The 144,179-nt window shown below is 34.7% G+C and overlaps 1 protein-coding gene and 1 pseudogene across 2 annotated transcripts; one reads left to right on the top strand and one right to left on the bottom strand.

Annotated features, from left to right (window-relative positions):
* Window positions 1–7,770: 7,770 nt before the first annotated feature.
* LOC308258710 (elongation factor 1-alpha 1-like) lies at window positions 7,771–17,054 on the top strand (the record flags this gene model as incomplete). The annotated part of the gene is made up of 2 exons (XM_080689370.1): window positions 7,771–7,858; window positions 15,661–17,054. The coding sequence occupies 2 exons, from the start codon at window positions 7,771–7,773 to the stop codon at window positions 17,052–17,054; spliced, it is 1,482 nt and encodes a 493-aa protein (XP_080545496.1).
* Window positions 17,055–78,625: 61,571 nt separating this feature from the next.
* LOC308258709 (glyceraldehyde-3-phosphate dehydrogenase-like) lies at window positions 78,626–137,212 on the bottom strand (annotated as a pseudogene). Its single transcript has 4 exons — window positions 137,066–137,212; window positions 111,227–111,296; window positions 78,997–79,690; window positions 78,626–78,805 (listed from the first exon to the last, which is right to left on the bottom strand). The product of its transcript is annotated as a glyceraldehyde-3-phosphate dehydrogenase-like (transcript).
* Window positions 137,213–144,179: the final 6,967 nt, after the last annotated feature.

The raw sequence follows: 144,179 nt of genomic DNA, 5'->3' as shown, positions 1-144,179 counted from the left end.
GCCTTGAGTCCTGTCATGGTGTGCTCCAAATGTGCAATTATCCTGAGGGAAACAGTGTCTGCAGATCAGCTTGCTTGTTCAATATTTGTTGGGTTACTTTAAAAGAGCAATTTAATTTGTGGCTAAGACTGATAGAATTTATAAATGCTATTAGAAGCTCAATGATTCAAGTTCAGGAAAACAGCATTTCCTACTTGCACACAAAATTGTGGTTTATTTTGGAGCCAGTGGTCATCTCAAGTGGGAAGTGGGCTCAAGCTGAAATCCCACCAGCTTAGATCTCTAGACTTGGGCAGGTCCATTGATTGAGAAGAGGCGTCTAGAGGAGTCCATCCTTGGTCTCCTGGGAAAGTCTCTGAGAGGAACTGCTGAATAAGAAATGAAATTAGGCCACTTTAGATCTGAGAACACTCTTTAAGTGGCTATCAGGAGACCAGTCAAGTAAAACATGGTTTATCACTTCTGGGAGCCCGAGGCCTATGAGAAAATCAAGTTCCAGTTGGGGAGAAGCTTTGAGTGGGGCAGCCAGAAATCATCACACACTCACAGTGCTGGAGACTGGGTCACTCATGCAGTTGAGCATTCTGAGAGCATTTGTTGAACTCCTACAGATGCTGTGCTTTGCCCTGAGAATACAAAGGCTAAAAAACTACAATTTTTGTTCTAGAAAAAGGGGAATTAACATCTTTTCAGAACCAACAGTGGATAGAACACAATTTTTATCAATTTATGCTTATAATTTAATTCTTCAGCTCTTCAAAGTGGGTATTAGTAACTTGATTCTAAATATAAAAATCAAGATTCAATAAGGTATGAGGCTGGGATTGCAACCAAGACTCTACTTTCAACACTGGAATTCTAGAAAGGCATGTAAAAAGATACCATGGGGAAAGCATATGGTGAGTTTTTAAAGTTATGAACATAAATCATAGTGGAAGCTTACTAGGAAGTGATCGCTTTGGTGTTCTTTAAGTTGTATATCAAAGACTAAAAATAGTTGATCAGGGAAAAAAAAAGGGGAGTGCATTCAAGGAAAAGGATACACCCTGAAAGGCAGGGCTTGGTCTATACATTGTAGCAGTATCTTAGTGGGTGAAAATTAGGTGGACCGCTTGTAAGGGATCCCTGTCTTTGCTGCTTCCTCTGAAAACTTAGTCTAGTGAGGTTAAAACATTTGTTTAAATTTCAGATATTTAGATTGGCTATGTAATTTGTGGTCCCCTTGTTAAGGTTTTAAGAATTTTAAGGCACCTATAACAGAGCATTAAATCAAGTAGAAGGCCCTTCTGAATTTCTATGAAATGACTTTACTGATAGAAGAACCACATCAGAGATATGCAGAAATATTCTACTTACTTTTAGTGACTTCTTTTGTAGGTTATGTAAGTGAAAGCTCCTAGTCATCTTAAATATGTATACACATAGCAAAATTTATCCACATGGAGTTATTTGAAATGCACATATATTTTTCTAAGTATATGTTTATTATGTCTTAGGAAAAACTTTATGGCCTAGATGGGGCTTTACTTTTTTTTATTAATTATTCTATTCATATAAACACCTAAACAGAATATCATAGTGAACAAGAAGTAAATGTAGAATGTAGCTTAAAAAATACAGGTTTAAAATATAATTGAAATCCTTTGTGAGATATTCCTCGATCATATTCTCTATTCCAATCCCATTTGAAGGCACTGTTACGCATTTCGTGTTTTGACATTTCTTTGTTTTTTTCTGTACTTCTATGTAACTTAAATATAAAGATTAATTCACATAACAAATGATTATTGAACACATATTATGTATTCCTAGTGTCCTGCATTCTGGAGAATAGAGTAATGAAATAAAACCTATTAACACTATCAACAGAAACAATAAAACACTGACTTTGTACATTTTTAATTATTATTGCCTTTATGGCACAAAAATAAACTGATTGGAAAATTTGTCATTTTTTATTTCTTTAATAAATTAATATATCAGTTCTGTTTGTTTATAAATTTAGTGAGACTTAAGAGAAAAATGTCAACTTCCCTCCCTCACTCTGGAACTAGGAAGATGATTATAAGTGCACCTAACCTAGAAAGTACAGTCACACACACACACACACACACACAAAAAAAAAAACTAGAATAAGAAAGCCACAAGAGTGGTTGAACTCTACTAGATGTTAAAATGTATTATGAAACCGCAGAATTAAGTTAGTAGGTGAGTAAATAGACTAATGGGAAAATGTACATGAAAATTTAGTATCTGATAAAGATAGAATCTGAAATCTGAGAAGTAAGGATGGATTTTTAAAGAATAGAGACATTTGAAAGTAATTCTTTTGGAGAGATACTTATAACTTCTGGAAGGAGTGCAAAATGGCACAGTACTATGGAGGAGAATTGGCAGATATAAAATTAAAATGCTTTAATCCTTTTTACTAAAGATTTTGTAGTATTACATTCCAAATTTAAATGAGATCCTTTTCAAGTTAATGTAAGGTGAGAAGTTAATGTCAATTTTCCTTTATTTTTTAACCTATGAATGTCCAATTGTTCCTATATTATTATTGAAAAGACTATCCTTCACTGATTTACTTCTGTACTTTTGTCAAAAATCAGTTGGATATATTTGTGTGGTTCTATTTCTGGGTTCTCTATTCTGCTTCATTGATCTATGTGTCTATTCCTCTGCCAATACCATGCTGTCTCAATTATTTTGACTATATAGTAAGCTTTAACTTTGAGTAGAATGATTCTTCCCCCTTTATTCTTTATAAAAATTGTGATAGCCAGTCTAGATCCAGTGACTTTCTACAATACATTTTAGAATAGGTCTAGCTATGTTTTCTTAAAATCTTGTTGGCAGTCATTTAACTTTTAAAAATTCTGCTATTTTTATAGTAGTTTTCTTTCTTTATACTATTGTATAAAATAACAAATAACTATGTTATAACCTAATAAATCAATATTTTAGTGTGAGTTATACACACATATATCAATAAAAAGCGAAACTATAGTATTTATATTGCATGGCAAATATTAAGACAAAACCATGAATTCTAAACACATAGCTCCATCCATGTAAATTACTTAGAAACAGTTTTACTGTAGTAAGGACACAAGGATTGTATCCTCTAGTACTATTTCCCTCCTTGGAGACCTGGCTTACTTGAAATGTGGGTCAAGGAAAGTATAAGGTGGTCCTGAAAGAATAATTATGCCAGAAATCAAGGAGACTTCAAAGATTAATAGAGTCATGTCAAAGAACATAGGGCCCAACCCATAGAAGCTCCTAATGGCCCAAACTGTGACAATATGCATAAAAAGAAATATTATGATTGTTAGAATTACATTTGCTCTCTAAAAATTATTTCAACCGATGAGAGAGCCATAGAAATTAATTTGGCAGAATAATGGTCTCTCCTACCCCGAAAATGTTCACATCCTGGTTTCTGAAGCCTGTGAATATGTTACCTTTCATGGCAAAAGGGTGACACAAAAGATATAAATGCAAATGTGATCAAGTTAAAGGGACTTACTGGAAGGTAGGTCTGTCATAGAATAAAAGATACAACAACACAGTAGAGGCCAGAGGTTCATGAACCAAGGAGGGCAAAGAGCCTTTAGAAGGTAGCAAAGGTAAGGAACAGATTCTCCTCTAGAATCTTAGCCCTGTTGACCAGTTGTACACTTCTGACCTCCAGAGGTACAAGATAATAAAATTTGTATGACTTTAGTAACTAAGTTTATGACAATTTGTTACAGTTGCAAGAGTAAAAGTCCCATAGTTTCATTAGACTGCTCACTTTTTTTTTTCTGTAAAATAATGTAAGGATCAGTCTTATCAGTACTTAGTGAGTGCTTCAGCCTTAGACTTGAAATTTACAGAAAGTACAGGGGCAAGAGGAACAAGCTAAACAACACTAAGAAATTCTAGAGAAAAAAGTTAATTGGTCCAATTTTTTCAAGTGTGACATGAAGGAAGATTAGAGTTGCCACTAACCGCATGAAGGAAAGCTCAGGACAGGATCAGTTTGGAAGTCAGCTGGGAGAAGTTTTGAGCATGTTAAATTTAGGTACATATTAGGTATACAAACAGCTATGTTAGAAGATAGTTATATACAAGAATCTGGAGTCCAGGAAGGGCAGACCCAAGATAATTTAGGAGTCACCAGTGTACTGATAGTATTTAAACTCTAGAAAATAAATGTGATTAAGAAGAGACAGTGGAAATTGTCTTAGGAAAGAAAATGTCTTAGGGAAGAGTCTTGTGATCTTTGACCATTAAAAGACCTTGAAATAAAATTGGAACAGAAACAAGACTGAGAATTTGCCAGTGATATAAAAGTGCAACTAGTAATTGTGATATTTAGAGAAGCAAATGCCTTAAGTATTGGATGAGGTAGAGAGAGATCAAATGTGATGAATTTGTATCAAAATGCTGTACAGTATTTGCACTTTAGCAAAATGGGTTTTCACTCAAGTATATGAGATTCATTAGGGATGATTTGTTAACTCTAATTTATTTTGGGTGTTTTAGAATTCATTATTTAAGTTTTTAATTATTTTTTATTGCTCACTTTTTACTATGTAAAAATTGTTCTATGTACATCTTTGCAACATATAAAAATTTCCTTAGACTATTTATAGGAATACAATTGTGGGGTCATAGGCATATGCATTCAACCTAACTATTTATTGTCCTTGGTGAATCTCTGTGGGGGATTGGTTCTAGGACCTCCTTTAGGTATCAGCATATATGGATGCTCTAGTCTGTCATGTGAAATGGTGTAGTTTTTACATATAAACTATCCACATTTTCATGTATACTTAAATCTCTCTTAGATTATTTACAGTACCAAATACTGTATACATTCTATGTCAATAATTGTTACCCAGTATTGTTTAGGGAATAATGACAAGGAAAACAAGTTGTAACTACTCAATACAGGCCTGATTTTTAAATATTTTGATCCATGGTTGGTTGAATCTGTATACATGGAACCCATTAATACAGAGGGATAACTGTTGAGCCAGTTGATTTTTTCAGTAAAATATTCATTTTTATTATTTTTATTTGGAGTTCAACACATTTGCTTTTTATTGGTTCATATCATGCAAAATATTGAGTTTTATTGTGGCATATTTATACATGCATATAGTGTAATTTGATCAGTTTCAGTCCCAGCACTTTCTCCTGCTCTCCCTTCCTCCCTTCAGACCCTTTCCTCTGGTGGTGATGTGAATTGACATTCTCATAGAAGCATATGAGGGTTTCTGTCCTTGACTGAGCTTTGCCAGATTTTAAAATGTTTGCCAAATTAATAAATCTATAACAAAATCTATATTCTAAATTTGCATTTCCTTATTTCTAGTGAGATTGTGCATTCTTCTCATATTTGGTTTTCTCTGTCATTTACTAGTTACTAACATAGCTTGCTCACATTTCTCTGTCTTTTAAAAATTGCCTTATAGGAGATATCTATATATTCTGGATATTAATCCCTTGATAAATATATGTATAGAAAATGTCTCTCTCTTAGAGCCCAAATCATTCACTAAACAATTCATATTTTATATAATCATAAACAGAAAATTTTAATTTTTGTGATATGAATAGAAATTGACCATTTTATGATGAAATGTTTTCTTCTGTGTGTCAATCTTTGCATTTGTGGAATATGGTTGATACTTGTGCATACCTCAGAGTACTGTGATCATTCAATAATACATTGCATGTAAGAGACTTAGCACAAAACTGCTGAATTTGGAGGTCATAACTATTTATTGTTATTATTGTATTCTTTGTTGTGCATGGAACTGTTGGGTGAAAGAAAAATAATTTTATATCTAGGACATGAGAATAGAATGACTGCTCTTACTTACAGTTTTGTCACACATCAATCTCCAGGTATGTCTGAGACTATTTCTGGGCTCCCTAATCTGCTCTAGTAGCATCTTAGTTTAATTACTAATATAGCAATATGATAAATCTGTATATAGTGAGAAAAATCTTACCTTAATTTCTTTTTCTCCTCAGAAAATTTTGGCAATTTGTATCCTTTTGCTTTTTCATAAGTTTTTTAAAATCAAAATGGCAAGGCAGGGCACAGGACCTGTGAACAGAAGAGATTCAGAAAAACCATCTCTATCACCTTATATGAGGTCAGGAGAGGTGAGCAGGAAGGTGAGAGCCCAGTGGGCACCAGGAATCAGGGCCCACATGCCCACAAGATAACAATTCAAATTAAGGATTTCAGCTGGGCAAAAGGCATTGATCCCCCAAGACCCAATGCTGACCAATCATAAAAGAGCAGATGGCGAACTTCAATAAACTTCAAAAGCCCACTTCCCATAGCTTTGGTAGTTATATTTTTTGGAGACCCCTTTACCTGTTTGTGTGTGGAGAACTAATTTGTCTTTTATCTTTTCTTCACTTAAAATAAACTTTCATATTTCTGTATCTTTCATTATTTCTTGGACTTTATTCTTTGAAATTCACTGGAAAAGAACCCGATAAGAGGAGACACACCTGTGTCAATGGGAAGAAAACCCCTCTGGGAATAAAATGATTTATATACTAAAGATAAGGAAAAATCATTGAATCTAATATGAATAAAAATTACCCACCACTGCAATATTAGTTATTGATTAGGCAGAAATAATAGACATTAAGTTCATTCAAGTTTGAGGAAAGACTTGTAAACTTCACTGAAGTAATTTTATGTTGCAGTCATGCAATTCATTTTTTTCTGATTATTGTTAGTCCAGAAATAATTAGATAAACATTGAAAAATCAGGCATGTAATAGACTGTTCACAAGATCTAACAAAAGGAATGTTTAGATCTGTTAGGCAATGTTTGACTTCTGCAACCAAACTGACTTTTAAGCTATTTTTAAATGTTAAACCATTAAATTTATACAAAATATATTATTTTAATTTAATATAATCAATTTAATTTTATGTAGAAACAACACAACATTTATGATCCTAAAATTAAGAATATAAACCCAAGCCTCAATGCTAAATTTCAAACTCCAGATTTTGAGGAGGAAGTTATGGTTCATTATTTTCATGCATCTCATTTAAAGGCTTAGAACATCACATATAACTTAAAAAATATAATTAATATGAATGATTACACCCTGTCAGATAATTGCTGATCATTTTACTTAATTTGTTTTTGTGATACTTGTGAAGAATATTAAATGTGCTAAAAAAAAAACTTTCTTACTATATTATGGGAGACAAGTTGCTCTTTAAACGAAAACCAAGTCATAATTTCTTATTTAGTCTTTATATTTCTGTATCAATCTGTATTTTGATGTAAATATATTATTAGGATTTCCTTTTAACAAGTTTATTGAGGTGTAATTTATATACAATGTACTATATATATTTAGAGTGTACAACTCAATTTCATGCATGTATTCATCTGTGTCATTACCACTACAACCAAGATACTGTATGCTTTCACCACCACAGAAGTTTTTTTCTGCCTTTATGTAATCCCTTCCACTCTGGTCTCTACCCAGACAACTGCTGATTTGAGACAGCCATCAGCATCATTAAATATCTCACTGGGGACTGGCCTCTCTAGGCCAGGCCTGATAGCATAAAATGCTTTTGTAGAATGAACTCTCTGATGACACTAGGAACGATAAGATCTCAAGATAATAGGCATGACAGATTAACCATCTAAAGCCTGTTGGGCAAGCATATTAAACAGTAATGTCAAAACTGCAGCCAGAGTGAAAAAACACTATGGAGATGTGGAGATGGTCTTCCAGGGGAATAAGAAGGTACAATCTGTGGACAAAATCTATTATAGTAGAAATGGCCAAGCAGAAGTCTCTAAAACTCTCAGTAAGTCAAGATAATAAGTAAAGAAACATCTCATCCTAGAGGCAAGGAAAGGGAGATGGGGCACAGATAAGTGAATTCAGTTTACAAACTGAGAGTGCAGAGTTAGAGTCTGCAATGTTTCCCCTTGGCTTGATCTGTGTTGTCTATGAAAATTACTAAGTGGTTCCTGGAAATGGCAGTGGAAACCCAAAACTCAATCAGGTAGCAGGTCCATGGCAGCTGTCAGGGCATGGAGTGTTGGTGTATATCTTCTGTAGGCCTATGTATGTAGTCATTGATCTAGAAAATGCTGTATCAAAGAAGAAGATCTCAAGCAGTTTTTTTTTTTTTCATCTGTCATAGGAAAGAATAGCTCTCTTAAAGTAGTCTGAAGATATATGGATTGTCTGAATATTCTTGGTGTAGGTCAGTGGTAAAGCCCTTGCATAGCATACACAGGCCCTGGGTATAATCCCTGGGTACGAGCCCTAGTACCACACATGTGTGCACATGACTCCTATACATTACAATAGGTTAAATGAAATAGATGAGTAAGAAATGGCAATTATGTTAGAGTGTTTTTCAGAAAGAAGATAATCCTTGTAGAGAAGTTGTTGAGGAATCCAGTAGGCTAGGTCATGCTGATCACACTGCTGCGATTTAATCTCCAGGATTTCTCTTCTCTGGAGATGGCCCACATTCTCCTATGAACGTGTATCTTCTTACCTAAATAAATGTGTTTTCAGGATATGATGGCACACTCTTTTAATCCCAGTACTTGGAGGCTGAGGCAGGAGAATCAATCACAGGTTCAAGGTCAGCAGCTCCAAATGAACGAGATCCTGCTTCTAAAAAGGACTGGGGGCATAGCTTGGAAGTAGAACACCCTTGATTTCAATCTCCAGGAGCAAAAAAGGTACAAATTATTATATTTTTTACTTCTTAAGAAGGAACAATATCTTGTTGGCATTTGTATCCTCAATACAATCTTTCTATGCATAGAAATACTTCTTTGACTCATTTAATTCAATGACAATGAGGGCTTTCTATTTTGAATTGCTCTGAGCAGGAAGAAACTTGTTGAAGTCTGTTCTGTGAGTCACAGCACTGCCAAATGGACTCTTCAACCCAGAAGAGACTAGGGAATTAGTTTCCTGTGCTGGGAAGAGCACCATGTGAAGGTTTTACTAAGTTTCAGTAGGAGAATCAAAATGTAGACCCTTAAGATTTTGAAGGCCAAATCATGTGTGGCAAAGACTTACATGGATGGCCACAGTGACATTCCTCCTCCATGGCCATGCAGTTGTAGGATATATGGGAGGTTCCAGTGGGAGCCAAATATGCACATTGTTTTTTTAACTCTGTCAGGGAAAGTCACTTTGAAAGCATCAAATCGGCTACCATGTACTATTTACACCAGAGAAATAAATCAGGGCATTCTTTTATTTAGAGAGGCAGTTATTAAACCTTTACATTTAACTGTTGGGCATAAGAATGGTACCTGATTGTACAACTTACTTGTTCTTTTCTAGTACATTTTATGGCCAGTCCTTTCTGTACCACCTCATTTTATGCTGTGTCATTATCAGACTTGACTGGCTTTGTGACTTGGTGGTCTGAAAGAACCAAGGTCATGGTAGGCAGCTCTGGCCACATTGCATTTGGTGCCCTGTGATCAAATGACACAGGGCACCAAATGACACTCAGTCTCTACCAGGCCAAATTAGCAAGAAGCAAGTATTAAGAGTGTCCAAAGCCAGATCCTGAAAGAAATGTGCAGGAAAAGATGCAGCAATGGGAATTGGATTAGGAGTCCGTTGGTTCTATTATGCATCTTACTACACAGATACTGCTGCCCTGATACAGTGATGAAGCATTTGTTTGAAGGTGTAGCTGACTTACTAGATTGAGATGAAATGTTGCAAGGATAGATGCCACATTTTAGGCTGCAAAACCAAGTATGCAGTATATTCCCATTTTTAAAGGCCATTTCTTAGAGTTGTGTCCAACAGTTAAGAAAAGAAAGTAGGAGATATTCCATGATTACTGGTGACCCATGGGAAGACGATGTGTTTTCATTCCCTGTGATTCCATCCCATGTGGATCCAGAGGTTCAGCTTAGCAAAGGAGGCAGTGCTTCTACTGGATATACACAGAGTAAGAGCCTCTTAAACTTTATGCTATGTTCTTTGGTAAACCTGAATTCTCCGGCCAAGAGAACAGAAATAAGAGTTTTTCCACCTTGGTAGGAGCAATTGATTCCAATTATCAGGATATAGGGCTGCTCTTAAGCAGTGGAGGCACGTTATCATATGTGCGAAAACCTAGTCTTCTTGGTATTTTGGCACTTTGGGGCCAATTTTAAAAAGATAAATGTACAGGTCTTGCCTGAAAAAAGCCTTGATGACCAGAAACTCATGCTCTTCATAGTTGGGAATCTGGGTGTCCCTACTACATAAGTCACTGGGACCTCTGGAGGACTAGCCAAGGATGTGTTAAATCTAGAAAGTACTAAAAAAAGAGAATGATGTTATTTGGAGATGTGAGGTTTGAGACCAGCTGGCAAAGCTGAAGTTTGTTTAACCTTATTTTAAAGCTCAGCTGAAAGATTGATAGACCAGAATCCTGAAAGAGCTTCTGGAAATGCAATGAAAATATTATATAAAATCATTACTTCCAATTGCTGTAAGAATTAGTTTATACTATAGTAGATATTATGGGATACCACTGAGATCCTTCAGATAGAAGTATTTTCTTAGCTTCTTGCCAAAGTTTCACATCTGAGTTCCTCTCCAGGAATTGCCCTAGGTCTAAGGAACAACCTCATTTAAGATTATGTCTTCTCTGTGAGAACAGTCAACAACCTGGACTGGTTGGAGATACAAAGGTTCCGATCTCTTGAGTCAATTTTAAAAGTCCTAAAGGTCCCCATGGTCATGTGAGCTGAGGCCTTGGGTGCAATTGCCTTGCAGTCAGCTTCTGTATTTGCCAATTTCTATTCCCCTTGTTATACCTGCAGTATTTCTGAGAATATTAAGGTCCTAGAAAATGAATATTAGATATTTTAGAATAGGGCAGCATAATGGCAGAATGATCATTGTCTTACTCTGTTTTCTGCTGGTATAACAAATAAATTGAACCTGAGTAATTTATAAAAAACAAGATAGAATCTCAATGTAGTATTGATTTGCATTTACCTGATGAACAAAACATTTATCCTGTATACAACTGAGTGAATTTTAATATGTTTACAAGGTTATGCTATCATCAACCATTCTAATTCTAAAGCACTTTTCTTTATCCCAAAGGAAATACCATATCCATTAACAGTCACTGCCCTCCCCGACTCTACCCTGGCAGCCACCACATAATATTATCAATTAAAGTCTGTATTCTTTTTTTTTTTTTTTTCCTGTAGCCATTGGAATCTCTAGTTGGTTAAATTGCTTGGTGGTCAGCTAGTAACCGGATTGGTTACTTTAGGTGACTAAGTAAACCAAGTAATTTTTTTTAAATTGGGGATTGAACACAAGGATGTTCTATATTTGAGATATAACCCCAGCTCTATTTATTTGAAAAAGGATCTCACTAAGTTGCTAAGCATCGTTTAGATTGTTGAGGCCAGCCTTGAAACTGTGATCCTCCTGTCTCCACCTCACAGTATTGTGTTACAGGCATGTGAAGCCAATAATTATTTATTTGAGAATCCAGTTATTTTATTTTTATACTTTCATTGATGTATTATAGTTTCACACCATAATGTGGTTCATGATGATAGTGAGTTACATGCACACAGAGCTTGGTGAGCTTTCCCTTCTCCCTCCTCGCTTCCTCTCCTCCTCATACAGAGTATTGAGATTGGCATTGTATTCCCACATATGTATGTAATAATGTTGGTGGAAGTATTTCTTTCACTAATTCTTCATCTCTCCCCCTCGACAAAACCACTTCCCTCACTACCCCGGAGTTTCTCCTCTGCTATATTCCAATTACTCCCTAGCTTCCCCATATGAAAACAAATATATGACCCTTCACTTTTTGTGACTGGTTAATTTCATTTACCATTATATTCTCTAGATCCATCCATTTTCTTGGAAATGATACTGTTTTTTTATTGCTGAGTAGAATTCCATTGTGTGTATATCCTATAATTTTGTTATTTATTCATCTGTTAATGGACACCTGAGTTGGTTCCATAATTTGGCTATTATGGATTGTGCTGCTATAAAAGTGGGTATGCATGTATCACTATAATATCTGATTTTAGTCCCTTTGGAGAAGATACCACAGGAATGGTATGGCTGAATCATATGGTGTGTCCATTCCCAGTTTCCTGAGGAATCTCCAGCTGATCTCCATAGTGACTGCAATAATTTGCAATCCCAACAATATTGTAGAAAAGTACCTATCGCCTCACATTCTTGCCAGAATTTGAGTTTTTGAGCATTGTTTTTCTATTTGGGGCTAGATGGAATCTCAGTGTAGTTTTAATTTGCATCTCCCTCATAGGTAGTAATGTTGAACATTTTTTCGTGTATTTTTTTGCCATTTGTATTTCTTCTTTTGTGAAATGTCTTTCTTGTTCAGTTGCCCATTTCTTTTTTTTTTCTTTTTTCTTTTTTCTTTTGGTAGTACTGGGGTTCCTGGAAACCCTTCTACCTCCAGGCCACACTTCCAGACCTATTTTATACTTTTATTTGGAGACAGGGTCTCTTAAGCCAGCCTCTGGCTTCGAACCTGTGTGATCCTCCTGACTCTGCCTTCCAAGCGCAGGGTTTTACAAGCATGAGCCACAATGCCTGGCTGCCCATTTCTTGATTGGTTTGTTTTTATTTTTATTTTTTTAGTGTTCAGTGTTTTAAATAATTTTTATATTCTAGATGTTAGTCCTCTATCAGAATAATAGTTGGAAAAGATATTCTTCCATTCTGTAGGCACTCTCTTTAGATGCTTGATGGATTTATTTAACGAAGAGAAACATTTTAGTTTACTGTCATCTCACTTATTCTTGTTTTAATTTTCTGAGCTTTTGTGCTCTTATTAGGGAAGTTTCTACTTGTGCCTATATGTTGGCATGTTGGACCTATGCTCTCCTTTAGTAATTTCAAAGTCTCTGGTCTAATTTGATCCATCTTGAGTTGACTGTTGTGCAGGGTGAGAGCTAAGGATTTGATTTAATTTTTCCTACAAATGGATAACAAGTTTTTTCAATACCATTCATTGAAAAGGATGTCATTTTCTCTATATATGTTTTTGGCAACTTTGTAAAAAATCAATTGGCTATAAGTGCGTGGATTTGTTTCTATATCTTCTATTTCGTTTCATTAGTCTATGTGTCTGTGTTTGTGCCAACACCATGCTGTTTTTATTACTATAATTTTGTAGTATAATTTTATGTCAAGAATTACATAATGCCTCCTGTTTGGTTTTTATTGATAAAATTGCTTTGTCTATGATGGTTGTTTTGTTTTCTATATGAAATTTAGGATGATATTTTTGGCTCTTAGAAGAATAACATTGGAAAACTCAATTACATAATTTTCAGGGAAATGGATGGAACTGGAGGACATTATGCTAAGTGAGATTAGTCAGTCACAGAAAATAAGAAATCAGATGCTTTCCCTAATATGTGAGAGGAAGAAATGGGTCATAGGAGGAACTCTAGATGAAAAAGGAAATCCTATAGAGGAGCAAGCAAGACAACCTAAAGGAGGAGAAAGGAGGGGGGAAGAGGAAAATCTCTAAAACACACAATGTACTTAAACATATTGAAGTCAACCACTAAACCAAGCAAGAGAAGGAGGGACGGGGAGGGAATGGGGTGGGAATTGGGTAGGGGTTAAATCAGTGATGTGTACATGTATGTACACACAAGTTCTTTACCCCAATATGATGTATGAATATAATGCACCAATAAAAAAATAAAAAAGAAGAATAACATGGGTATTTTGATAGGAATTATATTGACTCTGTAGATCACTTTTGTTAGAATGGTCATTTTGATAATATTTATTCTGGCTATCTAATAGCATGGGAGATCTTTCTGTTTTCTAAGATCTTCAATTTCTTTTTTTAGTGTTTTATAGTTTTCATTGTAGAGTTATTTTATCTTCCTAATTATATTTATTCCAAGATATTTTATTCATTTTAATATTACTGTGAATGGAATTGTTTTATGTATATATGTTTTAGTGGATTCATGTTTAGCATATAGGAAAGCTTCTGATTATTTTTTAAGATTGATTTTGAATCATGCTTCTTTGCTAAATTTGTTGATCAGTTCTAGAAGTCTTTTGGTTGAGATTTTTTGGGTCTTCTAAGTACTGGATTATATCACCTGCAAACAAAGATAACTTGAGCTTTCCTTTTCCTATTTGTATTCCTATTTGTAATTTTTATTCATCTCTTTCCATACTGCTCTGACTTGAATCTCAGGTACTATATTAAAAAGTAGTTATGATAATGGCCATACTCTTCTTGTTTCTGATTTTAAAGGGAATTCTCACAGCTTTTTCTTCATTCGGTATGATATTGGCTTTGGGTTAAATGTATATTGTTTTATGATGCTGACCTAAGTTCCTTCTATTCTGATTTCTGCAAATTTTTTTTTAATGAATGGAATTGGGTTTTGTCAAATGCTTTTTCAGGATCTATTGAGATTATCATGTGATTTTTGTTCTTAGTTCTATTTATGTGGTGACTAACATGTATTGATTTGCATATCTTGAACCAGCCTTGCATCCCTGGAATAAAACCAACTTGGTCATGTTGTACAATTTTCTTGTTATGGTTTTGAAAGTATTTTACTAGTATTTTGTTTAGAATTTTTGCATTTTTGTTCATCAAGAATATTGGCCTGTAATTTTTTCCTGAGATATATTTTTTCATTTTGTTAATTGATACTGGCCTCATTGAAGGAGTTTGAAGGTTTCCGTCTCTATTTCACATAATAATTTGTGAACTATTGGGTTTATCCCTTTGGTTTCACCTTCTTTCCCCTCCTCTATGCCATTTATTCTTAGGTTATCTCTCTTAAGATGGGCGCATATTTCTTCAATGTCCAATTCTTGCTGTCAAGTTGTTTTTCTAAGTTATAAACTATGTGTTTGATTTTGGAATGATCATCTTGAGATTCTATTCTCCATGTGGTCTACTCAATTGTTTATAGTTTGAATTGATGCCTTTACTTCAGTAATTGCATCCTTTATTTCTTTCAGATTCTCTAAATTCTTTTCTAAAATCTGGTATTATTTCTACAGTTATATTTCTGATTTGATCTAATGGAGATCTCTGCATTTCTGTGTTATGAGGTTCTGTCATTGCTCCATTTTTGTTCCTACTTATAATGATTTCAGAAGTTTGTACCTGTTGCTTTTGGTAGATTTCTCACAGTCTCTAGGTGTCAGCTGGTATATTCAAGGGCAAGTTGTATTGTATTCAACAGTGAAGGCTGAGTAAGGAGGGAAGTGAAGGAGTAAATGGAAAAATAGGGTAAGGTCTCAGGGTCGAATAGTATGAGTATATGAGTTTAGTAATGTATAATATGCTAAAAATTAGAGATGGTACAAATGTAGTAGTATTATAGTAACCAGTGTAGAGTTTCTGGTATAGTGATATAAAGTAGATTTAATTCAAGGCAAGGGCGATAAAAAGAAGAGAAATGATAGAAAAGGGATAAAGAGGAGAGAGTAGGTATGTACATGGGAAGAAGCTTGGGAACATTTGGGAATAGGGTTAAAAACAAAAAATAAAAAGTAAAAAATAGCTTTTTCGCAACGGGTTTGCCGCCAGAACACAGGTGTCATGAAAACCACTGCTAAAAGCCAAAATAGGAAAGGAAAAGACTCACATCAACATTGTTTTCATTGGACACGTAGATTCCGGCAAGTCCACCACTACTGGCCATCTCATCTACAAATGTGGTGGGATCGACAAAAGAACCATTGAGAAGTTCGAAAAGGAGGCTGCCGAGATGGGAAAAGGCTCTTTCAAGTATGCCTGGGTCTTGGATACGTTGGAAGCTGTGCGTGAGCATGGTATCACCATTGACATCTCCCTGTGGAAATTTGAGACCAGCAAGTATTATGTGACTATCATCGATGCCCCCGGACACAGAGACTTTATCAAAAACATGATTACAGGCACATCTCAGGCTGACTGTGCTGTCTTGATTGTTGCTGCTGGTGTTGGTGAATTTGAAGCTGGTATCTCCAAGAATGGACAGACCCGTGAGCATGCCCTTCTGGCTTACACACTGGGTGTGAAACAACTGATTGTTGGTGTTAACAAAATGGATTCCACTGAGCCACCTTATAGCCAGAAGAGGTACGAGGAAATCGTTAAGGAAGTCAGCACCTATATTAAGAAAATTGGCTACAACCCTGACACAGTAGCATTTGTGCCAATTTCTGGTTGGAATGGTGACAACATGCTGGAGCCAAGTGCTAACATGCCCTGGTTCAAAGGATGGAAAGTCACCCATAAAGATGGCAGCGCAAGTGGAACCACACTGCTTGAAGCTTTGGACTGCTTCCCGCCACCAACTCGCCCAACTGACAAGCCTCTGCGGCTGCCCCTCCAGGATGTCTACAAAATTGGAGGTATTGGTACTGTCCCTGTGGGCAGAGTGGAGACTGGTGTTCTCAAGCCTGGCATGGTGGTCACCTTTGCTCCAGTCAACGTCACAACTGAAGTGAAATCTGTTGAAATGCACCATGAAGCTCTGAGTGAAGCTCTTCCTGGAGACAATGTGGGCTTCAATGTCAAGAACGTGTCTGTGAAAGATGTTCGTCGTGGCAACGTAGCTGGTGACAGCAAAAATGACCCACCAATGGAAGCAGCTGGTTTCACTGCTCAGGTGATCATCCTGAACCATCCAGGCCAAATCAGTGCTGGCTATGCTCCTGTACTGGATTGTCACACAGCTCATATTGCTTGCAAGTTTGCTGAGCTGAAAGAGAAGATTGACCGCCATTCTGGTAAGAAGCTGGAAGATGGCCCTAAATTCTTGAAGTCCGGCGATGCTGCCATTGTTGATATGGTTCCAGGCAAGCCTATGTGTGTTGAGAGCTTCTCCGACTATCCTCCTCTGGGTCGTTTTGCTGTTCGTGATATGAGACAGACAGTTGCTGTGGGCGTCATCAAAGCAGTGGATAAGAAGGCTGCTGGAGCTGGCAAGGTCACCAAGTCTGCCCAGAAAGCTCAGAAGGCTAAATGAATATTACCCCTAACACCTGCCACCCCAGTCTTAATCAGTGGTGGAAGAACGGTCTCAGAACTGTTTGTCTCAATTGGCCATTTAAGTTTAATAGTAAAAGACTGGTTAATGATAACAATGCATCGTAAAACCTTCAGAAGGAAAGGAAAATGTTTTGTGGACCATTTTTTTTTGTGTGTAGCAGTTTTAAGTTATTACTTTTTAAAATCAGTACTTTTTAATGGAAACACCTTGACCAAAAATCTGTCACAATTTTGAGACCCATTAAAACAAAAGTTTAATGAGAAAAAAAAAGTAAAAAATATAAAAACAAAACAAAAAAATGCACAAAATCCCCACAAACCCTCCTCCAAAAAAGGAAAAAGTCAGGTATATACTGTCACACACACATACAAAAAGAAAAAGACCCCAATCAATCCCAACAACAAATTAATGTTACTCTACAAATAAATGACTATTCAACAGTCTCTCGCTGTGTAGATACTGAGTGCCACCACCACCTTTCCTTCCGTGAGTCTGGTTCTCTGAGTCTTCTCAGTCTATGCAGATGGTCAGTGTCAATCAGGCTGGATTTAATATTGATTGAAGGTCACCCTCTACACTTTCCACAGATTTGGAGTCTAGGTCTCTCCCTGCCTTTGTTGGTAGCTTATGGCTTGGCTACTCTGACTTCTCCCTATTCACCACAATTGGGATGTCTGTGGTATTCTCGGAGATCCTACTCCTTGGGTTTAGTGTTAAGTGTAAGACTTCCCCCACACTTTCCACTGATCAGAGCCTGAGTCCGTCTGAGCTTCTGATGTGATCAACAGCAGATCCCACTCCCCCCTTCTCTGGGTTCTTCTCTGGATCACCATGACTTCACTTATTGTGCTCGGTATCTCTGGAGGGTGTAGTAATCTCAGCTGGCACCACTCCTTCCCTGGGTTGTGTCCCAAAGTCTCAGACCCAGGAGTTAGTCGCGGCTATGCAAGGCCCTGTGGACACTGGGCTGGGAGTTTTCCTTTGGGGAACTGGGACTAGGGTATAGTAATTTCTGCCTCCCCTATCCCTTCACTGGGTTGAACTGTAAGATCTCAGACCCAGGGAGTTTATCAATGCTGTGCAAGTCTCTTGGGGTGCAGCACTGGGATTTCTCCTGTAGGGACTGCAATTTCACTTACAATTGTAGTGCACACTGGGCTGGAGCTCTCGTGGGCATGGTGAACTCACCACCACTGCTGGCACTATAATGCTGCCACCATACCCTCGGCTATGAGGCTGGTGTATTTCTTTTCTGGTTTTGAGCTCTGCTCTGAATCCCTGGAGGGTGTGATAGGCTTGACCACTAGAAATTTTAGCCAGTCTTTGCTCTGAAATAACTGCTGAATTACAACCAACTGGACTGCAAATGGTTACTTCAATTCCTTTCCTTTTCTTTTCTGCTCTCTGGTTGTTCTTCTAGTCTTTTTCACTGTCCCTTGTATTTATAGCTTTAATTTCTCTGTTGATATTATTTTCTGGCTATGTAAGGTGTTATTTTTGAAGGTATGGAGATCGAGTGTTAGCAGTACTCATAGATGCTGTTTTACTTGGTCGCCATCTTCTGGGAACTCATAAATTATAATTTAAAGAAAGCCCTGAAATTAAAAAGTGTGACTGTTCCAACTTTGTCATTCTTTTAAAGACTAGCTTGCCTATTCTTTTTTTTTTTTTTTTTTTTTTTTTTTTTTTTGTGGTACTGAGGATGAAATCCAGGGGCATTCTACCTTCAAGCTAGATCCCCAGCCCTATTTTGTATTCTTTATTTTGAAACAGGGTCTCACAAGTTGTGCAGGGTCTCACTAAGTAGCTGAAGCTGGCTGCGAACCTGAATCTTCCTGTCTCAACTTCCCAAATGCTGGGATTATAAGCATGTACCACCATGCCTGGCTCCTAGTTTGGCTATTCTAAGTCCTTTTCATTTCCAAATGAATTTTATACCTTGGATAAATTTAAATTTTATTCAAAAATGTTTATTGAAATCTCAAATAAAATTATGCTAAATCTTTAAATCAATTCAAGTAGAATATTTATCAAAATGGCATTGTCTTCTAATCCTTGAAGATGAGGGTGTTCAGCAGCAATATTTTTTAATTTTCAGTATAGAATTCTTGTACTTTTGTTAAATTTGTCATTTATTTATTTGTACTGGGTATTGAACCCAGGGGACTTCTACCTCTGAGCTACACCTCCCATCATTTTTTTAATTTTTATTTTTTGTACAAGTTCTCACTAATTTGTAGTGTCTCACTAAGTTGCTGAGGCTGGTCTTGAAACTGCAACCCTCCTGTCTCAGAATTCTAAATACAGGGATTACAAATGTGTACCACCATGCCCAACTTAAATTTATTTCTAAAGAGTGTTTTTTCTCAGTATTGTGCAAAAGGTTTTTGAATTTCAATTTGTAATTATTATAGTTAGTGTATAGAATTATATTGTAAAATATCAACCTTATATCTTGCATACTTATTAAAATAATTTTAGCCAGGCGTGGTGGCGCATGCTTATAATCCCCGCGCTTAGGAGGCTGAGACAGGAGGATCGCACGGGTTTGAAGCCAGCCTCAGCTACTTAGTGAGGCTCTCAGCAACTTAGCGAGACCCTGTTTCCAAATAAAATATAAAAAAGGTCTGGGAGTATAGGCCAGAGGTAGAAAGCCTCTGGGTTCTACCCCCAGTACCACCAAAAAAAAAAAAAAATCATTTTATTAGTTGTCATTTCTATATACTTGACCATATTTCTAGTGACTAAAGATAATTTTAAAATTTCTTATTGGTGCATTATAATTATACATTTTATTGAGATTCAAAGTTATACACTCAAATATATATACAACATCACTTGCTATGTTTTTCTCCCCACATCCTCGCCTTCCTTCCTCTTTTTATATGCATATGAGATTGAAAGTGACATGTTTATATATACACATTAAAATTATTGATCTGTTTTCTTCCTCAAGCCTCCTTTTTCCTTCTCCTGTTCTCTCTTAGTTCTCTTCTAGTACTCTACCGGTTTATCTCCTTGTTTTCACAAATTTCCTTTCCTTTCTACCTTTCTCTCTAGCTTCCACACAAGAGAGAAAAACATGTGACTTTTTATATTTTCTGAACCTTTCTTAGCATGATTAGTTTAATTTTTCATTTTTCTATAAATGACATGATTTTGTTCTTTATGAGTGAATAAAGCTCCACTGTGTGTATATACCACATTACCATCATTCATTCATTTCTTGGCAGACATCTATGCTGGTTCTATAACTTGACTATTGTGAATTATGCTGCTATAATCATGGGTATGCATTTATCATTATGGTATTCTAACTTAATTTATTTTTTTGGTGGTATTAGGGGTGGAACCCAGAGGCTTTCTACCTCTGGGTTATCTTCCCAGACCTATTTTATATTTTATTTGGAAACAGGGTCTCACTATGTTGCTGAGAGCCTCACTAGGTGAGGCTGGCTTCGAACCTGTGTGATCCTCCTGTCTCAGCCTCCCAAGTTCTGGGATTACAAGTGTGCGCCACCATGCCTGCTATATTCTAATTTTAATTCTTTGGGAAAGATATCAATGAGTGGTATATGTAGGTGATATGGTGGTTTTATTTCTAGTCTGAATAAGGACTTTAAGAATTATTTTATTGATTGATTGATTGATTATTGATTGTTTTTTCCTAGCTTATTGAAATGTTATGCTTTAATTATATTATACTTTGATTATGTCATACTTTAATTATTTTTTAATTATGTGGAATATGTATTGTGAGAGCAAATTTGAACTTGGAGGCAACAGTCTTGTCAAATTTGCTCAATTGTAGGGCAAAAACATTCAATATTTCCCCACATAGTATATTAACAATAAACATTTTATAGATACTCTTCATTAAATTGAGGAAGTTATTTTTATTCTTAGATTCTGAGTTTTTAAAATCATGTTATACATACTATGCATACATATTTATTTCATATTAAAATTATTCACTGAAATATTTGTAGATATTAAAAAAGAGAACAAACAACTCTGGAAAGCTTTAAAACACTTTTTCTGTATTTTACCTAAACTCATTAATATTTCAAATGATATAAAAATGAAATAAAAAGTGAAAGTATCCCATAATTTGAATATACTTTGAATATGAATTGATTCTATGAGATTTCTGCTGGACATATTATATTGATTTTTTTCATTTTGACTGTCATTCAGATATCATTTAAAAATAATTGCATCAAAATAGCCATGTTAGTGTACCTGAACTAGAATGTACTTCTTATCCTCAGGTGGTATTCCTTTTGGTTAGTTAATAATACATTTTAATATGTGAAGGGCTGTAAAAACTCCTATAACAACTTTTAATTTAGAACTCCCCCAAATCTAATTTTTGGTATTGTATATTGAACCCAGGGTAACTCTATTTCTGTGCTACAACCCCAGCCCTATTTTATTTATTTTGAAATAGGATCACACTAAGTTACTGAGGACCCTGCTGAGTTGTTAGGGCTGGCCTCAAACCTGTGATTTTCCTGTTTCAGACTCCCAAGTACTATATTATAGGTATGTGCCACCATTCCTGGCCTGAATCTTCTTTTGCTTAGCCTAATATATCCCCACATGTTTTTATTTTATTTATTTTTTTGTTTTTGGTGGTATTGGGGTTCCTGGGAACCTTCTATATCCGGGCTACACTCCCAGGTCTATTTTATATTTTTATTTGGAAACAGGGTCTCTTAAGCCAGCGCGGCTGGCTTTGAACCTGTCTCTTAAGCCAGCGCGGCTGGCTTTGAACCTGCGAGATCCTCCTGTCTCCGCCTCCCAAGCGCGGGGATTACAAGAATGCGCCTCCATGCCCGGCTCCCCATGTGTTTTGTTGTCCAAAGACTTTACTTTCTTCTTGTAAATTATTATTCTATGAAATAGTCTTATAAGTACACACTTTCGATTTTTGTATGTACTATTAACATTGCTAGTAAATGAAACATTAAAATTTACCTTTTAAGTCATAATGTAAAATGAATTTCAAATATAATGTTTGGTTATTCATTTATCATTCACGACTCTTAGTTTGCTTGGGCTTTGTTATCAAAAGTTCCACAAACTGAATGGCTTAAACAACAGGAATGTAGTGTTTTATAATTCTGCAATCTGAAATTCTGAGATCCAGGTGTTAGTAATGCAGATTTCTTATGAATACTGGAAGAGAAAAATCTGTTTCCTGTCTCTATCCTATATTCTGGTGTTTGCTGGAAACCACTGTCATTTTTTATCTTATAGATACATCACCTCATTTTCTGCCTTCTTCACCTGGCATTCTCCTTGTCTCCATAGGTTTGTGTACAACTTTCCTCTTTTTTTAAGGACACAGATCATACCTGAGTAGGACCTCCTTTAATAGCCTCATTTCAATTTGACTAGTTACATCTGCAATTATCCTATTTTCAAATAAATCACATTCAGAGGTACTAAAAGTTAGGATCTTAATATATAAATTTTACAAGGACAATACTCAAAATGACTCTTCAAAAAGAAGAAATGAGCATCATAGAGATTCCCTTTAGTTAGTCTTCTAGATGTAGACTCACATTCAGGAAAAAGAGAAATAGAAAGTAGAGATAAGAAGGTTGGATATTAACACTTCCATTGACATTATGTTCATATGTGAGAACACCAATGCCAATCTCATAGAAAGCAAAAGAGTGGGGAGAAAGAAGGAGAAAACTCACCAAGCGCTGTGGGCATGTGTGTCACTATCACTGTGAGTTGCATTCTGCTGTGAGACTACAATGCACTAATACAAGTATTACAAAAGAAGGATGAGTAATGCTGGAGGTAGAGGCTGTTTGTTCAAAGATGGAAAGGACACTATATTGGGGATAGAAAGAGCTGGGGAATTATTAAATTGGAAAGGAATGGGTTTTCTCAGAAATCAACATGTATTGAAAACTATAAGCAGTTATTTGATCTTCTTATTACCAACATTATATTTTGATATGCTATATTTTTGGGTATTGGTCTTTTATTTCAAAATACAACTATTTAAAATTTTACTTTTCCAAAGTTAGCAGCCATTCTATCTATAAATTATTTAGCTGAAGCATTTTAGAATTTGTTCAATCTGGAATAACCTCAGAGAGCATATGGAGCGTGTCTGTTGAGTAATGTAGAACACCTGGCACAGAATCTGTTAAAGGCTGTGTTAATGCACATACTATGCAGAGCTTCTAAGTGAAACCTTTGTTACCTGCTAAACGGGGAGCATCTGCTACCTTATGAAAGTAACTCTCAATTAGACAACTGTAAGGCAATCTCTATGGCAAAAAGATGGTAGAATTAGGACTGAATTCTTGAGAGCAAGGCTCTCATTTGTTTTTAGTTTTCCAAATTCTGTTGAGGAGAACTGTGAATGGTGAATATTTAGTAAATGTTTATGAAATATTTTGATTGAATGAAGCAAAGTAAATAATGTTAAATATGGTTCTCATTTCTAGTGTTTTTATTATTATTAATTCTCTCATATGTACTTGTTTTTTTTCCAATCATTATTCTGGGATTAAATCCCAATAGATTCTTATTATCAGTGATATTAGTAAGTTATTAAAATATTTTTGAAGCTCATTTTCCTTCTCAGTCAAAGGAGAATCACAATTCCTATATCAGAATATAAAAGTGAGAAAATTGCTATTACTCTAATTCTGGCCTATGTCATTATTATTATATTTTACCTGGAAGAAAACCATAGGTTCATCAATTAATCTACAAAAATGAATTATTCCCTCCATTTATACATTTTCAACCCAACATACAGTATACTTTCTCTGAGATGGCAATTAAATCCTGTACCTTTTATTTAAACCTTCCAGTATTACCTTAAGAAGACTGAGGCCTAGACTCCTTAGAACTAGATAAAAATCCATCAGAATTTGAATCAGTATTCGTTCCTCTACTTATGAATATCCATACTCCAATATTACTAAATAACTCTGCTGGGCGTGGTGGTGCACACTTGTAATCCCTGTGCTTGGGAGGCAGAGACAGGAGGATGGCGCTGGCTTAAGAGACCCTGTTTCCAAATAAAAATATAAAATAGGTCTGGGAGTGTAGCCCGGAGGTAGAAGGGCTTCCAGGAACCCCAGTACCACCACAAACAAACAAACAAACAAACAAACAAACAAACAAACACTCACTTCCATGTAAGCTGTACTTTCTTTTTTCTACCAATGTGTATACTGTGACGTATCATGTGTCTGTAGGGGTTACCCCTTCAGGACTCTAATTCTATGCCACCTCGCATAATTTTTTCTTTCCTTCTTGGTGTACCTGTTCAAATCTGAGTTTTATTTTAATTTGGATTTTCAAATTGAAATTGCTTTTGGGGGATCTGTATGAGTTGTTCACAACTGGGCTGTGTGTTTCTCCCTCTAATAGATTCTGTGGCACCCTGGGCTTTACTGGATTCCAGCACTGACCTTATTGTATTGAATTCCCATCTCCTAGTCCATCTACCTCTACATTGTTGCATACTTATATTGCCGATACTGGTATGTGAGGAATAATTATTTATTAAATAAATGAATAAAAATATGATGTTTTTATATAAAGGCACTGTTAATTATGTGTAGTAGGCATCAAGTAGAAATAAAAGATCAATCATATTTTAGGTTTCATTATTAAATCAAATTTTATATTAATCATTACAGAAGGAAAATATACAGACACCTCTTTTTTCAAATGCTGGGTTACTCTGAGCTTTAGGTAGTAGATGAGATACAATAACCTACTTACAGATAAGAAAATAATATAAAAACCAGGCAAGGAAGTGAGCATATTTTAACTTCAGTGACATCTAAGCAGATTACTACAAGATAAATTTATAAAATATATTTTTCTACACTAGATCATCTTATTTTAAGCTATATGAACTATTTCACAAAATTTGATATGTGTGCAAATAATAAAATTAAGTTTTAAATGGTAGATGTAATGTCTTATAGTAAGTCTGATAGCAAGTAACTTGCAATACTATACCTAGAAGGGCAGCAAACCTTAGCAGGAAAAACTGTCACTTCTGAGTTAGGCACACAGAAGAGTCTCATTTAATCTGGTTGGACACATTTTTAGTTTAACAGAAAAGCCTCTATTGGAGGAGTAGGTGGCAAAAATCTCCCATTCTGTTGGCTCTCGATTGAGGTTCTTGACAGTTTCCTTCGCTGAACAGAAGCTCTTCAGTTTCATGCAATCCCATGCATTGATTTGCCTTTTAGTTTGTTGTGCCTTTGGGGTCTTGCTAAGAAAGTTTATATCTGTGCTTCAAGGTCTCTGGTTTAATTTCCAAATCATTGATCCATCTTGCATTGACTCTTGTGCCGGGTGATAAAGTGAGATTAATTTCCAATTTTCTGCATGTGGTTAATCAGTTTTGCCAACACCATTTGCTGAACAGGCTATAATTTTTCCAGTGTATGTTTTTGGCCCCTTTGTTAAAAATCAATTGGCTGTAAGTGTGTGGATTTGTTTCTGGGTCTTCTATTCTGCTCCATTGGTCTATGTATCTGTTTTTGTGCCAGTACCATGCTGTTTTTATTACAGTGGCTTTGTAGTATAGTTTAAAGTCAGGTATTGTGATTCCTTCTGCATGGATTTTGTTGCTGAGAACTACTTTGGCTATTCTGGGTTTTGTTGTTCCTAATGAATTTAAGGACTGAACTTTTTGGTCTGTGAGGAATGATTCTAGTAATTTAATGGGCATGGTGTTGGATCTGTAGATCACTTTTGGAAGGATGGCCATTTTGATGATATATATTCTTCCTATCCATGAACATGGAAGATATTTCCATCTTCTAAGATATTCTTCTATTTCTTTTTTTAATGTTTTATATTTCTTTTTGTAGAGATCTTTTATCTCCTTGGTTAAATTTATTCCTAAGTATTTTATTTTTTGTGGGAAATCCTAGTGGAAATGTATTTTGAATTTTTGCCACCTACTCTGCCAATAGAGGACTAATATGTAGAATATACAGAAAACTCAGGAAACTCAACACTAAATATAATCCAATCCAAAAATGCACAAGCAAGCTAAATAGACACTTCATGAAAGAAGAAATTCAAATGGCTAATAAATGCATAAAAAATGCTCAACATCATTGGCAATCAGAGAGATTGAAATCAAAACTACCCTTAGATTTCACCGAACTTCAACAAGAATGGCAATCATTCAAAACACAAATAACAACAAATGTTGGTGAGGATGTGGAGAATTGGGGATTCTAAAACATTGTTGTTGGGATTGCAAATGAGTGCAACCTCTTGGGAAAACAGTATGCAGAATCCTCAGAAGAATGGGAACAAATTTTCCATTTGACCCAGTAATACCACTTCTAGGTATCTACCCAAAAGAAAAGAAACCAAACTACCAAACTAATGCACATGTATCTGTGTTCATAGCTGCACAATTCACCATAGCTAAACTATGGAACCAGCCAAGATGTTCATCAACAGATGAATGGGGTTACAAAACTGTGAGATATGTACACAGTGGAATTTTACTCAGCCATTAAAAGAAACCCCACAATTATATCACTTACAGGGAAATGGATGGAACTGGGGGACATTATGCTAAGTGAAATTAGTAAAAAAAACAAAAAAAAAAAACAAGAAATCAGATGCTTTCCCTAATATGTGAAAGCTAAAGAGAAATGGGTCATAGGAGGAACTCTAGATAAAAAAGAAAATCCTATAGAGGAGCAAATAAGACAACTTAACAGAGGGGATGGGAGGGAGGAAAGAAGAAAATTCTCTAAAGCACATGATGTACTTAAACTTACTGAAGTCAACCACTAAGCCAAGCATGGGAGAGAGGGATGGTGAGGGAATTGCATGGGGATTGGGTAGGAGCTAACTGGGTTATGTGTGCATATATGTCTACATAAGTTTTTTACCCCATTATGATGTATGAATACAATATACCAATAAAAATTGAAAAATAATAGTAAAAGACTTATTTATTTATGTACTTTGTGTGTTTAGTTTCACTTACTAACACTAAAGAAGGAATGATACTTTAGTACCTGAATAAATTATATTCTTGTAGATTGACACATTTTATCTATTTCTTTTATTTACATATTATTCCCTTCCAGTAAAGAGTCTTATGATTTTGAAGCACTTTTCTTTTCCCAAAGATGCTGCCACTAAATTTTAGTTTCTTAGCATATGATAAAAATTTACTTTTCTTTCTTTTGGTCTATAAAAGTTGGAAGGTAAACATGTACAAAACACACACACACACACACACACACACACACACACACACACACACTTTTTTGCATTGTGATGCACTGTACCACCTCAGCATTCTGCCAGAACCATGAACCCAAGTAAGCTTCTTTTCTATAAAACTAGAAAGTTGACTAAGAAAGTTTCTCTATGATGTTTGCGTCATAAACCAGATCAACTAAATTGCAATCCCAGGTGCTGTTATTGAAGCCTGGGTAGTTTCTTTAAGCTTCCTAATGATTATAAAGTATAGCCAATAATATGCACCAGTGCCTTAGCATCTGCATATAGTTTAAAATAAAAATTGTTAAAGTTTGCATCCAAAACCTACTGGTACCCCAGAAGACTCATCTTTGCTTTCCCTTAAAATAACAATAATTTTTTTATTTTCTGACATCAAAAAGAGAGCAAACAATGTAGAAAAGTACAAGGAAGAGTAAGTTATAAGGCACCTGTAATTCTACTTCCTGGAGAAAAGGAACCATGAGGACCATTGCTAAAATTGTATACATTCATACAGGTAATTTATAATTTCTCAGGAAACAAAAGTAATTAGTATTTTTCTATGAATACAATTCCTTGTTGATTGCTGTTTTATGATTAAACCAACATGGGAAAATATCAAATGACTTTTTGGCTTCAGTTTCTACCTTTGTAAGTAGAATCATTTTTCAAAATACAGAATTTATAATTAAGGGAAAGACAGGTAAATGACTTGGTCAAGACACAGCTAGTAAGCACTGTTGGACCTGATTGCCCATCTCCTCCTTGCTGCAACTCATATGGTACCTTGTCTTTTGAATCCTACAGACTTTTTTGTCCTTATAAAATCACCTTGAATTCATGCTAACCTATACAAGTATTCATGCTAACCTATACAAGTAAATACTGATACAAGTATTTTAAGTGCCCATAAAATCCTTTCTGTATAGCTAAGCTTCTTTCATTTACATAGCACTACTCCATAGCTGAGTCTTGTTGAGATGAGACTTTCAACATCCTTATGAATCATATCCTTTGATTTTTCAGTCCACTTTTTAATCACACCACATGTTGTGGTTGGTATAGTTTTCAAAGTTGAAATTAAAATAAAACTAGCTTCCAATGTTATAGTGACCTTAAATAATGTTTAATTAAGCCTAAATTTTCAGTGAATTATTTCCAAACCAGTTCAAAAGTTAATGAGATAATAATCACCCAGGGGAGAACAGTATGGTATTGATAGTATGAAACAGTAGCAGCCTGCCTAGATTGTGTGTTGCCCTTTTCTTTCAGATCTCATACATGCTTAATTGACTTAAAATATTGTAGTTCAAATGGACACAAGGTCACTAACTAAGCCTATAGTGAGGGTATAATTGAAGAACATCTGGAATGTTTTAGGCACAATCATACAGAGTTGAAATAATGTGAGAAAAATGCTAATTTCTTATATTACACAGCTGGGTGTGAATATTGGTTCAGTTACCTTAACAAAATGTCAGAAAATGTGCGAAGTTTATTTAGTCAAGTTAATAACATAATTATTATAAAGCTATAGTGTTGCTAGAGCTTCTATTAAGCAATAAATGGATATTCAAAATAAGTCTAGGAAAAGCAGCATTACCTTTATAACAATAATTTTCTGATAATAAAGTAATTAAAATGATAATAAAAATATGAGTAATGTTACAAGTAAAACAAAAAATCATCTTGTATTACACCCTAGAAAAAGGTTCATTAACGCCTTGCATTTTTTTTCTCATGCCCTTGAGACTAATTTCATATTTTTTATTTTCTTGTTGAAATATACTTTTTGACTTACTTTAGAAAAAAGTTCTGTCATATTCTAAACTGATTTTATGGTTATTTAACTAATCTCATCACTTTTATTTTTCATACAAGTACACAAACAAAAAGTGTTAAAAGCTTTAAATATCTAATATTAAACTTCTATATAACAACACCTTACAGACTCTGAAAGACAAATTGAAAAAAGGTTTGTAGTATATATAAAAAGCACAGGAGATAATATTCTTAGTATATAAAAAGCATTCTCACTAGTAGAAAAATTGGGAGACTCATAAAATAATATACATAAAGCAATATAAGCTTACATATAGAAAAATGGTTGGTTGACTTTGTCAATAAATTTAAATAAAAATTGATTTTTTTATGTAACAAAAATTTAAAATTATTAATACAATATAGACTAGAAACTAAAGTGGAATAAGCTATGTGGAAGGTAAATTATCTTTATCAAGAGTGTTAAAAATGTGAGATTTATTTTACCCAGAAATTAAACTTTTAGAAATTTGCATTATCAAAATAGGAATATGTGCATAGATATTACTTGTTCTTTACTAGTACATATATTTATGTTGGTCTAAATGTCAATAGACCAACTGGTAGAGTTGGACAGCCATATATAGAAAATGAGTCTCAATCTTAATTTTTTGTTAGTATATAAAAATTAACTTTAAATGGATCATATACCTAAACTTAATAGATAAAGCTATAAAACTCACACAACCTTGGGTTTGATAAAACTCAATCTTGGGTTTAATAAAAGATTTTTTTAAATGAAGCAAGAGCTACAAAAATGAATGATTTTGAGTTTAAAAATATTTGCAACTTAAAAGCCATTTTTATGAAAATGGAAAAGTAAACCACCAACTGGGAGAAACTATTTGTATACATACATCCAACAAAACATTTTTTATAAGATATATAAAATCTATTGGAACAATAAAAATAGGCAAATTACTCAATCAAATGGATAGCCAATTTGAACCAATACCTTACCACATTTAGATGTCAACTATCACATGAAGAATGCTCAACACTACTATAGATATCACTAATTTAAAATGACTAAAAGTAAGACTGTTTCACCTAACCTGATAGGAATGTAAGTGGCATGCTTTGAAAGATTTGAAGTTTGTTTATAAATTTACAAAACATCATTTTTACAGTATTATTGTGAAACATGTTTAGTCTATTCCAATCATGTAAAAACTTTGGATGGAACCAAATTAAAGAATATTCACAAAATACCTGGTTATCATTATTCTTCAGGGTCCAGCCGGGTGTGGTGGGGCACGACTGTAATCCCCGTGCTTGGGAGGTGAAGACAGGAGGATCGCGCAGGTTCGAAGCCAGCCACCCTGGCTTAAGAGACCCTGTTTCCAAATAAAAATATAAAAATAGGTCTGGGAGTGTAGCCCGGCAGTAGAAGGGTTTCCAGAAACCCCAATACCAAAAAAAAAAAAAAAAAAAAAAAACCAGGGTCCTGAAAGAAAAGAAAGAGTAAAAATCTCTTTCAGTCTAGGGAACTGTCAGGAGAAATGAAAATTAAATATAATAAGGGATTCTTACGAACTCCCAGGACAGTGAAGGTTATTAATAAAAAGGGCCAAAAGTCAAATGAGATCTTAGTTTTAGTTGTTATATTGTGCCAAAGTTAATATTCTGTTTCTGGTGATTGCAGTAAGGCTATGTCAGATGTCTAACAGAGAAAGCAGTTGACAGATATAAGGAAACTCTTTGTACTTTTTGATTTTTGCAATTTTGCCTAAATTTAAATAGTTTACAGTAAAAAGTAAAAAAAGAAGAGTAGAAAAGCTAAACTTATACCTACTATATGACCTAGCCATATTCAAAGAGTAGCTTGTTCTAAAATTAGGTATTCTCTGTGAGGAATAAATGTATATGTTGATGTAAAGACATGCATACTGATGATTATAGCAGCTTAAATTGTAGTAGTTGAGACCTGGGAACATATACAAAACAAAAACAATGAGAATACATGCAATTGGAAGCCTATCTTTTATACCATAACAATAGTTTAAAATTATCAGTAGATAAATTGCTCAGGTAATAAAATACTCAATTTTTCAGTGTTTTAAACCAAGTTAGGGTCTCTGTAATCTTTAAGATTTATGATGCCAAGTTTGATTTCCCAAATATGCATATGTGCTACATACCATGAAAATTCATATTGAATGTTTCCTGATATTGTATAGATGGATATTTATGTTTCATCAATTATTGAAAGAATATAGCATTTGTATTTTTAGCAACTATGTCCAAATCAGTATTTAATGCAATTCAGTTTTTTCCTGTGTGTGCTTCTTATTTATTTATTTATTTATTTATTTATTTATTTATTTATGCATTGTAGTCATGTATCTTAATGGGGTATAAGATGGTAGAGGGATACATGGACACACCACTCATTTAGTCCTTCCCTATTTTTCACCCCACTGGAGAACATTATGCTAAGTGAGATTAGTGTATCACAAAAGGTAAAAAATCATTTACTGTTCCTAATATGCAAAAGCTAGGGAGAAAGAGGGTCATAGGATGAACTCTAGACAAAGAAGGAAAAACCATAGATGAGCAAATAAGGTGACCTAACTGAGGAGGAAGAGGGAAATTCCCTAATCTATGTGACATACATTCACAAACATATCAAAGTCAATAACTAAGCAAAAATGTGATTCATTTTTTAATTTTGTCATAAATTAGTTCTTTAAGAACTAACTGAATAGGAAAAAAACTAAAAAGAATAAAGAAATGTATAAAACTTTATATTTAGTGAATGTATAGTATAAAAGATTTATTCACTTTATTCTATAAGATTATATTGTTATTTTAAATTTATTGTGCTTTTATTATTCTGTAATGATTTAATTTCCATATATATCAACTAATAGCATATATGATTTAGAGAATTTACTTAGATATTCACTTGGAATTCTCTTATCACTTCATTTTGATATATCCTTGTATTTCAAAGACTATTTTGTGAGCTTCCTGTAAGGTATAATTAAAATAATATTTGATTTTTTTTTTGTGGTACTGGGGTTCTTGGAAACCCTTCTACCTCCGGGCTACATTCCCAGACCTATTTTTATACTTTTTATTTGGAAACAGGGTCTCTTAAGCCAGCGTGGCTGGCTTCAAACCTGCGTGATCCTCCTGTCTCTGCTTCCCAAGTGCGGGGATTACAAGTGTGTGCCACCACACCCGGCAATAATATTTAATTTTTTATGACTATACTGCTAACTAAAATACTTATTCAGATCAATGTAATCCTTTAAAAGTCATTTGTTGAAAACTCTACACTTATTTCAATGTTCTCATTCAAAATAATTTCAAACTCCTGTTTTAAAATTAACTGCAAATACAGTAGTTCATCTAAAATGTAGTAATATTTAATCATAATTTTTGATCTTTTAAAATATTTGAATTGAATTAAAATTGAAGTAATCTAACACAGAAAATTTTGATACAATAGACCTATTTTTATTTTAAATAACGTATTATGCAGAGGCTATATTCTATTACTTCAAATAATTTAAAACATATTTAGAATAAATACATTGCTTCCAAAGATGAGTTTTTTTTTTTTTTTTTTGAAAAGGGTAGATTCTGGCATATTTCATTTAAAATAGTCTCATTACATAATAACACTCAGTTTGGATGAAATGATGCCTTGTGTTAAGGAATCTAAAAATGGTCATGGAATTGTCTGGACTTGCCTGAGGAATTTGTAATTCTTAAAAATAAGTTTTCAGTGATATCTTCAACCAATATAGGTTTGTGTTTTCCTTCAAATTACATATAAATTAAATCACATGTTTTCTTGATATATCACATCACAAATTAATAACCTTCTGACTTTTCTTTAATGCTTTGTAATATTATCTGGAGTCTTTATAAAAATGCTTTTTCTAAAACTTTTTCTTGTTTATAAAAAACAGTCATTTACGTAAAATCATACTTGTAATAGAGCTGAACTTAAACAAAATTATACTATTTCCTCTTTAATTTGTACCTAAAGTTGAGGGTTAAAACTGATCTATTTTGACTTTTTTGTTTACTCAGTGATATAATTAATAGATCAATTACTTTGAATAATGAATGAAAAGTTTTCCTAAATTTTCAAAATGAGAAGTGCAGAATAGAAAAAAGTTGTGTTAGGTGAATGCTGGGCAGTTGGCTGTGAATGACCAGTGAGTGTGATTCAGATTAGGTTTGAACACAAATAACATAAACAGGTAAAACTGAATTCTAGTCATATATTTCAAATATTTGCTTTTGCACAAAATACATTTTAATGCATGCTACTCGTTGAGATAATAAATGTTGCATCTTGGATTTTTTAATTTTATGTTATACTTTAAGCATTTTTTGTATTAGTATTTCTCTAAAAACATTTAAAGGATCACAAATACTATCACATGTTGCAGCTGTAGAGTACTTAGGTTGTTTGGATTTCTTATTTCTTCCTGTTATTTCAATTATTGAGTATACGTATATAATAGGATTAATTTATATGATAAAATAATGTACAAATATTTTTAGTAATCTTCATATATTTTCTTTCCAAAAAGATCCACCTGATTTTCCATAGAATAAAGTTGTACTGAATAAAGCCTTAGAATAAAAAATTATATTTATGATATATTTAATTTTGTTTATAAGCTACTGGTATAACTCTACTCCTTCAAGATAAAAATATTTGAGAAATTTTAAAATATTTTAATTGTAGTTTCACTGCTGCAAAACTCCCATTGTTTTTGAGTGCCATTCCATGATGTTATTTTATGAACATGGAAGATAACAGAAATCAAGAAGATAGGCCAATGGTTAGCCAGTTTTTAAAAATACTCAATCTATTTTCCAAAAACCTATTTTTGAGATATTGATCCTGCTTAAAAACAATTCTTATAGGTAGATTAACTCCTTGTAAATTACACTGAATATATGAGTAGCTGTTCCGCAACTGACATGAAATAATCAGCTATAGAATAATGAAATAATAGCCAGGCGTGGTGGCACACGCTTGTAATCCCCATGCTTGGGAGGTGGATACAGGAGGATCACGCAGGTTCAAAGCCAGCCACACTGGCTTAAGAGACCCTGTTTCCAAATATAAAAGAGTATAAAATAGGTCTGAGAGTGTAGCCAGGAGGTAGAAGGGCTTCTAGGAACCCCAGTACCACAAAATAATAATAATAATAATAATAATAATAATAATAATAATAATAAATAATGTAGAGTTTTAATAGTTGTTTCTTAAGGAAAAAAAACAACAGTAACATGATGGATTGAATTGACATAAAGATTTTTATCGAGAAGAATTCATTATGAGGATACTAATAAGGAAAAAACATTTCAGAATGAATACAGCAAACATTCTGCTTACTGCAGATTTTCTTTCATACTTGATTTCATCACAATAACTTATAGCTAGATAACAAACAGTATTTTCAAAACTTTAAATTTTTAATTACTTTAAAATTATGATATTGACATTCCTAACAATATCCAAATATCTTTTCTCAAAGTATGGTAAGTGTGGAATGGAGATTAGAACAGAGAAAAGGGCCAATATTAAAAAGGAAATCAGCAGTAAACTAGTATCTGAATCTTGCCTTTTAGAGAAGCCATTTGGGCGTAACTTAGGTTGTTAATCACAGACACCTTTCAAAAAGGAAATAGGAGAAAGCAAATTTTCTTTTAAAATACACACCCCTGTTTACTAAAAAAAACGAGTTATATTTTTGAGAATTTGGAAAGGTAATTTAAGACATTTTTATATTAATTATACATATTTATGGAGTTCATTATGATATTGTGATACATGTATAGAATGTATAATGATAAAATCAGGGTAAATAATATATCCAGCACCTCAAATGTTTATCATTGCTGCATCAGAAATATTCTAAACATTCTAGTTAATTTTAAAATATACAATTATTGTTAACCATAGTCATCTTGCTGTTCTATAGAACATTTAAATTTAATTCTAAACAGTTGTTTCTGTACCTATATAAAAATAAAATTAATTTTCTGTTCAAAAAAGTTTCTTTTCACAAAATATAGAATATAATATATGTACGTAACTGGAATTAGCTTCTTTATTGGCTAATTTGATGGGCCAATGACTTGGAGAACCATAGTTGTTTTGGGAAGACAATTATCCATGGATTTTTGAATGTCTTGCCAACAGAGGCACTGACTGTATTTGATCCACACTATCTTTTCAATTTTGTACATAAACAGGCAGATTGTGTCTCACATTGAAGACAAAGGAATAGTTGTTTACAGCTCTGAAAAACAGAGATAGTGTCTCCCTAGAGCAAAGGTCAGCCATACTTTTCGACATAATAAAGATAATGTTGACTTCTGGAGCAAGTAAACAGGAATGCATAGGCCTCATTATAAAAGTTTTGTGCTTTCTGAATTTGAAGTCCCTCTCTTGTAATGCTACCAAAATCATGCAGCTGTCACCTGGCATTTTTTATATCACTTTATGGGAGTTGGAACTCAAGGAAATGGCACCAGAAAATGGAGAGCCTCTGATAACTGATACTGCTATGCTTTAATAAAGTTCTTTGCTTCTGACTTGAGAGTCTCATGTCTTCATACAAGATCCATGAGATTGTAGTAGGCACACATGTCAATTTACAAGTAGGATAAATTCTCAGACCTCAGACAGTAGTGGTGACAAGAATCTGATACTGATGGAGACATAAATTTCTGGGGAAAAAAAGAATGATAGTGTCATAGGACAATTAGTGGGATTTGAGAAGTATCAGGCATTGTTAATGAGCACATGACCAATTTATGGTCAACTGAGCAATAAATTATATTCTACTTTATTTCCTAATAATAGAGAGAAATTGAGGATATGGTTATATGTCCAATATCAGAAAATACATTCTAAGATAGACGCTCAAATGCTAATTTTGTCATATCATTAATGTACTGTCTGGTATTGTTGAGGCTATAGAAATTGCTACTTGTTGATAACCCTGATGATTTATAGTAAACATCCATAAAAGATCTTTCTTTTTAAGAAACAACATAGGGCTGTAATAAAGAGAAATAATTTGTACCAGTACTCTTATTTCTAATATGTCACCGAATAAAAATGCAAACTCTTCTCACTAGTTTTTTATATTACTTAAAATTATGAAAATGTGTAGGTTCTTATGATTCCAAAGACTCCCATTTAATACAGGCCAAAGGGCAACTTTATGCCTTCTATTTAGGATAATAGGAAACATTTCTGAGTCAGACAAAATACATAAAAAATGTATAATGATGAAAGAGATGGAGACTTCTGGGAAGAAGGCAACTGAGAAAAGCAGCGTTTGTGACTCCTGCTAACACTCAATCTCTATTGCCACAAAATCAGCGCTTTTCATAGCCAGAAAATACTATCAGCAGAGAAATAAAAAATGTAAACACAAGGGACAGAGAAAAAAAATATTAGAAGAACAACCAGAGACAAGAAAAGAAACAAACCTGCACTGTGGCAGCGGAACTGCGCTGGCACCATCTTCCCTCACAGCACCAGGCTCCAGAGATGAAAGGTAAACAAGGAGCTGAAGTGAGCAGCTGTAGATCATTTCGGTGTAATTCAGCAGTTCTTTCCGTACAAAGAATGTCTAAAACTCCCAGTGGCCAAGCTCATCACGCCTTCCAGGGACTCAGAATGAAGCTCAAAATCAGAAAAGAAATATGCCAGTCTCATGGCTGAGGGTGTGGCAGAGGTACCATATTGCCAGCAGCAGTGAGGAGTTTACCACACTTGTGACAGCTTCAGATCAGCATGCACAATAACCATAAGTGAAATTGCAGCCCAAAAAGGAGAAATCCCAACACTGCATCCCTACGGTCTCACGCAGCTTTGATGAAGTCCCTGGGTCTGAGACTTTGTGATACAACAGAGTAAAGAAGTACTGGAAGCTGAGATTACCACAAACTCGAGATCCAGAGCACCCTAAGTGAAGTTGTGGTGACCCGGGGAAGAACCCAGAGAAGGCACAAACTTCCGAAATCATGGGAAAGAGGAACAAAAATAGAGCAATGAATGCCCACAACCCCATAATATCAGAACTTGATAACACAGGAATTCAGAGATCTCCAGAAGATCAAATCAGGAATATAACTGTAGAAATAATATAGGACCTTTGAAAAGAATTTAGAGAGAGTCTAAAAGAAATAAAGAATGTAATCATTGAAGTAAAGGCATCGATTCAAACTATAAACAATCGATTAGACCACATGGAGAATAGAATCACGCTCCTAGAAGATGATCACTCCAAAAACGAACGTATAATTTATAACTTAGAAAAAAAAATCAGACAGCAGGAATCTGACTGAAGAAATATGGGCAAGAGAGCTAACCTAAGAATAATCAGAATAGAGGATGGAAAGGAAGGTGAAACCAAAGGGATCAATAATCTCTTCAAAGAAATAATAGCAGAAAATTTTCCAAACATAAAGCAAGAGGTCAATACACAGGTCCAGGAAACTGGAAACTTATAGAACTCCCTTTAGACAGGATCAGAGAAAAGGCTCCCTACACCACATAATTGTCAAAATGACCAATGTAGAAGCCAAGAAGAGAATCTTAAAGGCAACAAAAACAAAAGGCCAAGTGACATTCAGAGGCAAACCAATTAGAATCACTCCAGACTTCCCAAACAAGTCATGAAAGCCAGAAGGGCTTGGAGCAACATATTCCAAACTCTGAAAAAAACAACTTCCAGCCCCCAATTTTTTACTCAGCAAAACTATTAAATTAGATGGGGAAATAAGAAGCTTCCATGACAAACAGAAACTGAAGGAATTTATATCTTCAAAACCAGTGCTAGAGAAAATACTCAGAGATTAAGTACAAAGAAGAAATAGGTAATACACACCAGAACCAGAGAAATAAGATTTTCCATTCAGCAGACAACTAAGCAAAGAAGAATAAACAGTATTTCAAACAGAAATAAAATCTTCATGTTAGGAATTAAAAGTTATCTCTCAATAATCACACTGAATGTAAATGGCCTCAGTTCCCCAATAAAAAGACATAAAGTGGCAAAATGGATTAAAAACCAGAATCCATCCATCTGCTGCTTACAAGAAACATACTTTTCAAGTAAAGATAGTAGCAAACTCAAGGTAAAGGGCTGGATCAAGGTAATTCATGTTAAGTAGCCATCCTAACAAATATGAAATAGTATTTCACTATAGTTTTTATTTGTATTTCCTTAATGATTAGTTATATTATGATAATGATGAGTGATATTCATGTGTTGATTGGTCATATAAAAATATTTGGAGATTCATTATTTTAGTCTTTTACCTATTTCTAAATTGTATTGTTTGCTTTTAGTGTTGCTAATTTTTAGGATTTCTATTTGGAATATTAATATACCTTCAGATGTAGCATTTGGAAATATTTTATGCCATTCTATCAGTATCTTTTAATTCTGTTTACATTGTCTTTGGATGTACAATATTTTTTATGAAGTTTGTTTATTCTTTTGCTGCCTGTGCCTTTGGAATCATATCCAAGAAATCACTGCCAATTTCAAAGTTGTGAAGTTTTATTACCCAGGTTTTCTTCTAAAAGTTTATAGTCTTAAGATTTACATTTAGGCCTTTTATCTATTTTGAGTTAATATTTGTATATGGTGTTAGGTAAGGGTCCACTTTTATTCTTTTTCATGTAATTATTATTCTTCAACAATATTTAGTGAAAAGATTATTATTTCCTTCACCAAATGTTCTTGGAAACCTTGTAAAAAATAAATTGACCATATATTGAAGAATTCATTTCTAGGCTTTTTATTTTATTCCACTGGATTATATATCTGCCTTTATGGCAGTACTACACTGTTTTGATTATTGTAGCTTTATAAGGTTTGAAATCAGAAAATATACATCTTATAACTCTGTTATTTTTGAGATTGTTTTGGGTATTTAGAGTTCATATTTTATGTTAGTATAGATTTTTTCTGAAAAAAAATGATAGTTTCACCTTAAAAAAATCCTCTGGTAAGAAAGAAAATAAGAATGAAATATTGAAATGTTATCTCTAAGTGATCAAAAATCTCAATGGAATACAAGACTTGTGAGGGTATACAAGCACACATCATCCAATTAGCCTTTATCTGATCCCCATCCCAGTCCCTTCCCCTCCCTCGATCCCATTCTTGATTTAGTGATTAACTTTGATATATTTGTTTACGTACATCATGTGCTTTAAAGAGATTCCATCTTCCCCCATCCCATACCCTCTGATTGGTCACCTTAATTGCTCCTCCATAGGGCACTTTCTTCAATTGGATTTCCTCCTATTACCCATTTCTTCCTAATTTTTGCATATTAGGGAAAGAATCTGATTTTTTATTTTCTGTAATATTTCTCTGTGTATGCCACATTGTAAGTTCCAATCCCACTCTTGGAGGCCCCAGCACTAGCCTGGCCACCTGGAAGGCTCTGATCTTAGCCTCGCTGGCTCCAGCACTGGCCTTGCCTCATGGCAGGCTCTGATCCCGGCCTCAGTGGCCCTGGCACTGGCCTTGTCTTACATCAGGGTTCTATCCTGGCCTCACTGGCCCCAGAACAGGCCTCATGGCATGGCAGGCTCCTATCCTGGCCTCAAAGGTCCCAACACTGGCTTTGCTGTGCATGGGTGCTGTTCTCTGTCAATATGAGCAGGTCGTTTACAGATGTTCCCTTTTTTCTTCCTTTTTTTTTGGTGGTTCTGGAGTTCCTGGGAACCCTTCTACCTCCTGGCTATACTCCCATACATATATTTTTAAATATATTTTTATTTGGAAACAGGGTCTCTTAAGGCAGCAAGGCTGGCTTTGAACCTGCGCGATCCTCCTGTTTCCACCTCCCAAGCACGGGGATTACAAGCATGCGCCACCACACCCAGCGTTCTTCCATTTTTTTTTTTTTTAATATGAGCAAGCAGTACATGTCTTTTTCAAAAGCTGGGATCCCAAATAACTAGTGGCAATGAATTTTGTTTTCCCTTCAAAGGCAGAGGTCCACAGCTTCACTTTGGAGAGCAGGCTCTCCTGCTCCACGTTCACCCTGGTCTCCTGCTCTGCACAGAGGAGGGTGGTGGCCATGAGGGCTGATTTCTCCCAGAACATGCAGCATGGCAGCCCATCCCAGCTTTGTGGGCTCCCTCTGATACCCCCCAAACCCTTTTACCATTTAGCATGTTGTCAAGAATTCCTGAGCTTGTGTGGCAGGAGCAGTCTACTTTAGGGGAGATTTCCTCAAAAATTCAAGGTGGATTGGGCTGGATCTTTCTGCCCCTCCAAATACTGGTCACCACCACTGCTGCTGCCACCACTGCCATCTTGAATCTCTCCTGAACACCTTTCCCCTACAGTATGATTTCCAGAACTCCTGACCATGTGTGGCAGTAGCAGTCTACCTTTCAGGGCATTTCTTTAAAATTTTAAGGTCGGTTGGATTGGATCTCTGACTCTACCAAATACTGACCACTGCTGCTGCTGCCATAGCCATCTCAGTTGTCTTTGGAGTACCTTATTCACAAAGCATGTTGTCCAGAATTCCTGAGCATGCGAAGTGGTAGCAATCTACCTTTGGGGTGATTTCTTCAAAATATCAAGGTGTATTGGGTCAGATCTCTGCCTTTCCTAAATATTAGCCACTGCCATCACTGCCACCACCAGCATCACTACCACTGATTGGGTTGGATCTCTGCCTCTCCCAAATACTGGCCTCTGCTGCCACCACCTTCCTCCTGGTTCTCCACTGAGCTCCTTCCTTACATGGTATGAAGTCAAGAATTCTTAAGCATGTGTGGCAGGATCAGTCCCCCTTCCCAGAGATTTTTTTCCCCCAAAAGTTCAAGGTGGATTGGTTAGGATTTGCCTGCATCTCCTGAATCCTGGCTGCTGCCACCACCATCTTGGCCCCTCTTCAATATTTTTAATAAGAGAAGAACTATGTGTTTTGAAGAGGTTGTGAGATGGAGCACTCAGCAGCAATGAGTTTTATCTCCCCTCCATGAGTGGAGGCCTACAGCCTCACCACATAGAGCAGGATATGCTGTGCTAAGCACATCCTGGCCCCAGCACAGCATAGAGGAGTGCAGCAGCCAGGTGCACTGAGCTCCCCAGAACACGAGGCTGGGCTTCCCGCCCGGTTCTGCTGGGCCCCCTCCACCATGCCCAGATCATTTTTCTTACAAGGTATGTTGTTAAGAGTTCCCCAGCTTGTGCGGCTGAAGAGGTCTTTAATCTCTTCTGGGATGTTCTCCCAAAAATCACTTTTCTTGCATGGCAGACACCTCATTGTCATCTTGCTTCTAATTCTGCAAACATCCACTCTTTCTCCTGTATTCTAGGTAGGAAGTCACTGCTGGAAATGTCTCCTTATGCATGTTCTTTTTCAGCTGCTGCGGTCACAATGGCTGCAGCCATATTCTTGTAATCTTGCAGTAAGTTTTTTTGAGTTCTCTGTATATTGTGTCTTTTAGTCCTTTATCAGAGTAGTAGTTGGCAAAAATTTTATTTCATTCTGTTGACTGTCTGTTAAGGTTCTTGATATTTTGTTGTACAAAAACTCATCAGTTTAATGTATTCCCAGGTATTAATCCTACTTTTAATTTCTTGTGCTTTGGGGTATTGTTGAGAAAATTTTTAACTGTGCCTATGTGTTGAAGTGTAGGACCTAAGCCCTCTTCAAGGAGCTGCAAAGTCTCTGATTGATTTTCAATTCTTTGATTTATCTTGCATTGACTCTTGTGAAGGGTGAGAAATTGGGTGTTATTTTCATATTTCTACATATGCTTAACCAGTTTTGCCAACATGATTTGTTGAAGAGGCTATCTTTTTTCCAGCATGTGTTTTTGTCCTTTGTAAAAAATCAAATGGCTGTAAATGTGCAGATTTGTTTCTTAGTTTCCTATTCTCCTCCATTGGTTTATGCTTCTGTTTTTGTGCCAATACCATGCTGTCTTTATTACTATGGCTTTGTAGTATAGTTTGAATTTAGGTATTGTGATGTCTCCTGTGTGAATCTTGTTGCTGAGAACTACTTTGGATATTCTGGGTTTTTCTTGGTTCAAAATTAATATAGGGAATTTTTTTATGTCTGTGAGAAATAACCTTGGTAATTTAGTGAGTATTGTATTTGAAGATCACTTTTGGAAGAATGGCCATTTTTGATGATATTTATTCTGCATATCCAAGAGCATGGGAGATCTTTCTATCTCTTAAGGTCTACTTTTATTTGTATTTTTAATGTTTTATAATTTGCCTTGTAGAGGTGTTTTACATCATTATGTTTATTTCTAAGTATTTTTTTAAAATAAATACCCTGAGTGAAAGTGTTTTCTCTCTTTTTTTTTTATTGAACTTATGGTTGGCATACAGGAAAGCTTCTGAATTTTTAAGATTGATTTTGGGGGGGGGTTCTGACACTGCTGAATTTTTTGATGAGTACTATGAGCTTTTTGATTGAGTTTGTTGGGTCTTCTAAGTATAATTTTCAATATGATCCACATAAAAATATAATTAAAAAATAGGAACAAAACAAAGATGTCCATTATCACCACTTATTTTCAATGTAGTACTTGAGACTCTAGACATAGCAATAAGGCAAGAGAAGAAAATCAAAGGAGAAAAAATAGAAAAAGAAAAAAGAAAACTATCTTTATTTGCAGGTAACAATATTATACTTAGAAGATAAAAAAGAGTTCCTATTTCCCTACATCCTCATAAATATTTATTATTTGACTTCTTTATGCCTGCTACTCTGATTGGGGATAGATGAAATCTCAGTGTAGTTTTGATTTGCATCTCCCTGATGGCTAATGATGTTGAACATCTTTTCATGTATCTATTGGTTATTTGTATTTCTTTTTTGTGTCATGTCTATTTAATTTACTTGCCTATTTCTTGATTGGGTTATTTGTTTTTGTATATTCTGGATATTAGCCCTCTATCAGAGTGGTGGCTGGTAAAGATCTTCTCTCATTCTGTAGGCTTCCTCTTTAGGTTCTTGATGGTTTCCTTTGTTGAGAAGAAACTTTTTAGCTTGATGCCATCCCACTTGTTAATTTTTGCTTCAATTTCCTGTGATTTAGAGTAAAATTAAAGTAAATATCATTCTGGAGATGAATAACACAGTGACTGAACTAAAAAATTTCATAGATAGCTTCAACAATAAACTCAATCAAGCAGAAAAATCAGTGAGCATGAAGATAATCCTTTGAAATCAACTAGTTAAAAACAAAGAAAATAGAATGAAAAAAATCAAAGTACTAAGAGACATTATTAAGAAAATCAATATATGTATTATGGGAAGAAAAAAGGAATAAAAAGGAGAAGGATGGTTATTTAAAGAAAGAATGACTGAAAAAATTTTCAAATCTAGAGAGTGAAGGGAATCAAAAATATCAAGTAGTTTTTCACTAAGGCACATAATAATCAACAAATCACCAAAACACATTATAATAAAATGTTTTTATAATATGCTTTTATTGGTGCATTATAGCCTCTTGTAATATAAATTATGTTGACAATAAAATATATGCACACAGCACTTGGTGGACCTCACCCCAATCTCATCATTTCTCTCCTTCCCTATACAGATTACTGAGCTTGACATTGGTATATTCACATATGTACACACAATCAATGGTAGCATTTTCATTAATGAACTTCAGCCTTTCTCTTCTCCTTCCCTTATACCACTTATCTGGCTCTACTAGAACTGATTAGCATATTCAGCAAAGTAGCAGGATTCAAAGTCAGTCTAAAAAAAACTCAGTAGATTTTCTATATGCCAATCATGAATCCAGGGAGTAAAGAAATCCATAAAACAATTTTATTCACAATTACCTCCAAACCTCAATAGAATACATTCGGTGTAAATTTTTGAGGAAACTTCATACTGATCTCCATAATAAATGTGCTAATTTACACTCCCACTAACAGTGTATAAGAGTTCCTATTTTTCTACATTCTTACTAACATTTATTATTGTTTGTATTCTTGATGGTTGCCATTCCAACTGGGGTTAGATAAAATCATCATCCCTGATTTAAATTATACTACAGAGCTATGATAACAAAACCAGCATAGTACTGACACAAAAACAGACACATAGACTGATTTTCTTTAAGATGATTATTTTAAACATTTTTGACAGGCATTTTGGATATCTGCATTTCTCTAGTTTGTTTTTTGTGGTTCATTTTGTTCTTTTGGTGGTTCCATGTTTTCTTAGTTATTTATGATATTTGTGGCCTTATGGTGACATCTCCATGAAGAAGTAGACACCTCTTCCAGCTTATATCTATTAGCTTTAAAAGGTAAAACTCTGTACTAGTCAGCCAATCCAAAGGTTTTAGGAGAACCATCTGGCATGGTCAGTGGATGAGTTTGCTGCTGGTATCCTCAGATGTGTTGGTCTACTATCTCGGTCAATAGGTGGGTGAACCTGGCACCTGGATAATCAGGGATGTGTTTGTGCCTGAGTCTTGGACATACCTGGTGCCTCTGTAGTGACATTTCAGCACTGGATAGATTTGGAGCCTCGAGACACTGGTGTGGGCCTGGAGACTGGAGTCTCAGGGGCTACCTTGACCCTTAGGTAAGCCTGGAGTCTATGGCTTATCTTTGTTGGGGTTTGGGCTGGAACGTCAGGTTGTAGGAGCATGACATTGGGGTTCACAGTAATCAGTCTAATGCTCACTTATCCCTTTTCTCCAAAAAGGATATTTCTCTCTGTGCTGCACTACCCAGACACTCAGACTTAAAGAATTATTTAGATAATATGAAACATTTTTCTACCCTCTTTACTGTAGTGTCTGTCTGTCTGTCTGTCTGTCTCTCTCTCTCTCTCTCTCTATCTGCTATTCAATGCACTATCATCTCCCATATGACTTTCTTGGCTCTTATAAAAGTATTTTTGAGTATGAATAGTTTATATTAGTATTTCTGTGAATGGACAAGTGCCAGAATTACCAATTTTGTCATTTTTCTCAGTACTGTTTGTCAATGATACTGTGTTCCATTGCCAGCTGGTAACCTGAACCAGAACTTATCAGACCCCTGAAGCTTAGCAGCATGTTCAGTGAGGACTACTAATGCTGGTCTTCTGTTATTTTAGGTGGAAATTTATCTGTAATACATATTCTTGTAGAATATGACCCCAGCATAAAGAAGCTTTATTAAACCTCTGAGAAACTTCGATGCTAATTAACCAGTAAATAAGTCAATAAATATTGTTGAACAAATGCAAATGTGTCTAAGATTGTCTCACAATACTTGAAGTATGGAATTTATATTTCAGTTTGGAAGTTAAATCAGATTTAGCTTTGGGTTTCTTTGAATCAATATCAAGTTTTCTGTATAAGTTATGCCAGAGTTGGTGTTAAACATAATTAGGGAGAGGCATATGGTCATTTGACAACTGAGGAAGCCACAAAAGTATTTCTGTGGCTTCAACCATTGATAATGAATTTACTACCAAGACAGTAACTACAAGTTTCCCAATCAAATTTTTGTGCAGCACAGAATTTCCAGTAAATTCTTCTGCTACTGAGTATGCATCTATATAGATAATTTGTTGAGATGATGAACAAAAGGACAAAGAAACAGTGCATTCACAGTATGTAGGTGACTGAGGCAGGAGGTTCACAAATTGGCAGCCAGCCTCAGAAACTTAGTGAGACCCTTAGCAAGTGGGAGGCTGAGACAGAATTGTAGGTTTATTGCCAGTCTCAGCAAACCTGGGAGGCCCTCAGCAACTTAATGAGCACTTTTTTCAAAACAAAAAATAAGTTGGTCTATAGTTCAGATGTAGAATGCTCCTGGGTTCAATTTTCAGTACCACAAATTAAATAAAAATTAAAAAATAAGAAATCTAGGAGTATAGCTCAGAGTTAGAATGCCTCTGGGTTCAATCTGCAGTACCAAAAACAAAAAAATGAAATAAAGCTAGCGGTGAACTAAGAACCAATGTCTTATTCTATAAAAACTAGCTATGAGAGTGTATAGAATATAGAAAATAATAAATAGTTAACCTAGCAATGTTATTACTATATAAAGAGCTAAGATTTCATTACATTAAAAATTACACTGTGAATAAAAATATGGTTTAAACATTTCAGTGTTATTTTCAGTAAGTTTTCATAGCAAGGCGTATGTCAAAGAATCATATCCTGCCTTTGAGAAATCATTTAAACTTTTATTCACATATTTACAAATTAATAACATAGAAATGTAGACAGATATAGCAAAAGTGGAAAAATGTCACTAACAGGAAGATATGTGACTTATAAAATATATTCTTCTGATCTGCTTTTTATATAAGTATGTTTTATGCTCATTTGACTTGGCTTTTACTAATTTGATAATTTTATTGTCCATTTTATAAAAGTATGTCTTATTTTGGCACTGGGGATTAAACACAGGGACATTCTACCTATGAATATCCCTCAGCCCTATTTTATTATGTATGTATGTATGTATGTATGTACGTATGTATGACACTGGGGATGGAACCCAGGGGCATTCTACCTCCAAGCTACACCCCAAGTCCTATTTTATTCATTATTTTGTAATAGGATCTCACTAAGTAGCAGAGGGCCTCACTAAGTATTTGAGGCTGGCCATGAACCTGCAATCCTCCTGTTTCAGCCTCTCAGGTGTGCGCCATCACACCTGGCTTTTATTTTTCATCTTGAAACAAGGTTTCCCTAGGTTGATAAGAGTCTCATACTCTATGAGGCTGTCCTCAAGCCAATGATCCTCCTGTCTCAGCCTCCCAGGTACTGGGATTAGAAGCATGCACCATGACACTTAGCTTCATAAAATTATCTTGATTACTTATTACATGTAGACTACTGTATCAGATATTGTGGAGAATGCAGAAAATAAATAATGGACATGAGCTTCAACTAAGTTCCCATTGCATTGATGGGAACCTATGCCTAAGTCATGTGAGGTAGATAGAAAAAGTCCTATAATCAACGTAAAATTAGGTTTTAGTAAAGTATAAATAATGTTGTGACTTAAACAGGGGCTTGAAATGTGTATATGCTTTGTAAGTAGTGTGTGGGCTGCCACTCTAGCATGGAAGAGGAGGCCTGGTGGCCTGGTGGACTGACAGATTCACCAACACATCCTTGGTCAGCTTTCACAATCACACCTCACTACTTGAGCATCAATACAGACTGCAGTTGAATCGTAATTGAGAATCTGACATATGTAGCATGGCTGACAAAGTCTAGTGCCTCTTAGATGACTTTTTGTGGGAATAGACTACCTTTACAGGGAGCATTTCTTAGGAAAATATTTGCATCCAAGCACCCAAGGAAGAAACAAGAGACTGGGCATTTTTCCCCCAGCTGTGATTTCTGAGTACTACCTTTCCAGTAAAAGCTGACATGATGTTTTTTTAATAAAGAAATGCAGCATATTGGAGGCCAACTGGGATAATAATTCGTGAAAGAGAAGGAGAGGTATCTGCTTAATGGTGGTATTAGCAAAGACAGGAACATGTGGAATGGATAGCAGCCTGGTGGGTCTCATGTTCAAGATTTTATAAGAAGTTTCCTGTCAAGACTAGGATTGGGGGTGTATGTCTGTGAAACACTCTCTGGGTATTCTGAGAAAAAAGAGGAAGGTGGTTGTCTGGATGTTTAGGTCAGGTATATCCAGAAAGTCAGGAAATCTAGTCTAATGGATTGGGGGTGTATGTCTGTGAAACACTCTCTGGGTATTCTGAGAAAAAAGAGGAAGGTGGTTGTCTGGATGTTTAGGTCAGGTATATCCAGAAAGTCAGGAAATCTAGTCTAATGGATTGGGGGTGTATGTCTGTGAAACACTCTCTGGGTATTCTGAGAAAAAAGAGGAAGGTGGTTGTCTGGATGTTTAGGTCAGGTATATCCAGAAAGTCAGGAAATCTAGTCTAATTAATGTATAAGATTCAAGAAAGCTTAGGGAAATTTAGGATTGCTGAACTACTTATAGGGAAAAGACATGGTGCTTACCCCATATTTACTGTGCATATTTTCACTCAATTTTTTTTATCAGTCATAAAGATGTAAACTCCAGATCTTTTTTTTTCTGATAATTTCAAAGAATGTGTCCTGCAGCGAGGTCTTCTGGTCTTGGCTTCTTGAGAACCAAGGGGACTTTATGAGCAATGTTGACATCTGTCAGATGAATAAAACATGCAAAAAAGATGCAGAAGTAATCAAAGGATTATAGAAATCCAGCTTATTGAGTTCATTTTTGTAAAGTAGACTTAAGGCAAATACTCTAGCTGATGAGCTTTTAATAAAACATGTCACTTTAATGCTTTCTTTAGTTACACCCAAGCTAGGAATATCATAATAAATCACTCAAATCTCATTTAAGTGGCCATAAAAAGTAAAGAAATAAAGAAAGTGGCCCACAAGATCTGACAAGTTCAGAAATCAATTCTATAAAGCATTTACAACTGACTTTTTTAGCATTCATTTTTATACTGGGTTTGAGTAGAATCATTTGTTATACCTTCTTCTCTGTGATTGTATGACCTGAAATAAAATGAGATTAAGTCTAATTTAAATACTTTTTAAGTTTTGATACAGAACAAGGTGTCAGTATATACCCTTTAATCATGTTTATCCTTTTTGTTGCCTCAGTCAGTGGACAACAAGGATATCTTTCTTCTCAAAGATAAGGGATTTTTTTTTTAGTGAGCTAAGATCCCCCAACTCTGTAGAACTAAAAATGGAGCAAAGATGAAATATACTTGATAAGAAAAGAAAAGCAATTGGGCCTCCCTGGTTAGCATTTTTTCCCTTTCCTTTTCCCTCTCTTTCTCTTTTTCTTTTCCATATCTCATTTTTCTTATACTTGGGACTGTTGTACACTCCAGCCCTATTTATTTATTAATATATTCATTATTTTGAAAAAGTGTATACATTACCATATGCTGGCTTCCAACCTATGATCCTCCTGTCTCACCCTCCTGCGTACTGGGATTACAGGTGTACTCCATGGAGCCTGGCTCCTATTAATCATTTCTACAATGCCTTTCTTATATTAATAAAGAATTGATTGGCCATTAATTTCTCTCTGCAGAACTTTCAAAAAGATGTCCTCATAGGAACAATATCTATTTATTTATTTATTTTTTTGGTGGTACTGGGGTTCCTGGAAACCCTTCTTCTTCCGGGCTACACTCCCAGACCTATTTTTATACTTTTTTTATTTTATTTGAAAACAGGGTCTCTTAAGCCAACGCGGCTGGCTTTGAACCTGCACGATCCTCCTGTCTCAAGCTTGTGCCACCACACCCGGCGTGGAACAAAATCTTAACGGCCATTAATGGATTAACACTTAATTAGAAGGGAGTTTTCTTTAGAAGGCCATTTGGCATCATCTGTAGTCAGAGTTTGGAGCAAAGAGTTGAAAATGAAGAAGAATGTATTTGTACAGTATATATTCTTGGGTAAGACTGCTGTGTCTACATTAGAGTTCTTATACGTACCGTCCACAGTAATTCTTTCTTTCTTACTTACTGTCACCTTGAAACTGAAATTCAGGTAACTGAACCTAACTAAAAGGAAGAGAGTGATAGAGGATGCTAGTGCCTTCATTTTTTTCTGTTTACATTTTACTTCATGAAATATCTATATCTATCCATCTATCCATCTATCTATCTATTTATCTATCTATATACACACACACACTTCTACACAGTATTCTCTCTCATTTTGACTATAATGAAACAAAATATAAAGGATATTTACAATTTATCACTATACTTTGAATAAAACAATGTATTATAGGATTACTTAATCTGTAATTAAGCAAAAACATCTGTTATTTTCAGATAAAACACTTTGTTTCCTGTTCTAGGAAGTTTGAAATAAAGCAAACAGAAAAACAAATGTTGACATAAATTTGATGTTTTGCTACTAAGATAATTCCCAAAGGACCAGTTACAGTGACTTTTCTGCAATAAATATTTAAAACATAGTTGTGTAAACGTATTCCAATTATTTTGGGTTGACAGCAAGAAAAAAGAAAACTAGCAATGAAGGAGTATAGGGTCTAGGTCTGTAATTTGCTTTGTTTCCTTTGCCATTTTCCTTTCTGGATACAATTTCTTAGCTTCTACCTAAGGACGGAAGCAAACTGAGAAGGCAGCCACCCCAAGAGTCTGGGTGTGAGAGTCTCGTTGTGCTATGGTTTGGATAGTTTTTTTCTCCTTCAAAATTCATGAGGAAATTTAATCCTCAATTCAACAGGGCTGGGAGGCATAGTCTTTGGGAGGTGTAAATTTGGGGAAGTTGATTGAGAGATGAGACTTTTCAATGAGATAAGTTGCCCTGATAAAAGGACTTGTAGGAAAGAGTTTACTCTTCCTGCCCTGCCACCACCTGTCATGTGATAATACAGTGTTCCCCCTCTCAGCAGGGTCTAGCATTCAAGATGCCATTTTGAGAGCAGGCCCTCACCAAATCAAGAAAGTGACTTAACCTTGGACTTCCTAGTCACCAGAACTGTGAGGAATACATTTTTGTCCTGTATAAGTTATCCAGTCTTTAGTATTCTATTTTTAGCAGTGCAAAATGGACTAAGGGGGAGAAAAGTCTATGGAAGTAGTTGGGTATAGAAGAAGTAATGGCAGCCTTAAGGTTTAGGCCAAATTCAAAGTTCTTAGTAAGCTGGGCAGGTAACCTAGATGAGGATGATGTGTTAAGACACCTGGATATGCTGGGAATGCCAAGCAGTTAGTATTCCTGTAGAAAGGTCTGGTAGGAATATCATCTATTCCTAGAAATTCTGTTTTACCCCAGGAAAAGAAAAAAATTAAAAAGTTTTAATTAAATATATTATCACCTTAATTAACTTAATTAAGGTGATAATATATTTAACTTCTTAAATTACTAGAGTCCAAACCAAAAATGTTGACAGCTTGAGTCCTTTAGGCCTCTCTTTTGTAACTTCTAGGTTCTAAATTCTAGGACAAAGGTAACCCAAATATTTTGTGATAAGTTTTTTTTTTTTTTTTTTTTTTTTGGTGGTACTGGGGTTCCTGGAAGCCCTTCTACCTCCAGGCTACACTCCCAGACCTACTTTTTATTTTTGGAAACAGGGTCTCTTAAGCCAGCGCAGCTGGCTTCAAACCTGCACGATCCTCCTATCTCCGCCTCCCAAGCACGGGGATTACAAGCTTGCGCCACCACGCCAGGCTTGTGATAAGTTTTAAAGTATAAATTCTCCTGAGCTCTTGTGCAGGAGGTGATAAAGCAGTACTTAGTAAGAAGGAAAACTAAAAACTTTATGTTAATTTTAGGTATGAGAATACTTGGCAATTTAAAAGAGATCAAAAATTTGTTGGGCTGTTTAAAACTGACCCTTACCTGCCAAGAATATTTTGCTATAATGACATATTCAAGCAGGCCAGGTTAGAATCCCTTTCTTGGTTTTATGAAATGTGAAGAAACTCTGTTTTTAATAATGTCTTATCACTAATTTAATGATATATATTTTGTATACTGATAAAATTTTAATGTTGAAAAATAAACTTTTATAAATTTTTAATTTCTATATCATAAACAACACTTTTTCAGGTATGTTTCTGAAACAAGTGTTCAACATTGTTTCTGAATTTGGTATTGAATTATACAGTTCAAATGAATTATAATTTATTGAAATTAAAGATGCAAAGATACTTTTGTTATACTAATCATAGTTTAAAATGAGAAAAAACTTTTGATTTCATTTGGATAATAGTGATGATTTGTTTAATTATATTTATATTTTGTTAAGCAAGGGTATCAGATGATAAATATATTAAATATTTAAAGTACTTTTACAGTGAATATTATTTCTAAGGTTTGTCATGATCAAAGCTTGAAATATTAACCTAATAACTTATCTGAATGGAATTTTTTAAAAGAAGAAAGCCCTACATTTTCAGTGTTGGAAAAGAGATACAAAGTGAGGTAAGATGGTGAGACAATTGGTTTAACATTTTACAGATCACTGTTGTTTGAGCTAAGAAATAAGCTCTGGCTGCAGCTTTTATAAAATGATGACTTAACTATTGCTCTTCCATGGCTCCAAACAAAATCTCATCTTAAAAAGAGTATACATAATCAGACTTACTATTAACAAGATACTATTCCATATCAATTAATATGACATGTATGTTAGGATTAAATAATTTTATGTATTTAAAAGCATTGACTGTGAAGTCAGAAAAATATAACTTCTCTCCTTACTTGCATAAATTTTATTATTTTCCTCATAAAACATGGTGTTAGGAGAATATGATAGGTCCTCTTTTGCATTAGGAGCAAATTCTGATATATAATCTCCACAGTGTTTGTTGAATGAATAAAAATATAATTGAAAAATTTTAATTTTTCTAAATGGTGGCAGGATATGGGGAAAAGATGGAGTGTTTTATTTGTGCTGCTAGATTGATTTTTATGTAAATAATGCATAAGAACTCTTGCTATGAACTAACAGGGAAAAATACTTTGGAGTACATTATTTGTTGTTGACTGCTTTATTAAATTAAAATTAGAGATATCTATAAAAATAGGTAAAAATGTATTAACTTGTGTGATATGATAGTTCTGTGATATTAGATTTACCATAGTAATCTGTAGTAAACTTTTAATGCAATATAGAGTTTTATGACATGCCTATTTTCATGTCCAAAAATACTTACTGTATTTTACCAGTAAGTCAGATAGGAGATTTTATCTCTAATACATGAAATATTTTTTAAAAAATTTTTTGTGGTATTGGGGATGGATCCCAAGGTGTACCTCTGAGCTACACTTAAATCCCACTCATCTTTTTTTTTTTTTGAAACACAGTCTTGCTATATTACTGAAAGTACTGCTACATTGCTGAGGCTGTCCTAGAACCTGTGATCCTCCTGTTTCAGTCTCCCAAGGACTGGGATTACAGACATGTGCCACTGTGCCCAATTATAAAATAATTTTATAAAAATTATTTTGAATAGGAATAATTTCTAGTAGGTCATTTTATTTATTGGTACATCATACTTTTACATCAAATATAAGCCATTGTGACACATTTGTACATGCACACAATATAATTTGGTTGGTTTCATTCCCCAATACATCTCTTTTTGGTGCCTCCTTCCTCTTCCTACCCTCTTCCTCTCCTTTACTGGTTTTCCCTCTACTCTCATAAGGTCCCTATTTTATTCTTTTATTGTCTCTAGCTTCCACATATGAGAGAAAAAATACAATCCTTGATTTTCTGAGTCTGGCTTATTTTATTCAGCATGTTGTTCTCCAGTTCCATCCGTTTACTAGCAAATGACATAAATTTGCTCTTCTGTATGACTGATTAAAACTGCATTGTGTATATAGAGCACCTTTGCTTTGTTCATTCTTCTGTCGATGGACACCTATGTTGATTCCATAACTTGGCTGTTGTGAGTTGTGCTGATATAAACCTAAGTGTGCATATATCATTATAGGTTTCTAAATTTAAATCTTTCGAAATTATACTGATTAGTTGTATGTGTCATGTGATGGTTCCATTCCCAGTCCTTTGAGGAATCTCCACACTGCTCTCCATAGTGGTTATACTAATTTAAATTTCTACCAGTATTGCGTAAGAGTGCCCATTTCTCCACATCTTCACCAGCATTTATTATTTTCTATTCATGATGATTGTAATTCTGTTTGGGATCATATAAAATATAGGTATAATTTTGATTTTCATTTCCCTGGTTGCTAAAGATATTGAATAATTTCCCATACATTTGTTGCCTGTCCAGTAGCTCCTAAAACAAAATCAAATATTTTGATTGGGATATTCTAGCACTATCATGAAAGATAATCACTAAGTTAATGCCTTACAAGAAGGCAGATTTATTACTTTATAATTTTGGTGTCCAGAAGCTGATTAAAATATCATTAAACTAAAAATAAGGTGTGGAAAAAAAAAGATGTAGCAGAGTTTTGTTGCTTTCTGAGGGCTTTAGGGAAGGATCTATTTTCTTGCCTTCTCTAGCTTGGTGGACCTGCCCATATTCCTTAATTTTGGGACCCTTCTATATCCAAAATCATCAATTTATGGCTAAATCTTATATCACATTATACATGGGGTCTTTGGACTCCATTTTTATCATTTAAGGACCTTGTGATTACACTGGGTTCATTGTATTAATCCAGGTGAATCTCTTTATTTTCAGGCCAGTTGATTAGCTACCTTAGTTTCTTCTGCAACCTCAGTTTTATTTTCCATGCAATATAACAACCATAGTCACAGGTTATGTAGATTATTATGTAGATATCTTAGAGAGAACACTATGTTGCTTACCATGCTGGCTTTTAAGCATTTTTAATATATATTAAGATGGGCTTGGTGGAACATGCTTGTAATCCCAATACTTGGGAGGCTGAGACAGGAGGATCATAGGTTCGGGGCCAATCTGAGCTATTTAGTGAGTCTCTCAGGACTTAGCAAGACCCTATTTCAAAATAAAAATAGGGCTGCGGTTGTATGGTGTAGCTCAGAGGTAGAATGCCCCTGGGTTCTATCCTCAGTTCCACAAAAATGTGTATGTGTGTATACACATACATACACACACACATACCTACATACATATACATACAAACCAAGGGCTGGCTATAAACTTGTGGCACCTGCATGACATATGAGTCAGGGATATATAATTTGTTTTCTTTATTGTGTTTTTCATTAGTTGAAACCTAAAGGTATTTTAAATATTTATTTATTTTTGGTGGTACTGGGGTTCCTGGAAGCCCTTCTACCTCTGGGCTACACTCCCAGACCTATTTTATGCATTTATTTTTTTTTTGGAATCAGGGTCTCTTAAGCCAGCACGGCTGGCTTCAAAACTGCATGATCCTCCTGTCTCCACCTCCCAAGCGCAGGGATTACAATCGTGCGCCACGACGCCTGGCAATATTTTAAATTTAAATTAATTACCAACATTAAAATGCAGTGTTATTAAAGTAATCTGGTTTTCCCAGATTATACAAAAACATAACATACAATAGAGCAGCCATACTTTGACAACAGCTGGCTAACATGTATTAGTGGTTGCTCAGTTTCTGTGGGTCCTATTTTCTTTATTTACCAGTATCTTCATCACTCTTAGTCACATCTCTAAATCTGATCTCAGTAGCCATCTCTTCTTTCATTTGGTCCATTAATTTTTATTTATATCATTTCCCTGATCCCTTTTAGCATTTAACAGAGTATGTTCTTTAAATGAGTAAATATCTAAATAAGTTAGTAGTTAATGTATGTTTAACTTAATTTTAACAATAGGATGAATGAAAATGCATAATTTTATTTCCCCAAATGTCTAGATTTCTCTAATTCAGACCCCACTTATCCTAGTGACAGAAAATTTAGTCTTTTGTTATGGTGGACATTGCTGGAGGATTACTCTGACAAGCTCTATTCTGTGTAAATATTTATAAAATTCTTATTTCATAAAAGATTCTTATGCAGATCATATAAATCCTACAAGCGAACAAAAGAAGACAAATATTCTAGCCAAAGATGTAGAAATATTTTGAGTAAATGTTTCAGAAACATGGCCAATAAGCAATTTATTTATTTATTCAAATGATCAATAAATATGTGATTATCAGTGTTGTTATTAAAGAAAATATAGTTGCAAATCTCATTACACATTTGCAAAATTAGGTAAAAATTTGGTTAAGGTTTGGAGCAATTGGAGCTACATGGCTGATGTAGAATAAACTGAAATAGCTACTTTGGAAACTCTTTGACTATGTGCATTGAAGCTACATTTATACTTGCCTATGGTCCAACAGTTGTATATTGATACATCATAGAAATAAGGGGATTTCTGGGAAGATGGCAACCAAGAAAAGCAGCGTTTACGAGTCCTGCTAACACTTGATCTCTATTGCCACAAAATCAGCACTTTTCATAGCCAGAAAACACTATCAGCAGAGAAATAAAAAATGTAAACACAAGGGACAGAGAAAAAGAAGTCTAGAAGAACAACCAGAGACCAGAAAAGAAACCAGCTTGCAATGTGGTGGCGGAGCCGCACCAGCGCCATCATGCCTCACAGCACCAGGCTCCAGAGAGGAAAGGTAATCAAGGAGCTGAAGTGAGCAGCTGTGGATCATTCGGGTGTAATTCAGCAATTCTTCCAGCACAAAGAATGTCTAAAGATCCCAGTGGACAAGATCATCACGCCTTCCAGGGACTCAGAATGGAACTCAAAACCAGAAAAGAAATATGCCAGCCCCATGGCTGAGGGTGTGGCAGCAGTTCCATATTGCCAGCAGTGGCCGTGAGTTCACCAGGCCCGCGACAGCTCCAGATCGGCACGCATAATAACCAAGTATGTCTACAATGCACCAATAAAAATTTATTAAAAAAGGCCTATATTCATTGAAAGACAAAAATATTTATAGTAGTTTTATTTATGATAGCACCCAATTGGAAACAATCATATGTTCATTAACAGGACAATGACTAAGTAAATTGTAAAATATTTACCCAATGGAATGATTCTTATAATAAAAAGAATGATCTAACGTTGCAAATAATATAGATGGATATCACAGGCATAATTAGGAATAAAGTAATGCAGTACCCACTGTTTCATTTCATTCAGATGAAATTTCAAAACAGGTAAACTAACTTACTATCACATAAGTCTGAATAAGGGGTGAGGCACAGGGTAACATTCCATATGCTAGAAGTGTCCATCTTTTGTGGTGATTGTAGAGTGTACACACATAAAAATATTAATTGGATTTGTGTATGTGTGTTCAGCTTTAAGTTGAAAATTAAAAAAAATCAATGTTGTCTTTATTTTAATTCACTTCCCAGTCTTGTAGTGTTTTAAAATTCCATGTATAATTTAAACTACTGTGTCATTTTATTCATATGTGCATGTAAGATCCATTTAAATTTACCCTTATATTTATCCTTTCAGTATACTTCATTAATTTTTGAATTTTCATGGTTTCCTTTGGGGTATTTTCTTTTCACCTGGAGAAATCCCTTTAAGATATTCTCAATACAAGTTTTATACTAATGAATGCTCTCAGTTTTTTTCTAAGGATGGCTTCATTTTGTCTTTGTCTTTGAATGATATTTTGCCTGTGCCTAGAAGTCTTTAATAGCATCTAGTTTTTCCCCCCAGCATCAAGATGTTACTTCTTTGTCTTCTGGCATCTATAATTTCTCATAGGAACTTAGATGTCACTTTTATTGTTGCTGCTTTGAATGTTTTATTTCTTGATTTTTTAAATTTAATTTTTTATTGGTGCATTGTATTTATACATCATAATGGGGTAAAACACTTGTGTAGGCATCATCCAGCCAGCCTCACCCAGCCCCCACCTCACTCCCTCTCCATCCCTCCCTCCCATGCTTGGTTTAGTGGTTGACTAAGTACATCATGTGCTTTAAAGAATTTACCTCTCCCCACCTCCCACCCCCACAGTTAGATTGTCTTATTTGATCCTCTATAGGTTCTCTTTTTTTCACCTGGAGTTCCTTCTATGACCCATTAACCCTAGCTTTCGCATATTAGGGAATGCATCTGATTCCTTACTTTCTGTGACTGACTAATCTCACTTAGCATAATGTCCTCAAGATCCATCCATTTCCCTGAAAATACCTCAATTGTATTTTTTTTTATGGCTGAGTAAAATTCTACTGTGTACATATCCCACAGTTTTGTAATCCATTCATCTGTTGATGGACATCTTGGCTGATTCCACAGTTTGGCTATGGTGAATTGTGCAGCTACGAACATAGATACAGATGCATTAGTTCGGTAGTTTGGTTTCCTTTCTTTTGGGTAGATACCCAGGAGTGGTATTGCTGGATGGAATGGTAGATTTGTTCCCATTCTTCTGAGGATTCTACATACTGTTTTCCAAAGTGGTTGTACTAATTTGCAATCCCCAAAAAACACTTTGTATTTTATTTTCAAAAGCTTTATGATAATTATGGTTTTCTCTAAATGTTTTCTCTAAATGCATGGGATATTAGAACTTATAGAATTTGTGCATTGGCATCATCCATCAATTTTGAAACATAGATAGCTGTTATCACTTTACTACTACTTTCCCATTCTCTGTTTGCTCCATATAGGACTGTAAATTACATATGATACATATTTATACATTGTCATGGAATCCCTTTTTTTCCTCTTTTTATCTTCATATATACTGGATATGGTTTGTATCCAAAAGGTTTATGCTTTGGAATCTTGCTTTCCATATAGTCAAAGGTGATTAGGTCTTGGGAGCATCTCCCTCAGAGGGATTTGTGTGGTTCTTGCTTAGTATTGCTATTTCTTTTTAAAAGATTTCTGTTCTTTTCATCTTTTTATATATTCTCTCAGTTGTAACTTAGAATCTTTAATAAAGAGAGCATCCCTTCATTGTTCTGGAGATACACAAGATGGAAGTTAGGATTTTATTACACATAGGTCTTGTGGGGTACACAGTATGCGCAGAGGCCACACACATGAGGTCTAGAGAGCATCTCGGGAGAAAAAGAGAGGTAAGGAAACTGCTGGCTAATGCCTCTAGAGGAGTCCTCTCTTATCCACTGGGGATACATTCCAAGATACCTAGTGAAGGTCTAAAATTGAACCTGATATGTACCGTGTTTTGTATATACATTCATATTTATGATAAACTTTATCAATTAGAAACAGTATCAATATTACTAATAAAATTATGATAATATACTGTAATAAAAGTTATGTTAATGTGGCCCATCTCGGAATACCCTTCTTGTAGTGAGATAAGATGATAGAATACAGTGCCTACATGAAGCGAGGAAGTGAGGAGATTGACAGCGGCATTGTGACACAGCCAAGCTTATTACTTAATGATCACTGGAACACCAGCCTTGTAGTGCTATGGCAGTCTCTCTAAAAACCAAATGCCTACTAAGTGGATAAGGGAACACTGTGAACAAAGATATGATTTATATCCAAAAAGGTATAGAACCATTTTACCATGCTGTTCAGAATGGTGTGAAATTTATTATTGTTTCAGGAATTTTCCATGTAATATTTTCAGACTATGTTTTTTCCTTTTTTTTTTTAGTACTGTTGATTAAAACCAGGAATGTTCTAACTCCTAGATTTACCTCTAGCCCTTTGAATTTTTAATTTTGAACAAGGGTCTTGCTAAGTTGCTGAGGGTCTCAGTAGTAACTTACTAAGGCTGGCTTTGAACTTGAGATCCTCCTGTCTCAACCTCTAAATGCTGGGATTGCAGGCATGGCTCCTGGCCATTGTGAGTAGCTGAAATCATAGAAAGGGCAACCACAAATAAGTGGGGGCAACTGTATTGGGTCCATGGCATTATTTCAATAGAGTTCCCAAAGAACCAGTTAATGGGTGGTTTAAGGCAAGCGGGCAGGAGTTGCAGTGATGAAGAGATAGTCTTTGTGATATGTTTTCACAGTCCATAAGGGACATGAGGATCAATGGGGCCATCCAGGTAGACTGCATCTAGCTGTCCCTTGGAAGGAAGTTTTGTTTGGCAGATTTCTGCATAGACCACCTTGAGGAACTGGGAGGAGGGATGGAGCTAAAAACTCTGTCCAGGCTGACTGAGCCTTTCTTATATGAGAAAGTCTGTCTTAAATTCAAAATGGATGCTGAGGCAACAAAAAATCATAAGCATTAAGCTCACTCTCCATAATTTAACAAATTACTGATAATTGTATTAAAAATAAATTGCTGATGGCTAGATGTACGTGGATCCTTTATGGATTTCTTTTGGTGTCTACTTTCTTCTTGGTTATTCTTAATTTGGTTATATCTTGGCACAGATGATACATTCTTGCTTGCCTGCTAGAAATAAGAATAAAGATCTGTATAGGATTCAGGTGGTGTTTATTTTGCCACAACAAATTATTTTCTCTGCTGTATTGATAGAATGGGGCTGAATGCTTCTGAGACACTGGGATGATGTGAAGTGGCTTGCACTTGTATACGGCTCAGCCTATCTCTCTCTGCTTTTCACCCATTCCAAATACATGTGTCCCTCTGGCTTTCACTTGAGAGCTTTGCAGGGCTCTATTCTCTCAGAATCAAGAAACTGAGAAATTTGACTTCTTTTTTTCAGAAGCTCTCTCCTTGGGAGCCTGTGTCTGCAAATTGTGATAGTTTGATGCTCCTTCTAAGGCCTTTGCCTGTAGCCTTGTAGTTAGAGGAACCCTCCAAGTTATGAATGTTTGTTTTCATAGCACTGCTAGCCAACAGGAAATTTTGTTCTTCTGGGTTTGTGGCCTAGTCTTTTAGCCTTATGCTTTGTACAGTTTCATTATTTAAAAAGCAAGTTTTTGGGTAGGAACCGACATATCTTTGAGGACTCTTATTCTTGAATTTTGTCCCTACCCTTCTTAATTGGCAAAAGCTTTGCTGTGTCATGGTTGCAGTGAAGTGGCCCTCTGCTTATGCCGAATCTATGTTCATAGCCTCTACCATCACTCAGAGCTGAGAAATAACTCTCATTGTAAAACCAGATGCACATTCTCAGACTACATTTATAATTTTCTTCTCTTTTCAGAATTTAATATCCCTAGCTCTGTTGCTCTGCAGTTCTTTGATATCTTTAAAAATGTAGCTTTTGTTTTTTATCTCGGTGTTCTAGTTGTTCTTGGTGGGATCTTTGCTACAGTGATTTTATTCTCTGTTGGCAGCACCACTTTTTTGAACAAATTTATGTGTGGCACTGTGCTATATGCTAAGGTTGCAGAAGAATAGATCCTGCTTTTACTTAGAAATTGGAAAATTGAAATTATAAAGTATGTGCATCATGTCTCATATAAATATAATTTATAAAGCAGAGCATGATGAGATATCTTAGTAACAAATTGTATACACAGTATATCTGGGGCCAGGGAGAACTCACTGAGCTTTAGGATTGTAGGGAAAGATGAACTTTAAAGTTAACTTTGTGTGCTTGTATGTCACTATCACTCTGAACTACATTATAATGTGAAACTACAATACACTTTTAAAAATATACAGAAAAATAAAGTTAACTTTAAAGAAAGGGTATTGTAAAGTCAGAAAAAGTACTTTGGTCAATTATGTGAATCAAACTGTGGATGAAATAAATATATTTGTAATACCTCTGAAAAAAGCCCTAACTTGAAAATAATTCAAATGCCCATCAAATAAAAGAATGAATAAACTAACTGAACTTAGACTAGAAAAAAGAATTAAGAAATTTAAAAGGCAATGGCTAATACACAAAGTAACACAGAATACTCAAACACATTGTTAAGTTGGAGAAACCATACACTGAAAGGCATAGACAACATGATTCCACTTATAGGAAGTGTAAAGATAGGCTCTAACATACAGTGGTGGAAATCAGAGCAACTGTTGCCTCTGGAAGATGAAGTGTGATCGAATTGGGATGGGAGGGCACCTTTGGGTGGTGGGCACGTTCTTCTGGTCCAGTGGCCAGTATTTCCTTGGGTTTATATGTGGTTTAAAATTTGTCAAAAGGATCGTGTAATACCTATGTATTTTGCCATGATTAAATTTTCAGTCAAATAACTGAACATGAAAGACAGAGTCATCAGATGGCACATTTGGAGGACAATTAATAGATAAAAATTCATTGATTTGAGAAAAGTATCTAAAAGAAATTATTTGAAAATAAGTTTGGATACATACATTGAGGCTAAGCTGTAAGATTCTTAAATATTAGGAAATGGAAAGCCACTTAAATTTTCTGTGAAGATAAAAGAGTATCAAAATAATGCTTTGGGAATTTTTATTTCTAGGGACTAAAGAAACCACTCAGAACAAAGATTATATAGCCAATAATTGATAGTTGAAATGTCCTCTCCTGATGTATTTTATGGAACTGGCCATTATAATTTGTAAAACTATAAAAGGTATAGCTATTCTTTTAGTATGTATTTTATCCAACATAGCATAGTAAAAACAGAATAATGTATCCCTTATCAATAGCAGTGAATTCTACTTATCCCAGGAATGAAGTTTACAGAACTTATGATAAAGTGAGGTAATAAGATTATCAGTGCCCTAGTTAAAGGAGAAACATAACTTCTAGTCTCCCAGTTTAAGGATTAATTTCTGTAACAGTTTTCTTTAAATACAGCATAATGATAAATAATAATGTGAGGCAAAAAAAAAAGAAAAAGAAAAAGAAATCAATGGTGTGAGTTCAGTGCTCTTTGTCTCTGGATACTCTAGGGCTCAGTTCTGATTTTTTTAAGCAACTCTTATTCACTTCTATGAAAAATATTAGAAAAATGTAATAACATAATCCAAGATACTTTTAAAACACATAAAGGCTATAAGGAAGTGAGGAGAAGATGGTAATGAGCAACAACAGATGTTTCTTTCTTAGATGAGTAATTATAGTTAGAAATAGCATCTTGCAGAAAGCAAAAGGGTTTTATTACCAACTCTTCAGGAATTCAGCAAGATATTTTATACAGATACATAACTTTTAAGACAAAAAAAGAGGAAGACATGCAGACCTATAATCTTTGTGAAGTGATGTGTTGGTCCTAATCCTATACCTCAATAGACCTGGAAAATGCCATAAAAATCTGCTTACAGTACATTTTTGTGTCTGACACCTGACCTCACATTATAACAGAGCTTTTCCTTTGGGTGGAAGTGTGAATATTGGTATTTTACTCTGTAAATATACATTTCTCTGGGAGTGGCAACATTTATCTTTTTGTAAACTTGCTTTTCTACACTGATGCCTTAGGAAAGTGCAATAGAATGGTTGATTTGAAGGAAATAGTACACTATATGGGAAATTTTGTAATAAGGAGATACAATGTTGGCTGGCATTAACCAGAAAAATTATTATATTTAATTGTATCATCCTTTCCTATAGCTTGGTAGCCTCTTGATGACTGAATCCAATGGAACACTTGATATTTAAGAGAGTGTGCTATAAAGTAGAAGGGTGAATGTAGGAAAGATGGGTGAAAGAGATGTGATTAAAAAGATCAACTACTCTGGTGGTTTATTTTGGTGTTCTCAAATGGTATAGAATAGTAATCCTTTGGCTTCTTTCTTTGGCTGATACATCTTTTTTTATATTACTGTTTGGATTTTTTTCCTGTCTTCGGCCATGTTCTGAGATCCTTATCCAGCCACATTTTCTATCATCCTGTGGCACAAAAGGGTGTCCAACATGTTTTTGTGTCATGTACAATATATGACACTCATGCTTTCAATTTCAAAATTGCATTAGGTATGTCAGTCTAAGTAACTTAGCCAAATTCTTGAAGCCTATAATCAGAGTTTCCGTCATTCCATTTTTTTTTTGTCATTAGGGAAAATTTCATAGAAGTCTATAATACTTTCCAGTGTTTATCCATCAATAATAGTCATAGTTTTTACTAATATGTGGGTACCCAGCATTGTGAACCCCTGAATTAGAATGTGTGGCCTTAGTGTTTCTTCCATATGTGTGCATGTGCATATTGTGAACCCCAGTGTTTGAACTGCAATGTCTCACTGTCCCATTCTGGAGTTTAGAATGGGTTTTGATTTACAGGTCTTATGGCTCCTAATCTTGGCAAAACACATGCCTGGATCAGTCTACTATTAGAGCAAGTCCTTTGCTGTGTTTACTAATTTACCACTATAGCCAAGCTTAACTCATGCCTTTGTGTCATACTTTATATATTTCTTAATTTTTATGTCCAATTATAAATCACTTTTTCACTGATACTAAGGAAATGTAAGTACAGAGAAATAATCACAAACTTCAAGGTGACAGATCTAAGAAAAGAAAAATGGTTGTGCATTATTAGTCTGTATATGAGCTTTATTAGACAATGTTTTATTAGTCATTCTCTTCTGACACTTAGTCAAAATTATCATTAATATGAATATTTCTTAAATAACACTAAGCTCTGAAACTACAACATAGTTTTGATATGATCACCATAGAAGAACTTAAGGTTTCTATTTTTTAAATTTTCTCTCTAGTAAAACTTCCAAATTAAATCTTTCACAGTGATAACTATGTATGATTCACTTGTAATCTAAAGTGTTGGAATTGTAATAGTAGGGCCAAAATTGTGGTAATTTTCTGGCAATGAAAAGTCCACATGTTACATGCTTTACTTCTATCGCTAGACTGTGTCTGAGGACAGGAAGGAACATTTGAGCACATCATGTCTGTGGTGGGGCCCCACTGCTTTGCACAGGTGTTTCTAATTGTGATCCATTGAGAAGGCATAGGGTTTAATGGTCCAGAAACTGACATTTTACCTCTCTGACCGTCTGTACTCCTGTACGTACTGTGATAAGATTTGTAGTGACAGAGGCCAACTCTTGGGATCACTGAAAATCACATTCTCAAATGTATATGGCAGTCTATTATTTCTTTTCTCATTATTTAATACATGCATTAGACTACTTCCATGCCTATAATCCCAGTATTTGAGAGGTTGACAAAGGAGGATCACAGGTTTGAGGCCAATACAATGCTAATTTAGGGACACCCAGTTTCAAAATAAAAAAAAGCTAGGGGAATAGCTCACTGATAGAACTGCCCTAGGTTCAATCACTAGTAAAACACACACGCGCGCGCACACACACACACACACACACACACACACACACACACTGGAGTTATGTTTTTATTTTCTTAGATACCTCATAAAATAAAAATATTATAAACCTAATAACATTTATTAAAGAAATTAAAGAAAGTACAATGAAACAGAGTTATTAATAAGAAAGTTCTTACTTTTTTGAGTGTGCAATACTGGGGAATGAACCCAGGAATATTCTATCTTTGAGATATACTCCCATCCCTATTTTATTATTCATTTTGAAACAGGGTCTTACTAAGTTATTGCATGCTGGCCTTGATCCTGTGATCCTCCTGTCTCATCCTCCTAATTACTGGAAATACAGGAATATGCCACCACACTCAGCAGGAAGTTCTTACCTTTCATACTGGTTCTTTCTCCTTTAGAGGAGTAGAAAACACCTCTAAAGTAGAAAGTAGAAAAATAAACTATAGAACCAAAATGTAAGAAAGTAATATCTTTTACAGTTTTTAAACATTTTTAGCCAAATAATACTAAAGTATAAAATTTTAAGAAAATTATTAAATTGTGATGCTTAGATTTTTAAAGAATACTTTATTGGTGCATTGTAATCAGGCATCATGATGACATCCATATGCTCACACAGCATTAATTGCTTTGTTTCCCTCTCTGTCCCTTTCCCCTCTCATTTCCTTCCTCTTCATACATGAGAGTGAGAAGCACAGTGATATAATTTTTTAAACTACATTTTAAATCTATTGTTTATTTAATTTATATATCTGGAAAGTCTAAAAAGCCCCATTCAAAGTAGGCATGGTGATGCATGTTTGTAATCCCAGTACTTGGGAGGCTGAGACAGTAGGATTGCAGGTTCATGGCCAGTCTCAACAAAGCAAAAATTAGGAGAAAAGATTTTAAAAAAAGTTTTCTTTGAGAGTCATCAAGGGGTATCACAACAGTAGGAACCTGCAGACCCAGGGGTTAGGAGAGAAGGGAAACCAGGCCAGCAGGAGGAAGTTGGCATCTGGAGCTGCCTTGGGTGGCACGGTTCCAGCTATGGGGGAAATAACATAATGAGAAAGGACAGTTTTCCAGGAATTTATCAATTTTACATTTACATTCAGCTACTAATGTGGATTCAGCTATATTAAAGGTATTGAACGAAATAAAAGTATAAATGTATAAATAAACAATTATCATGTGAGATAGTTCCACTACTTTCCTTGTAACCAACAACAAAGAAAAAAGGATCTAGAGGTTCTTCCTGGTGAAGTAAGACACAGCACCTCCTGGGGACTTCTGAGCTCCAGCACCTGGATGGGTTTCCTCTGGAAGCTGTGGCCAACTTGACTGTACTGCTTGCTCATGCTTGTCTTTTCACCTGCCTCACTTCTCTTTTTCAGTTACTTTTGCTGCCTTCCATTTGCACCACATAGGATTAGTACATTGGCTGTGTTTCATAGGAGGCTAGAATAAAGTGTGATTTTTTTTTTTTTTAGTAACAATGTTTGATAGAACCATAAAGGGTTACCCTAGCCTTGTGGCCCATGCCTGTAATCCTAGTACCTGGAAGGTTGAGACAGGATTGTAGGCTCATGGCCAGCCTCAGCAATTTAGTGAAGCCCTATAGCAAAATAATAAAATAGAGCTAAGGGTGTAAGCTCAGAGATAGAATTTCTCTGGTACCACAAAACAAAACAGTCCCACACCACCACAGAGGAGTACCTCAGCCCCTTCTTATCAAACAATGTTGCTGCAAATGCCTAAACTTTCTCTACAGGTGGTAAGGAGATTAGAATATTAGCAGCAACAAACAAACAAACCAAAAAAGGCAGATGTCCATCAGTGGTTCAGCTATGGCAACAGCATACAACTTGACCAATAGAGCAAAAAGAATGCCATAAAAAATCCAGTGTTCCTCACATTCCTACCACACTGAAAGACAAGAGTAGCATTCCTGTCACATAGCCTAAATAGAAAACAGAAGACATATGTGAAGAGTTACCCATACAGTCAAGAATAATTGAGCAATAAGGAGTATTTAGCAAAAACTATTTTGGGAAAAACTGAGTAAATTTTAAAAGACAGAAAAGAATCTATTAATTTTTTTGTGGTAAAGTGCCTTATAATGTGCTATAATTAAGAAGATTTCTGCAAATTTAAGCCAGATGTTTGATATAAATTGTAAAATACACTTTTCTCCCCAAACCAAATTCAATAAGCCATTTTCATGTAAGTTAATTTAGGAGAGTAGATTTTATAGCAGATAAGTGCCTGAAGAGTTAGCATATGGTCTAAAACGTAGCTCTGGGAAAACACTAGACTTGAATCTGCTCTCTTCCTCAGTTGAGTAAGTATCTTTTCTAAGCAATTTGGTCTTTTAATTTCTCAATTTATCCATACTCTTATTTTTGACAGGTATGTACATTTCTGAAATTCCTTGAAGATACAAATGCAGGATAATAAGGCATACGGCACCTATACAGACACTTCTCAAACATTTATCTTCACCCCCCAGCTCAATCTGTTCAGTTTCTGAGTGACTTTTCTTGAACCACTAGAGGTACCAATCTTTAGAGCACACTGTCACCTAAAACTCTGTGTAATCCCAAATATACAAGGCATGTCCTGCTCCTAATGAATCATATTATTTATAGTATCATGTCCAAATCCTTTTCTGGAAGATGAGAACTATCTTTCCATGTTCGTCTCATTGTGATTCCTTCCAATTACCCTGCAGTTAATCCAGCAGTGTTATTAAGAACTCCCTGAAGATAATTTGTATGGTGTCGCTTTGTTGTCTCTTTGTATTATTCCCGCTATTTGATGACACTGCTTCCAAAGTAGATATTTGATATATATTGAAGTTCTATTTTATACCTTCTTCTAGATACTTTTCAAATGCCTCAAGCAAAAGTCCATTTTTCTTTATTCCTATTCTACATTGTGTTGCTATTATTGCTGAATTACATTTATTCCTCTAGTAGATTAAAGCTTCTCTTAGATAATTTCATATATTTTATTTATCTTAATCTCTTTTATAGAACATAGTGTAATTCTTTTAATATGTTTGTGAAAATGAGCAAGTCTGGATTTTCTTATAAACTAACAAGTGTATGGTACTTTACACATTATATATATAGGGAAATAGGCAACATTTTCTTACTGAGGAAAGTTTTCTTAGAGAGTGATTCAAGAATGGTTACTTTAAAATTTCAACAAATGTTAGTTATCCTAATGTTTAATTCTCTTATTGGAATAATCTAAATTTCCATTGACAGATGTTTATTTTTACCTGACTGACAAATATGAAATAAAAAGGGATCATATATTATGTGAAGAAGGATGCTGACAATGCTGAGAGCTGAATTAAGGGAGAGAGATGAGGAAGAGAAAAAGGAGGTTTGAGAAAGGAAGCTAGGCCCATATATGTAGGTATCACTACCAATCACACTGATATGTATGGGAAGGGGCAATGCATAGGATCCAGAGGGAAATACACTAAGTGATATATGCACCTATTGTTTGTATCACTTTGAATCTCACTTTAATGTATAATTTAATACAATAATTAAAGTAACAAAACAGTTAAAAAAGAAAAATGACAAGATCATCTCAATATTTAGAAAGTTATAGTTCTCAAAGTTGATACTTTAAGTTTGACAGTTAACTGCTTCAATTAAAATTCGTAAAATAAGCAAGAACCCTGAAAGGTAAACCTCCATCATCATCAACCCATTTATTTTATGGCATAGCTCTGAAAACTTGATAACTATAATTTATTTGTTCATGCATTTTGAAAACTCTTATTCAATATTCTTTTGTCTTGAAACCATCACTGATATTGTTAATGTTGGTGGTAGGGGAGACTAAGAACAGTGTTCTCATCCTTACTTATATTATTTTAATTGATTTGTATTTTTAACCATTTTGTATCCATAGATAAACACATAAGATCAGTGACTAAGTAAATGATAATGAGGTAAATAGCTTTATATTTGTGTAATTTATTTTTGTATTTTCACAGTACTGTTATTTAGACAATTTTGTTATCACAACATTGGCATGGAAGTAGAGTTAGGATGATACTGTGTTTCTACAGCATTTGACAAATCACTAATGTTGTGTCAGCATGAATCACCTGAGATGCTTTTAAGAGTCTACAAAGAAATGCATTAGCCCATCTCATAATACCTATAAACACTAACATTTATGGCTTTTTACTCCAATTTTTATTTATTGAGCCTAGATCTATATTACTTTGAGAGGTATCTAAAAATTGTTTTTTCTTTTAAATTTGATGACTGAAACTAGAAATCCATTATGATTACTGAGGAATAACAGAAAAGAGCTGCCAGTATTGAAACTGTTACTATGAATTTGTTCTGGTTCTGAGATAACTATAGACATGCTGTTCAATCGTAATTCTTATCTCAAGTTTAAATGAGTTGTCATTGTGTAAAAGAAAAGAACTTTGTTTTGTTGGCTATCATATTCAGTATTAAGTGTTCAAGAATGGTTTCTAAAGAAGCAGCTATCAATTCACATAAGTATCTGAGAGGTAATCATCATTTAACGGGTTGATGACTGGACCACCATGCTGAAGTGGGCTTCTATTATCTCAGCTTGTAGATTCAATACTTCAGCCAATATTAAAAGACTTCAAGACTCTCCCTCTGACCACTAGAGTGGAAACTGCTGCTTTTCCAATCATTACAGCAAAAAGTATGATTATATTTTGCTGAAAACATCCATGATGTCTCTACCCAGGAAGATAATCACAAACCTAGTAATAATACTATCTTCCTGCATGCTGAACATTTTTGTGGATGATATTTAGTGGCTGAGTCTGTTTAGTCACTATTACAAACTCTTGCAGGATGGGCAGATTATAAACAACAGAAATGTACTTCCCATGGTCATGAAGTATGAAAGTCAAAGCCGAAGGTGTTGACAGATTTGGAATTTGGTGAGGGCCTGCTTTGTCATAAATGATGTTTCTCACTGTGGCAGTGGAGCTCCAGGGCCTCTTGTGAGAGTGCTAACCTCATTCATGAGAGCTCTGACCTTGTGATCTGATTACCTCTGAGAGGCTCCAGAGCAATACCATTAACCTGGGGATTAGGTTTAACATAGCAATATCGGGAGGGGGGCATAAACATTCAGTCTATAACATCTAGGAGGTGAATTGGCAGGAGCAGCAGAGATCCCTCTTTCTGGGTAGGAGAGACTGTTGTAGGACTTACATACTGCTAACAGCTTGCCTGGCATACATTTCTTATTACCATAAAGCAGTGTGCAACAGACAAATGTGTTTTTAAACAAATAATTGTCAATATTTTTTTCTTTTTAAATTTCAAACATATAAAAGGGCAAAATACTTATTAATATTTAGAAAATGTTAATTAAACATGAAAGTTAGCTAAATTGTTAGCAGTATACTAAGGACCTCAATAAGGTCTTTCATGTATTTTGGAAATATGTTTATTGAATATGGCTTGGGAGCTGCATGTATGTCATCTCTTATTTTTACTACTATTTAACATCTTTCAAATGGTAAGAGTTATTCTTTAATGTACTGTTTCATTTAGTCACTCATCTGTGTCTTTCTGCATTACATGCAAGTGTCTAAACATGTCCAAGCCCACAGTACTGAGAAAAAATAAAAGGCTATCCAGTCGGTAATTTTCTTGAAAAATATTTTTCTTTACATTTTATGACACATTTCAGTGCCATATTCATCCACATTTTTCTTATTTGCTTCCAAAAGTTGACTAAAGTTACAAATTATTATTCAACATGTTCCACCACACCTGCTAATAGGAAAGAACTCATTGTACTGGTTTTCTCATATTTGACAGTCACAAATGACTCACAGTAATCATTATTACTTCATTTCTCATCTTTAGATAAAAAGCAAGTTTTGGTTTATCATAATAACTTTTTTATAACTCTACACCATATATGCTTTTTACTTTATTAGTAGACCTAGAGTTTCACTGCCATTTATAAGAGTGAATCATTGGGACGGTCACAATTTCTATTGGCTCAGGAAGGTCAAATCTAAATTATTTCTTAGGAATATTAGGACGCTTTCACAGGCGTCATTCTCTAAAAGGGCTCATAGGACTTGGCTCATAATTGTATCAAGGGCTAAGCTCTACCACAGAGACACAAAGAAATGTATGACTAGACCATTAACCAAAAAAGCATGGTAAGAAATTGAGGTCTCCATGTGATGACTTCCTCCTATTGGCAGTTACATATGGCTGCCCTCTCTTTTCCATAACAAAAATGGTGACCATGTGTGTCCAGTGTTTATTCTCAGGGAAGCCCCTTTGAGAGTTAGTACCCAGGATTTCACTAGGGGGCTGGCCAAGTCCTAACATACACCAAATTTCAGAATTCCTAAAAGGAGGCAGATATTCACCCTCAATCATGTTATGTGCTAATAGTTTAGGCACAGTTTCATCAGTTAGGGAATGTTAGAAAAACCATGTTGCCAAATGCCAACAAGGTCCAACCTTGCAAGCAGAAATTTCTTAGGATAACAGCCTTAGGTCTTCTCTCTTAACTCCTTTCTCTACACATCTGTAAGATGCACACTTTAGTCCACAATTTCCTAATGGCATCTGTTCCTTTAAGAATAAATAAACCCTCCACATGCTCCTGTGACTGTGTTCTATGTGTGTGGGGGTGGTGATGGTAGATGTGAGTGCTACAAAAATAAAGTGTGTGTGTGTGTGTGTGTGTGTGTGTGTGTGCGCGCGCGCGCGCGCGCGCGTGCGTTACTGGGGATTGAATCTATAATCATTCTATTTCTGAGCTATACTCCTAGCCCTGTTTTATTTTTATTTTAAAACAGGGTATCACAAAAGTTGCAGAGACTGGTCTCAAACCTATGATCTTCCTGTTTCAGCTTCCCAAATACTGAAATTATAGGTGTGCGACCACACCCAGCTAAAAATAAATATTATTTAAGTTTCTTTTTCTTTTGGCACTGGGGATTGAATGCAGGAGTACTCTACCACTGAGCTACATACCAAGAACTTTTACTTTATTTGGAAATATGGTCCTGCTAAGTTGCTGAAGCTGGCCTCAAATTTGTTATCATCTTGCTGCAGACTGCTGAGTTGCTGGGGTTACAGGTGTGTATCACCATGCCCATCCCAGAAAGAAAGGTCTAAAAATCTATTTTATCCTAAGTGACACACCATGGTAACAACTGGATGGTGATTCTGGGACAGAGTTCAAGGAAGTTGCAGTTCTCACTTAGATTAGTTGTTGTGATTAGTTATTACAATTAATTTTTTATGTTTTATTATATTTTACATAAAATACACTTTTAGGTAAAGTGCCAGAGGAAAGACATTCGATTACAGCTATCACTGGAAAAAAAAAAGAGACAGAATAGTTACACTTGAATGAAGAAGAGTGCTTGGTATTTTCTTTGTATTTGTCTTTGTTTGCTCCCCTCAGGAACAGTGATAAAGTGTTTTTGTTTCCATTTTGGTCTCTTATGGTCAGGTAGAATCTTTTTAGGTGTTGATATTTGGTGAAATTATTTATCAGTAGAAATAACATTGGGTCTACAACATCTACCTGATCCTTATGGACTAGTGATATTAAATAATGCTTAATTTTCTATCACTACTGATCCCCACTGTTAAAGGCAAGGAAAAACTATGTATCAAGCTCTTTGCCTATTTATAACATTCAGGTAGAGTATATACTTTATTGAGGCCAAATATAAGGAATGCCTGAAGTACACTCATAACTTTCCCTTAAAGGGAATGATGTATTCACTCTACACAGGTCTGGAGCCTTTTTGCAGTTTGCATCACCAGTACCTGTTCTGGTCTAAAGAATCCACTCCTCCTAAATTTCCCTCACTCTCTTCCTTTCTCTTTTGTTGTCTCTGTCTTCCTTTCCTTTCACAGTCCCTTGCAACTTTGCCAATTTTAATTCACATGTTGCCTTTCCTAGCCCCAGCAGTGAAATAGTCTCTGGAAGTTCTGGGTCATACCTTTTCATCTGAGTGTTTACACTTTCCAATATAATGAAAACATAATGCGTTGCTCTGTGTGTCTTTAAATAGTGATATAAATGTACCCATCCCTTTACATATCGTTGTACATTCGACTTTTTAACTTGACATTATGTTTTTACTATTTCTTCAGGTTTATAGATTTGATGTGATAATTTTAACTCCAGTGCCATAGTGAAAGGGTATGTTGACTTACTGATGTCTGTTCAGACTGTCTGTAATCTTCACTCAGGGTTACTCTTGACTTTCATATGAAAATCCTCAGTGATGGCAAATGGCACTGCTCTCTCCTCAAGGTCATCTGAGGATCCCATTAATGCCTTCACCAGGACAGTTGTCAGTTAATGTAAGACCTCAAGGGACTTGGATGACTTCTGTATAAAATTATTGTAGATAGACTCCAAGAAGGAAAAACTGATGCTTGGGTGAACCAAATTAACCCCAATTTTTTCCTTTTCTTTTTTAAATCCTATTTGACAGACTTCCACAAAACTGTTTAATTTTTTTCCCCCTGAGTTCAGCTAAAAGAAGGAGTCTGTCACTAAAATTAAAAATAACCTTGTCCCCACACTTCCATAATGGTTAAGGAAGTTCAAAAGAATTAAAATGTTTAAAGATACTATTGCTGCACTGCAAAAAGGCTTTAGATAGATAGATGTGAGACAATTTGAAGACGAGTTCTACTTTGACCTGCTTCTACTGTGTCTAATACCTATTTAAAACAAGAATTGTGAAATTAATAATGAGGTATAAACTGTTTTGCTGCAAGCACAGGTCTTAAAATGTATTTAAAAATTTGAAGCCCCCAGAAAATACCCTTGATTTCTTATTCTGTGATGCAGCATATGACCCTATTTTTGTTGTACCTTTTGCCACTATCCAGACAAGCTGTGTGGCATGCTTTATTTTCTTTGTCCTTTGTATTCATCTGGTCTTTCAGGAATTGTGGCATACTTTGTCAGCAAAGGATGTCATAACTTTTGTTCTCTCCAAAGGAAGAATCTTCACTTTTGTCACAGGGCTAGGGAAACTTTCATTTTATTTTTTTTTTTAAGAATCTGGTCTATGGACAGGTGGTGTGCTGAGCTTTAAACAGCTTGATGAATGATTTGGCTCTGCATAGCAGTGTCAAATAATGTATCTCAGTTGGCAGTCTCAATGAAACAGAATCAGGCAGCCGGTTGGTTTCTGTTATATATTAGAATCCTCGTGCCTACCTGGCTTCCAGCTGTGCATGCTCGGTATAAATCCTGCCCTTTCTCTCCTGGTGCCAGCAATTCACTCAGAGGGACCCATTCAAGTCTGCCTATCTAATACTCACATGCACCATCAGGGGCTTCTCCTGGCTCTGGTGCAGGTAGGATAAAAATAGTTCTTGTGATATACAGATGTGAAGAGTACTTAATTTGAGATAATTTTAGATATTATGATACACTAGACAATTAGACATGATTTTAGAATTTAGGAAATATCTAGATTGGGGAATCATGGTGGCTAATGTTCTAAGAAATAGAGTTGGTGACTCAGAATGAAAAACAAGTAGATTTCAGTGCTATATCTATGCAATAAGATAGTCACAGACTCCAAGTAGGCATTGAGCACTTGAAGAAGCATAGATTCAGATGTGTTGTAAACATAACACTTTTTTGGTGAAAATTTAGTATGGAAAATAAAAATAATCTCTGTTTTATGTTCATAATTTATTTGAGAATACTTTAGATTTATGAAACTAAAAGGTATAAAATAAATTTTCCTACTGAATATGGCTAGGGAAAATTTTAAAATTATGTGGCATGTATTTTACATCTATGGGCAATGCTTATGTACAAGAAAAAAAAACTCTTAAGCATGATGACTGGTCTGGATGTAGCCTGCTATATTTCCATCTTCATCTTTTGTTCCCCTTTGTCTCTACCTTCTAGCCATAGTAAAAATGCATATAAGCTCCATCATCATGCTGTTTAAGATCTGTAGCCCTGTATGCATTTTCCCAATTTTGGAAATGCCTACCTATTTCTTACAAATTTCTGTTCTTTTGTGTTGGCTTTTCAAATAAAAAAATGCTAAGATTCAGTGATATATATATATATATATATATATATATGTGTGTGTGTGTGTGTGTGTGTGTGTGTGTGTGTGTGTGTGTGTGTTGGGGTATAAATGTTGACTATTATTATTCTTGCTGGGTTGTTCCTTTTACCAATTAAAAGTGACATGCTTTGTCTCTTCTAATAAGCTTGGGCTTGAAGTCTAACTTGCTTGTCCTCAAGTTCTGTTAGCATGAATTACCTTGCTCCAGCCCTTTACTTGAGTTTGTTGCTATCTTTACTTGTAAGGTGTGTTTCTTGCAGGCAGCAGACAGATGTATTCTGGTTTTTAATTCATTTTGCCACTTTATGTATTTTTATTGGGGAGTTGAGGTCATTTATATTCAGTGTGATTATTGAGAGATGATTTCCAGTTCTTAACCTGTTGAGATTTAACTTCTGTTTGAAATAGAGTTTGTTGTTCTTTGCTTAGTTATTTGGTGGATGGAAATTCTTATTTCTCTGATTCTGGCATGTATTATTTACTTCTTCGCAGTTAATCTCTTTAAGTATTTTCTCTAGTTCTGGTTTGGAAGACAAATTCCTTCAGCTTCTGTTTGTCGTGGAAGACTTTTATTTCCCTGTATAATTTGAGTGATAGTTGTGCTGGGTAAGAAATTTTTGGCTGCAAGTTGTTTTCTTTCAGAGTTTGGAATATGCTACTCCAGGTCCTTCTGGCTTTCATGACTTGGTTTGGAAAGACTGGAGTGATTCTAATTTGTTTGACTCTGAATGTCACTTGATCTTTTGTTTTTGTTGACTTTAATATTCTCTACTTGCCTTCTATGTGGGTCAGTTTGACTATTATGTGGTGTGAGGAACCTTTTCTCTGATCTTGTCTAAAAAGGGTTCTGTAAGTTTTCTGTACCTGTGTATCAACCTTTTACTCTATGTTTGGAAAATTTTCTGCTATTACTACTTTGAAAAGATTGTTGATCCCTTTGGTTTCACCTTTTTTTTCCCCCTCCTCTATGCCAAGTATTCTTAGGTTAGCTCTTTTAAAATGGGTCCATATTTCTTCAATGTCCAATTCATGCTAATTGTTTTTTCTAAGTTATATACTATGCATTCATTTTTGGAATGATCATCTTCTAGAAGCAAGATTCTATTCTCCATGTGGTCTAACTGATTGTTTATAGTTTGAATTGATGCCTTCACTCCAATGATTACATCCTTTATTTCTTTCAGACTCTCTCTAAATTCTTTTTGGATGTCCTGTATTTTTTCTAGAATTACATTCCTGATTTGACCTTCTAGAGATCTCTGCAATTCTGTGTGTCAGGTTCTGTTATTGTGGTGTTGTAGGGACTCACTGCTTTCTTGTTATTCCTCCTTCTTGTGATTTCAGAAGTTTGTGTATGTTGCTTTTAACAGATTTCTTTGAGCTTTTTGGTGTCAGCTGGCATATTCAAGGGCAAGTTCTATTGTATTTAATAGTAAAGGTTGAGTGAGGAGGTCAGTGAAATCTTAAATGAAGAATAGTGTAAATCCTCAGATAGGATTGAATAGAATGAGAGTGAGTTTGGTAAGGTAGTATATACTAGAGATTAGAGATAGTAAAAATTTAGTAGTATTCTAGTAACAAATGCAGAGTGTCTGGTATAGTGATATTAAGTGGACTTAATATGAGACAAGAAAGAAGAAGAGAGAGAAAAAAGATAGAAAAAGGATAGAAGAGAGAAGGCATGTACAAGTGAAGAAGCTTGGGAGAGGGTTTGGGAAGAGAATAAAAAAAAACAAGCATACACATTCACACACACACACACACACACACAACCCAAAACAACCCCAATGACCAATTAATGCAACTGTACAAATAAATTACTATTCAGCAGACATGGCCTCTGCAGTCTCTCTCTATGCTGATGCAAAGTGTCACTGGTACCTTTCCTGCTGTAAGTCTGTTTCTCTGATTCTTTCTCATTCTATGCAGATGGTCGGTATTGATAGGGCTGGATCTATTGTTCAGCAAGGTCATCCTCCATGCTTTCTGCAGATGTGAAATCTCAGTCTCTCCTTGCCTCTGCAGGTGGCATATGCCTCTGAGACAAAACTCAATAGAAGAGTCTCTGTTCTTCAGAGCTAGGGTTGGTCTGGTCTGAATTCTCCCTATTCACCATGATTGGGTAGACTGTGGCGATTCTGGAGAACCTACTAGTTGGGTCTAGTGTAAAGTATAGATCTCCTCCTACACTTTCCACTGATCAGAGCCTGAGTCTGTCTAAGCCTCTGCTATGACCAACAGAAGACTCTATTGCCACCTTCTCTGGGTTGAAACACAAAGTCTCAAACTCAGGGAATTTATCTTGTCTGCATGAGTCCCTGGGGATGTCCTGCTGATCATTCTTTTGCAGGAACTGTGACTTCACTTATGGTGTTATTGAGTGCAGCTCTGGATATATGGAAGGCATAGTAAACTCAGCCACCACTGCTGCAAGTTGTAGACTCCATCCTCTCCTTCACTGGGTTGAACTGTAAAGTCTTAGACCCAGTTGTGCTTATCCTGGCTGCATGAGTCCCTAAGGGTGCTGCACTGGGCATTCTCCTGTGGAATCGAGGCTTCACTTATGGTTTTGGTACATGCCAGTCTGGATCTCTGGAGGGCATGGTTGGCTTAGCTGCCAGTGCTGCAAGTTGTAGCTGGTGTTTGCACAGGAGGAATGATGACTTACAATTACGATGATCTGTAGCTGCTTACTTCAGGTCCTTGGATGTTTTTCTGATCATCCCTGGATTCAGGTGCAGTGAGACAAGATGACACCACTATGGCACTCTCAACCTTGAGGCAAGCAGGTTTCTTTTCTGGTGTTAAGCTCTACTCTGGATATCGGGAGGGTGTGGTGAGCTTAGCTGCTACTGCTGGAAGTTGTAGTCGGTGTTTGCGCAGGAAGAACTGATGACTTACAACCCTGATGGACTGCAACTGCTCATTTCAGGTCCTTTATTGTTTTCCTTTTCATCTCTGGAGTCAGATCATGTAAGGCAAGATGGTGCCAATGCAGTGCCCCCCTGCTGCAAGGTAGGCGAGTTTCTTTTCTGCTCTATGACTGGTCTTCTGTACTTTTTTAAACCTGTCCCTTGTATGTATAATTTTTTTCCTCTGCTGATAGTATTTCCTGGCTTTGTAGAATTCTGCTTTTGAGGCAACAGAGATCAAGTGTCAGCAGGACTGGTATGTACTGCTTCCCTCAGTCACCATCTTCCTGGAAGCCTAAAGCTGTTTTAACATAATTTTAATCTCATAATTATTTAGTATCATCAAATGTAAACTATTGTTTTTCTTATTATTCTCAGAAGCATATATTTCAAATTTATTGTTCAAACCAGGATCCAAGTAAGGTTCATATATCCCAATTGGTTAATTTAAGAGGAATAGACCATTACTTTATCTTTTTTTTCTGAATATAATTTATATCTGGAAAAAATCCTTGGTCATTTGACTTGTAGAGTTGCCACAGTTTATAGCTTTTGATTTTTTTTTCTGGATGGGGTGTATTTTATTGTTGGAACATGACAGACACTAAGGCCTCCAAGACCCTACCCTTCTTCAGGAGGTCTGTGATGGAAATGAAGCAGGAGAGATTCTCAGTATTTAGGGGAACTGAGTTGAGGCAGGGGCCCCTGAAGAGCTGCAGGTCTCTTTTTCTTGTGTTCTTTCTGCAACTGATAGTCCAGGGGCTCTTGTTCCTTGGTGACTATAGGGACCATAAGGTCTACCACCCTGTTGCTGTAGCTAGTTTAATTTTCATACCAAGAAATGAGCTTGATAAACTGGTCATTGAGGGCAATATCAACCAGCTCTAGTATTGAGGATAGAAGAGTGGATGTCACTGTTAATGTCCCAGGAGATAACTTAGTCCTGTGTAGCCCAGGATGCCCTTGAGGGGGCCCTCAGATGCCTGTTTCACCATCTTCATGCTACCATCATTTTATGTATGTATGTGGGGGGGGGGACTGGAGAACAAGATCAGAATCAATCTATTTCTAATCTATACCTTAGTTTGTTTGTTTCAAACAGGGTCTCACTGGATGCTGGCTTCAAACCGGCTATCTTTCTGTCTTGACATCTCAAGTACTGGGATTATATGCATGCACCATCATGTCCAGCTATGTTATCATATTTGGAAGCTTTCTCCAGGCAGCAGGTCAGCTCTACAACCCACTTATTGGGGATGTGCAAACAAAAAGCCATGCCTGTGAGCTTCCATTCAGTCCAGAGATGACATTACTCATAGCCTTGGTACCTGTGGATACAGAAATAATGTTCTGAGCTGCCCACAGCCATCATGCCACAATTTTCCAGAGGGGCCATCTATGGTCCCCTGAATAGCAATGATGGCATAGAAAGTGGTCATGAGTCCCTACATAATGTCACGGCTAACCTTGGGCAGGCAGGCTAAGCAATTGGTGCAGGAGACATTGCTAAGAGTCTTGAGGGAGCTGTCATACTTCTCATGGCTCACACCCATCATAAACTTGGGAATGTCAGCAGAAGGGACAGAAATGACGACCCTTTTGCACTGCCCTTTAAATGAGTAGTGAAGACTTCAGCGGACTCCACAACATATTCAGTCCCAGCATTGCCCCACTTGATGTTGGTGGGATCTCACTCCTAGAAGATAGAGATGAACTTTCCATTGGTGATAAGCATCCTATTATTTGCCTTGATTGTTCCATTGAACTTGCCCTGAGTGGAGTCATACTGGAATATGTAGATCATGTAGTTGAGGTCAACAAAAGGGTCATTGATGGTCACAATATCTACTTTTCCAGAGTTGAATGTGAACCGATATGGCAAAATCACTCACTTTGACCTTTACCGTGGTATCTTAGGAACTTAGCTGGCACTGCAGAAGATGCAGCTGTCTACAATTGGGGAGATCAGTGAGCCTGTATTTTATGTTTTTGCATCTCTATTTATATCCAATATGTTCCTCTGTCTCCTCTGCTTCCTGTCTTTTTTTAAATTCTGTGGCAATGATTCAATCTAATTTTTTTTGGTTAAAATGATACTTCACTAGTAATTTGTGATTCTATTAGGAGGTACATAATATCTGGTGATCTTTAAATTTAATTTTATTATTATGACTTTTTAGTGTTGCAGAGAATGATGACATTTGCTCACATCCTTTGGTTACTTAGGGTTTCATAAAGATGATTTTCTAATTCTATCATTCTTTAATTTTTATCTAGAATACTTGTATAAAGAGAAATATTTCTTCATGACTTAGCTGGTAAACTTTAGGATTAATTTGTATAGAAAAAGAAGGCTAAACTTGTAATTTGTTTCCATTTCATTTAAAAATTATCAGAATTTATTTTCTGATAATTTATTTTAAATTCTCTATCATTCTCTGATAGTGACAAAGAAATATTAATTTTAATTTTTATTAACTAAAAAAAGAGGCAATATTGTAGCCTCTTTAAATTGGCTGAGTTCTTTTTAGGAGACTCATGAGCACTTCTTTGTGTTTTATTATAACAAGATGTTCTAGGATGATCTTTTGCATTCCACCATTTTTCAAGGAGTAATGGCTCTTTTGTGGGACATACTATTTAGACTCTGAACTAGAGTTAATAGGGATATTTACTGATACTTGGTTGATTATTGTTTCTGGGTCTTTTCAGTAGAAAAAACAAGAAAATGTCAATTTTATTTTTGAGAAAAAACATTATTATTCTTATTAATATGCTTGATTCAAATATATTATAGGATTATGACATGAACTCATCAATATTACCATCTATATCTCTTTTCTTTCTTGTCAAAAATACCAGTTCTCAATATCAATGCAATTACTAAGTTTTATTCTGCAATACATTAAATTATTATTTCATAATAATAGCAGTATTAGAAGCAATAATATCTTTAAATAGAGGATGGAAAAGTTTCCCTTTGATTTTCAGTGATTTGTTCTTTAATTTTATGATTCTATTGTATATATGCTTTAATTATACAAATTTATATACTCTTGGAGTGTGGGCATGAAATAAACTACAAATGCGTCAACTATGGGGAGAGATAATTCAGCTAGTGTGAGAAAAATGTTGGAGCTGAGTCCCAATCAGTCACTGACAAATCAGGCTAAACTGACTTGCTATTTTGATAGTATCTTGAAATAGGTGAATAGAAGAAATTTTTTATAACTAACTTTCACCAAATTCTCTGCCTCCAAGGGTTATGATTTAATTTAATAAATAAATAACAAAAAATTTCAAGCTTCAGCATATGTTATATCAAGTTTACATCTAGAGACTTTGTAAGAATTACTGAATGTCATTAAAAACTACTTGTAAGTAAATAATTCCAATGAAAACTACCATTTGCACTGTTAAATAAAGTAATTATTTTCCCACATCCTTGCCAGAATTTATTTTTTCTTAGTGATTGTCATTCTGATTTGGGTCAAATGGAATCTCAGTGTAGTTTTGATTTGTATCTCTCTGATTGTTAATGATGTTGAACATTTTAAATCTATTTATTAACCATTATATCTTTTTCTTTTGTGAAGTGTCTAGTTCAGCTGCCTACATCTTGGATGGCTTGTTTTTTTTTTAAGTACTGTGTAAATTCTAGATTTTAGATAGGATCTCTTCTACACTATTGGTGGGATTTCAAATTAGTGCATCCACTATGGAGATGAGTGTGGAGATTACCTAGAACTTTGGGAATGAACTGACCATACAATCCTAGGTATATTTCCAAAGAGCCTGAAATCAGATTATTATAGTAAATATGCATATCCATGTTGATAGCCGTGTAATTCTCAATAGCCAAAATTTAGAACCTACTTAGGTATTCATCAACAGATGAATTGATTACAGAATTATGGAATATACACACAATGGAATTCTACTAAGCAATCAAGAAGAGCAAAATAATGTTATTTTCAGGAAAATGGATGGACTTGGAGAACATTATGCTAAATGAGATTAGCCAGTCACAGTAAGTGAAGGGTCTTATGTTTTCTCTTATACACAAAAGCTAGGAAGTAATTGGGATATCAGAGAGACTTCAGATAATAAAGGAGGAACTTCAGTGGCGTCAGGGAGGGGACTTAGAGGAAGAGGGGAGTGAGAGGAAGAATCAGTAAAGGAATTGCTTCCATGGACATTTTGTACATATGTGAGAATACCAGTGGCAATCTCAATATGCTGTATGGGGTATGGGAATATAGAAGAGGAAATTGGAGAAATGCTCATAAAGTTCTGTGTACATTTATGTCACTACCACTATGAATTACATTATCATGTGAAATTATAATGCACCAATAAAAAACCAAAATTATAATTTTAAAAAAGAAATGTTATCTAGTTGTGCTCATTACTTCTACTCTATTCTCTCCCTTCTTCTATTAATCATTTAAAAATTAGTGCTTCCTTTGCTATTTTTATAAACTACCTATTCTGTTTGTATTTACTTTTCTTCTATCTATTCTTTCCTCTTAATAGATAAATCATAGCATTTATATATCATTTTTCCTGACCTACTTTTCTACCTCATATCCATGTGTGTGTGTACTATTATTTTTTTATTAACTCATGGACACACACTTTATACAACTAAGAGGAGTGCTATTACTTGGCTATACTCTGAGTTATTCAACCAATCTCCTGTTTATAGATACTTTAGAGATTTTTTTTATTCCTTTGCTGTTAGAATGCTGCAGTAAAGTAGCCTTGAATACAAATATGTTCATATCTTTGCTTGTGTATCTTTGGTATAGAATCCCAGAAGAGAAATTGCTGAATCAAAGAGCAAATATATTGTCATTTTACCAGATGGTTCAAATTTGCCATATTCCCTAGGAGTTGTATCATTTTACATTCTCATCAAAACATGTAAATATGTCTTTTTTCTGTGGCCACATCAGCAGAATGTGTTGTCAAATGTGGGTTTTTGCAAAAATGATAGGCAGGAAATTAATTCTCAATGTAGCTCTAATAAATAGAGGCATAATTATCTTTAGTAAAATCTGAAAATCATTAGTGTTCAGTGAGTTTGGGTATACTGTGTGTAATCCACACTCTTTTCTGTATATCTAATCTAGTCCTTACCATGTATTAGTTTTGCAAGTTCATAACTTTCATATAAATGGAATCATACATTGTCTGCTCTTTTGTGTCTTGCATCTCTTGATCAAAATAATTTATATTTATTCCTGTGGTTGCATGTATATCACTTTTATTGTTTAATAATACACACTGGAAAAACCATGTGGATTTATTTCTAGACTATTCTATCTAATTTGTTTTGTTTACTGTAATAGCACTGTCTATTATTTTGGTTTTGTAACTAGCCTTACAATCACTTAAGTCATTTATTTTATGAGTTTGTTTTGGCTATTTTTGTATATTTAAATATATCTTATCATTCACATTCAGTGTATACAAGAAAGATTTCTGAAAATTTGGTATAACATTAAATCTTTGAATTGGTAAGCCAGGCGTGGTGGTGCATGCTTGCAATCCCACCATTCGGGAGGCTGAAACTGGTCCAGTACTCATGGCAAGAAGAATCACAAGTGTTAGGCCAGCCCAGGCAATCGAGGGCTGAGAGTATAGCTTAGTGCTTAGTGGTAGAGTTCTCCCCTCATATGTACAAACTTTGTACTCGGAAGAAAAGCAAAGTAAAAGTGGAAATCTTTGCCATATTCCTGTTTCTAGGATAAAGTGCTTCTACTCAGTTATTAAGTGTAATATCAGCAGTAAGATTTTTGTAGATATCCTTTAGCAGACTGAGGCAATTCTCTTCTATCTGTAGTTTTCCTAGATTTTAAAAAATCATTTAATTTTGTTAAAAGATTTTTCTATTTATAATATGATCATGTGATATTTTAGATTTTCTATTAAGTAGAGTGAGTTTTATTGATTAATTTACTTTCGGATTAGTTTTCAAATATTAGCTAGATTTTCATTCCTGGGAGAAATCCCACATGATCATGATAGATAATACATTGATAGATTTATTTTGCTAATATTATGTTAATTTCTTTATTTTCTTAATATATTATTTTCAGGGATTGGTATAATGTTTTTTTCTTACTGAGTGTAGGATTATTTCTATCTTCTTTAATTTTTATAAATAATCTTAAATATTTTTAGCATATGTGCCTTTCTATGCAGAATATCCTTTCATGTCCTCATCAAGTAACTTTCTGAATAAAATGTTTATATTTTACATATAATACACATAAAATGAGTTAACTGGCTATGCTGTGAGCAGAATACCTGAAAATAAAACTTTGAGGAAGAAAAGTTTTTTGGGGGGTTCATAGTTTCAGAGGTTTCACAGATTTCAGTCCATGGTCAGTAAACTCTAAGACAGGAACCAAGGCAGCAGTGCTTCAGGGCATGCTGGTGGAAGAAAAACAGAACTCACCTCATGGCAGCCAGAAAGCAGAGAGGGAACAGAAGTGTCCAGGGACAGATACAGATACAGATCTCAAAGCCATGCCCCCAGTGTCCCTACTATAGCCATGCCCAACCACCAAACCTAGCTGCATTGGTTAATGCAGAAAATTTGGGGAGATTGTTCAGATCCAAACCATAACACTGGCAATGTTTTATGCTTATAATTTATGCAAACAAAATATAAATTTGTTTTTGTCCCTATGAGTTTATTAATGAGAGAGAGAGAGAGAGAGAGAGAGAGAGAGAGAGATATCTTTCAGATAGCAGACAAGTTGATTTTAGGTCATAAGATTGGAATGTTATATTTCAATCCTGATATTCTTTGCTGGTTATCAACTCTAGATGACAAATCATCTATTTATAAATGTGTAAATTTTAATATAACTAATTGTTATTGTTCATTCCATTGGTTTGTAAAAATGCACAAATGAATTAAATTTAAAAATATAAAAATTAAGATAATGAATAATATTGTATGGGAATTTCTAAAATATCCATCAAAGAAAGAGAAGTTATTAATCCAAAGATAAAAATACCAGACCAGTGGCAGATGGATATGGAACAGGGAGCTAATTCAGTTGGTTCTCAGTGATCAAATGTGCATTTTAGAAAAGTATTATTGGCAAAATGTGGAAGAAGGAAGATAGGGTAAAACTACGAGTAGTTAAGAGAAATTACAGCAATTGCTCAGGTGCAAGATGTTGAGAAACTAAACTTCTAGTAGCAATGAGAAGGAAGAGAAAAGTCATATTGAACAAATGTGGTTAAGTGATTTCAGGAGGGATAGCAGTCTCCTTGGAAACAGATGTCAGCTGACATATTTTCAAGATTTTGAAAACACTGTCTTCCAGAACATATTCTAAGCAATAGTAGTTGCACAAAGTGATCCATAAACAATGAATTTGGGGGAGAAAAATAAGTTATAAAAAGCCAAATATATTATACTTATTTTGGAGGTTGCCATAATCCTTTGGGTATAATGGCTCTGTGTACTTCTAGTTTTACATTTCCTCCATTAGATTAAAAAGAATTAAAGAGAAATTTGGGTACTTAAGTTATTTTTAAGGAAAAAGAATTTGCATGCATTAGATATTAAGGGTTAGTTACTTAGTCCTCCTAAGTGATTTCAGTTTGCCTAAATTCTGTCTTTAATAATTGTCAAAGTGGCTTTTGAATTGTGAAGTTTAAGATTTTCCTAAAACCTTAGTTTAAGTGAAAAGGTTTTCCTGTGTACTGAGATGTATTGGCATAAGCTTATTTCCTGGACATATGGATTGTAAAATAAGCTAGGATGTTGAAGATTAAATGAGATAATTTATGCAAAGTCCCTAGCATAATGGGCACATAGTAGGCAGCCCATAAATAGTAGCTATAAGATTTAGATTCAGAAATCACAAACTTAAAAACTGTACTTACAAACATGAATATGGATCAAATTGTTCAGGAACAGTGTATGAGGAAGAGAAAAATTCAATAATGTAAATCTGAGAAAACCTGGCATGTCAGAGAGCACAGGAAGCAAGTTTATTTTTTTTTCTGTGGCATTAGGGAGCTTTCTACCTGTGGGCTACCCTACCTGACCTATTTTCTTTTCTTTTTTTTTCTTTTTTTTTCACAAGGAAAACCTTTATTCAATATAATACCTATTAACTTTGAGAAATTCTAGTTAAAACGGCAGTTAGAAGAATTAAAATGATGAGTTTTGAATCCCAGTTCGACTGGGGGACTTAAGATTTTTTTTTTAATTTTTTTTTATTGGTGCACTGTATTCATACATCATAGTGGGATACAAACTTTTGTAGACATACATGCACACATCGCCCAGTCAGCCCTCACCCGATCCCCACCCCATTCTCTCCCCATCCCTCCCTCCCATGCTTGGCTTAGTGGTTGACATCTAGTATTATAGCAATTTATCCAAAATTAAAAATGATAATCTCACATAACAGTTTCATTTGTCTGATACCAAGCTTTTGATGACTTAAAGATAACATTTCAATATTTCTTTTTACTTTCTTTCTTACCAGAAAATATTTTTTTCTATTTTTTTAGGTGAAACTATCATATATTTATAAATTTATTTTTCAGAAAAAAAAATCTATCCTAATATGGAATATGGACTCTAGATACCCAAAATGATCTTGAAAAAGAACAAAGCTAGAAGATATATATTTTCTGATTTCAAACCATATAAAGCTACAATAATTTAAACAGTGTAGTACTGTTCTAAAGGCAGATATATAAACAATTGGAGTTAAATAAAAGCCTAGAGCTAAATTCTTCCCTATATTGTCAAGTTATTTTTGACAAGGTTTCCACGAACATTTGGTGATGGAAATAATAATCTTTTAACTAAAAATTATTGAAACATAATAATTACATGGAAAAGAATAAAGTTGGACCCTTACCTAATCCCATATACAAATATTAACTCAAAATAGATAAAAGACCTAAATATAAATCTTAAGACTATAAACTTTTAGGAGAAAATCTGGGTCATAAAACCTCACAACATTGAAATTGGCAGTGATTTCTTGGATATGATTTCAATGGCACAGGCAACAGAAGAGTATACAAACTCCCTAAAAAATAAAAAAAAAAATATTGTATATCCAAAGACAATATAAACAGAGTTAACAGTTACTAATAGAATGGGATAAAATATTTCCAAATGCTATATCTGAAGGTATATTAATATTCCAACTAGAAATCCTAAAAATTAACAACAATAAAGGCAAACAATACCATTTAGAGATAGGTAAAAGACTAACATAAGTAATGAATCTCCACAGATAACCAATCTTAATTGTCTGTTGGATGGAAACTCTTGTTTCTCTGGTTCTGATGTGTGTTACCTATTTCTTCTTTGTAGTTAATCTCTTTGAGTATTTTCTCTAGCGCTGGTTTTGAAGACATAAATTCCTTCAGTTTCTGTTTGTCATGGAAGCTTCTTATTTCTCCATCTAATTTGATAGAAAGTTTTGCTGGGTAGGAAATTTTTGGCTGGAAGTTGTTTTCTTTCAGAGTTTGGAATATGTTACTCCAAGCCCTTCTGGCTCTCATGACTTGGTTTGGGAAGTCTGGGGTGATTTTAATTGGTTTGCCTCTGAATGTCACTTGGCCCTTTGTTTTTGTTGCCTTTAAGATTCTCTGCTTGGCTTCCACATTGGTCATTTTGACAATTATGTGGCATGGGGATCCTCTTCTCCGATCATGTCTAAAGGGAGTTCTATAAGTTTCCTGGACCTATGTATCAACCTCTTGCTCTATGTTTGGAAAATTTTCTGTTATTACTTCCTTGAAGAGATTGTTGATCCCTTTGGTTTCATTTTCTTTTCCCTTCTCTATTCCAATTATTCTTAGGTTAGCTCTCTTAAAATGGGCCCATATTTCTTCAATATCAGATTCCTGTTGTTGGATATTTTTTCCTAGATTAGAAACTATGCATTCATTTTTGTAATGATCATCTTCTAAGAGCAAGATTCTGTTCTCCATGTGTTCTAATCGTTTTTTTGTGCTTTGGATTGAGGCCTTTACTTCATTAATTGCATCCTTTATCTCTTTTTGGCTCTCTCTGAGTTCTTTTCGAAGCACCTCTATTATTTCTACAGTTATTTTCCTGATTTGATCTTCTAGAAATCTCTGATTTTCTGTTTTATTGGGTTCTGATGTTGTGGGGTTGTGGGCATTCATTGCTCCAGTATTATTCCTCTTTCCCATGATTTCGGAAGTTTGTGCCTTCTCTGGGTTCTTCCCTTGGGTCACTATGACTTCACTTAAGGTGTTCTGGATCTCAAGTCAGTAGTATCTCAGACCCCACTACTCCTTTACTGGGTTTTATCACAGAGTCTCCGATCCAGAGAGTCGATAGAGGCTGCTTTAGACTGTGGGGGGTGCCAGGTTGCACGTTCTCCTATGGTGTGATATCTCTGCCACTGCCCCTCCCCCACTGAGTCAAGTTCCAGGGAGTACAGTACTGGGATTTCTCCTCTGTGGCCCGCAATTTGACTCACTGTTCTTGAGTATGCAGATGTAGCTGTACTGGATTCGGTGAATTCTCTGCTGCTTTCGCCGGTGGCAATATGGAGCCGCTGCTACGCCCTCGGCCGTGAGGCTGGCGTATTTCTTCTTGGTTTTGATTTCGACTCTGAATCCCTGCAGCGTGTGCTGAGCTCAGCCACTGGGAGCTTTAGATTTTACCTGCGGCGAGAAATGTCGCCTGGCTGTTCCGCAGCTGCTCCCCTTGGCTTGCTGTAGCCGTTCGGTGAAATTGCCGCTGCCACCAGCAGTATGGCACTGCTGCCGCGTCCTCGGGCGTGAGGCTGGTGTATCTCCTCTGTGGCTCTGAGCTCTGATATCAGTCCACTTTCTCTCTGGAGCCTGGTGATTTTTTTGTTTCTCTGGTGATGGTGTTTTCTGGCTATGAAAGGCATTGATTTTGTGGTAATGGAGATTGGTTGTTAGCGGGGCTCTTAAGCCCTGCTTTTCTCAGTCACCATCTTCCCGGAAGTCCTACCAGACCTATTTTAGATATATTTGGAATTAGGATCTCACAAAGTTGCGGAGAGTCTTACTAGTAGCTGAGGTTGGCTTAGAACCTGCTCAGTTCTCCTGTCACAGCCTCTCAAGTGCTGGGATTACAATTGTGCACCACCATGCATGGCTAAAAAGCAAGTTTTTGTTGAAAAAGCCTGGAACATGATGGAGAGGGCAAGAACAGGGTCACATCATGAAAGTCAATGTTTTAAGCAGTAAAGAAGAAAGGAGTGGGCTGTGCTATTGAATACCTCAGAGATTTCCAAAAGTGTAAAGGCTACCTGACCTGTTAGAAGGTTATTGGTGAACTTAGCAAGACCAGACCTGTCTTGAATTGGTTTGGAAAATTTAAATTGTGTTTTTCTGGACTTTGTGTTTTTCTGGACAAAGAAAAATGTAAAATCAGAGAGACAGAAAGCTGGGTAGAAGGACTACATGCTATTCTGGAACAGTCCTTGTGTGCCTTTAAAAAGCTCTCTAATCATAGGTAAATGTAAAAATAAGTTGCAGAAATTAGACTTAAGGAGAAATGCAGCTCCCTAATGCCGGAAGTGCTTGCTGTCAACCAAGACAGCCTCACATTGCCTGCTAGTTCTGCTCTGCTCAAGGATAGAGCATCATCTTTTCCATCTATGAATCAAAAAGCTATCATGAAACCTGCCACCTAGGTAATGTTTAAAGAAAAAATAAAGACTTTTTAAAATTTAAGGGAACTGACTTGGGTCAATGCTGGGATCAGAATTTTACTTTTGTGGCTAATTAAAAACAGAATAATAAGCCAGGTGTGGTGGCACATGCTTGTAATCCCCACACTTGGGAGGCTGAGACAGGAGGATGCACAGGTTCAAAGCCAGCCTCAGCTACTTAGTGAGGCTCTCAGCAACTTAGTGAGACACTGTTTCCAAATAAAGTATAAAATAGGTCTGGGAGTATAGCCCCAAGGTAGAAAAGCCCCTGGGTTTCACTCCCAGTACCACACACACATACACACACACACACACAAAAAAAAAAAAAAAAACCAGAATAGTGATTGTACACACGTAATCCTTAGCTACTTAGTGAGGCCCTCCAGAAATCTTAGCTACTTAGTGAGGTCCTCCAGAAATTAGTGAGACCTTGTTTCAAAAATAAAGAATAATAAAAAATAAAGAATAAAAAGTAGAGTTCGGCATGTACCATGAAGGTAGAATGCCCCTGGGTTCCATCTCCAGTGCATACAAAAACAAACAAAAATCCACTTATATGCCTCTGCAAGAAATATTCCTTACAAGTAAAGATAGTCACAAACTAAAGGTGAAAGTCTGGAGAAAGGTAATCCATGCCAACAGAACTTGAAGACAAATAGGAGTAGCAACTATGATATCAGACAAATTAAATTTCAAACCTAAGCTTATGAGAAGAGACAAAGCTGGTCATTTTTTGCTGACAAAAGAAATCTAGCACAAAGGATTAAATAACTAATTAACAAATTCAGCAAAGTATCTGGATACAAATAAAGCCTTAAAAATTAGAAGTTTTCTGTGTGCCAATCACAAATCTACTAAAAAGAAATCCAGAAAACACTTTTACTCAGAATATCTCTCAGAAAGTAAAATACTTAGAACAAACCTAACCAAGGGAGTAAAAAACTTTACAAAAATTATAAAACAACAATAACAACAAAAAGAAATTGAAGTAAGCCTTATAAGATGAAAAGACATTCTATTGTCTTGGTTAGGCAGAAAAATGTCATCAAAATGGCCATTCTTTCAAAAATGATCTACTGATTCAATGCAATACCCGTTGAATTACCAGGGTCATTCCTTGCAGACATAGAAAAATCTGTCCTTAAATTCATTTGAAACAACCAAAAAACCAAAATAGCTAAAGTAGTTGTCAGCAACAAGAACCAATCAGGAGGCATCAGAATACCTGACTTCAAACTATTACTACAAAGCCATAATAATAATAACAGCATGGTACTGGCACAAAAACAGATACATAGACCAATGGAGCAGAATAGAAGCCTCAGAAACAAATTTGTACACACTTACAGCCAATTAATTTTTTACAGTGGGACAAAAACATACACTAGAAAAAAAGATAGCTCCTTCCTCAAATGGTTTTGGCAAAAGTGGTTAACCATATGCAGAAACATTTCTCACCCTGCACAAGAGTCAACTTGAATGAGTTAAAGACCTGGAAATTAAACCAGAGACCTTGCAGCTCCTTGAAGAGGTCCAACATTTCAAAACATATGCATAGGTAAAACCTTTCTCAGTAAGACCACAAAGACACAAGAAATTTAAGGAGGATCAATATGTGAAGTTGTATTAAACTGAAAAGCTCCTGTGCAGTAAAGGGAACTATCAAGAACCTCAACAGAGAACTGACAGAATGGGAGAAAATTTTTGCCACCTATTACTCCAATGGAGGACTAATATCTAGAATATACAGAGAACTCAAGAAACTCAACAATAAAAAAAACCCAATTAATAAATGGGCAAGTGAACTAAATAGATACTTCACAAAAGAAGTAATTCAAACGGCCAATAAATGTACAAAAAAAGTTAAACATCATTAGCAATCAGAGAGATGCAAATTAAAATTACCCTGAGATTTCACCTAACTCCAACTAGAATGGTAATTATTCAAAACACAAACAACAACAAATACTGGAAAGGATGTGGAGAAGTGGAAAATCCAATACATTGTTGGTGGGATTGCAAATTAGTGCAACTACTTTGGAAAACAATATGGAGTATCCCCAGAAAAATGTGAACAAACCTACCATATGATCCAGCAATACCACTTCTGGGTATCTACCCAAAAGAATGAAAACCAAACTACCCAACTAATGCATGTGTATCTACATTCATAGCCACACAATTTACAAAATTGCCAAATGATAGAACCAACCAAGATGTCCATCAACAGATGAATAGATTATAAAACTATGGGATATGGACACAATGAAATTTTACTCAGCCATAAAGAAGAATAAAATTATGGCATTCCCAGGGGAATGAATGGAACTGGAGAACATTATTCTAAGTGAGATTAGTCAGTCACAAAAAGTAAAAAAATTGGATGTTCTCCCTAATATGTGGATGCTAGGGAGAAAATGAGTCACCAGAGGAACTCTAGACAAAGAAGGAGAAACCTTAGATGAGTAAAGAAGGTGTACTAACTGATTGAGATTGGAGAAAGGAAGAGGGAAACTATATAATGTACATGATGTATATTAACACACATATCAATTACTAAGCTAAACACGAAAAGAAGGTAATGGGGGAGGGAATGGAATTGGAACTGTGGAAAGGCTAAATGAGCAGTGTATGCATGTATGTCTCTACCATCTTGTGCTTCATTAAGATATATGATTACAATATAATAATTAAAAATATATAGAAATATTTCAATGAGCTGGGAGTGGTGGTGCATTCCTGTAATACAAGTACTTGGGAGGCCAAGACAGGAAGATCTCAGGTTTGAGGACAGCACAGCTACTAGTGAGACTCTCATCAACAAAGAAAGACCTTGTTTCCAAATAAGAAATAAAATATGTCAGTGGATATAGCTCAAAGATAGAATGACTCTGGTTTCAATCCCCAGTACCAAAAAATAAATAAAAAATAAAATATTTCAATAAATAAAAATGTAATTAAAAATTAAACTTTTTGTTTTTAGAAATGTAGTTTTATTATTTATTTATCTATTTACTTATTTATACTGAGAATTGACCCAGGGGCATTCTACATCTAAGCTATACCCCTAGCCCTATTTTATTTTATTTTTTATTTTGAAATAGACTCTAACTGTGATGCTGAGGGCCTTGCTGAATTGCTGAGGCTGACCTCATACCTGTCATCTACCTATCTTGGCCTCATAAGTACTGGGATTACAGGCTTGTACCTCCATGCCCAGTTAATTTCCTCTTTATTATTTATTTATTTATTTATTGTGGTACTGGGGGTGGAACTCAGGGGCTTTTCTACCTCTGGACTATACTCTCAGACATTTTTTTTGTGTGTATGTGTGGTACTGGGGTTCCTGGAAGTCCTTTTTTTTAATACTTTATTTAGAAATAGGGTCTCACTAAGTTGCTGAGAGCCTCACTAAGTAGCTGAGGCTGGCTTTGAACCTGTGTGATCCAGCGTGCGCCACTATGCCCGGCTAATTTCCTCTTTAAAAGAGTTAATGCCTAAAATGTTCGAGTGTATTTGAATTGAAAAAAAACTAGTTAAATATATGTTATAAAAATAATTTTTATAAGAAATTGCCTCTCTGAGCTGGGAGTGGTGGTTCATACTTGTAATCTCAGTATTTGGGAGGCTTAGACAGGACGATCATAGGTTTTTGGCCAGCTTCAGCTACTTAGTGAGGCCCTCTGCAATTTAGTGAGATCCTGTTTCAAAATAAAGAATAAAAAATAGGGCTGGGGGTATAGCTTGGAGGTAGAATGTCTCTGGGTTCAGTCCTCAGGACCACACACACACACAAAAAAAAAAAAAAATAGAAAAGAAATCGCCACACCATTTTTCAAAATGATCGGTAAATTTATGTCCCTACCAGATGGTGGGAGTTCTGGCTGCTCCACATCAACTTTATTGCCAATACTTGGTATGCTCAGTTTTTTTGTTTAAACATTTAAGTGGAGTGTAGTGGTTTCTCTCATTGGTGTTTTAACGTTCATTTCTCTAATAAAAATGTTGAGCATATTTTTATATGCCATCTTATTTGCCATCTGTATCTGTTCTTTGAAGTGTCTATTCAAAGCTTCTGTGCATTTTTTTAATTGTGGGTATTTTAAAACTTTGTTTTAAGATTTCTTCATATAGTTCTGATACAAGTATTATATAGATGATTTGAAAAAAATTCACTTTATCTGTGACTTCTTTTACTCTTCTTAAGAGAAAAAATTTAAATTTTGATGAAGTTATGTTTAGTACCATTTTAATTTTTGCTTTATGAGTTATATTTTTAGTGCTATGTCAAAGTAAAATGTATACTTATATATGATACAGCCATTTTAATACTAGGTATTTCAGAAGAAATGAGAGTATGTTCATTAAATGTCTAAAAGCTAATAGAACATTTTTGGTAATTATACCAAACCTTACATAATTCATATACATATTAAACATTGAATTGGTAAATAAATTGTGGCAATATGTATAACAGACTATAATTTAGAAATATAGTCAATATTGATGCATGCTATATCTTATGTGAATTTCAAAATAATTATTCTGAATGAATAAGTAAGATAAAAATATATGTGCCTTATGTTTCTATTTACATAAAAAGATGATTAGAAAAATGTAACAGAAAATAAAGACATTTACTATATGGAATTAAGTTTCTGAAAGAGTTGGCTTACTGCTCAAAAAGGAAAGACATAGAGGCAGAGTAGAGTTGAATGAGAAACAGATCATTAACTATAATAAAGTACTTATAATGAATAAAGAGATTAATGATGACAATGACAATGTCACTTGTGATAAATGCAAAGGCAATTTCACTTTTTATGTATTCATTTTTAAAACTTCCTAATTACCCCTCTTCATATTTTTTCAGTACTGGGGATCAAAGCCAGGGGCATTTTACCTCTCAGCCACACTCTTAGCCTTATTTTTTATTCTTTATTTTGAAACAGGGTCTCACTAAATTGTAGAGGGCCTCACTAAGTAGCTGAGGCTGTCCATGAACCCAGATCATCCTGTCTCAGCCTTCGAAATGCTGGGATTACAAGCATGCACCACCATGCCTGGTCAGTCTTTTTGGTTTTAAAATTTAAAAAAAAAACATATATATATATATATATATATATATATATATATATATATATATACATACACACACACACACACACACACACACACACACACACACACACACACACACACACGGTCTCAATGAGTTGTCAAGGACCTCACTAAATAGCTGAGGCTACCTTAAACCACTATCAGTCTCCGCCTCCCAAATGCGAAGATTACAAGCATGCACCACCATTGACAGTTTTGCCCTTCTTTATGCTGAATTTATAAGAGTGCCTATTTTGTAACGTTTTCTGGTGCATGGCAGGGACCTCACTACTGGGATGATGATAATTATAATTATGAAATAATTATTAAAAGACAGACCAGAATACATGATAAAACCATAATGTTTTTAGTATATAAATTATTTGTTTAAAATTTTCAAAGATTTATTTACTATACTTCTGGTTAATAGAAGGTACTCATAAAATGACTCACTTTTGAGGTACTGATTTAGCCATTTCAGCACTGTAGAAATAGTAAAGTATCAGTAGTGTTCTAGATTCTGATCTTACATATTTAGATCATTTTTATTGACTATAAATTGAAAATGTAATAGAAGTTCTCAAAAATGAAATAACATCCAACATTATTACAGTGGGTTTTAATTGTTTCTATTAAAGTAATAAGATATAAAATTAGGAAATATGAAAAAATAAATTTTAACTACAGTCATGCAATGTACTTATCTATATTTAGATATCTCTGCTGACATTTCATGTATTTACTTCTATTCATTTTTATTAACTTATGGCATATATGAATATTTTTATGTAAACTATAAACATGTACTTATATTTGTTCATGTTTGTAGTTTTGTACACTAGCCTCTTTTTGAATATTATATCAGGTAACAACTCTTGTTGAAATATAAGTTTGTATACTTTCCTTGAGAGACAGTTTTGTCAAGAGACTTAATGTTTGTTTACCCACTAATTATTTCTCTAAAAAACCTAATGAGATTTACAAATATTTATGAATGAGGAGTTAATTCCATTATTATACAATAACAATTAAAAATAAAATTAAAATAATAGAATGAGGGATTAATTTTTCTTTCAAGAGTTTTGAAACTTGTGTTTCAAACTATAGTAGTCTGAGGAATACTAATATTAATATACTAATATAATTTATTAATATAAATATTAAAATATAGGAACACATATATATTAAGCATCTCTACATATTTATTAGTGTATCAATATAATTTGTATATTTTATTATAAGTATTAATGCATAATAATACATTTATTTTAAAAATAAAATATAACTATATAGGAAATATTTTCTCTGTGTATATATATATATATATATCATACACAATCATATATATATATAATCTTGGTTTGTCTTCCTGAATAATAGTTGCATATATTGCATACAGTACACAATATGGTAACAAAAAGGTAAGTTAGTCATATTCCTGTTACTGTAATAAATACCTCAGATGATTAACTTCTATAGAGAAAAGATTTACTTCATTAACAGTGAGGAGGTTCCAGTTCATGGTCAGATGGCACTATGCTTCTGAGCCTGTAAGGGGCCAGCTTATCATGGCAAGGAACATGTGGTGGAATAAAACCTCTCATCTCACAGCCAGGAGAAAGAGAAAAAGGGGCTAGGGTTTCATAGGCCTTGAAAGGCATGCACACAAAACCCTGAATACCTCCTTCTAGGCCCAACCTCTTAAAGATTCCACCATCACCCATTAAATGTCACCCCAGGAATCAATATTTTAGCATATGGATCTTTAAGATCCAAGGCATAGCACATGGTTTTCTAAAAGCATGTAAGTATCAACAAAACCTGCTCTAGAGACAGGTGTTGTAGTGTACACTTATAATCCCAGTATTCGGAGGCTGCGACAGGATGATCTCAGGTTCAAGGCCAGTTTCTACAATGTAGTAAGACCCTCCTCAACAACTGGATAAGACCCTGTTTCAAAAAAATAAATTAAAGGCCGTGCGTGGTGGCACACACTTGTAATCCCCATGCTTGGGAGGCGGAGACAGGAGGATAGCGCTGGTTTGAAGCCAGCTATGCTGGCTTTTGAGAGACCCTGTTTCTAAATAAAAATATAAAAAAATAGGTCTTGGAGTGTAGCCTTGAGGTAGAAGGGTTTCCAGGAACCCCAGTACCACAATAAATAAAATAAAATAAAATAAAATAAAATAAAATAAAATAAAATAAGACTGGAGGTGTATCTTAGAGGTAGAATGCCCCTGGTTTCAGCCTCCAGTACATCTTCCCTAATAACCCGTTTTTTTGTGGCTTTCTAAATATGAAACGAGAGAAAATGTTCCAGTTTTTTATCCATCTCTCTATCACGGCAATTTTTTTAGGAATATAATTGCAGATGTTTTTTTCCTATTCTTGTTTATATTCTAAGTATTCTATACATAATTTTCTTTATCAGAATAATAAAGATTATGGAACATGTATTAGATACTATTTTGTGTTATAGAAATCATTTAAAACATAAGTTAGATATTAACTAAAAGTTATTGGAACATTCCAACATTTCTATATCATTTATTTTACAGATTTCCCTGTTGTTATTTAAATAGTTTATTATATTACTATTGTTGTATTTTACCTGATACTATCAACTTCATTATTGTGGGTAAAATATTGTCTTGGATCATTTTATTACTTATAAATTTTTTTCTGAAGGGTCTCTGACTCCTATTAGCTAGAAATATGTATTTTGAGAGCATAATTTTAATGAAGAAAAAGCTATAAAAATTGTTAATTTGGTTTAAGCCCCTGACTACAACTTGAGTTAGTTAATGTGAAAGATGTGCATTATTGGTCATTTGGATGAGAGACAAAGAATGAACAAATTTGTATGCCCCACTGATGGAAGGTCAACTCTGCTCTATCTTTAATGATACTATTCTTCATTGGCTTGGAACCTTTAGTTAAGCCTTGGGGAAAATAGTCTGGTACACTTTCTGTGTTTTTGAAAAGCCTGTAGCTACCAAAATTGCTAGTAAGGAAATTTACATTTGGAAAGGTCACACCAATGAACAAACTTACAGTCATTTCAGATAGTTTAAGTGACTTTTCTTCTTAAGCATTTGAAGAACTTAGTAATACGTTATTGAAGTAGCTTCAAGTGTTTCATGACTACATGTTGAAAATTATGTTGAAAAGAGCTGCTGCTAAATTATATTTGTCCAAATAAAGAGCAAATTGTCCTTGAAGAAGTAACCTTCATTTTTACATAGAATATTTTATTGTTTAATCATTCTTAATGAGTTTGTTGACCCCAGTGCCATTATTACAAAATAATGGAGAAATATGAATTAACGAATTTTAATTATAGAAAAATAGGTAATAATTTCTTCTTTAATTGGCTTTCATTTTCATAATTGTAGTGCATATATTTAGAGATGAGCTTAATACCTGTCTCCCTTGTAATTGCTTTCACTATCCATTCTTGCTAAAAACTTAATTGTTGGATGGTCATCTTGCAACCCATTGATGGAGCTTAAAGGTGGCAAATAAAAGTAGAAGTGTGTGTGTGTGTGTGTGTGTGTGTGTGTGTGTGTATGTATGTGTGTGTGTTATAAGAAGTCTTTTAAAGTCAGAGTGATATCTTTATGAGGCTTTATATCCATCCACCTATTTAAGATGAATGCAATAAAGATAACTATAGTCATCCTGATCCTGAACTTAAGAATTAAAGCTATGTGCAATAAAGCAATAAACTCCAAACCCAGATGATCCTAAATACCATGTCACCTTCTCACAAATCTTGTTATGTCTACTTTTAGAATTATTACTAGGCACACAAATATATTTTTTGTATTTAAATTACTGTTTTTCAAGGCCCAATAAAATGAAAATAAATCCTCATGAAGCATAGGTGTATGGTAAGCATGTCTCTTTTGTATATTATGAATCCATTTTAGATGATGAATCACTATATGCCTATAAAATATATTTATATATCTAAAATATATTTCATTGCATGTTTTATAAGCAGATGAATAAAGATGTTATAGTTCAACATATTGCCAGAGATTTTGAAACACTAAAATATTGTTTTGTATCTGATTATTTATTCTTAGATGATATATAATAGAAGCACTGAGTCTCTACCCTCATCGATATAAAGATTAAGCAGCAATTATAGCTAGTCCCTCAGATACAGTGCTATGGTAAATAAATTCAATTTTTTTAACAACCTTAGTTTGCTCCTGATTGTTGAAGATGTGAGTTCTCTTCTTGCCCTTGTTGTCCAGATGGACGGGTCCTGGGAAGTAATCTTAACAGCAGCTGCCATTGAAGTATGTAACTGTTCTAGTAATGAAGCAGAAGGTGATGTTTCCATGTTGCTTCTCTCTTCTATCCACTTATATAACAGATATCTAAGCATGGCATAAATGATTAAGATTTTAGTTTTAATATTATTACAAATTATGTATGAAACAGCTTTCCTTTTTTGCAGTACTGGGGCAGCATTCTTTCTTTATTATGTGATTCACTCATCTCTAAATGGAACTTAACATCAGAAGTGTGATATTTACTTTCAATTAGATTTAAAAATAAATATGCTTATTTGAAACCATGTTTGTATTCTTCCTATAATGGTGAGTTTATAAATACAGTATAACCTGCCCTGCCTCTGTCCTGGACTGAGATAGTATATTACATCTTTTTTTTCTTTCCAGCAATAGAATCCATTTTTCCTGGAAGGAATGCATTTCAAATGGACTCAAGCCCAAGTTGAAAATGTCTAAACATGGGCTTGTCCAGTATTATTTTATTAGTTCAGGATATAATATGAAATTCAAACTGGGAACTAGAATTCTCACAAGAGGATTCTATGAAATATGTTCTATGAACTATGTTCTGTTATCCTTACATATTGCGAGCTCCAAAGCCATGTGAACCCATGGTCTCTTTTGTCTACCATCAAATAGAGATGATCTGAATATGAAGCTAGGGCCGAGAAAAGCAGAGGCAAGACACTGAGAGAATAGAATTACAGCATCATGTGACTGTCCGATCTTTATATGCCTCTAAACTTTTAGTTATATAGAAAAATAGATTTCTGTTTTACTTAGGTTGGTTGGAGTTGACTTTCTATCATTTGCTACTGACAGGCTGATGATTATAAAGCTTCTTCTTTATCCTAGAGAGATTATTAGATGAAGGACACAGTAACCAAAGTGGAAGAGGATAGATGTTCTCTGCTTGCTTGATGTATTTCCTGGACATTTTATAGTTGAATTCTCTGATACTCTGGTCTCTTTTTCTTTGGGGAGCCAATCAACCTTCACCTTAGTTGGCTCTTTTTGGTCATTGTGAAAATGAGTTGTCAGAAAAATGCTGAAGGACTCAGCTTTTTTTTTTTTTAATTTGTGCATTGTAACTATACATCATGATGAGGTTCACAGTGATAGAAGCATACATGCATACAGCATTCAGTGAGTCTTCTTCGAGTTCCCACCCACCCTACTTTCTATTTAACCAAGAAGTCTAAAGACTGTTTCATGATAGTGGATTGGATTAGCTGTTTTTCACCACTGCTGGTGGTTAGTGAGGGCCCCTTCAGTATTGTTAGTTATTTTCAATAGACCAGAATCTCTTCTCTCCTCTTCTGGTAATTTTTTTTCTCTCTCCACTAATTTAGATGGGAATGCCAATTCAGAATTCCTTTTTTTCTGGCTGGGAATGGCATAAGGATAAATGGCAATTATTCTTGTTTCTCACTGCCATGGACACAGCAATTGACTCAAGGTAGAGTACTTTTAACCTAAATCGGACCAATGTGACATTCTGTGGTGTTTTCTTCTTTAGAATTAAAATCTTCTACCTGGCATATAACAAATAAAATAGCACATATTGATGAAATACATGTGATGTTTTAATATCATGTATATATTATGCAATGTTTAAATCAGCTACATACAGGAAAAGATCCCTTATTTTGGATTGCTGAATGCCATCAGCATAATTTTGAAGATGTTTATATCTACACCTCCACATCTTACATGTCTTGCCCTCTCTATTAACTTGGAGAAAACTTGTCTGCCAGAAAATGAAGCTGTATTACAAAAAATGGCAGAGTTAAAAAATAGAAAATGAACAATGTATAGTAGTTCATATTAATCAATAGGATCAGCAAAATATGTGCCTAATAAGTACAAGAGTATATGAATATATATATATATGTATATATATATATGTATACATACATACCATTTTTTAGCTGCTTTATTGTGGGTTTTTTCTTCCTTAGTAAAATACATTTGTGCATTTAGTACTTGAATAAATAAAAATTTGACCATCATATATACAGCATTAGTAAAGGAGCGTGGCTATTGCCACATATGAACATATATTTTTGCATGTGTGAGTCTAGTGAAAAACATGTCTCTCAGAAATATGTTAGCTAGAATGGGAAGATTTATTTTCCAAAACTATATTTAAATGGAGTTATAGGAGCCTTTTCACCTTATCTTAATTGCTTAAAAATATTATAATTCTGCATGTAGTTACTGACTTTAACCACAAAGGGAAAAAAAGTTTGAAATGCTATAGAATTCTTGACATTATAATATGAGCTAAACAAGACAGAACATTTGCAAAGTGCTATGAATTTGCTAATCTTTCTTTTGATGGCTAATTTTAAGGTCAAAGGCTCTGGTTATATTTTAGTGAATAGTTGAAATGATGTTACAATAGCAATGAAAATGGTACGTGAAGGAAAAAAAACTAATAATGTGGATGTTACTTAAAAACTGGCTTGTAGTGGGATCTGCATGTTTTAAAAAATCTGGATGTTATTTTTATTTTATTTTATTTTTGCAATACTGGAGATGAAACCCAGGGGGATTCTACCTTCTAGCTATACCTCCAGCCCTGTTTTTTCTTTTATTATTATTTTGGAACAGGATCTTACTGAGTTGCAAAGGAACTTACCACCAAGTAGCTGAGGTTTTCTGAGGACCGTGATTCTCCCGTTTCAGCCTCACAAATGCTGGGATTGATGACAAGAGTGTGCCATCACACCTGGCTGGATGTGATTTTAAAATGTCAAGTAATGAGCTAAATTATAAACTGGAGGAAATTACTGTAACACTGTCATAGATGCTCTTTGTAATTACAGTCACTTTGGACATCATGTGATGGATTGCCTGGCAACTTTAAAGTGTTGAATGTTCAAATGCAGTTGAATGTTCAAATGCAGTATGTGAGTCAGGAGAAACTGTCTTTTATGTGCTGCTATCTACTGAGTAATACGTTCAGGAAGAAGGAAGGCTCTGCTCTTCATTCACTGATTTTTACCATGGTCTCAAAATATAAAATTTTCCTATCTCTCTTCTACTGTGGCCTCTTTCTCCACCACAGCCAGTGTTCTTCACTAAAGATGATTTTAGGAGCTGAACCTATGGACTCTGTGCTAGATATTAATAAATTTCTCTCAGTGGAGCACACATCGTTCTGTGCTTATTTTGTAATAATAAAATTGGACGCCCACTCTCTATTTATTCTCGTTCCTCTGGCTTTAGTGAGTCTGTGCTATGAGTTGGAATATAAGGAGATGATAAGGCTTAGGGGAAGGAGGGTAAGAGACCTTTTTAGTTTTTGTTTGTACGACTTGATGGCAAGTCTTCTGGTATGTACCTGAATGGGTTGAATAGGGTGGCTCACTCTCTCCAGTGAGTTTCTTCATAATCAGAGCAGTGGGTGCCATGTTTCTTTAGTGCTCACCATCTCGATAGAAGTATAAGTCTCAGCCTTAATGGCATTTCCTCCTCTAGATTTTTTTTAATCTATATTTTCTTTAGGCTGAGGGGTATATATTAATTTTTATTGCTGTATAACAAATTACTGAAAATATAGCAATTTAATAGACATTGTAATCTCATAATTTCTAAGGGTTAAGAATCTGCTATGATTTAGTTAGATTTTCTGTTCTGGGTATCACTACGCTGCAATCAGGTATTGACTGGGCTGTGTTCTCATCTGGAGACTCGACTGGAGAAGAATCATCTTTCAATCTCATTCAGGGTTTGGCAGAACTCATTTCCTTGTGTCTGTATCATTCAAGATTCCAGTATCTTACTGGATGATGGTCAAAGGCCACACACAGTTCTTATAGGTTATCAATAGTTCTGTGTCATGTGGCCTTTCCTATAGGCTGATTCACACATGACTTTTTTTTTAAAGCCCAGCAAGAGAATTTTTTGCAGCCTTCTGCCAAGATGAATTCTTCTATAATCTAAAGCCTTTTTCACATAACACTGGGTAGGAGAATGTCACAGGTTTTGCCTACATTCTAGAAGAGGGGATGATACCAGGGTATGACTTATTGAGGGTCAAGTTGAAATATGTATACCATGGGCACTAACTACTTCCTGGTATTTCTGCCTCTAAAACACTATAGCATTCTCTTTCACCCTCTTCATAATTAATCAACATTTAATAAGTTAATAGTTGTTTATATTAAGTTTTACTTGTAATTACTGATGTGTTTTCTATCTCATGATAAGATCCTGAATGATACATGGAGTTATCCTCAGTGCCATCTACTGATAAAAAATATTTCAGTCCTGTAAGTGCATCTATTTTATCACTGGGGTCCTAAAACCCTGAGTATTCTGGAAAAGCCAGGGTAAGATTACACTCTACTCCTGAAATTTATCTGATATGATATGACATTGAGCTAATATCTGATAACTGAGTTACCCTTCTGTAGGCCTTGTCTCTTCTCTTGCCTAGAGGGCAAATAATACCAAGTTTGTTGGGAGTTCTGGAGGGCATATGCCCTTTCAATGTGATAAATTAGTTAGCTGTTAAACTAAATGTTTCTTGACTTTCAAAATTGAGAACATTAGGATGGTCCTTTAACATATTTATTTGCCTTGCTGGGAAGGTAGTCAAGGTCTGCTGGATTTGTGATGTGCTAAATGAATGTTTAGCTGAGGTGCTCAGGTGGTTTTATTGGTAAGGTTAGCAACAAAAATGAAGGCGTGAGGTTATTGGAGGACAACATGACATCCATTAAATTAAATACCCATTAAATTTTCTGAATGGTGGAAACTGATTTCTTAAAAGCCAAGAGGGAATGAGACTTTCTAGAAAATGAAGCAACTTAACATTTAGGCAAATTTTTTTTTTTATTGAAAAGACTTCTTTTGACACTATTTCTGGATTTTTTATGGCAATTGAAAACAGCTTTTAGATGCAGATGAAAATAAAACAAAAATGAGGAAAAGGGAAATAACTAGGCTATTTTAGATACTAGAAGCTGATATCATCATTTCTTTTCGTACTTTTTTTTACTTGCTTTGGTTTTGCCAAAGTGGTATACATCAATCCTGCTTTGCATTTTCTTTTTATGCCTACTATATACAGATTTTCAAAAGCAAAGTCTTATGAGGTTAATTAAAGAATAAATCAGTCAAAATGCATCAAAAGAAGCCTAAAGACACTGCTAAAAGTGTACTTAGTTTTGAAGAAAATCTGTTTTTCAGATAAAAAAGTGATTATACACCATATTCAACAGAACAGCCATATTAACTCTTCAGCACATGGACAAATTCTAATCTTCTTAGATTATAGGTTAACAATAATGTGCTAGTATAAGAATTGACCTGATCTTGAACCTTAAGTCATTGAGAAATAAGCAGCTCATTTTTAGCTTTGAAATTTAGATTCTCTTCATTTTTTAAATAAATTTCATGGAAGCATTCTGTATCTATGTAACTTATATACATACTTGTTCCCCTAATTTGTTTTCCACTAACAAAATTACTAAATTATTGCTGAATTGCAACGAAAAGTGAAGCAATTATAACAGTACTTTTATTTATAGGTAATTTGACTCAGAAAGTAAATAATGCCATAGATCATTATTTGGCTGAATCAGGAAAGATGTGTTGAACTATTTTTTACAGATTTTCTTCAGAGTCTGAACTTGCTACCGAAAAGAAAATCTGAAAATTATTTGTCAGACTTTTATTTGAGAATGTTTTATAAAATGTATCACTGATGACCCTGTGCTTATAATTTAACTAGAAATTTCTAGTGCTGGTGAATCAGCCTCAAGTGAACATTTAATATCTTGAACCCTTGATAAGGCAAGATCAATGCCCCTTCTTCTGGTGGGACTTCTCTATTCTCTTGTACCTCTTGTCTAGCTATTATTTTATGTTGTTTCTGCTGGACAATGGAGAAGAAAAAATATATAACCAGTCATGGTGGTGCATGGAGAAGAAAAAAAATATATCATATAACCAGTCGTGGTGGATGCTTATAATCCCTGAGCTTGGGAGGCTGAGACAGGAGGCTCATACAGGTTTGAAGCCATCCTCAGCTACTTAGTGAGGCTCTCAGCAACTTAGTGAGACCCTGTTTCCAAATAAAAATATAAAATAGGTCTGGGAGTATACCCTGGAGGTAGAAAGCCCCTGGTTTCCATATCCCCAGTACCACCAAAAAAAAAAAGAAATTATATATATATATATATATATATATATATATATATATATATATATATATATGCTTGACAGATTTCTGGGGTTGGTTATAGAACTGACACACCATATTACTGATATTTTACTAAGAAAATTATCAGAGGAAGAAGAAAGAATATGATCTGGGATGCTGAATTCAAATGAATAGTTGTTTATAGTTGTTTATCATATAAAGTAGCAGCTAATATTGAAGCCTATCTTTACATAGACATCCTGCTAACAATTATGTGTACTTAGAAAAGGATGGCATGTTTGATTTTAAGAAACTAACTCTACCCAAACAAAGGAAACCAAACTACCAAACTAATGCATGTGTATCTATGTTCATAGCTGCACAATTCACCATAACCAAACTATGGAACCAGCCAAGATGCCCATCAACAGATGAATGGATTACAAAACTGTAGGATATGTACACAATGGAATTTTATTCAGCCATTAAAAAAAACTCAATTACATCATTTTCAGGGAAGTGGATGGAACTGGAGGACATTAGGCTAAATGAGATTAGTCAGTCACAAAAAATAAGAAATCAAATGCTTTACCTATTATGTGAAAGCTAAGGAGAAATGGGTCATAGGAGGAACTCTAGATAAAAAAGGAAATCCTATAGAGGAGCAAACGAGACAACCAAAATGAAGGGATGGGAGGGGAAAAGAAGGAAACTCTCTAAAACACACAATATACTTAAACATAATGAAGTCAACCACTAAGCCAAGCAAGGGAAGGAGGGATGGGGAGGAAATGGGGTGGGAATTTGGTAGGGGTTAAATTGGTGATGTGTACATGCATGTTCACACAAGTTTTCTACCCCAATATGATGTATGAATATAATGCACCAATAAAAAATTAAAAAAAAAGAAAAGAAAGGAAATAAAAGGTCACATTATTCACTGACTGAGCTGAGGCTGAAGAAAAGCAGAGAAGTCACAGGCAGCAGAATGTAATTGCCATAGACTGAGATGAGAAGGACTGCAGGCAGAGCAGGGTTTGGAGCGAAGATCAGGAGTTTGGTTTGAGATGTGGGGGGAAAAAAAGAAACTATCTCCATAAATACCTTCATCAGTGGTATCTTCTGTACCACTGATGGGTTACCTCATGCTTCTTCCACCTCCATTTTGCATAAATGGGTGTAAGAACATTCTTGTTATTTCATATTTTGCAGGCATCAGGAGGATCATCTATTTCCTAGGTAGCTCTATTCTCCTCACCTCTGCCACCAGTATTGAAAATTGATTTAAAAGAGTGTTGGTATCTCTGCTGTTAGAAGCAGAGTTCTCGCTTAAGGAGCATTAGAATGGCAAGAGAGGTAATGCTGGGCTCTGTACCAGCAGGACACAAGGTGATGTCATGAAAAAAATATTCCTGATCTCAAAGAGGTGAAAGGAGAGAAGACTAACCAACCAAGAAAAACTTAGCTTTTTAAAATTACAGGTTTGCAGAACTGAGGCTGTCAGCAAATTATTAGTTGTCTCTGGTTAAGGAATACAGTATTGAGTTAGGAATGCTTTAGAAGACAAGTTGTTATCTGGCAGTTTCTGCAAGAGCCACAGAACTTGAGGTCTTCAGCTCCCTTCTTGAGATAGCCTTCCACCTTAACCAAAGCAAGCAAAGCTGTAGTGAAATAGAAGAAAATAGCTTAGATAGTGAAAGGGGAATCGAGGTCACTGTCTTCAGTTCCCTCAAGAAAGGCAGTCTTCTGCCAAAGAAAGCAAAATACTATAAATCCTTAAGCCAATATTCTTTAGACTTAGAACAGTTTTCCATAAGGTAAAAGTTAAGTGTGGTAAGCACATTTCCAATTCAGAAAGAAGTACTACTCGTTATAGACAATTGTATTATGTTCTCCTTGGTGTTTTCACAGCTAGGAGGAAGGAGGCTCCACAAAGAATTGTACTTTCTATTTGAATATGAAGTATTAGAGTTTTAAATTTAGGTCCCTTGTAATTTCATTTTTAACTCTAAAAGTTTAGTTTCCTATTGAAAATATTATTTTCTTTTCGATTACAAAGATTCAGGCAACTGTCATTAAAACTTCAGTTATATTTAAAGCCCAACAAAAACTAGAGTATCTTTGTTAAAATGCTTAATGACAAATTATTTTGGAAGTCAAGAAAAAGTCTAGCAAAAAATTATGAATGTCTCAGTTTCTCAAAACTACATTGGATCATCTGATCTGGAAAACATAAGAACTAAAGTAAATATCTGTTAAAAAATTTATATCCAATCTAGTGAGAAAAGGATGGATTATTTAATCAATGATACACAAACAACATATTACCATCCAACAGAAAATTAAAATAATTTTATCTAATATGCATAAAAATAAATTAAATATTATATAAAGTTTGAAAAGCAAGAAATTAAAAATAGCATTGCAAAATATAATGCTAGAACCCTGAAAGTATAAGAGGGTAAAAAAAATCTGAATACAACTAGAAATCCAAATGCTATAAAATAAAGATGGAAGATTATAATTATGTAGAATTTAAAATGTTTTGATTAACAAATATTTATATCCTAAAGAAAGTTAAAAGAATAAGAGAAGACTCAAGAGTTGTTTATCATGCTAATGACCCAATGAAGGGTTATTATTTATTATGCAGAAATCTCTTACAAATTTATAAGGAAAAAGCACACAGAAAACATGGTAAAGAATATAAATAAACTAGATAAAAAAGTGCAAATCCAAATCACCAACAAAAATATTAGGGGTCTCAAATTTTCTGATTAATAAAATATTTCTAATTAGTAAAATATAGATTAAAGTGACAGTAAGCTATTACTTTATGCCCATCAAGCTGAATAAATGATAAATATAGTTATTAAAAAATGAGGAGGGTAAGTATCATCTTACTGTTGGGATAATTGTTTCAGTAATTTTTGGAAGACAGTAGAGCAACACATATTAAAATTAAAGAATACATGCATCATTTTAACTAGCAATTCCACTCTTAGAAATCTACCTCTTAGAAATACACCAAATTTAAAGAAAATGTACAGAGGAATGTTATTCCAACACTGTTCTAGTGACTAAAATTTGGAAATTAAGTATTACTAAGTATTTCAGTTTTAATATTTGTCTCCTCCCAAGCTCATGTTAAAATTTAAATGCCATTTTACAGAATTATGAGATGGGGGTTTTAAAAGTATAGCAGCAAATGGTGGTACATGAGAAATGGTGGTACATCCATACAATGAGAGATGACAGAATAGTCACCCTGAGGTTATCCAGTTGGAGGTTGCTAAGATTGGTGGAAAGCGGCATAACCTTTTATTTCTTCCTTACATTTGTATGTACTATTTGAATTATTTTCAGTGAACATGTACTATTTTTATAGAGCCCCATTTTTCTGTGTGAACAATAGGAAAGATATGTCTAGGTTTTTTCTTTATGTTCAGGTTTTTAAGCTATATTTATCATATTTTAAAATATTATAGGATTGATAAAGTTGAAATATAAAAGTCATGTTAGGAGAGGCTTTTTATTTTCTACTTCTCATTTTCACTATCCATATTGTATTTTCTCACGATGAGGATTTGATCTGTACATTGCAGGAGTCCTCATGAATGTTTATGGCAGAAATAAAATGATAGTGTAAAGTAGAATTGTGAGAAAAATGTTTATTTGTTGTTGTATTCTTTGTGGAAGTAACTGAAACTTTAGTTTTGTTTACATAATACCGTGGAAATCATAATTCTGTTACAGGCATTTATTTCCCTCACATTGGATATAGAGATATAGTCATGTGTCACTTAAAAATGGAGGCACATTCTTGAGAAATGCCTTGCTAGGCAATTTTGTCATTGTGTAAAATCTAAATAGCATGGCCTAGTACACACCTAGCGTATTATGTATATATGTATATATACATAATATCCCAAATACACATCTATATCCCCATATATATACATATTATATATATGAGCAAAACAAGAGGAAATTAAGTGACAAGAGAAAATGATACAATCAATGGGCACAGTAAACATAAGATATATAAGGATTCTTCTGGCATCACATGTCATTACACTATTTTATAGTAAATTTTTCTATAAGTAGAGGAAATACATTTTAATTTGATTATTGTTGAAGTTATAGAATGTTCCCTATGTAGCTCACTTATTGGTGTTTGGAGTGGATGTAATTGAGTCATAGGGTTATAATCTTATTAGGAGATAAATCCATCATCTGGATTTACGTGTGGTTGGAGAAGGTGAGTCCTTTGGTGTGGCCTTAGGGATTGTGCTTGTGTCCTTGAATCCCCTTGCTGGCTGGCTCTTGCTTTTGGGCTCCATTATATGAGAACAGAGCCTTTTCTTTCTCCCGTGCTCTGCTTCCCACCACAATGCCCTGAGCTCCAAAGACATTAGCCTCATATAGCCTGAACGCAAAATCTACAAAAAATTGTGAGCAAATAAATTTTCCTTTCTCTAAGTTGTGTGTTGAGGTTTACTTGGATTCAGCAGAAGGAAAGTTGACTGAGGTATTGATCTTCATTACTAGATGTCCAATACTCTAAAAAGCTGTGCATTTGAAGCTACTTTTCCAAAAGGCTGTTATATATAATGATAATTTAGTGGGACATTAATAGATGTGCTGTGGTAGAAAGGCACAATCATTTAATTTTATTTAACTTTAATATACATTTATGGCTCATTGTCATTATGCAGCATAGTAAAGTTCAATGTGGTATCATACATGCACAGAACACTTGGTGTGATTTCATTCAAATTCTCCCCAACTTTTTCTGCCATACATGTTAATGAGATTGGTAGTAATACCTTCACATATGGACATAACATTATTTGATTTGTTTTCTTTATCAAGCCTCCTTTTTTCCCTTCTTAATCTCTATCTCTTCCTATTCCCCTTTTCACTATTCTATTTGTATCTTTCCTACTTATTATTATTAAATCCTTTTTTAATTTTCTATTTTCGATATATGAGGGGAAATATGCAACCTTTAAATTTCTGAGACTGGCTGATCTTACTTATCACAATTTTTAGTTACACCTATTATTTTTGCAAATGACATATTTTTGTTCTTCTTTATAGCTGAGTAAAATTCCATTATGTGTACACATATTTTTGTATGTATGTCTTCATTACTCTGAACTTCATCACAAATGTATGATTACAATACACGCATAAAAAGAATTTTAAAAATATTGCCTTTCAAGAGTATCACTTTTATTGCAGGATTTATGAGAAACAGAAATAACAGTCTCTGAACTTGCTTCCATGTGAGAGTACTCCAGAATGGCTTCCACTTCTGTCTAGCTGAAACCCTGCCACTTAACCCAAGGTCCATGATTTTAATATTTCCTTCTTTGTCCAGCCAGATGTTCTCTTGCTGGCACCATACACAGGATCTTTTTTTAACAGTCACCAGGCCTCCTCCTCCTATTTAGCCTCTGATAGGCAGCAGTTCCCTTCTACCCTCTTCTCATGGGCTACATCACCAGGTAGATGTTGTCACTGATTTCTACAATCTGAAACAGCTTGACCACATTCAGGTGCTACACAGTCCCCATTATAACCAGTTCAAACATAATGCAGGGGAGCTAATGTCCAAAGACAAGACTTTTACAGTCATTTATGTCCCAGTGAGTATATAGTGGGCTAGTAGAATCTGAGCAAAGGTGCCCTGGCCAATGTTCTTCAGGATATCATAATGGCCCTTAAGGACATCCTCATAGAGAGAGCTGATGGAAAGGTCTGTCCTCGCTTTACTACTCTCTCTCTTAGCACTGTATATCAAAAGCCACAACTAACAACTAACAATGCTAGCTACAAAACAAATCAACAATAAATCAACAAAATAACAAAAGTAAAACAAAATAATGAACACAGACAAAACCCAGATAAACCACATACACACACACACACACACACACACACACACACACACACACAACAATAACAACAAAGCAAACCCCTCAACCTACAAATCAGATCCAGAAATATCAAACCACCAAACAAGCTAACTATCTGTGAATCTGACAGGAAACAATTAATTCCATGTATTTATGGACAAAAATCTAGCCATGGCCAGGGCTTTGTATAAGTAGTGCTTGAGATTCCCTCTTACAGCTCTTTGTGAGGTTGCAGCAAGAAATGATCAAATCCAAGATGTGCCTGGCCTTCTGTGGCTGTGTCACCTTTGGGGATCCAGGACCTTTATCAGTTGATTTTTTAAGGGTACATTCCCATTTTTTTAGCTACTCTTTAAAAATAGTTATAATGAATGAATAATGTACCTTCAAATATCAGCATTATTGTTTAATTAACTGGATATTTTAACTATCCAATTCCTCATTATTGTAATAAAAATTCTTTAAAAATCTATGGGAGTATATATCTTTATTTAAGCTCATAATTTATATACTTTTATTTAGTATACTGTAATTATACATCATATTGGGGTATAGAGTGATAGAAACATATATGCACACAACTCTTGGAGTATTTCCCTCTGATTCACACCCCCTTCCTCTCCATATATGACCTTGAGATTGGAATTGGTAATTTAGTATACATACATAGCATTATTTAAAATTGTATACTCTTTACTCCGTTCCTCATCCTCCCTCTACTGTATCCTTTCAGACACTTCATTGGAATTTATGTTTTTCTATTTGATGTTATCTTTAATTTTCAGAATCTGTCTAGTTTCTACATATAAAACATACAACTACTTAGTTTTGAGACTGACTAATCTTGCTTTCCAGTTCCATATATTTTTCTGCAAATAATTTGATTTGGTATTCTTATGGCTGAGTAAAATTTTATTATGTGCATATACCATAGTTTTATGATCCATTTTTCTGTTGATGGACTCCTAGGCCAATTTCATAATTTGGCTATTGTGAATTGTGGTGCTATAAAGATGAGTGTGCATGTATCACTATAATATTAAGACTTAAATTCCTTTCGAAAGATGCCCAGAAGTGGTATTGTTATGGTGTAATATTGTTGTCTTGGGTTCTTTTCCTCAGCCCATATAGAAATAATAAACCCAAAACAAATTCCAATTGCAATGCTTAAGCAGTATTTTATTACAAGCAAGCAGAAAAAATTAAAATGGAGAGGGAGATAGAGAAGACCATGCCAGAAAAGGGTGCGTGATGGAGAACTCAAAACCGAGACACTGTCCTTTCCTGAAAGCCCTTTGGTTGGTGTTTTTTACTGTCATATCTGTTCTGTTCCCATCCCAGTTGCTATGTTCACAAGGCCAACAGCCTGCTTTTTCAGGATCTACATGAAAGAATAATGTTTCTCTTAGCTTTTTCTAAAGCTGTGGCTTTTTAAGTTTTAACATTTTTATTTTTGTTACCAAATCTTGTTCTTTAGTCTTGTTTTTTAGTCTATTCTTTGTTCTAATATCACGCAGAACAATGGGAAGGAATGCATTATATTTAAAAAAAATGTTTAGTCTCTCTGTGGGATCTATAACTTTTAGGTTTCAGATTTATTTTATCTCATTGCCATGTTGGCAGCTTGCTTTTCAGGGAATGAGGCAGACTTGGCTTTGTAATAAGCTTCCTGTTTTAATCATTTAAATGGGTGTTCTGTTTTGGGACAGGGCATTATAGAAAATCATCTAACTGTAATCAGATTATTCTTCCCTCTTCCATTATCTTACATACATCTTTCATCCAGGGAATATGGGTGGCAGTATTGATCTAACTACTTCAATGCTAAATGGAGACAGTGTGAGGCCTCAGACTTAGGGATGTCTGAAGGCAATTTGTCTAGAGATGTTAAATCAACAGACATTCCAGGTCATCACGATCATGCAAGGGGCTCTGGTAGATGCTCATCTGGGGCTCCATTTACAATACCATTTGGAGTCTGATAGCATTAAGCCTATTGGAAACAAAACTGACTATAAGATTTAGCAAACATAATCAAAGTATGTACATAAACAGAATGAAAACTAGGGGTCACAAGAGAGGTAGACTTAATAGAACCTCCCTGTAAACTTCTTAAATATTTTTAAATATAAATCATTTTTAATACATTTGCAATGTGTGTGTGTGTGTGTGTGTGTGTGTGTGTGTGTCAGGGCATTCTACCTCCAAGTTAAACCCCTTGCCCTCTTTTTTATTATTTATTTTGAAACAAGGTCTCACTAAGTTACAGAGAGCCTCAATAAGTAGCTGAGGCTGGCTTAAAAATTGCGATCCTCCTGTCTCAACTTCCCAAGTACTGGGATTATAAGCATTTGCCGCCACCACTCTTGGTTTATATACAATTTAAAAATAAGCTTTATCTTTTACAAACATTGTGAGAAATACTCAAACCTTTTGCTATTTGCTTTTTACCTGTTTTCTTTACCATAATCTTTCTTTTACCATTTTGGACAATCTTAGGATAAACATTATTATACAAAATCTTTTTTTTTCCTCTAAAATATTCTCTCTTCTGTTTATTCTTGTGTAACAAAACTTTTTATACCCATGTACTTCCTTTACATCTTTTCTATAGATTGTTTTCTTTTGCCTTTATTTTTTCTTGACTTTATATTTTGAAACAATTGTATAAACTTTTTGACAAAATAAGTAGCAAATTAAAATCTACATTTTGCAGTAGACTGTACTTTAAAGAGTTACAGCTTTCATTTTTAGATGTTTACATTTTAGCTAGGACTGACTAAAATAACAAGCCTCCAAGTAACCTTGAATAGCAAAACCTTATCTTAATACAAAGAGAATAGCAAAGGAGAGAAAATGAGCAGGTTAGAATTTTGGTTTTTTCTTTTTTTTTCCCCCTTTGGGTCTTTTTTTTTTTAATCTGACATTATTTCTTTTTTCAACATCTAAGCTGAAGTCTCTGGTATGAATAAGAAGGAATGAGAGAAATGGAGGTCACTTCATGAGCAGGCTAAGTCTTGAGTAAAAAGCTGTTCAAGGGATTGGCCCAAAATGCCCCAAACAGTCATTTTGTGAAAGGATCTTGGATTAAGGGAGAAAGGCAGTATAGAAAATCTGTTACTGTGCCCATGAGGAATAAGACAGACTGTCTCCCCACCTTTAGGGTTTCCCAAGGCTTTTCAATTTTGACTCAGATGATGGGAGCCTGGAAAGATGGTTATGGGACCCATCACTGTGGACATGGAGTTGAGGACCCGCAGGTCCCTATGGATCTGCAGGCACTTAGAATTCCAGTGGTCCTTTATATACTGTGGGCAGGGTTCTCGAAGGCATTAACAGTCTCCCTGTTGGGGGCATCAATGTCTGTAATGCTCTAGCTTTTTACATCTGAATCAGACTTGAGCCTGAATTTTTATGGGATTAGTATGCATATATATGGTAGCTATATTTTTTTTTTACAGTGTCTCCTTTTGTTTTCACTTTTTCAAGTCTTTATTATAATAAACAAAATTGGCAGCCTACAATAATTGATCCAAAGTAAATTTTTCTGGATTCAATACATGTTTGGAGTTTATTCTTTATATTAGGTATAGACTGAGTCAAAAATTTATATATAAGGATGGCCTTCACTTCTATTGATTCTGGAGTCAAATTAGTCAATTTGAGCATGGCTTTCATAAGTCTTCTTAGGGAGGTCATCAGGGCTTTATTTGGACCTTGATATATGGCTGTAACTGCCAATAAATATGGGGTTTAACTTTAGCCTTTCTCAGTCCTTCCAGTATATAATATAGATAATAATTGATGCCCACTTCTTGGGCTCCCTGATAAACTCTCTCCCTTTCCAAGGATTTTAGGGTTTTGTCTAAAACCTATGCCCAAGTGTGGTCATATTAGGAGGTCAGTAGCTTTAAGGCCTGTACATGTTGGTTAGGGCTGATATGGTAGCTGCCTAGATCTTTTCTAATATTCTTAGGCTCAGGCCATGAGAATGGTTTTCGGGTAATCTGGGGACCAAAGTTCTTTTTTCTTCCAAAGGAAACATTTCTCTGGGTGTCAGGAGAAGCTTCCTAGATGCTGTGGCTCCTACAGTGTTCTCATTCTGTTTGTTGAAGCCAATTGTTCTTGGCTCTGCCTCAACTACTGTTACCAAAATTGTCTCAATCCTGAAATTTTTTAATGAATCTGGGTGGTTTTGGAGGTAAAAGAAGAACTAAATATACTTTTGGGATCCCATATAAGAGAGAGAGAAGGTATTCTTACTGATTTGTGCTAGGGAGATTTCCCCCCTCCTCAGAACATACCCTATGAGAAAAATTGAAGCTCTGCTAGTAGCATGTTCAGATAATCACCTATCATAGGATTCATGAGTTTTGTGCCTCATGGCCCATTGGGGGAGACCTCTACAAGACTGAGGCTTTACCACTCATGCCCATGCCTTTGTTCATCATTCTCTGCCTGTTGTTTCTCCTCGCTCAGGGCAAGATCCTGATGACTCCTTTTATATCCCAGACACTGTAAAACAGTGTAATTTCTAAAACAGCCACAGACAAATGGTGACTACTAGGGCCTCCCTGTTGCAATCTCTTGCCTTTTTCTTTTAAAGATTACTCCCATTTCTGTCTGGTAGGGATAAAAATCTTAGGGTCTCACTTGTATCATGTTATAAAAAAGATGGTCATAATGCAATTAGAAACATATCAATATATACCTGAAATGGCTATCACAGTTTCATTTTGTTTAAATGCCATGTAGAATTTTCTCTCTAGGCTTGTTTGTTTTATAAGATTTATCAAAGGTAGATCAATATCTTAGGAAAACAAAATTATTTTAAATGTAGAATCAATGCATTTAATGGAAATTTTAGAAAATCCTCAGTTCTCCCCCTCCCATGGGATAACTCTATCATTTAGAACAAAATTCTTGTCATACAAATTTTTTTTTATAAAAGCATTTCCCTATTTACCTTGTTAGCACAGCTTTTGATTTTTTTCCCTTAATAAAAATTTCAGATCCTTTATTTGCCTCCTGCAAAACAGATTCAGCTATATGATAATATTTATATTTTCCTCTAGTGGTCATCTGCTGTCTCTTAATTCATTCTACTAAACTTAGGCACAGAAAAAAAAATAGGTTTAATGGGGTACTGTCAGGCTTGAAAAATGGAGTGTTTTCCATCTAAAATACCAAAAAGAAATAAAAGCATCCTTTTAGTTATCTTTCTTATACTATTGGTACCAGAGGATCCACTGAGCTATTATGCCAATTTTATGTATGGCCATAAACCTATGTGTGTCTTCTAGATTGATCCATGCTTACCAGTGTGATAAACACCTCCACATTAGCACCCTGAATACCACAAGCTTAATTGTGCTGTAGTAACTGCAGCATTGCTGCCTATCTGTGACTTAACCTTTGTTGTCATAGTCTATCTGTGTTTAGTTTTCTTTGGATGATGACTGGTAATGGAATGAAAATTAAAATGTTTAGCATCTGAACTACTAAAATGTGTTCTCTTTTTGAGGGTTTAAAGTTTTTCTAAATTAAGAACTATTCTGTCAGTCCAATCTGTCTCTAAATTCTTAGGGTATTTGGGTAAAAGAGTAGATAGTTGTTCCTATCAAAACAATGTATATAAAATTACATATTGATCTGAACCCTGGTTTTAAGTAACTTTTGTTGTCTTTTAGTAAAGACCCCAAACTAATGTCATTTTATAATATTTTTTCCCAGTATTGGGAAAGGACTTTAAAATGTATTCATGTGCCAGTATTGGAAAAGGTCTTTAAAATGTATTAATGTGCTAGTATTGGAAAAGGGCTCTAAAATTTATTAAGATGCAGGTATTGGGTATTGGGAAAGGACTTCAGAGTTTCAGGAAACAAGGGTGATTAGAAAGAAAATAGAGAAAGCCCAGGGTCTTTTACATTTCCCCATGGGTGTATGTGTAGGGGGGATGCCCTGAGCCTTCAAGAGATCCTAGACAGTGATAATTAACACATTTTGGGGTGTAACAAAAGGCTTGGGGTCTGTGCTAGAGACAGAGCAGGTCTACAGGAAGACTTGCCCCAGAGAAAGGGCGGATCTTGTCTGGTCAGAAGACTTGGTAGAAAACGTTCTGAGTCCAAAAAACCTCTGGCGACTTCTTTTCAAGTCATCCCCCCATACTAGCTTTGCTATAAGGCTTTATTAACTCTGTCCTATCTTTCCATGTTTGTAATAATAAAATCGTTTAAGCTTACAGAGTTTGGGCTATTGTTTTCTACACATAGCTCAGAACAAGAACCCGCAGCTACATCTCTTAGTCTTTCTCCATAACAATAGGTACTTGAATTACCCACAATCTTATAATGTTGAGCACTTTAAGGGTTTTTTTGTTTTGTTTTGTTTTATTTTTAACAGAATAAAAAAAATCAACTAGGATACATGTCTCTATCAGGATCATACTTGGTGTCTGTCCCAGCTGTAATCATTCTACCTATGGTCAGAGTCCCTGTCATGGAGGTATGCATCTCAATCAACCACAAATTATTGGTAGTTCCTTGATTCCAATATTTGTTTCTCAGGGTGCTCTATTAGCTCCTACTGGATCCACTGAGCTTGGCTGGAGGTCCTTAGGAAAAAAGAAAAAGGACAAAACAGCAAATAAAGCATAAAAACCTCATTAGAAAAAGAATATTTCTGATCCCCCTCTTCCTCCAAGTAGCTTTAGGTCTTCAGGTACTCCTAAGACTTGTAACTTCATAACAAACAAGCAGAAAAAAATAAAACAAATACTTGCAAAAATAAAACAACACTTACAAAGGTTTTTTTCTTTTATGAGAACTTGAGGATATTTTCTAGATAAAACAAAATTAGATATTAATAAGTTATTTACACACACACATACGTGTGTGTGTGTGTGTGTGTGTGTGTGTGTGTGTGTGTTCCACTGGGCTGGGGAATGAGAGGAGGAGGACATCTTCTGAGTGGAAGTACAAGCTAAATAAATTGTCATGAAGAACAAAATGGTAGACATTACAAAATGAAGAAGAGATAGTTTACCAAGCAGCAGAAATAGCATATTAAAGAAGTAAAAACATGCTAACTTAGACAAAGACAGATTTATTTCATATATATTATATAATAAATTCTATAATGTTATATAATATACATTATATAATAATATTAACACATATATGTTAATAAGAGATTTATATATATGTATATATATATTTTCTTGGCCTTTTTTTGATTAAAAAGAATAAATGCCTCTTTAGCACGGTCTACTGTAAAACAATGCACATTTTAAGTAAACAATCTGTCCCTTAGAGGTGGAACTGTTCCTTTTCTTTCTTTAGTTAGATAGTATAAACATGGTAGGTTTTCCTTAAAAGAGGCAAAGGGTCAAAAGAAAAGCCACATTTCTTTTTACTATATCTCTTTAAATGTTAGAATCAGAACCATTTATCTTTAAAATATCAAGTACAAATATAGGAAAAAAGAAATTGACATACTCTTTTATAAGGTAAAATCACCAAAGTGCCCCTCTATTGACAGTAACTACATAGGCAGACTGGCTTAGCTACAACACAAAATGAAACAATTCCACTGAGACAGTTTAGCGTTCACATTCACAACAAAAGCTTTGAGAGTCAGAAGATTGGACACTGGTGTGTTTTAATGAAGGTAGCTCCCCAGACTTTTATATCAGATTTACTTCTCTTTAACATGTGTTTCAAAAGGACCCCGCAGTTTATAAAATATGAGAATTCTCAAAACACTGGGAGACCAATCCCTTTTGTGCATTTTTCCAGATGGGCGACTTAAGTTTCCTCTAACCCAGAAATGGAGTATGTTAGCCTAAATGGTGGGCCCTTTTGGTGCTTTTAAGCACCCATCTTCTAAGGAAGAGTGTGCTTGGCAGTACAAAGGAAAAGAGAGAGAGAGACAAAGACAGATTTATCTCATTGCCTTGCTGACAGCCTGCTTTGCCTATTTGCAGGGCATGAGATAGACTGGGCTTTGTAAGAAGCTTCCTGTTTTAACCTTTTAAATGCTTGCTCTGAATGAAGATGAGGTATAGTATAAAATCATCTACCCATAACTGGATCAGTCTCACTGGGTCCATTTCCATTATTTTTTATTCCATTTCCAATTTCCTTTTTAGAAGAATCCATACTGATCTCCATAGTGGTTGTACCAGTTTGAAGTTTCAGGAAAAATGTATAAGAATTACTATTTTCCCACATCTTTTTCATCATTTATTATTGTTTGTGTTCTTGAGGACACCATTCTAACTGGAGTTAGTTGGAATCTCAGTGTAGTTTTGATTTGCATATATAAACTGGTAACATAAACATTTATTATTCTCAAGTATTACATACTATATATAACTGTGTGTTCTATACTTTTATATAACTGACAATGTAGTAGCTTTGCTAATACCAGTGTTGCCACAGTTACATAAATAATATGCTGTACTATGATGTTACAATAGATCCCATTTACTAGACAATGAGAATTTTAATCTTATGTGATCACTCTTTGTGTTATTCATCCTTGATTAAAATGTTACATGGTACATGACAGTACAGATAACAATTTTATTATTAGGAAGGTTTGTGAATTTCAGAATACTGGGCTTATAAAGAAAGATAAGGAAAGTCTAAAAAATATTTATATTTTAGTGACCACAAAAATTCAGTGTTTAAAAAACCCACTATCACAAATTTCTTTTATGATTAAACCACATTTATTTTTTGTTTTCATCTTAAATGGCCTCCATTTAAACCTACTAATTTACCATTTAATTTGTATAAGTTAGTGATCTCTTATATGTGTTACCTCATCTGTGAAATGCTGTGTGAAAATGAAAGGAGAATTCTAATGGAAGCAGCCTTGAAAGAACATCTCAGAGTAAAGCCTGGAGACCATTTAGAAGGAGACCTGGAACAGGATTTCAGTGCCCTGGAATGTAAAATTCCCTCACCTCCATTTTCTGACCACAGGCATCTGGAATTACCTCAGCAACCACACAGGTGCCTTGTGTCAAGAGTCTTGTGAGGTATATGATGAGGTCATTGGATTTTTCTTTTCTTTTCTAGACATTTCTATTTTGTTGATACCTTCTTTTCTTTAGTTTTGTGTTTTGATGCAGACCTATCTGAATCCATGTCACCTGAATTGATGTTCCTAGGACCTCAAATGAGGTATTTTGTTTCCTTTTGTAGTTTCTAAAATTCAGTTGATGGTTATCTGTGAAGATTAAAAGAGAGAACAGTACTGGACTTAGGTCCTTCTGAAGTCAATAATCCAGTCAAGTTGGAGGTAAGGAATCCTAGTTTACTGAAGAACCAGTATCCTGAGAAAGTGGGAAAGAACTATCATTAATTACCCAAGGTATCTTTCATGAGTCATACTTGTAATCTCAATACTTGAGAGGCTGAGAAAGTAGAATTACAGATTCAAGGCTAGCCTCAGCTACTTAGAGTCACAACAAATCTGACTCTGTTTCAAAATAAAAGGGGGTGAGAATAAGGTATATCTTGGTAGAATGTCTCTGGATTCAATTTCTAGTGCTAAGAGAAAATTTGAAGGAACTCAGAGTAAAGGAAAAGGCTTCCATAGAGAGGAAAAGGAGGTGCAGTAGGACAGAGGACAGGAAAGGTCCATGCTGAGTTGCTGAGGGCAGCATGGGTCACACAAGGCATGTATCTTTTTTCCTTTGGCCCAAAAACTATTATTGATCTTCAATCTCCTGAGGCTAGTTCTTATATTTCTTTAGACAAACACATTCATTTTCTGGAAGTTAAGCATCATCTTACACACATTCTGGTGTATCTGAAGGTCACCAAATATTCTGAGTTCTCTAAATCATAGATTTCTTAGCAGTTAACAGTTTAATCACTTAGGTATAGCTTTTCTTTATAATTTATTCTGCTAGACAAAGTAAAGGTAAGTAACTCTGAAAAGGACATTTCAGAAATGCATTGCCACTGTTCAAATAGCCTATGTAAGATTCTTAAAATGCAGCTTGGCTTTTTGTAATGTCACAGGAGAAGGGTTGATTCCAGGAAGGTTTCAGAGAAGTTTCCACTGGCAGGGAGGGGAGTACAACTAAAGACTGGTGGGGTACTTGGCTTGCTGGAATAGAAAAAAAATCAGCAACATAGAGATTTATTTAGGAAAGCAAGAAAGACACATTTAAGGCAAATGTGAGCCATCTCAAGAGTGAGAGGGGCATACTGGGGGATCATGTTTCTTCTTTTTTTAAAATTTACTTTGTGGCACTTGGGATTGAATCCAGGGGCATTTTACCTTCTACCTACACTCTCAGTCACCTTTTAATTTTTTATGTTGAAATAAAGTCTTGCTAGGTTGCTGAAAGTCTATTTTGCTAAGGCTGGTCTAGAACCTGTGATACTCCTTTCTCAGCCTCCCAAATACAGAGATTACAAGTATATACACCATGCACAGACTAGGGCTGCTCTGTTTAAGACTTCCTTGAGGGGTAGGTAGGAGGAAGTGTGTGAAGGTGGCATCAATCTCATAGCAATAAGATGATTTAGGATGTTTTGGTCATCTTCAGGTTCCTGGTAGGGCTTTTACTTTTCAGTAGGATCAGTAGGTGTACTCAGAGATTACTTTTTTGTTTGATCTCTTTCCACTGGCCAGGAGATATCTCTCCTGCTTAACTGTTCCTTGATCAGATAATTATCAGTTCAAGGTATTTTGTGTTTTCAGAATAGCTATCTTTAGTGTGGTTTATGTTGTCTGATCAATAGCTCTTTAAGGATAGTCAACAGTGATCAGGGTAATTAATAAAGACTTGTAAATTCAGCACATATTTATAACTAAAAGGCATGGCTGAGGATTACGTGCATTGGGAAATTTTGCTTTCATTGTTTTATTTAAAATTTTTATCATTAGTTTTTGTACTTTTTATGATGCATTGTAGTCATATTTCTTAATGGAATACAAGATGGTAGAGGCATACATGCACACATCACTCATTTAGACCTTCCTCAATTGCTTCCATATTAAAGTTACATTTTCCTTGGTCTTACTTTATGTCTCTATTCTACCTATTTGTTGTATTTCTTCTACTTTACCTTAATAATATATGATAGCTCTTGTCATTATTGTTAATAATCATTTATAGAATTCCTGTGTTTATTGATAGTTAAGCAGAAGGAACAAAGTGCTAATCATAAAATCTTTATTTATTCTAAAACTAAATTATGAAACATGTTTTGTTAAACTGAATTGGCTTGCTCATACTGTAAAATTACACCATTATTTTATGTTGATTTACCCCATCACTATATACAGTATAGATAATTTTACTAGTTAGAGAAACTCAAGCTCACTGGGCTTAGTCTTCTTTTTGAATAATGGTGACCAATAGTTAAGTAAGGCTTATTTCAAAATGATTAAAATCTTATTAGTACAGTCATCCTGGCTCTTCAACACTAAATAATAGGGAGTCCAGGGCTGCAGATGGAGTTATAGAAATTCAGTTGTTTTATTAATTCTTATCAGTGTAATGTAATACTAAAATACTGTTGACTCATGATATTAAGTGTTGATGTTATAAATGTGGTCATAATTTCAATTACAACTTTAATACTGGCATTGGTAATCAATGGAGGATTTGGAATTAGATCATGTGGGTTCAAATCCAGGTTTCTTCAAACTGCCAACTAGTGATCTTATACAAATTAACTTCTTTAATACTTTCTGATTATTTATTATTATTATTATTATTATTATTAATTATTATTTTGTAGGTCTGGGGATGATACCCAGAGGCATTTGACCTCCAAGCTATACCCCTGCCCAATTTTTTATTTTTTATTTTGAAACAGGCTCTCATTGAGTTGCGAAGGGCCTAAGTAGCTGAGGCTGTCCTCTAACCGCGATCCTCTGGTCTCAGCCTCCCGAATGCTGGGATTACAAGCATGTGCCACCACGCCTGGCTTCTTTTATTATTTGTAAAATGACAATGATACTGTAGTCATATATAAGATTTATATATAACAATCTATGAAAAGTATATAAACAGTAGCTCTAACAAGGTGAAAAATTCAAATGTTTTTATACTACTTATCCATTAATAGTAGTTATGTTGTTAATGTTATTCTTCTAATCCTATATACTTTAAAATGGGTGCATCTAACTTCTTTCCAAATATATATACTCCTATACTGTACAAGCATTTCAAATTTATAATATCTAAAAGAGAACATATATTTTTCTCCTCTAACCATTTTTTACATTTTTTCTTATCTCAACAAATAACTTCTATTTGTTGCTCAAACCAGAAACCTGGAAGTCATCTATATCCTCATTTTCAATAAACAGCTGGTTGTAAATCAAGAATGCTCCCTGTGCCTTACAATATTTGAAAATCCTTTGCTTGCTATTCCTCAAAGCTAACACCTCGATCCATATATGGGTCTAGCACTCAGGCCTGGGTTTTGTTTGAACTCCTGTGAATCCTTAATAGTGGTAAGGCAATCACAGTAAATCATAATGTCTGAAATGGCTAGATACAACATTCCAGATTAGACTCAAACTCTGAAATGACACCTGATATTTTACACTGATATTTTATCCTGCCACTACCCATGGTGTAGCCCATTAGGACGTCCAGATGATCTTGACACACACAGGACTTTTCCTTGTTTCTTTCCGTCTAACTAACATCCACTTTCCCTCAAAGCTGAAGTCAAGCATTGATCCCCTAGGAAGGCTTTTTAAATCTCCTGCATGATTTTCAATTTCTCTTTTCTGTGTGTTCATAGTGTCTTGTGAAAACTTTTAAATAGAGATGGTAATGGCCAGTTTGAAGACTGAGGCTGTGACTTTATGGTTTTGTGTTTGAGACATAGTAAGACCTAAAAAAATTTTTGCCTAGAATTAAGAGAAATGAAAACCACTATGATTTGAGGGCCTTTTTCTGTAAGGGGAAAAGAATCAATATCCTGTATCTCATTCCCAATTTTTTTTACTGAAAAGGCACTGGCCATCAACTACTGATGAGAAAAAAAAAAAAAACTGGGACCTTAATTTGATTCAAACCTCATGAAGCTTAGAGATGCACTGTACTTTCAAAGCATTCTCATGTTCATAAGGTAGACATACTGGGTAGATGGGCTCTTTTGTATATAAAATCCCTTTATTCATTCTCTTTATAGATTATAATCTCTTTAAAAAGAGAAATAGATTGATATAGCAATATAGCTCAGAGATAATACAGTATTTTCCATAAAATAAACCCTTTAGACTTTAGAAATGTTGAAATCACAAAAGAAAAAGTGGTAGGCGCTCCTTTTTAAAGTATCACTTTACCCCTTTAGATTTTTTGCCCCTTTTTATAATTAAACTATTCTTTACCTCTAGATGCTAAAATCACTGTGTTCTCTGTTCTCCCTAAAAACCTAAAGAAACCATCGAAACCTTGATTGTCACCCAAGTTTGTCTGTCTTCACTATTAATTGGTTCAGGAATGTATTTAATCATACCTTACACACACAATTAACTTGCATCTTATTGTATATTACTTAGCTTTTATATGGATAATTTAAAATTATCTACTAAAAACCATTTTATTGGCTTGGAAAATAGTAACTACAAGATCTAACAAAATACAGTTGGTGCCATTTCACCAAATGATAATGTCTTTTTCACAGAAATTGTTGAATAAGATCTTGTAGGAATGCATTTTCAGTGGGAAAAGAAAAGCTTGATGATCAAAGAAAAATATATTAGATCAAGTGCTATTTCTTAGCCCTTTGTTGGGCTTACTATCTCTCTTCTGTTTATCAAGGTCCTATAAAAGTTAATAGTTTCTCTTACAGAAAATGATTTTCCTACCCTTGCTTTTTCTTTAAATCTGCTCTGGCATTATATTAAAATGAAATTCCTCTTCAACCACAAAGAATAAAGTATGCTGGTAAATTCTATTATTCCATTAAAGCAGAATAAATTTCACTTAATGTATTGTGTTTTCTGGAAATTTAAGTCTTGTTTGGTGCAGAACATATTCATGATGGTCTTTTGCTAAGATTATAATGTATTGGAAGATGCTTTTTATCACAGTGTTAAAGGAAGTCCATCAATAGAACCACACTTAGGATTTAAAGAAGTTCTTTCTAAGTAGATAGTGTGAATATATGAAGTTATGTGGCAGAAAAATCAAAAAGAAACTTAAGGATTCTAAAAAATATAAAGTTATTTGGGAGCTTAAAACTTGCACTATAATTAACAGGTAAAATTCCTCAGTAAAAGAGAATGTTTTTTTTTTTTTTTTTAAAGCCAATATCTGCAGAACAATTCTTTGGAGGAGTGGTTGTGAAGGATAAAACTCAAGGACATTAACAATTTTGAGCTCTTATTTCACAAGAAAAAAGTAATTGCTTTGCCACTGTAACTAATTGGCTCAAATATTTTATGAAAATTAATTATAAGTTATTAAATGGATGCTTCAATTTATTATTTTAAAGTAGTTTTCTTCTGAATACTCAAAATAAATTCATTTTCATTTATTTTGATATATACTGACATATATATATATATATATATATATATATAGAGAGAGAGAGAGAGAGAGAATAATTTTGTAGCTTAATAGTATTTTTTTTCCATTTTCCAAACTGATGCTCTTTAACTGTTATTTCAGTTTAAGATTTTGTGTGTTAGAGGATGATACTGGTCTCACCATTGACATGTTCCTCCAAATGGAGGTATCCCCCATTGATGAAACATTTCTGGCCTTCCCACACCCCTCCTCCATTAATTTACTTTATCCTGGGAAGGGAGAGTGGCCAGTTGGTAAATTTATAAAGAATAAATTGGACGTGCATGACCCAGCTTTTCTCTGTTTTTGTTTTAGAAAGAAGGTTCCCATAGAATGTTGATTTTATTTTTTCTTGGAATGGGCATTTGCAGTACAACTGCTATTCAGTGTTACAGATGGGGCAGAGATCGTACCGCTTTCCACACCTAGGGCTGGCAGACCAAGAGTCCCATTCTCTGTTAGTAGTTATAAAGCTATTTTGGCCTCAGCTTACCCCTCCTCATTTGTCAAGAGCCTATGTGGAAAGAGGGCCACTCTGTAATAGATCTTCTCATGGAAGCAATCATTAGATACATCACAGGATTATGCTGAGATAAAATCAGAGTGGAATTTCTTGAGTAAAATATACATTATAATATTCTTGGCTTGAAATATTAAGGTTTTGGGCTTCTGTGTGGGACAGGACATTTTGATATTGGTGGTTTATAGGAATTTCTATTGGTTTCTTAAAGAGAAATGTCCATTGTGTGTGTGTGTGTGTGTGTGTGTGTGTGTGTATGCATGTGTTCATGTGGCCTTCTACCTCTAAGTTAGATCCCCAGCTCTATTTTTTTTTTTTTGAAACAAGTTTGCAAAAAGTTGTGGAAGGCTTGGCTAATTTTCTGAGGCTAGCTTTGAACCCAAGATCTTCCTTTCTCAGCCTCCCAAATACCAGGATTACTAGCATATGCCACAACACCCAGTATCCATTGACTTTTATCTCCTGTGACCAGGGCAATGTCTTTAATCCAGCTATGTGGCAGCTCACCCAGCACAGGTAACTGCAAATTCCAATAGCTTGGCTTGTGTCTATGGGACTACCTTTTATTGTTAGGCAGATTCCATGTAGGCAGTGAGGATGCTGAGTGGATGGCTTTGTCAGAGAAAAATGGGAAGCTGTGAAAATGACTTGAATGACAGAGGCCTCAGTGAGAAGGCAGCTGGGGCAAGAGAACATGACAGGCAGACCATCTCTGGGTTGGCACAACTAACTACACTGCTGTAGCTTTTCAGGGCAATCATTTGGTAGTAGGAATAAGTGATTTTTATAGGCCTTTTAGTTATTTGGTGATATGAAATACACACACACACACACACACACATATATATATATATATATATATATACTTTATCTGTACATTTATATGTACAAATGTCTAAAAAAGTATACATGTATACGTAATTATATGTATACATGTATATATACAGGATTTTTTTGTGTGTAAGTACTGGTGATTAAACTCAAGAACATTCTACTTCAGAGCTACATTCCTCAGACCTTTTTTATATATTTATTTATTTAATTTTGAAAGTAGTGTCTCACTAGCTTAATGAGAGTCTCTACATTGCTGAGGCTATCCTTGAGTCTATACATTGCTGAGGCTGTCCTTGAGTCTGAGATCCTCCTGTCTCAGCCTCCTAAGTACTGGGATGACAGGTGTGTGCCATCATGCCTGGTTTATATTCTCCCTCCCTCCCTCCCTCCCTCCCTCCCTCCCTCCCTCCCTCCCTCCCTCTCTCTCTCTCTCTCTCGGTACTGGGGTTCCTGGAAGCCCTTCTACCTCGGGCTACACTCCCAGACCTATTTTTACATTTTTATTTGGAAACAGAGTCTCCTAAGCCAGCGCGCGTGGCTGGCTTCAAACCTGCGCGATCCTCCTGTCTCTGCCTCCCAAGCGTGGAGATTACAAGTGTGCGCCACCACGCCCGGCCTTTATTTTCTCTTTTTAAACAGCAGAACAACTGAGTTGTGAGTGTAGTGCAAGGTATTAAAATTATTATTTATAATTACTAGCATCAGGCACACAGCAGCACTTGCTCAGCTGCCCTAAACTTTATTCTGTATTCAGAGCCAAGGAGGCATCTGTCCAGCAGGTAAATTGGAGCTAAACTTGGGTTCCTGTGGCTTGTACTTAACATTTCCCCTCCTACCATATGGTTTCAAGGTAGCACAAGATTAATTATATATGTAGAAAAATTTTTCCTGAGGAAGCAAAATTTTTCCATCTAAGCTAATCTGTAGCAACAGCTGGTAGAAAGAGTTACCAAGGCCCAGAACTAAGAAGTCCATTTACAAGAGTGTAAATGCTGATACTGAGTACATGCATTCACTTCTGGATTTAGGGGCAGGGCACTCAAAGAAGTATATAGTAAGAGGATAGAAATACATTTTAAATGTAAATTGTCAAAATTAATTTTTATTTAAAAAATTTAGCCCCATTGAGTTTATAAATCTTTGAGGATTTAAAACAGAAATATTTTCTTCTCCCTGCAGACAGCATTGAGTTTTTGTATGGGTCTGATAACATTAAGAAGTCTGAATAACAAATGCTGGCAAGGATGTGGAGAAGTGGGAACTCTAATACATTGTTGGTAGGATTATAAATTAGTGCAACCACTTTGAAAACCAATATGGAGAATTTTAAGAAAAATGTGAGCAAACCTACCATATGATCCAGCAGTACCACTTGTGGATATCCACCTAACAGAGTGGAAACTAGACTACCAAACTAATACATGTGTATCTATGTTCACATGTTCATAACTGCACAATTCACAATTGCCAAACTATGGAACCAGCCAAGATGTCCATCAACAGATGAATAGATTATAAAACTATGGGATATGTACACAATGAAATTTCACTCAGCCATAATAAGAACAAAATTATGTCATTTGCAAGAAAATAGATGGAACTGGTGAACATTATGCTAAGTGAGATTAGTCAGTAATAAAAAGTAAAAAAAACCAGATGCTCTTCTTAATATTTTAAAGCTAGGAAAATAATGGGTCATAAGAGAAAGTCTGGATGAAGAAGGAGAAATGGTAGATGAGCAAATAAGGCAACCCAACTGAGGGAGATAGGAGGAGGAAGAGGGAAATTCCCTAAGGTACATGATGTACATTCCAAACATATCAAAGTCAATCACTTTAGTCAAACGTGAGAAGGAGAAAGGGAGAAAGGATTGAAGTGGGAATTGGGAAAGGCCTAAATTAGTGATGTGTGCATGTATGCCTCTACTATCTTGTACACCATTAAGATGTATGACTATGAAGCACCAATGAAAAATTCTGAAAACTGAAATTGTCATCATTGTCCCAAATTTTGGGGATAGAGCAAATAGTCTTCCACTATTAAGAAGTATATTCTCTCTAGATTCCGGGGGGTGTCCTTTATGGGGTTGAGAAATTTTCTCCTTTTCAAGTTTGCAATTAAAAAAAATCAGTGTGAATATTGAATTTTGTTTGATTTTCCTGTTCTGTTCATATGGTTTTTCTATTTTAGTCTGATTGATGATTACACTGATTGATGAACCAGCTTTGCGTTCATAGGATAATTTGCACTTAGTTTATGCATTATCTTTTTAGTATATGATTGTGATTTGCTGTTAGTTTGAAGAACATTTTTTTGTGATCGTTTCTCTTCGTGGAGATGCTGGTCTATAAGGTTGGCCTGTACTTTTCTTTCCCTTTTTCAGTTTTCTTCTGATTTCAGAAAAGAAGTTTGGAATAACCTTTCTTCAATTTTCTGGAAGTATTTTTTTCTAATTAGTATTGTTTCTTTCTTTAACATTTAATAGACTTCTCAAATTAAGACATCTTACTCTGGGGCATTTTTGTAGGAAGGTTTTTAACCATAAATTCAATTATATTAATCAACATACAACTATACAGGTTATTTATTTCTTTATAAGTAAGCTTTTATAGTAGTTGTCTTTCATGGAACTTCTCATTTCAAATTTAATTTGTTAAGTTTATTGGGAGGAGGTTGTTAAATATTATTATTACTTTAAAATTGTAGTATCTTTACTGAGGTTATGTCTCTTTTATTCTTGATATTGGTAATTTTTATATTCTTCTTTTTCTGACCAGTATAAAGAAAGGTTTTCAATTACATTTATCTTTTCAAAGAACTTGTTTTTGTATTCATTGAATTTTCCCAGTTTTTTTTTTCCAATTTAATTAATTTGTTCTTCATACTTCTACCTGTGTTGGATTTAATTTGTTCTGTTATCTTGTATATGAAGATGGAAGCTTGTATTATTGACATAAAAATTGGTTATTTTGCTTATTTTCTATCTTATATAGATTTTTCTGCTATAAATTTCACACTAATTGTTCTTTTAACTGCATCCTACACACGTCAATATGTTTCATTTTAATTCAGGTAAAATCATATAAATTTCCCTTATAGTTTCCTATTTAATCTGTGGGTTACTTAGAATTGCATTATTTAATTGCAAAATATTTGAATATTTTCCAGCTTTCTTTTTATTATGATCTCTGGTTTAACTTTATTATGGCCAAATAATATATTTGGCATAATTTAAATTAATTTAAATTAAAATACAGAATATAACTTATTGCTTTCAGATTGAATATTCTGTAAATGTCCATTAGTTCAATTTTATTGATGATGCGCAAGTCTTCTATAATCTGTTTGCTATAACCTTTTGTCTTCTTGTTTTATTGGTTATTGAGAGGGAAATTTTAAAATATAGAAACTCAATTGTAAATTTTTCGATTTCTTGTTTTGGTATTATTCAATTTTGTTGAATAAATTTTGAAGCTGTTGTTAGATTCATGCACATTTATGATGGTATGTTGTCTTAGATAATCCATCCTTTCATGTTATATATAAATATAAATTACTTATATATTTCATGTTTATACATCTATTCCATTATTAATACAGCTTCCTCAGCTTTCTTGATTTGTGTTTTCATACTTCCCTTAATATATTTTTACTTTTTATGTTTTTGCATATTTTCATCCTTTTTGCCTATGTTTTTAAAGTATATTTCTTTTCCTTTGCTTTTTTTTTTTGTTTTTAACAGCTTATCTACCTGCCTACTTTTTTTCTTTTTGTGGTGCTGGAGATCAAACCCAGGATTTCATGCATGTTAGGTGGGTACTTAACCACTGAGCTACATTCCCAGATCTAGGTATGTACTTTTGAATATTTGTTCCAATATTTTTTTATTCTTTGATCTGTAGTTTTGTGTCTAACATTACATTAAAAATATTTTGGCCATCATTTATTAAAATATTTCTTTTACCTCATTTATATTTTATATATATACACATATATATGTATATATGTGTATGTATATATATATATATCAGAAGAATCAAATATTATATTTGATTTTTGTTCCATAGCTTCAAATATTTTGTTGTATTTTTCTTTGCTTTCTTTTTTCTCCATTTTTTTTGTTTCAGAGTTTGGCAATTTCACTTGACCTATTCAAGTTCAAGGATTCTTTCCTTGACTGCGTTGAGTTTATTGATAAACCCCTCAAAGGCATTCTTTGTCTCTATCACTGTGTTTTTCATTTTGTGCATTTTCATGTTATTCTTTCTTAGAGTTTCTAATTCACTACTCAAACTATCCTCTGATCTTGCATATATATATATATATATATATATATTCTGTTTCCACAAAATACTTTTAACATAGCAATAAGACATTCTTAATTTTTCTTCCTGATACTTTCTAAATATACATAATTTTTAATTTTTATTTTGATTGCTTTGTATGAGAGTATTGATTTTAGTATTTTTTTCTTCACATTTTATTTTCTGTAGAAAGATGGACATTTTGTAGAATTCAAGAGTCTGAAGGAAATGCTATTTAGCTCTAGAAATGATCATGCTTTTCTCTATTTGTGCTTTTCCTCTGAGGGTTGAGTCAATTTAATCAGGAACTGAACATAGTTTCAGTCTCATTGCTGCTATGGCCCTCTTTAGATCATCACCATCTTCATGTTCCTTTAGCGTTATCTTTCATTTAAGATGCAGATGTTTGTGGGTTTTTCCATGTGTTTGCTCTATGTTCCTTTCATTTGTCCCTTTGCATTGTGTTTTAGACAGGTTCTATTTGTCTTACTGCAAACTGTAGCTTCAAATTACTTAATTTTTGTTAGTATAGTGATGAGGACAAGATAAAGTGTGTGTGTGTGTGTGTGTGTGTGTGTGTGTGTGTGTGTGTGTGTGTGTGTGAGAGATACTGGGGACTGAACCCAGGGCATTATATCTCCAAGCTACACCCTCAGTCCTAATTAATTTTTTAAATTTTGAAACAGGTTTTCACTAAGTAGCTGAGGCTTGGTATAAACCTATGAGTCTCTTGTCTTAGCCTCCCAAGTCCTGGGATAGTAATTGTATGCCACCATGCCTGGCAAGTTGCCATTATTTAATTAAACCTCAGTCATAGGCAGGATTTCCTTGAGTCTTAAAGGAGAGTACTACTAGTAATCCTATATCTCCTTCAGGGCAGTTTTTGTTTTGTTTTGTCCCATTCACTTCTGCCATGTGCAGTTAGTCATAACTAGGGGCTTTTATTCTCCCTCCTCAAGCTGTTTAAGATTTTTTATCTAGATGGGAGGAAATGGAGGGCTTGTGGTAGAGTTTTGTTCCTCTCCCATGATGATTGCTACTCATTCCAAAAGGAACAGGCATGTAGGACTTTTCCCATTTTATTTTTATCTTGAGTGGGTATGTGAGAGCACTTGGCCAGCCCCAGAAGGAAGAGTATGCAAGTGGGTGTTCATTCTGGTACCTTTACCTCCCATGGGGTACTAAATCCTTTTACTACCTGACACGCAGTTTTTAGCAATTTGTTTTAAAAATTTGATTGAATTCTTACTGGTGTCTGGAGGCAACTGCTCAAGTAAAGAACTTCTTAGGGACACCTGTGTTTTCTTATATTTTTGTGTTTTTAGTGAACTAACCAGAAATTCTTAGTTGTCAGCTATCTGATGGGATCAAAGATATTGTATATTTTCAGGTTGTCTGGCAGGTTTTTGTAGTAGTTATAATTTTTAGAACAGTAAATATAGGATTAGTGTTTGTCAGCTTTACATACCATGAGTAGAATCCAAAACTCCTATCTTTGTTCCTGTGTTTGTTACTATGAGTCTTCCTTGAACATTTTGAAAGTAGCTACTCATTCTTTTGGAGAGAGAGAGACTTTCTAGTTCTGACCCAAAGCACATGATTTTCTTAAGAAGTATTTATCAAGTCTTAACAATTGCTAGACGCCTTTCAGAAGAAAATTAGATGCATGTACCTTCAAATATAATTGTTTGAAAAAAATGTAAAACAATTTCATTAAAATATCTTTGAGTTGCAAATTAGATGTAAAATTTACCCTCTATTAGTAGTCAATAATCTTAAAAGATTATCATTAGATAGAAAACACAAAATAAAGTTCTCAAAGACCTCACTGACCTTTAATTACATGCCTGTGTTACCAGTCTGAATAACTATACTATGTTAATTTCCAAAAATTCTATATAGCTTTATAATTCTCTGAAACTAAAGGAAAAGAATGAATGAGTGGAGAGTGAAGAATGAATGTAACATTTTGAACATCAAAGCTCTAATAATAAAAGAATCATTTTTCTTCCTTTAGAGTGGTATTTTTAGTTTGACTAGGTTAATGATGTTTGAATGAGAGTTTATTGAGTCTCTGTAGAGCCTATCAAATGCTGGCAACAGGTCTAGAAAAGGGCTGGCAAAAAGGAAAATAATAGTGCTGTCAAGTTATTAATTTAGTAAGCAAAACAGCAGTGCCATCAGTGGTACTGGGAGAGCTGGAGGTTAAGTAAATAATATGGAAGGCTTGTAAAAGTGTAATCACACAGTAGTGGTCTCGGGAGCATTATAAATATCACACTTGAATGGCAGTGTATTGGATATATCATGAATCCTCCTTTTGAATGACAGTGATCTCTGTGGCATAAATAGTAGGGCTAAATGACAGGTCTATTTCAACAGAAATAGATAAACATGTAATAGTTTAGAGTGCAGGTTCAGTTTGAACATTTAAAAGTTGGCTTACATAAGTCCTTTTTGCCTCCTTTTAAATTAATTTTTATTGGTACATTATAATTGCCCATAATAGTGGTATTCATTGTGACATATTCATACATGCACATAACATAATTTTGTCAATTTAACTCCACACAAATTCTTAAATAGAACTCCAAAGAGAATTAGTTCAAGTCTTTTTACATTTACCTAAAAATATAACATTGTAACTACTGTAAAAGCTCACATAACTGACAGTCATATATTCCTGTCACAAATGTTCTTAGAGATAGTTAAGAATACTGTAATATCATTGCACAAAATCTACATTCTATGCAACTAAGCAGTTAAGATTAATCTCATGTCAGCACTATCTATTTATACAGTATTTTAGGACTAGGTAAAGTGTGAATGTCATTAGAAATATTATGAAGCAACATTAAATTTGTTGAAAAGCTTTATTCAAATGACATTTCTGGTAAGATAATCTCATATATATATATATAACAAAATGTGCTTTTCTTAGCAATTTCTTCAAATGGTCTATTTCTAAGTAATCTAAATTTATGTTCTATGATGCTTTTAAGTAATCAGGTCTAGTGGAGGGATTGGACAGGATTAAAGGATCCCTTAAAAACAGGAACACATAAGACAAAGACAAAGAGAGGGTGAAAGTAGAACTGAAAATTCCTAAAGACATTATAAGGAATTCTGTTCAGGAGTAGAGTAGTACATTAATCAGGAGTAAAGACCATTAGCTAATGTGGAGTAATACAGAGAACCTGTCAGAGTGAGTGCGTGAATGTGCATGCGCGCGCGTGTGTGCATGTGTGGGCGTGCGTGTGTGTGCGTGTGTGTGTGTGTGTGTGTGTGTGTGTGACATTGATTTTGGAAAATACTCAATAAGAGGTGCTAGCAAACTACATAACTTGATTATTTTATTGTTAAAATATAATACTACTTAAATTTGTTTATGTTATTTGAGACTCCAAGTGCCTAATCATAACATTTGTAATAAAGGGGGCATTTGTAGTGAAAGGGGTGGGGGACAACACTTGCTCTCTCATTACCATGACTGAGGAGAGAGTGTTATCTGTGCTGAGTACTTTGGGAGCCACCAATGTTAAATATCTTAACTTGTACAGAACACTGCATATAATAATTGTCCTGCTTCAAATGAGGAAAAAGTAGGGCCAGAATAATCAGTGTATTCCCTTAAAATAATGGTAAACTGAAATATTACTGACAATATGACATAGTTTGACTCAGTTCTTATAGCTCTTTACCAGATACATGCTCATCTTCAGATTAAGGATACTTGTCTGCAACTTTGATAAAATTGGGAAGAAAACAGCTTTTCTATTTCTAGTGAGTTTGCTTCTAAGGATAGTATAATTTGCCATGTTTTAGAATACTTTATATTGCAGCAGTGGATAAGGTACAATTTTGAGCTACTCTTAGAAATAGTATGAGTTTCTGTGAGTATACATGAGTTTCAAGTATAAAGAATATATATATATATATATATATATATATATATATATATATATTTTTTTTTTTTTTTTGTAGTACTGGGGATGGAACCCAGACTCCACCTCTGAGCTCCACCCCCAGCCCTATTTTTATTCTTTTATTCTTTTATTTTGAAACAGGGTCTCACTAAGTTGCAGAGGGCCTCACTAAAGTAGCTGAGGCTATCAGCGAACCACAATCCTCTGGTCTCAGCCTCCCAAATGCTGGCATTACAAGCATGGCCTACCATGCCCGACAAGAATTTTTAATAGAGTATATTTCCCAGCAACAACAAAAATCGGGTGCCAACAAAATTGAATCAAGCAAATTTTAAGTTAGTGCCTTGAGAAGTAATAAAGATAAGTGCCGAGCATGGTTGCACATGCATTCGGAAGGAGGAGACCTGAGGATCGCGGTTCTTGGACAGCCTCAGCTACTTAGGCCCTTCGCAACTCAGTGAGACCCTGTTTCAAAAAGCATAAAAGCTAAAAAATATAGGGCTGGGGGTGTAGCTCAGAGGTACAATGCCCCTAGTGCTGAAAAATAAAAAAGAAAAGAAGAGTAACTGGATATTAGAAGCTAGCCCTGAGATGTCAGAGACAGAGAATTTGTCACAAAGCCTTGAGGAGGATGGAAAGAAAGAGGAAAATAAAACTTTTTTCTTACAACCACATTCATATTTCACCTAAGAGCAGAGATTGGGGTTGAAAAAGACATATTGTATTGATGAAAGAAGAATGTAGAGGGGGGATAATCATCAACTCTTTTTATAAAACCATAGAGTCTTGAACATTTAGATAAAGCACAGATTCCTATTAATTATACCTGTTATCTCTAGCAAAGTGGTACTCAGGTAAAAGCTGATTAATTTCTGATTGTTGAAAGAAAGGGATTTACTGATCTGAAGTTTCCACTAAGAAATTGTGCTAAAAATAAATTTATTGTAAATTATACCTTATTGCTCACTTAAAATGTGTCATAAGGCTCTTATGTGATCAGTAGTTGTTTTTTAGGTTTTCTTTTAGTGAACAAAAAATGTTATGAGAATCCATAAAACTCAGTATCCCTAATCTGCATTCTCCTTAAGAATGTATGCTTCTTAACTTACTTTTTTTACTATGACATTTTAATAGAACCTAAATTGAATATAATAATATATTTTTCACTCTACATTGAAATATAAAAATATGTATGATGCATATTTTAATAAACATTTAAGTTTTCAATAATTATTCATCTATATAGCATACGTCACTTCTTATTTCTTATGGCATGCTATTTTGGGGTACTGACTTTAAAAACTGTATAAAATATTTATACTAGTAATAATAACCATCATTTGTTTGGGGCTTACTATGTGCAGGCAATTTACATACATTATCTCTAATTCTCATAACAACATTGCAGGACGGTGTTATCATTCCTAGTTTAGAGGTAATGCCTAGTTTGCAAGGGAAATGTGTGCAATTGGTGGCTTTAAATGCTCAAAGCTTTATTACATTCTCTTCTTTGCACTGTACTGTTATACACAGAACAATAAGTAGGGTTTGAACAGAGAAGCAAAACCATTATGAGTGACATAAAGGATTTATGATTGTGGCTTCAACTTGCACAAATGTGGCAGCTGTTTAAATGTTCCATGCAAGGCTTTCACTTTTGTGTTTGGTTCTGGAATTGAAGTCAGCAGTCAGGAATGGAACGAGAATGTGAAGTGGAGGAGAGCCAGGAGGAGTTGGAACCCAAGATAAAGAGCTGGAGCACACTATGATAAGCAGGAACCTGCTTCTGTCCCTCATTGCTTGATTCAGCAATTGTTGCAACCTGCAGAAGAAGCTGGCATACTTGGTTAACAAGGGGAGTATATGTACCTAGACCAGGATTTCAGGACACTGGACGAGCTTCTAACCCAAGCCAACATGGTGAGCAAGCGGGTCTGTGTGGTCTTGTCAGTTGCAACAGCACCAGATTCTACACTGGACCCCTGCAAGACATCATGGCCGTTGTGATTTACTTTTTGCTCTCTAAACATCATGCATGTCTCCTCTGTGGCCATTTTTACCACAGATCCACCCACAGAAATGAACAATCTGAGAAACAAAATATTCTTTCCCAGCTAAATTGATGTAATGCAAAGCTACCATGTTTAGTTTTATATGTGGCTGATTTTCTAGCAAGGAAATTATGCAGAAATATGTTAAATGATACCTCATATTGTCACATATTTATTTTTCTCTCCTGATCAAATATAGTTATTATGTCTCAATCTACTAGGCAAATAGGTGTATGCAGTAATGTTTGTCAGAAGCAGATAAATGCAAATTTATTTACTATTCATAATGTCATTTATTTCACATAAGGAAAGCCAAAATGAAGAAGTCCATTGACCAAGGTTTTGAAGCATTGAAAATTCTATCTGAAACATTTTGTGACTCAAACTAGGGGTATCTATAATTCTAATGAGTTCTGCCTGAATGGAGAAAATAATAATGAATATCATTAGAGAAGATGGGATAGAGCAGTTGTTTTTGTTCTACTCTGTGGTTGCATTTTCCAAATATAAGCAGGAAGTTTCTGTAGGAGTCAAAGTGCTCCAATAAAAACATTTTAGATGTGACATTTTGGTACAAAGAAATGAATTTATTTCTAAAGAAGGGAACTTGGTGTGTCTATAGACAGGCACATTACTTTGTGGGATAGATAAGGGAGTTATACTGAGAATATAATTACAAATGCCAAATGCTCACATGGAAATGGAAAGTCAGCTGAGAGCACATGCAGCATTTATATAGAGCACAATCAGAGAGAGCGACAGCCATGTGTGCCGCTTGCATGCTTATGGCCCAGTATTAAAAAGGTGTCCTGAGGAATCGTAGGACATCACAGCTTAAAATAAAAACTTTCATTGATTTTTGAAAAAGTTATTTTAAAGTCATACTTATTAGAGAATCTTTAGATTCTTTAATTCAGATGAAGTCCTTTAAAGAGAAAAACATTAAAAGTACAACCCCAGTGCTATTAGTTGAGGGAGACCATACAACAAATTATACCACAATTTATCTTAAAACAACCTACACTTATTAATAGCATTTCTGTGGATCAGGAACTTGGGGACGGCCTAGTTGGATTTTCTGCGTCTTGATCAGGCTGCAATGAGGTGTTGATTCAGATTCATGGTCTCCTTTGAAGGTTCTCCTGGAAAAGTCTGCTTCCACATCACTCCATGGTCCTTGAAAACCTTCAAACCATATCAAGAAAATTATACATCATGATCAAAAGAGATCTTAAAAAATTTTTAAATTTTCTTGATTTTTTTTTTTTTTGGTGGTTTTGGGGGTGGAAACCAGAGGTTTTCTACCTCTGGGCCATACTCCCAGACCTATTTTATATTTTATTTGGAAACAGGGTCTCACTAACTTGCTGAAAGCCTTACTAAGTAGCTGAGGCTAGCTTCGAACCTGTGTGATCCTTCCTGTCTCAGCCTCCCAAGCACGGGGATTACAAGCGTGCGCCACCATGCCCAGCTCTTGATATGGTTTTGAATGTGTGTTGCTAGTATTTTGTTTAGGAGTTTTGCATCTAAGTTCATAAAAAATATGGGCATATAGTTTTCTTGTGCTATCTTTATTTGGTTTTGTTAGTAATGTGATGTTGGCTTTCTAGAATGTATTTGGAAGAGTACTGTTTTTTTTCTAGTTCATGGAATAGATTGAGGAGTATTGGGGTTACTCTTCTATAAAGGTATAAAATTTACATGGGAAGCGATCTGGTTCTGCACTTTAGTGTGATAGTAGGCCCTTTATTGTTATCTCAATCTCTTTGATTGCTATTGGTCAGTTTAAATTTTCTATAACTTTTGCTTCAATTTAGGAAGGTTGTATGTCTCTAGAAAATTGCCAGTTTTTTCTAAGTTTTCCATTTTGTTGGAATATAATTTTTCAAAGTAGTTTCTGATAATCCTCTGGAGTTTCACACTATTGGTGTAATTTTCCTTTTTTCATCTCTTATTTTAGTAATTTGTATTGACTCTTTTTTTGGTTAGATGGCCAGTGGTTTATCTAACTTTTTTTTTTTAGAAACCAGCTTTTGGTTTTGCTGATTTTCTGTATTTTTCTCTACTTCATTGATTTCTATAATTTTCTGTCTTCTACTGGCTTTAGGGCTAGACTGTTCTTGTTTTTCAAAGGCTTTAGAGTGTGTCATTAAGTCATTTATTTGGTGATTTTTTTGTTCTTATGTGAACACTGGTACTATGACTTTTCCTCTTAATAATGTCTTCAAGAGGTCCCAGAGATTTTGGTATGTTTTGACTCTATTTTGACTTGTTTCTAGGAATATTTTAATTTCACCCTTTACTTTCGCTATGATGCATTTCTCATTAAGCATTGTGGTGTTCAGTCCTCATGTATTTATATGGTCAGTCTGTATCCTTTTATAGTTGATTTCTAGTTTTATTCTATTGTGGTCTGAAAAGATGCAGGAGAGCATGTCACAGTTTTTCAACTTGTTAGTACTCACTTTGTGGCTCAGGATGTGTTCTATTTTGGAGGTTTCATAAGCAGCTGAAAAAAATGTGAAGTTTGCTGGAATTGGGTATTCTTTAGGTCTGAGGCATCTTTACTGACCTTTTGTCTAGAAGATCGGACTAGTGGTGTGAGAGGGGTGTTGAAGTCTCCCAGTATTACTGTATTGGGGCTTATGTGTGACTTAATGTCACAAAGAGTTTATTTTATGAAAGTAGCTGAACCTATGTTTAGGGCATAAATGGTGACTATTTTTATTTTCTCTTGCTGGATTATTCTTTTTACTAATAAAAAATCATTACCATCTTTGTCTCTTCTAATAAGATTGGGCTTGAAGTATAACTTGGTTTATAGTGTTTTTTTTAGGTCTGATGCATCTGTATTGACCTTTTGTCTAGAAAATCAGTCTAGTGGTATGAGAAGATTGTTAAAGTCTTCAAATATTATTGTATTGGTATCTAGTCTAACAACATCACAAAGAATTCATTTTATGGAAGTGCTACACCTATGTTTGGGTCATGAATGCTGACAATCATTATTTAATCTTGCTGAATTGTTTCTTTTATCAGTAAAAAATGACCTGCTTTTTCTCTTCTGATAAGCTTGAGTTTAAAGTCTTGTGTTTTCATTTCAATGGGACAGATTACTTTGCTATAGCCCTTTACCTTTAGTTTTTGACTATCTTTACTTGTAAGATGTGCTTCTTGCAGGCAGCATTTTGATGGATTCTGGTTTTTAATCCATTTTGCTGTCTTAGGTTTTTTATTGGAGAGTTGAAGACATTTATGCATAATTATTGAGAGATTATTTTTAATTTTTAACATTTTAAATTTTAATTTATGTTTGAGGTAGTATCTGTTCTTATTTGCTTAGTCTTTTGTTTGATGGAAATTATTGTTTCTCTGTTCTGGAATTTATTATTTCTTCTTTACAGTGAATCTTTGTTCATATTTTCTCTAGTGCTGGTTTAGAAGACATAAATTCTTTCATCTTCGGTTTATCATGGAATATTTTATTTTCCAGTTGAATTTGAGAGATTGTTTTGCTGGGTAAAAAATTTTTGGCTAAAAGTTGTCTGGAGTAATTTTAATTGGTTTGCTTTTAAACGTTGCTTGGTCTTTTGCTCTTGTTGCCTTCAAGATTCTCCCCTCCTTGGCTTGTATGTTAGTCAGTTTGACTATTATGTGAAATAGGTACCCTTTTCTCTGATCTTGTCTAATGGGGGTTTTGTAAGATTCCTGTACCTGTGTATTAACCTCTTTTTCTATGTTTGAAATTTTTTCTTATATAATTTTTTAAAAAGATGGTTGATCCCTTTTGTTTCAGCTTCTATTTTCTTCTTTTAGGCCTATTATTCTTAGGGTCACTCTTTTAAGATGGGACCATATCTCTTTGATTCTCAATCTATATTGTTAAATTGCTTTTTTCTAAATTATGTTCTATATGTTCATTTTTGAAGTTATCATCTTCTAAGAATGAGATTCTATCTTCCATGTGGTCTACTCTATTGTTTATAGTTTGTATTGATGCTTTCACTTCAATAATTGCATCCTTCACTTCCTTTAGGGCTTCTTCTTGTTTCCTGTTCAGGGTGTCAGGTTCTTTGTTTAATTGTTCCTCTTTTTATTTTAGGCTTTCTCTAAATTCTTTTTGGAAATCCTGTGTCATTTTTCTTATTAAACTTCTAATTTGTCCTTCTGGAGATCTCTCAAATTCCGTGTTGTTGGGTTATGTTATTGTGAGGTTATGAGAGATCATTGTATCCTTCCATTTATCCTTCTCATGATTTCAGGTTTCTTAAGTTTGTATCCTTGTTGCTTTTGATAGCTCTCTCTCACTCTGTAGGTGTCAGCTTGTATATACAAGAGCAAGTTGTGTAGTATGCAATGGTGAAAGTAGTAAATGCAAGAATAGGGTAAAGTAGCAGTAGGATCAAATAGAATAGGAAAAGAGTTTTAGTTTTATTAAGGAAATATAGAGTAGGTATAAGAAGTAGCGAGTATGTATGCATATTCTCTTAATTAATGTAAAGTATTTAGTATAGTGATATGAAGTTGATTTAATACAAGACAAAGAAAAGAAAAAAAAGAGAAAAGGGATGAAGAGAATAGGATAGATATGAATGAGGAAATAAGCTTGTAATAGGAGTGGGGGGAAAAGCAAACACACACACACACACACACACACACACACACACACACCAAACAAAACAACCAGAAAACAAAAAGCCCTACAAATATATGAATCATGAGGAGACTTGCCTCTGCCATCCTCCTAGGTTTTCGTGAATTCCTTCAGCCATTTAAGGTTCACCTTCTATAATATATTTTCAAACATGTTACAACCACTCTCATTTGCTCTGTAACATATAGTAATGATGTCAATTTAGAGTCCTGATTTTTGGTCTCTTAAAATAATTGGGATCCTAGCATGGTGTCTTTCTCTGTAGGCAACACGAGCCACCAGCACATTTCTGCTGTAAGCTTGTGTAAGCTTTCAAAAAGAACCTGTCTCTGAAACTCTCTCAGTCTACACAGGCCACCAGTATCACTGGGGTTGGATCAAGTGTTAAGTGCAGGTCTCCATGCTTTCCATAGACCCTGAGCCTGTGTCTCTTCCCACCTGGGTAAGCAATGGGTGCTGCTGAAATGAGACCCAGTGTAAATGTCATAATCTGGATTCTCCACAGATAGGGCTGGTTTGGTCTGACTTCTCACTAGTCACCACAATTGGGCAGTCTTTACAGTTTCCAGAGGCCCTACTAGGGTGTTGTGCCCTGGGGACTAAAGATCTTTTTGCCTGATTGGCCCTGGAAGCTATCTGATAATCCATGTCTCTGCTGTGTCCAACTATAAACTCTACCCTTACCTTCACCAAGATGAACTGCAAAGTCTCAGACGTTTAGATCCTTGCTGTACAAGTCCCTGTGGCCACACTGAGTGGTCTCCCATAAGGACAGCTAGTTTACTTACAGTGTTGTTCAATGCTGCTCAGGATTTCTGGAGGACACAGTGAACTTAACCATTACTGCTGTAAGTTGTAGTCAGGGTCCGGGAAAGAGAAGCCAACCACTTCCAATTCCTAGAAGTTGTAGCTGCTTATTTCACTTCGAGTCATTGTTTTTTTTTGTTTTTTTTTTTTTTTCCTTTGAGATCTCTGGAAGCTGCAGTGACTGCTTTCCCAGTACAGTTAGGCAAGATTGTGCTATCCCAGCCCCCACCATTTCAGCCAATGGAGGCAGGCAGGATACTTCTCTACTCTGTTCTGCCTTCTATCTTTGTTTCTACCACCTTGTAATTTTTGGTGTTCCATTCAAATTCATTCTGGTTTATTTCTCTTGTCAAGATGCTGTTTTCATGGTGACAGAGATTGAGTATCAGCAGGACTGATATGTGCTGCTTCTCTCAGTGACTATCTTTCTGGATGTCTATCTGTTTTTACACTTAGTTAACTTTTTTTTTTTGAGTGGGAAAGACCCATTGTACTTCTTTGTATTTGCCAATTCATATCTCTTGTCATATATCTATAGGGAAAGATTACTTCTTACAATAGCCAAGAGTTTTCTATATTAAAAATACTTTTCACTCATATATTTTGAATGTAATTTATAATATTTTGATTATAATAATCTTCTACTGGTCCCTATCAAGATACTTAAAATTGGAAACTTATGCTTTCTTCTAAAGTAACATGCATTTTGGGGCCATTTAAATTTAGTAATTTAGATCAAATCCTTGATTATACCATCAATGTATTTATGGACTCTTGATTTTATATTTATAGTTGAAACAACTGTTGTGAATGTAGTGCTTATAGGACTTAGAGTTGATGCATGGCAATTTCAATAAAAGAATTCTCCAGTCCAAATTTATTCTTTCCTTACATTTTAAAACTTTACAGAAGAGTTGCAAAAACTGTAGAAATTTCTTGTGTATAAATTGCCCAGCTTACTATAATTCCATCATAAAATATAATCATACTTCAGTTTTCAAAACTAAGATATAAGCATCAATGAAGTGCTATTGATTGAACTATAAAATATTTGAACTTTCCAGTTTTTTTCACTAATTTTGCTATACTATTCCAAAATATCACATTGCATTTAGTTGTCATTTCTCTTTTGTGTCATTCATTTTGAGACAATTTCTTCATATTCCTTAGGCTTTTAATACTTTAACATTTTGAAAAGTAATTCAATGTATATAGATTTTACCTTTAGTAAATATTACTATATTGTTGAATGAATTTAGGATTGACTTATATCTTCTCATGAGTCATCTTAGGTCATAGATTTGGGGAAAGAATACCACATAGGTGATATGAAATTGTTATTGCAGAATATTGGGATACATGATATAAATATGACTTATCATTGGCCATGTTAGCACTGATCACTTGGTCTTCTAAGTTTAATCATATACCACCGGAATTTATAGGCTGTGATTCCAGTCCAATGAAGTTTTCTCATTCTTATCTATCTTTTCATCTATTCATCTATTC

The sequence above is a fragment of the Muscardinus avellanarius genome, assembly GCF_963383645.1.
Source record: "Muscardinus avellanarius genome assembly, chromosome: 2".
NCBI classification, from domain to species: Eukaryota; Metazoa; Chordata; class Mammalia; order Rodentia; family Gliridae; genus Muscardinus; species Muscardinus avellanarius.
The sequence above is the reverse complement of the archived record's forward strand: the minus strand, read 5'-3'. Positions and strand labels throughout refer to the sequence as shown.